Source organism: Phyllostomus discolor, chromosome 12, assembly GCF_004126475.2.
Source record: "Phyllostomus discolor isolate MPI-MPIP mPhyDis1 chromosome 12, mPhyDis1.pri.v3, whole genome shotgun sequence".
NCBI classification, from domain to species: Eukaryota; Metazoa; Chordata; class Mammalia; order Chiroptera; family Phyllostomidae; genus Phyllostomus; species Phyllostomus discolor.
The window spans coordinates 66,090,657-66,211,467 of record NC_040914.2 but is presented as its reverse complement, the minus strand read 5'-3'; the positions used below and the strand labels follow the sequence as shown (position 1 = coordinate 66,211,467).

Here is a 120,811-nt window from a genome sequence, read left to right as displayed (position 1 = left end):
ATGGAAAATATTTCCTCCCCTGGCTACCCTGAATGTGGCTGGAAACTTTGGTTGTGGATTTGAACACGTGTGTGGAATGCTAATGAGCTCAAGAGGAGACTGGAAGAAATGGGATGATGCTGTAGAACTCCACTGTAACCTTCCCCCGACTCAGATCCCAGTGATGGGTCAAACGACCATGACCCAGTTGGTCAACTGCAGGGTCCCTTCATGCCATTCAAGGAAAATTATGTTAAGAATTGTAAACTCCCATATCTATTTTTCTATTATTCTCCCATAAGAAAGATCTGCTGAAATGGATCATAGACCTAAATGTAAGAAAAACTATAAAACTCTTAGAAGAAAAAAGGAACACATTTTGTGCCCTTGGGTTAGTCAAAGCTTTCTTAGATACAATCCCCAAAGCACAAGGAACAAGAGACAAAAATAGATAAATTGAACTTCATGGAAGTTAAAAACTTAGATGCTTCAAACGGTGACATCATTTGAAACATAAAAGTGAAAAGACACCCCAGGAGGAAATATTTTCAAGTCATATATTTTGTGAGACTGGGTATTTAGAATATATAAGGAACTTGCAACTCAATAAAAAGATAAATGGTTAAATTTTAAAATGGGCAAAGGCTCTGAATAGACACTTCTCCAAAGAACAGCATGGGCAATAAGACATGAAAGGTCATCAGGGAAGTACAAATAGTCATGAGGGAAATGCAAGTCAAAACTACAATGAAAATACCACTTCACACCCACTGGGATGATTATAATCAGAGTGTTGGCAAGGGTATGGAGAAATTGGAGCCTTCATACACTGCTGGTGAGAATACAATGTGGTGCTTTTGGGAAACTGGCAGTTCCTCAAAAGGTAAAGCACAGAGTTATCACATGGTCAAGCAATTCCATAGGTACATATAACCTAAGACAAATGAACTTTGAAAAGTGCTGAGTGAAATAAAAGTCACAAAAGATGACATGTTGTATAATTCCATGTGTATGAAATGTCCAGGATAGGCAAACCTATAGAAACAGAAGGGTTACCCTGAGACGAAGGATAGGGGGAGAAATGGAGAGTGACTACCAATGGGTAAGACGTTCCTTTTTGAGGGTGACACAAATGTCCCAAAATTGATTATGGCAATGATTCCACAAGCTGACAAGATAAAAACTAAATTGTGCACTTTAAATGGGTAAATTTTATGGTGTGTGAATTATATTCCAATTCGGCTATTTTTAAAAGTTTGCTGGCATAGAGCCACTGTAATGTCCTTTTACTTACAGATGTGTTTCATCTGTTCCTTGATTAGGTAACTCTAGGACTGGGTGACAGACCTAGTGTAATCCAGAATATCAACAAGGAATAACTTTTCAGATGAAAAAAAAAACCTAAATCTGCACAAATAGGATATTAGTCATGTCTTATCTGCATTACTGCCTCCCATATTGGATTATAATCAAACGAAAATTTTAATCTGATAAAATGATAGAGATTATATATGGTTGTACTTCCATATGGATTAACACGAAGGAAGGATTCATGTGGATGATGTCTGAATTCTAGAATAAGTCAATTCTTATTGTTCTTGGTATTTAATGTCTATAAAGTCACCACACACTCAAGTAGTGAATAGTGAATGATAATTGGAAATACAGGGTTGGTCTCCACCCCTTATATGTAACAGACGTGCTGAGACCAAAAAAAAAAAAAAAGATCCAAATGAAAGAACAAATCAAATCTCCAGAAAAAAATACAGCTAAATGACAAAGAGATAGCCAGCCTATCAGATGCAGAGTTCAAAGCACTGGTGATCACTCCTCTAAATATCTAGCTTTTTGTTACCTTATGATAGATAAAAACACCTCCTTGTTTAGAAGTGGGGGTTATAGAGAAGTGACAGGTTGAATGTTCCCCTAAGCCTACGGTGGGATGAAGAGGTTTGGGGAAGGTTGGCTTCCTTGTGAATCTCATGTTTTCCAGATTCTGAAGTTATTTACCTATTCTGTCTCTGGAGTCTCTATTTACTAATCCTTTTCAGTAAGAGATGCAGCCCCTTCCCCAAGCTCTTGAAATCTCTTCTGATGTCTTGCTAATTGAAAAAGGTATATAATTTGCCTGAGTCATCAACTTTAGGGAGTGATGAACTCAAGCTTTGCAGAAAAAATTGGGAGAAGAGAAAATTACGATCACACTAACAGGGTGTGTAAAGAACGGGAACCACTGAGTTTTGTCCCCCCGCCCAAATATTGAAATTAAGTATATTTATTACAGGAATTAATTCTCTTTTAAGAACCTGCATCAAGTTTACATAAAAAAATTAATGTATTACCTACTAATTTCTCCTTATGATACAGTAAAAAAAAAAAAAAAAAAAAAGAAAGAGAAAAAGGAAATACAGGGTTCCTGAGAGTCTCAGGTCACATTTTTGTCAACTGATCAACACATAACCTGTTTTATGTGTGTTTCTATTTAAAGACACCTTATTTAACATATATTTGCTGGTAAAGTGCTCCTTGAAAGCCTTTATTATGCCTTGATTGAGGGGTTGAAAGAGAGATGTGGTATTTGAGGGCATGAAAAGAACCTTTACATTGGGGTGGGCATTTTGGAGTTCTTCACAGCAATGGACTGGGGCATTATGCAAAATTAATAAACCTTGAAGGCAAGGTTTCTGCCCTGGAGATAGCATCTGTTGTCATGAGTCCAAATATTAGCCGCTTTTCCATCTTTTCCATATCTTCCTCACACACTATAGATGTCACGTTAATGCTTTCTGGAGTAGCCTCGAGTACAGATCTGCGAATTTCCTTTCCCTTTTTTGGATGTACTGAATTGGTTATTAACAGTGAATTCTCGGCCAACAGCGCTACATCTCACGCACGAACGAAGCTTATCCAATACACGTATTTTCTCCGTAAGGCACATCCCAGCCTGATTGCGCTTAGGAACGTTACGCAGCACTTCAGCACTGCGCTTGGGAGTCATTGTAAACAGCAAAATTACTATAAAAAGCACAGAAATGGAAAACAAAAAAATGCTTAAAAGAAGTGGCACTAATAGACTGCAAAAAGTCTGATATACGTATGAGAACTGAACCAAAAATCTGATCTCCTGCCTTGCTCATTGTCAGCTGGTAAAACGCACCATTCACTCAAAGTGTTCACCCTCTGCTCATGTCTGCAAATAACCCCAGAAAGCACCGCGGGTATTGATTTGGGGGTTACAATAAATTTTAGCGAGTAAGCGAATTCGAAAATACCAACCTGTGAATAGTGAGGGTCAACTGTATTCCCACAGACATGTAATTTTATTTGAGTCCATTTACCAAATTAATAAAAACTAGGTAGAGCCGAAGACTACAAGTCCCAGAATGCACCGCTTCATCACGAAGCCTATTCTCAGTCAACTGCCTACAGTAACGTCAAGCCCAGGCAGTGGCCTGGAAGCCATCACGTACACTCTCTGCGCATGTGCACACGCTGAAGGGACCCGCCCCAGCCTCAGCTTTAGGGTTTCTCCATAAATCTTTGCCTTGAGGTCGGTAGCTACGGTCCTGTGGCTTGGCCCGCCCCGCGTGGCAGCGACATGGAGGAATTCGACTCAGACGACGTCTCCTCCTCAGAGGAAGACGAAGACTACGTGCCTTCGGGTAAGCTATTCCGCCTTCACAAGCTTGCCCCGCCCTGCGCCCCACATGAGGTGCGCTTGGCTCCGCTGCCTGGGCCCCGTGGCCCCGCTGGCCCCGCTGGCCCCGCGACGCGGGTCTGGAGCATCCCTGCCAGCTGCGCCCCTGCGGCCCGAGAGGTGTGCAGAGGGCACCTCGCGCAGCCGTCCCGGTGGCCTCACTGCGGTCGCAGCAGTCTCCTAGTCACCCCAATGCCGAAATCGTCGGAAAGGCAGTCTGAGCATTGAAAGTTACGACCTTACGTCCGGAGGGAATTGTCAGCTAGCATCGCGTGCAAGATAGATCTGTCCACTTTCTGCCCTTAGAAGGGATCTGGTCGGTAGAAAGTTCGCATGATAATGCTTTTTGCCCGTTGGCAACGTATATGCCCATTGCTCCTGTCTTAGTTTTTATGCATGGTTTTGTATAGGCATCTCGAACTGAGTGGAGCCAAACTAAATCTTGTTACCTAAACAGACCGATCTCTTCCGTCATCCTGCGCCTTCCCCAGACTTTCCCGTTGTATTAAAAGTACCCATGCAATCGTTTAGGTAGAAAACGAACAAAACCTCCTAGGAATGGAGTCATCCTCATTCCTCACTTTTGGTCCAGCTGATCAATAAGTTGTGTTGTGTCTACGTGGAAAATTAACGTTTGACAACTCCCTTACTAATCTCACTGCTATTGAACTACCCTAATTAAGGACCAGGGTGGCCAGAGTGATCATTTGAAAATTACTTTTCATTTTAATCAAAAAGGCTTGTTTTGAAACCAAACAGTTCCATCATTCCTCAGTATCAATCTTCCCTGGACTCACTCCTCTCACTCCCCGCACACACATACCCTTCCAACTGTCCAGCTTGCAATTGTTCCTATGTCCAATTTTGGTTATATCAGTATCCAGTTGACATAAGAAATGTCCAATCCTGTAGAGAATTTTTGTGAGTTTATTTGAGCCAAACTGATGATGTATGCTGAAGAGCAAAATCTCAAATGATCCAGAGAATAACATTTTGAGTTTCTTTTATGCATTTGAAATTAAGGAGGGAGCGTGGGGAAGATGTGACGTGAAGGTGGAAGAAAGCAAGGCAGGATTCGGGATGGATTACAGGGTAATCGAGGTCACGTGCTGTGTTAAGGGTGGTCCATTTAGGAGGAAGGACCTGAAAGGGGGCATTTCAAAAGTGTATTAACCTAGACACACAGAAAAAAATGGACAGGGTTTGCTCAAGGCAAAAATAAGCCTTTTACTAAAGAAGGTGTGTGCCTGGGGCCTGACTACCCACCATGACCTGCCCAGGTAGGAATTTACACCCTGTGAGGTTACTTTCCATAGAGCCCTTTTTCATCCGAATGAGTTAACTTTATTGTAATGACTGAACACCACCTTCGAAGCTGAACCATGTGGTATGTACTGTGATTGTTTTTCCTGTACCACTTATTTTCTCTGGAGTTAATGCCATTTGGTTGTTGTTTAGTCTATGTACTTACTCTTGATTTGACCCTTAATCCTCAGAATTGTCTAAATCATCTTCCAAGATATTTAGATTTATTAAATAATGTTCCACTTTCATCTTGAAGTCCATCTTTGCCTTCTGACCTGCTCCGATTTGGCTTGATTTTTACCACTTTTAAAACTAGTGTCTTCCGTCTCATTACCACACCAGGCGTTCCCTTTATCTCCCTTTTCTGTTGGATTTTCTGTTTCTTGGGTCCTATTTGTCTTTTTCTTGGTGGGATCCACCATGATGAGAATATATCCTCAAATAACTTCTTGAAGAAGGATGCATGGTAGAAACATTTTTTTTCTTGAGATCTTGAATGTCCAAAAATAACGATGTGACCCTTAGGCATGATTGATAATTCATTTTGTATAGATTTTTGTGTTCCGTAATAATAATTTCAAGCTCTATAATAATTCTCCACCTGACTTTTTATTTCTCTTGAACTTTTTTTCACTTACAGTTTAATTCAAAATTATCTTGCATTAGTTTCAGGTGTACAGCGCAGTGGGTAGACATTCATATACCTTATTAAAAAACCCCTCCCCTCTGGCTGTCATCAGTCTGTTCTCTGTATCCATGACTGTTTCATTTTGGTTTGTTTGTTTATTCTGTTCTTTAGATTCCACATAAGTGAGATCCTTTTCTGACTGGCTTATTTCACTGGGCATAATACCTTCTGGGTCCACCCATGCTGTCACAAATGGTCAGATTTAATTCCTTTTTATGACCAAGTAATATTCCACTGTGTATCTCTACCACCACTTTTTTATCCACTTGTCTTTTGATGGGGACTTGGTTGCTTCCATATCTTGGCTATTGTAAATAATGCTGCAATGAACATAGGGGAGCATACATTGTTTTGAATTAGTGTTTTGGGTTTCTTCAGATAAATGCCCAGATGTGGAATCACTGGGTCATAAGGCAGTTCCATTTTTAATTTTTTGAGGGACCTCCATATGGAGGTTTTCCATTGTGGCTGCACCATTCTGCATTTCCACCAACAGTAAGTGAAGTTTCCCGTTTCTCCACATCCTCACCAGCACTAGTTTGTTGACTTATTAATGACAGCCATTCTGACTGGTGTGAGGTGATATTTCATCATGATTTTAATTTGCATCTCTCTGATGATAGTAATGTTGAGCATCTTTCCATATGTCTGTTGGATATCTATATATCCTCCTTTGGAGAAATATCAGATGCTCCTCTGCCCATTTTAAAAATTGGATTGTTTGTGTCTTTGGTGTTGAGTTGTTTTCAGTTCATCATAAATTGTGGATATTAACCCCAGTGATTGGATGTAGTCATTGGTGAAAATCTTCTCCTATTCAGTAGGTTGTCTTTTCATTTTGTTGATGGTTTCCTTTGCCATACAAAAACTTTTAGTTTGATGTGGTCCCATTTGTTTATTTTTTCTTTTGTTTCCATTGCCTGGGGAGATATATCAGAAAAAATATTGCTAACAGAAATATTTGAGACTTTACTGCCTATTGTTTCTTCTAGGAGTTTTATGGTTTTGAGCCTTACATTTAAGTCTTTACTCCAGTTTGAGTTTATTCTTGTATATGGTGTAGGAAGGTTTTAGTTTTATTTTTTTCCATGTATGTGTCCAATTTTCCCAGCACCATTTATTGAATAGACTGTCTTTACCCCATTGTATTTTCTTGCCTCATATGTCATATGTTAATTGACCATATAGGCATGGGTTTATTCTGGGCTCTCTTTTCTGTTCCATTAACCTATACATCAGTTTTTGTGCCAGTACCATGCTGTTTTGCTTACTGTGGCCTTGTAGCATAGTTTGATATCAGGTAGCATGATACCTCCAACTTGGTTCTTCTTTATCAAGATTGCTCTGGGTATTTAGGTCTTTTATGGTTTCATACAGATTTCTGGATTATTTGTTCTAGTTCTGTGAAATACTCCATTGGTATTTTGATAGAAATAATGTTGAATTGCTTTTGTCTACCTGAATTTTAAAGGTGTTGTGCCATTATTTTCTAGTTCCCAGTGTTTTCTATTAAGAAATCCGTTTTGACACTGGCTGGTGTGGCTCAGTGGATTGAGTGCTGGCCTGTGAACTGAAAGGTCTCTAGTTCGATTGTCAGTCAGGGCACATGCCTGGGTTGTGGGCCAGATTCCCAGTTGGGGGCTTGCGAGAAGCAGCCAATCAGTGTGACTCTCACTCATTGATGTTTCTCTGCCTCTCTCTCTCTCCTTCTTTCCCCTCTCTCTAAAAAGTGAATAAATAAAATCTTTTAAAAAAGAAAGAAAGAAATCTGTTTTGGTTCTGGCTGGGTGGCTCAGTTGGTTGAAGTGCCGTCCTATGTACCAAAAAGTTGCAAGTTCAGTCCCTGGACAGGGCGCATACCTGGGTTGTGGGTTTGATCCCCAGTTAGGGCACATACAGGAAGCAGCTGATTGATATTTCTGTCTCACATTGATATGTGTCTGTCTCAGTGTGTGTGTGTGTGTGTGTGTGTGTGTCTTTTCTCCACCACCTCCCCATTCCTCTCTCTAAAATCAATAAACTTATCCTCAGGTGAGAATTTTTTTAAAATGTTTTGTTGCTGAGTTATGCTCATTTATATATGATGTTTGTCTGTGGAGGCTGATAGTCTTCTACTTGTTCATGATATTTTCTTATAATTCACAATGATATACCTGTCTTGGTTTGAGTCTATTTTCATTTATTGTGCTTGACTTCTGGGAATTTTTTTTTTTTTTAACAATGGTCTGTTTTCTCACCCTGGCTGGTGTGGCTCCGTGGATTGAGTGCTGGCCTGTGAACCAAAGGGCTGCTGGTTTGATTGCGGGCCAGGCCCCAGTGTGGGGCTCGAGAGGCAACTACATGTTACTGTTTCTCTCCCTCTCTCTCCCTTTCTTTAAAAAAATTGTTTTCTCTTTTATTTTTATTTATTTAAAAAATTTTAAAATATTTATTTATTTATTTATTTATTTTTAGACAGAGGGGAAGGGTGGGAGAAAGGGAGAGAAACATCAGTGTGTGGTTGCCTCTCGCGTGCTCCCCACTGGGGACCTGGCCCACAACCCAGGCCTGTGCCCTGACCAGGAATCAGACCAGCGACCCTTTGGTTCACAGGCCGGTGCTCAATCCACTGAGCCACACCAGCCAGGGCTTCTCTTTATTTTTTTGAAATCCTCATTATTCATATGTTGAATGTTATGTTAACTATTCTGGAGTGGTACTCTAATTTTTATTTATCTCCTGTTTTCCAACCCTTTGACTTTTCTCACTTTATAGGAAATTCTCAATATTTTGTGTTCTGGCTCATCTGTTGTGCTTCCTCCTTTCATATTTTTAATTTTGAAGAACTCTTTGTTCTTTGAATAATTTTTATAGGAGTCACGTTCTTTTTTCATAAGTGCACTATCTTACTGCTGTATAGATATTAATAATACTTAAATTTAAAAATTTTTGAGCTTCAGTAACATTTACTCTTTCTGGTGTACTGTTATAAATTTCAACAAACACTTAGAGCTGTGTAACAGCCATCAGAATGGACAGTTCTAAGGTCGTCCCCTTATTCCCCCTGCTCTGCAAAGAAAAACAAAACAAAACAAAACAAAACCCATAGATCATGTTATCTGTGAGTAGAAACAGTTTTGTTTCTTCTTTTTCCTGAGATATACCTTTTATTTATTTCTTTTTGCTTGCCTTATTGTACTTGATACGACTTCCAACGTGATGCTAAACAGTAATAGTGACAATGGACATCCTTGCCATGTTTCCAATTTTAAGGGGAAAGAATCGGTATTTACCATTTAGTAAAATGTTACCTATAGGTTCTTCAAGGCTTGTCACTGTAAAATGCTTAAAATACACCATTAAAAAGCATTCTGTATTTTAAGCATCTTACAGTGACTAACTCGACCACAGAAAACTACCAGATAGGTGCTGTTATTGTGCTCTCCATTTTACAGATGAAGAAACTGAGGCCCCTAAAGTCACCCAGCTAAGATAGTAGCTAAGTTGGCATTTGAACTGTGGCATTCTGCATATTCTGCCTCTTATACATGCCTTTTATTAAGTTAAAGTTTCTTCTATTCCTCATTTGCTGAGGGATAAACTGTGTCAAATGCTTTTTCTCCATCTATTGGTTATGGGTAGATTTTCTTCTTTTGTTTGTTAATGTGATAAAATACAGTGATTGGTTTTTAAATTTTGATCAACCTTTTATTTCTGGGATAAAATCACATGGTCATAATGTATTATTCTTTTTATACATTGCTGGAGATATTTGCCAATATTTTGTTGAGGATTTTTTGCATCCATGTTTATGAGGGATGTTGGTCTGTAGTTTTCTTATAATTTCCTTGTCAGATTTTAGTGTCAAAATGCTAACTTCATAAAATGAAATAATCATTTCCTCTAAGGTGATTTTTATTCATTCTATGTGTTTGTTTTGGGCTTTATTATGTTAGATGCTTTCTCAGATTTTGTGTGATTCTTAGTTGTTTGGCTCATGTTTAAGCATTGGGGAATAAAGGGTGAGTGAGGTGAGTGCTGAGTCCTTGGACAGTAGTTGTCCATTTTGTGCTTTATTGTCTGTCGGGTTGTTATTCTGCTTCTTATTTTTTTCTCATAGTAGCTGCATGGAATTTGATCTTGGTTGTTTTACTTTAAAATGTGCTTATTTCATCAATGAGATTGAGGAACGTTTTACATGTTTAAGATCCAGAGCCATGTGCTTTTCCTTGTCTGAACTGTCTGCAATATTTGTCCATTTATATGATGAAAAATAACTTTGTATTACAAAAGCAGCCATGAGCTTGGCAGAAAATGAAAAAAGCAAACAAATATTTAAAAAAAATAGGATCATTGCATTCCCACCATCCAGAGATTATTGGTTTTAATTCCTCAGTGAATGCTCACTCTGATCTTTTTCTATACCCAGCTATTGGTGTTTGTATTTTCCCCAAACTGAAATTATACTTTTTCATGTTACTGTATTACCTGCTCTTTTCAGTGAACAATCTCTCCCTATACATTTCAGTAAACTTGTAACTCATCTAACATACAGACCATATTCAGATTTTCCCAGTTGGCCCCCAAATTGGCTTGTCTGTCCAAATCACAGTTCAGTTCAGGACCACACATGCCGTGTAGTTGTCCCGTCCCTGAAATCTGTTTAAGCTAATAGAAACCTTTGTGTAATGACATTGATATGCTTAAGAGGGTCAGGCGCCTGTCCTGCAGAATGTCGCAACCTCAGGATTTGTTGCTCCCTCACGGTGTTCCTTTGTCGCTTTGTCCCTTGAATTTTCCATACATTGGAAGGTAGATCTAAGTGCTTGATGTGTTCAAATAAAATATTTTTGGCTAGAATACATTATAGATAACCCTTATGTTACACAATGCATGACATCAGAAGACACCTTATGCCTGGTTGATCCCCATAGTCGCGACTGCTGAATCAGGATGGTGAGAGTGGATTCCTCTGTTATGTCATTGTTCCCTGTGGTGTATTTTTAATTCTGTGGGTCTTTTACATTTGTTAATTGATGTTCTTCTGAAAGTATATATAGCTTTTCCTCATCAACTGGGGCAGGATAAATGTTAATTCATTTTCCTTAATTATCAATTTTCAAAATGGGGGCAATTTTAATAATAGCTTATTTACAATGGTACAGTTTTTTTGAATATCATAACGTATTCACAGATTTTTATCAATTGCATGTGTTTTAATCTACTAACCATTATTCCTTTTAGTTCATGTCATCACTTTTGGCTACTAGGACTTCTTTCAATTGGGATCTTAAAACCTTTGAAAGTGACCCATTCCTTGCTTTCTGGTGCAGTAGAATGTTCCAGTTTGAGTTAGAGTTCATATTGATATTTTAAATTATGTGGTTCTTTTTTTTTCTGTCCTCACCCGGAGACATGCGTTTTGATTTTAGAGAGGGGGAGGAGAGGGAGAGAAACATTCATGTGAGAGAGAAACATCGATGGGTTGCCTCTTGTGCACACTGTAACTGGGGACTGGACTGAAACCTAGGCATGTGCCCTGACTAGGAATCGAACCCTCAAACTTTTGGTTTACAGGACATGCTCCAACCAGCCAAGCCATATGGGCCAGGGCTTAAATTCTGTTTTATCATTTGTATTTTCATACTCAATTTCTTTGATTTTATAATTGTGTGCCACTTCTCTATTCTGAATGTCTGGATTCCTAACGTGATTATTGCTTTCACCTGTTGTATAAAGGAAATAGTTGCACTGCACCAACGTTGGTATCACCACAAGGAATAGAACATTTTTGTCTTTAGACTGCATCCTGCTAAAAATGTACTGTCAGAAACTATGTTTCTAAACTTGTTAGAATCCCATCTTTATAGGTTATATTATTGTTTGGGCATATCGTTATATTTATTTATTCAGACTGTGCTTAAGGGATGTTCAAAATTCCACAGAAAGATAAACAGACTTCTAGCTTCTGTCCCTACCTACTCCACCCTGTTCTACCCAACCCTTATAGATGGCTGTTTCCATTAGGTTTTTTTGTTTATCCTTCCAGTGTTGCCTTTTACAAATACAAACAAATACGATGCAGCTAGGTGACCACCATCGCGGGTTTATGTCTTTTGCTGTATAGATTTCCTGGGGTGTCAGGAGGAAGCAAAATTACATTTGCGTGTTCAAACTACTATCCTAACCCAGGACTCAATCCCCTCTTCATGAGACATTTTCACTGACCATTTGGTAGCTGGACACCAAACTTGTTTCCGCTTTAGAACCCTTACATGTAGTTTCCTCAGGCTCATATGTTTGTTCTCCAGATTTTCTTATGGCTGCTTCTTCTCAGCATCTTCTTCTCTTTTTTGAGTATCTGTTATATTTGTAGTTTTCAAGAGTTTGGTTTTTTTGTTTTGTTTTAGTTTTCTGAAAAAAATTTTTTTTAATCATTCTTATTTCGTGGCTGCCTCTTTGAGTCTATTAAATACAAAGGCTTTAAAAAAAATGTTTTAACTTTTTTCCCCCCTAATTCTGTTTCCTCTGAGTTTCTTTCTGTTTGTTTTCAGTATTGTTTTTTGTATTGGAGGCTTCCTTGAAGTGTTTGGTGATCATGGGTTCATTGTAAGTGAAATATTTAAAAGCTGATAAGATGTAAGAAATATTCAAAATAGCCCTATTTGTAATGGCTCCAAACTGGAAACAACCTAAATGTCTGTTAACAGAAGAATGGATAAATAAGCTATGGTGTAGTCATACAATGAAATATTATTTTGGGGTTAGAATGAATAAACTATAGCTACATGAACTGATAGGGTGACTATCACAAACAATGTTGAATGAGAGCAGCCAGACCCAAAAGAGTATATAATGTAGGCTTGTTTGTTAGTGCCCAAAGCCCACAAAGCTAATCGGTGACATTAGAAGTCAGGATAGTGGCTGCTGTTGGACCGGGCTGGTGGCTGGTGACTAGAAAGGGGCACGAGGGGTCTTCGGGAATGCTGATCACCACGTTCTGCTTGTTGAGCTGGGCTCTGGTTATGTGTGTTCACTTTGCATAATTTTATTGAACTGTACATTAGATTTTGTGGTTTTTCACATATACCATATTTTTGGGACTGTAAGATGCACTTTTTACCACAATTTTTGCTTCAACATTTTTTCCCCTATTTTTCTCCTCTAAAACCTAGGTGTGCCTATTTTTTATACCACAAGACCCACCTAGGTTTTAGAGGAGAAAAATAGGGAAAAAAAATGTTGAAGCAAAAAATGTGGTAAAAAAAAATTGCATCCTATAGTCCAAAAAATACGGTATGTTATACTTCCAGTAAAAGGTTATATGAAGTAAAAAAGCCACTTGAATACCCATGTGGGCAGAGTTTGTTAACTGGTGCCCTCAGCACGTGCAGACTGGGCTGGGCATCCAGGTAACACTCTTTCACGGGGGAGCCTGAGTGTCCGTGTGTGAGGATGGAGAGCAGACACACTTGTTCTTCCTGCTGTGTCTAACTGGAGGTCTTTAGACCTCTCTCTAAACCTCTTTTATTCACAAGACAAGGTATCGTTTGCTCACTTTTGAACGATATATTCAAGATGAAGTGGGAGCATCAGTTTCTTCTTTGAAAAATACAGTAGGTAGAGTTGGGATTTCTATTCATTCACTCATTCTGTCATTCTATCATTCATCCATTCAGCAGATACCTATAAAGAGAAAACAGGATCTTTGTCCTCATGATGGGCAGAGCATAGCAGAAATTGTGAACATTAAATATAAGTGGGATGAGTTAGCGGGGAAAATATGGACTGCTCTGCAAGCCTAGAGTCTGGGGACTTAGCCTAGTCTCCGGGGACAGGGAATACTTGTCTCAGGAAGTAATATTCTAGTTAGGTGAAGAACGGAGGAAAGTACTAGACTTCTTGCTTAATGCAAATGCCTCATCTTGATGTGAAAACCTTTATTAATGTCTGTCTGACCACCCTATTATGTGATTTCAGGTGAAGAGTATAGTGAAGATGATGTAAATGAATTAGTGAAAGAAGACGAAGTGGATGGTGAGGAGCAGACACAGAAAACCAAAGGGAAAAAAAGAAAAGCTCAAAGCATTCCTGCCAGGTGATGCTGCCCTTGAGGCCCTTAGAAGTCAGGGCTGCTGTCACAACCATCCTGATTGCTGGCGTTGGTCTGGTAGATTTCTTGCTGCTAAGGTTTCTTACCTTTTTCTCTCTGAGCATTTGGAGATATTTTAGGATTAGATGTTTGGTCTCTGGAAAGCTTTAAAAATTTTTGAGGTAATTTAAAAAATTAATAGGTAATGTGTACATATAGATAAAATGAAAAATTCAAGTTACTTATAAAAATGTATACCCCATCTCTAGCCTTTGTTGCCATGTGTCAGAACTGAGCCACCAGAGGTATTCCGTGCACACACAAGCATGTATGTAGATGTCTCCTACTTCCTTTAAAAACAAAAACAAGTAGTAGCGTGCTCTGCATATCATTTCTCACTTGCGTTATTTCACATCTTAGAGATGATGCCATCTAGCTATGCCTTTCTCCTTTCATTGGCTGCATAGCATTTCATTATATGGATAGACCTTGCTTTATTTAAGGAGTCCCATATTGAGACACATTTGATTTGTACCCTGTCTTTTCTTCTTTACCCTCACCCAAGAACATGCTTTTTGATTTTAGAGAGGGGAAGGGAAGGAGTGAGACAGGGAGAGAAACATCGATGTGAGAGTGACCAGTTACCTCTTGGGCATGCCCTGACCCAGGAGCTGAACTGCAGCCCAGGCATGAGCCCTCACCAGGAATCGAACCCACAGCCTTTCGTTTTACGGGACAATGCTCCAACCAGCTGAGCCACACTGGCCAAGGCTGCACCTTACCTTTCCTACAACAAATAAGACTGCAATGACTATTTTTTGTATATATCTTCGTATAAATATGGATATGAAAGTATATATCTTTTCATATAAAGATATAAAAGTATATAAAAAGTGTATCTGTAAATCAGATCTGTGGAAGTAGAATTGTTTGGCCCAGGGATATACACAGTAAAAAATAATATTTATAGATATTAGCAAATTACCTTCCATAGGCCTGGTACTGAATTATACTTTCACCAAAAGTTTTGAAAATTCTGATGGATAAACTACTCATTCCTTTGGCTGTAAAACTTGGACCTCTAGGCCTGCAGTCATTGTCATAAGAGGAGCCCAGACTGGCAATGCCACTATGTTCTCCCAGGATTTCAGTCACGTCCCTTGTGAAATGCAGTGCCATGGAATTGCTGGTGGAGGTCATGACTTTCTTTGTCTTGGGTAAGATAAGCATGTGTCTCCCAGAATGGATCATGAAATCTCTGGAGAACCGCTGGCTGTCCATGTTGTGTTTCAGAAAGATGTGCAAAGTTATGTTGAAGAAGGCTCTTATTTTTATTCTGGGTGGTCTTGTTCCAGTTGTACACCATCTGGTTGTGGATAAATCTTTAATAAATATCTTGTATGGTTTTCAAAAGAAGTTTCCTAAAAAACGAAAGAAAGAAAAGTAAAAGAAAATTCTGATGGGTTATTGAACTCAGATAAGAGAATCTTTTATAGAAGTCTTTTATTCTCTTTGATTGGCGTTTCTGTCTTTCTGGGCATTGAAGCAAAAAAGCAGATTGTAGTTTATAAGAAGAGAAAAAGGAATTTAAGGTATTAGATTCACTTGAAGTTAGAATCAATTTACTCTCATGAGTTTTGGGCCCAGTTTTTTTGTCCTTAAAATTTTCTATATTCCAGCTTTTGTATCCTCAGAAAAGGGGAGGAAATATGGATCCCCCCTACCCCCTGCTTGTCCCTGGACAATTCTAGGAAGAAACGGTGAAAATAAATTTGAGGCTCTCCCCAATGGAACATGTTCTCCATGTGTAATGACTTCAGAAAGTAAAAAATATCTGATATATATATATACACATATATACGTGTGTGTATGTATGTTCTTGGCACACTCTTTCTGGACAGATTTATTCTGTGGTGATTTTGGGTGTTTTTTAGTCCTGACTTAGAAGTATATAGAACACTATATTTGATTCTAAGTGTTTTAGGCGGAGGCTAAGAGCTCAATTCTTTTTTTCTTCCACAAAATCTCATTGTACCTCTTTATGCCCCGTAGTGTACATCTTAATCAGTGGTCCCAGATTGGAAAGTTTTCTTGAGTTTGCAACATTGACTTTGGAATTGAGGAAGGGATAACTGAAATCATTTTGCATGTCTTATTTTTCTTTTTCCTTGTGATTATTGGGGATTAGGAAAAGAAAACCAGGTGGCCTCTTGTTGGAAGAAGAAGAAGAGGAGGAAGATGTCAGTGAGGAATCTGGAGCAAGTAGCAGTGAGGAGGAACACACGGCAGCAGAGCAGGGAGAAGACACTGGATCAGAGGCCGCAAGGAAAAAGAAGGAGGATGAACTCTGGGCCAGCTTTCTCAATGATGTGGGACCAAAGTCAAAAGTGTCCCCAAGTCCACAAGTTAAAGTAAGTTGATACGTAAATGTGATGAATGTTTCCCCAGAAATACTGTAAGTTCTTGGATAGATTTTTTTGTTATAGAGGAAGGGGGAGAGGGGAGGGAGAAGAGAGGGCAAGAAGCATTGATGTGGGAGAGAAATATCAATCAGTTGTCTCTTCTACATGCCCCATCAAGGGACGTGGTCTGCAACCCAGGCATGTGCCCTGACTGGGAATCAAACCAGCGATCTTTCAATCTTTCATTTTGCAGGTCTGTATTCAACCTACTGAGCCATACCAGTCAGGCCTCCAGATAGATTTTTAAAACATACGTTTTATCGCCCTGGCTGGCGTGCATCAGTGGATCGAGCGCGGGCTGCAAACCAAAGTGTCGCAGGTTCGATTCCCAGTCAGGGTACATGCCTGGGTTGCAGGCCATGGCCCCCAGCAACCACACATTCATGTTTCTCTCTCTCTCTCTCTCTTTCCCCCTCCCTTCCCTCCCTTCCCTCTCTAAAAATAAATAAATAAAATCTTTAAAAAATATGTTAATCGATTATGCTATTACGGTTGTCTCAGTTTTTTTCCCTTTTCCTCCCTCCACCTGGTACCCCCATTCCCTCCAGCAGTCCCCCCCAGTTCATGTCTGTAGGTCATGCATATGAGTTCTTTGACTACTCCATTTCCTATGCTGTACTTTACATCCCCCTGTCTATTTTGTACCTACCAGTTCTTAATTCCTGTGCTTTTTCCCCTGTTCTCCCCCTTCTCCCTCCCAGCTGATAACCTTTCAGATGATCTCCATACCTATGATTCTGTTCCTGTTCTGCTTGTTTGCTTAGTTTGTTTTTTAGATTCAGTTGTTGATAGTTGTGGATTTGTTGCCATTTTTAAAAACAAAGTTGGTTTTCTTTTAAGATTTTATTTATTTTTAGAGAGAGGAAGGGAAGGAGAAAGAGAGGGAGAGAAACATCAGTGTGTGGTTGCCTGTCACACTCCCCCTACTGGGGACCTGGCCCACAGCCCAGGCCTGTGCCCTGGCTGGGAATGGAACCAGTGACCCTTTGGTTCTCAGGCCGGTGTGCAGTCCACTGAGCCACACCAGCCAGGGCTTTTGCCATTCTAATGTTCATAGTTTTTATCTTTTTTTTCTTGTGTAGTCCCTTTAACATTTCATATAATAATGGCTTCATGCTGATGAACTCCTTTAGCTTTATCTTGTCTGGGAAGCATTTTATCTGCCCTTAAATTCTAAATGATAACTTTGCTAGATAGAGTAATCTAGGTTGTAGGTCTTTGCTTTTCATCACTTTGAATGTTGCCAGTCCCTTCTAGCCTACAGAGTTTCTTTTGAGAAATCAGCTGACAGTCTTATGGGAACTTCCCTGTAGGTAAAGAATTGCTTTTCTCTTACTGCTGTTAAGATTCTCTCTTTGTCTTTAACCTTTGGCATTTAAATTGTAATGTGTCTTGGTGTGGTTCTCTTTGGGTCCAACTTGTTTGGATTATCTATGCTTCCTAGACTTGTATGTCTGTTTCCTTCACCAAATTAGGGAAGTTTTCTTTCATTATTTTTTTCAAGTAAGTTTTCAGTTTCTTGCTCTTTCTCTGCTCTTTCTGGCACCTCTGTGATTCGGATGTTGGTACGTTTGGAGATGTCCCAGAAGCTCCTTAACCTATCCTCATTTTTTTCTAATTCTTTTTCCTTCTGCTATTCTGATTGATAGCTTTTTTCTTCCTTATGTTCCAAATTGTTGATTTGATTCTCAGCTTCATCCACTCTGCTCTTGGTTCCCTGTAGATTTCTCTTTATTTCACTTAACATAACCCTCATTTTTGCCCAGGTCTTTTTTATGCTGTTGATGTACTCAATGAGTTCCTTGAGCATCCTGATATCTAGTGTTTTGCTTATCTCCATTTCTTTTAGTTCTTTTGCTAGAGTTTTGTTCTGTTCTTTCATTTGGGCCATGTTCTTTGCCTCTTCAGTTTGGAAGCCTCCCTGTGTTTGTTTCTGTGTATTAGGTAGAGCTGCTTTGACTCCCTGTCTTAGTAATGTGGCCTATTGTAGAAAACTGTACCTGTTAATTGTATGGGGTGGAGCCTTCAGTAATTGCCAGGGTGGGGCAACTGTGTCACTGCTCTGTTGCTCTGTGTGGGGGAGGGCTCAGATGGGGACATTGCCACTGTCTGGTCTCTGGATTTTGCCAAGGAGAAAGCTATCTCCCTTCACTCACCCAGGTGCCAGTCACTTCAGTTTCTCCCTATATGCCACTGGTGCCCTTCCAGCTGGTGCCCTGGTGCTGAATCCCAGAGGGAATGAGTCTGCATAAGCCCTAGGTTGATTGTAGGCCCTTTAAGAGGAGTCTCCTGAGAATCCTGCAGTTTCTTCCGCCACCCCACCCCTCACTGATTTTTACGGCAAGAAGTTATGGGGACTTATCTTCCTGGTGCTGGAACCCTGGGCTGGGCTCAGTGGTCTAGTCTTGGGCTGGGATCCCTCACTCCTGAGGTGTCCCTCCTTATTTGTATTCACCACAGGTGGATGTGGGACTACCCGTTCTGTCTGTGCCTTCCCACACCTCTCCACCTCTTTGTGTGTCTCTGCCCTCCCTCCCCATCTGGATGAACGTGGCATCTTTAAAATGCTTGGTTGTCGGACTGCCATACAGTTCTATTTTCTGTATTTGACAGTTCTGGGTGATACTTGTTTTGTAGTCTAGTTGTAATTTTTGCTGTAGTTTTGTGAGGAGATGAGGCGTGTTTTTCTATGCCTCCGTCTTGACTGGAAATCCTCCAGATAGATTTCTTAAAAATGTACAAACCAATTTGAAGCTTATAGTAGAAAATAGACTACATAGATGTATTTTTATTTTAAAGATTTTATTTATTTGTTTATTTTCAGAGAAAGGGGAAAGGAGGGAGAAAGAGAGGGAGAGAAACATCACTGTGATTGAATCAGTTGCCTCTCACACACCCCAACCAGGGACCCGGCCTGCAACCCAGGCATGTGCCCTGACTGGGAATCAAACCAGCAACCTCTTGGTTCACAGGCCAGCTCTCAGTCCACTGAGCCGCACCAGCCAGTGCTGTAGATAGTAACTCTACTGAGTGAAAAGCAAAGCATTTCCTTTGGAAGGAAAAATAAGCTTTTTCAATCAAATTTTCAGTAGGTCTTTAACTGTTTTAGGGATGAAACGTTTAAAAATAGCCATAAGCAGCATGATTGAGTGGTTCTTTTAGATTTTATCCTTAAATGAAACTGATTTTTACTTTTTTCATAGAAAACAAAGGAGACTGAAGAGACAAGTTCAAATAAATTGTTGGTCAAAACAGAAAAGCTAGAGAAACCTAAAGAAACAGAGAAAGTTAAAATCACCAAGGTGTTTGATTTTGCTGGTGAAGAAGTCAGGTAAGATGACCTTCACAAACTTGGAAACTTCTGTATTTTGCTGAGTATAATGTGCACCCAGGTTTTTGGCACAAACTTTCAGGAAAAAAAATCTATTCTTTTAATTTTTTAATTCAATTATTTATTTATTTGTTTATTTATATTTAGAAACAAAACTGATTATTGTATTCCAGAGTATTATTTTGCATATGGATGTCGTTACTGCTTGCTAGAGTTATGCTTTTAACACGTAAGCATAGATAAAAGAATTAAAAACATTTATATAGATATGTAATTACTACTATCCACGTATAATGTGCATCCTTATTTTTCCTTCAAAAATTTGGGCAAAAACATGTACATTATACATGGTAAAATACAGTAGTTCTTTTAAAAATGAGCATTTTTCTAAATGGTGTCATGAGTCATCTGTCCTCATCCCAACCCGTTGTAATATTTGGAAGCCTTATATTTGAACTCAGGGAGAACAGTGGCTCCATGAATTATCAGAGAACACAAGAATGGTCCTTTCACATATTGTAATCTAGTGTTTGGATATTATGAAGTGGTTGGCTGAACAGAAACAAGAACATGTAAGAGTAAAGTATACAGTTTCACATAGTCATGTTTTGTAACCTTGGCTAAGTCATTTCTCCCTTTACTACTTTCCTTAACTGTGAAGTATGAGTCCCTGTACGCCTCTGAAATCAGGTAAAAATTAAAGTGCCAGGAGAGAAGTTTGGTTTCAGTATTATTTCCTCACTTTAATATTACTTTTAAAATTAATTCATGAGATTTGTTACCAGTTTAGAAAAACAGTAGGGACTTAATAACCTCCTGGCTGTTCCAGGTAAGAGCCACATGTTTGGAATTTCCTCTTTCCTACTTACTTAAATTTTATTACGTGAAAACAGCAGATCTCTAATTTATAGCGAAATGAGAACAGATGAAGTGCCGATCAGTACTTTTTTAGGTAGTCACATTTATTTTCTTTGACAGTAATTAATTAGACCTGTATGTTCTCTGAAAAGATAATTTCCCCTAAAATTGATATTTTTATTTTAATCTTCACCCGATATGTTTACTGATTAGAGAGAGAGGAAGGGATAGAGAGAGGGAAACATTGATTGGTTGCCTTCCGTATGCTCCCCGACTGAGGGTCAAACCAGCAACCTAGATATGGGTCCTGAATGGGGATTGAACCTCCAACCTCTTGGTGGATGAGGCAGTGCTTCAATCAGCTGAGCCACCCGGCCAGGGCTAAAACCAATATTCTTTTTTTTTTTTAAGATTTTATTATTTATTTTTAGGGAGGGAAGGGAGGGGGAGAGAGAGAGAGAGAGAGAGAGAGAGAGAGAGAGAGAGAGAGAGAGAGAGAGGGAGGGAGGGAGGGAAGGAGGGAGAGAAACATCAATGTGCGGTTGCTGGGGGTTATGGCCTGCAACCCAGGAATATACCCTGGCTGGGAATCGAACCTGGGACACTTTGGTTCCCAGCCCGAGCTCAATCCACTGAGCTATGCCAGCCAGGGCTAAAACCAATATTCTTAAAAATATCTTCTTTCCACCAATTATTTCATTCAGAGAAATACATCTTGGAAAAAAGAATTTGGCATTATTAGTTTTATAAATGGTGTAGAGCAAAACTTTTTATTATTTAAAAAAAATTTTTCCCCCAGCTTTTTCTTTTGAAACACCTCACTTATAGAAATGTTGCAGGAATAGTATTGCAAGGAACACGCATATTCCTACCATGCAGATTTACTACTTGTCAGTGTCTCTTTCACCTCCACCTGTATTTCTCTTTCTATTTTGGCTAAACCATTTGAGAATTACTTGTAGACATTAGAGAATTACTTCACTCTTAAATACCTCAACACTGTTTCCTAAGAACAAGGGCATTCTCCTTTGAGGTACAATATAACTCTCGTAGTCAGTAAATTTTACTCTCAGATTATTATCTAAACTCTGAGATGGAGGACCCTGATTTTAAATTTTCAACCTGTTACAGACCAATGCTTTTGTAAAACACAATAAAATGAAATTACAGAAAAATAAAGTAAAAAGATATACCACATATAAGCTTAAATTTTTAACAATAAGATTTAATAGACATATAATTACAATTCAATACACGTAGTCAAAATAAACATAAGATAGGAAAAGGAAAAGAATTTTATAACTGTACATACTATTCATTCAAAGTGAGTATGAGATTGATACAGAAAATCAGTGTAATAGTTATACCTTTTTATTCTGTGATCAAAACAAAATCTAAAGTGTCAATTCTCAGTAGGTAACAACTGGACACTTGTTATATTAATTTTTAGTTTTTAATGAGACAAAATAGCTTTCTTTGTGCATTAATTCCTCTAATCTAAGTTGGGTTGGTGCTCCTGGAGGGGACAGTGTGTATATAAACTATTTCTGTGTTCATGTTTTCCTTAAGAAAAGAAAAACAAAACATTTATCATGAAGCAGTTCATCTCAGAGATATTTTCATGAGGATAGAAGTATAGATTTTAAAGCCATTTCACTAAGTTCAGGATTTTCCTTTTTTTAATCTAAATTGAAGCCAGTGATACTGTATTTTCAAAATTCATCTGCAGTGCTTTATCAGTGTCCATTTCCAGTAGTTTATCCTGTCAAATTATAATTAAATTTAAGTTATACTTCAGTGGGAAAAAAAGGAATTCTGGATGCATGAATTTCCTGTTTGTGGATATTATTTTGATAGAAAATATAGTTCCAGACCTTCTGTGGAACATGTTCATCTGTAGAGACTCTGTTCTTCCAGGCTTCTTAACTTTCATTTTTACCCTTATATTTTATTTACTACTGAAAAACTCCTTGCATGGGAGTACTAAGATTATTAAAAAACCAAAGATATCAGAGAAATAAGCAAGTTTTACTGTCTAGTTGAGATCTTTAAAATTGGGAAGCAACTGGTTACTTTTTCTTTTGGAAACACTGTTTACTTCCTAGTTCATCATTCTAAACATCATTTTTCTCTTTAATAACCATCATACCTCAGCACACAACATAACATACACACTTTTATGATCAACTTTCATTTTACCACATATAAAGAGAGTTGTTTAAAATTTTAAGTCATTAACCTTATATCATAATTTTTACTACTATAGCAAGATTTTTTTTGGTAGTAGGACTTTTCTTGGTGAAGGAAGCAATGTGTTCATTTCTATTCCAGCACATGCTCCTTAATCTAAATTGTTTTTCTGTTTTACCAGCTGTGCCATTGGAACGTGCTCTTGCGAACACTTAGACTTCAAATCACATTTGTTGACAATGTGACCCTAGTTTTATCATACAGATGAGTGTCAGGTATGTTTGTCAGCAAGAAATTGACAAAAGAATTCTTTATACCATCCTCATGTTTAAATCACACATATACCATAATAATTTTCATATTAGAAGTGATATGACATTCTTTAAATTGCATTGAAAAATCACTTTACTTAGTTTATTCCACTTTTCACTACCATAAGCCATATCCTGAATACTTCAGACTATGGTGTATTGGAAAGTTATACTTGAACTACCTTCTTTTTTGAGCCCTCACCCAAGGAAATGTTTATTGACTTTAGAGAGAGGGCGGGAGAGACAGAGAGAGGAACACTGATGTGAGGGAGAAACATCAAACAGTTGCCTCCCATACACACTCTGACCCAGAGTGGAACCCACAACATAGGTATGTGCTCTGACTGGGAATCAAACCCACAACAAACTTTTGGTGCTCAGGATGATGCTCCAACCATTTGACCCACTTGGTCAGGGCTTGAACTAGACCTTCTTTGTCACAGATGTGCCAAGATACCCAAGCAGACATATTTGACACAATATTTTCTAGGGTTTTGGCAGTGTTTTTTGTTTATTTTTTAGTTAGTAACCAAAAGCTCTTCTTCCTCTGAAGGCTGCAATGCACTAATGTTAATGAATGGAATTTAGCGTCTAGTTATATTGGCTTTTTAGTTCAAGACTCTTTATTTCAAAGAATTCTTTTACTATGAACTCATTTCCTTATGTTTTGTGTGTAAATGCGTCATTAGCCAAAACAGCACTGCAGAGAGCACACTTTGGTTTTAGCACTGCGTGATTGCAGACCAGTCAGTGTGAGAGGGCTTACGGGGTGAAAGCGGTGTGACCCCAGTTGGCCTTCATTTCTTTGGGATTATTTCCATTATCATCACGTGATTTATCACTACTGCTGCATTCAGAAAAGATGAGTTTTCTGTACAAAACAGTGAGGCTTGTTTTGCCATCAGTAAATTAGGATTTAAAAATTTACCAATTTTACTTTATAAAATTTAGTTAACTAATTTAAAGTACAATTTTTAAAAGTCACACTTTGTTAACAATTTAAATGATTGTAAAAATAATTTATAAATGCTTACAATCCCACTTCTGGGTGTTAATTTGAAGAAATCCAAAACACTGATTTGAAAAGATATAGTCATCCCTATGTTCATTGTAACATTACTTATAGGAGCCCGGATATGAAAGGTACCTATGCGTCCACCAACAGATGATTGGATAAAGAAATGGTAGATGGGGTAATATGTATATATCATATTATATTATATGTAATATACAACCATAAAATATATATTTTATACAGCATATAATATATACAGCCATAAAAAATAATGAAATCTTACCATTTGCGAGTGATGGTAAACCTAGAGGGTATAATGCTAAGTGAAGTAAGTCAGACAGAAATACAAATACCATGTGATTTCATTTATATATGGAATCTAAAGAACAGACAAAACAGAAATGGACTCATAGATACAGAGAACAAACTGAATGGTTGCCAGATGGGAGAGCAGGGCTGGGTGAACAAGGTGAAGGGGTTAAATACGAACTGGTACTTACAAAATAGTCACAGGGATGTAAAGTGCAGCTGAGGAGGAGTACAGTCAGGAATACTATAATAATTGTGTCTGGTGTCAGGTGGGCACAGGACTTACCAGGGGGGTCAGTTTGTAAGTTAAATGTCTAACCACTATGCTGTACACCTGAAACCGGAATAATATTTATGTCAACTATAGTTGAAAAAATTATAATTAAAAAAATAAACATTTACATTTTATCATGTTTTGGGGTGTTAGCTGACCAAGTCACCTAAACATTCTAATGTGGTCTTACTGCACGTGACTAATACACTGATAGCTCGTGACCGCCTTGCAAAGTTGGCAATACCTGAAGTGATGTCTGCCCTGTTTCATGCGGTGAGTCCACTGAGCATGTTTTGGATATTATGACACTGTTGAATTGCAAACAAATTTCTAAGTACTTACCATTTCTGTACCTGTCTCATCTTGATAGTTTTGTTTAAGTAGCTTTATATACAATTCTACTCAAGTTTTTCCCCAGTTATTCCAATAATGTTCTTTGTAACTCTGTTTCTTGTTCAATTTAACATCTAGTTCAAGATTATACACTGTGTTTAGTCTTTTTTAGCCTCCTTGGAATTAGAACTGTTATTAAGCCTTTTTGTGTTGGGAACTGCCCTGCCTGGTATCAGAAGCTATAACAACCCCTCCCCCCCCCAAGGCTAAGGCTGAGGGAGTGGCCTTGGACCCTAAGCCAGCAAGGAGACAAAAGCTTATCTCCCTAGCAGGAGTGCTGCTTCTGCTGCTTCATTCATAACTGAACCCCAATGCTTGGTCGGTTAGCCAATGATGGGTAAGATTCCCCAAGGCGGGAATGACCTAAGACAGGCACGATCATGTGGGAGGATCCCAAGAAAGGACTTTGGGGGCTACAGCAAAAGGGGGTGATGGACCCTCGCTCCTCGGCTGTGATATAACCTGAGTCCTCATCATCTGGGAGAAAAATCTCCTTATCCCTTGGCTGCCTTAGTTCCCTTGCTCCACCTAGGCCTGAAACAATGACAGGGTAGTGCAGCTCTGTGCTGAAAAGGGCGGGTTCCCCAGGTGATCAGGCCTAAGAAAGAATATGTAAAATCCTGTGAAACCTGCTTTGTTTAGAATGCTCTCAGTTGAATGGTAAGGGTGGTCCAAGGAAGAAGTAAGTTTGTTCTTTAAAGTTTTACAGCTCTTTGACTCTGACTCAAAATAGGCCCTCAGACTTCCTTGTTATCTATTGTTTGATCCTTACTTCCTAGCAATGAGTAATGAGCTTTACCTGAATTCTTATTCAAATGAAACCAATAAAAGGCCTCTTTGGAGGGGGAATGGGGCACTCTCCCCACCAGAGAGAGGGTGGCCAAGGCGCTCCCCACGTGAGGAGTGGCCCTTCTGTTCCTATTCCCCCACAAGACTTGGTTGTCTCTTTGTATGTTTTTCTCGTGTTTCAACGAACATCCGAAGCCGAGATGGATACTGCTGGCCGATATCCTCTACATTTTTGTATTTGTCAACATATATTTTTTTAGTCCTTTTGTATTGTAGAATGTCCCTTAATTTGGATTGTTGAATTGTTTTCTCATGATTAGTGTCAGATTAATCACTTTACGCAAAAGTACTGCATTGATGTTTTGTCCTCCTCAGTGCACTACATCAGTAACACCCAATATTGGTGGTGATAAGTTAGAGCACCTACGGCAACATCTTTCAGAATAATTCCTGATGATGTGAATTAATAATATATTTTGCTACCAGAAATCGCACTGCAAACGATAGAAGTTGTCCAATAGAGGATAGCAGAACACTGATGGTAAACCTGTAATAGGAAGTCCCACAAAAGTAATACAGAAAGTGTTTAATACACTGTTAGAAATAAAAGGATTTAAAATTTTTAGAAATTTTTCTTGGCTTGCATTATTTTCCATGTGTCATATAGGATATCTAAAGAAAGATTTATTATAACTTAACCACTAGCCCTACATGAGAGTAAGAAAAGCTGGTGAGTAACTGTTACTATGAGAAATCATTACATTTCCTGATCAAATTAAATTGTGTGGACTTACTACTATTTATTAATGTGATTGTCCAACACAAATTTCCTATTTCACTTTTAAAACAAATGAATGGCAATTTTAAATATTGAATGCATTTTCAGGGAGCCTGCTATTTTTATGATTTGTCAGAAGAGGGCAGCACTGTATCTTCTAACATGAGTAGGGAGCACTTTGTCATGAATACAACACTCACACATGTATTCAAAAGTACTATGTGCTTATTTTATTTTTTTAATGTTTTATTCATTTATTTTTAGAGAGAAGGGAAGGGAAGGAGAAAGAGGAGAGAAACATCAATGTCTGGTTCCCTCTTTCGTGCTGCCCACTAGGGATTTGGCCTGCAACCAGGCATGTGCCCTGATTGGGAATCAAACTGACTACCCCACCCCCCACCCCCGGTTCGTAGGCTGGCATTCCATCCACTGAGCCACACCGGCCAGGGCAATATGTGCTTATTTTAAAAACATACACTACAGAGATGCATAACATGACAAGTGAAAGTTCTCTAACTACCTTCTAAAGAAAACTAAACCCCTGTTAATAGCTGGCAATTTGGCAGGATTTTTTTTAACTTAAATTATTTATACTTAAATTTAGATATCATAAGGAACTCTCATGTAGGAACTTGGGAGGCCTGAATTTTAATTGAGGAGATACAAACTTGGTATATAGATTTGAGCATATCTTTTTAATCTCTTTATGTCATTATTCTGCTTTTTCTTTTTGTCTTTGTATCAAGTTAAGAGCATTACTACATCTTTAAGAAACATGAAAAAGAACTAGTGATGACTGAGAATAATTTGTAAGTATAAGGTAGTAAGAACACAAAGTTAGTCTCTTAGTATTTTCTAATTATATTATAATTGTTAAATTTTGGATCTTTACCTTTTTATTTTGCTTTTTCCCCCACTTAAAAATGTGTAGCTTATTAACCTTGGGGAATGAGGAAAAATAGTATTTTTTCATCCTTCCCTATCACATAACCAGCTGAGCCAATTAGCTCAAACTTTCCTAGATGATTCACCTTTTGGAAAAGGCCAGTCATGGAAAGTTTCTGCCTAAATAAGACTTTTGAGGAAGTTCTGACTAAGTGAAAATGAACTTAAAATGGAATTTCTGCTGATAACACTTGAATTAGCTACTGCCAGTAGTGGGCCTTTTCTGGTCAAGGCTCCTTCTTGTGTATTAGGAGTGGTCTACAATTTAGACCACTCCTACTTGAAGGTATTTTGATGGCCGAATCTCTTCTTGTTGCTTGTTAAAAGTGGCGTTCTTCTAGGTGGAGTCATCTTCTGCTGATATTACTCTGTCAATTAGCAAAGCCCCTGAGAGGAATACTCTGGTTTATAGAACTTGTTTCCTGGTGAGGTGAATAGGACCGGACACAGAAATGAACAGGGTGTTCCCACGGTTGTACTTTTCCATGCTTCCTTTATGGCACTTACTACAGATCACATGTGGTCATGACTTGTTTTCATGGGGGGCTGCCCTGATAGGCTGTGAGCCCCTTAAGGGTGGAGGCCATGTCATTTTCTTTTTCACAGGTCCCACATCTACAGGGTTCTTTCTAGCACTGCTATTTAATCTCTGGCTGGTCTTGAAAAAGTAACCTAACCCCTTAAAATCTAATTTTTCTCACTCATGAACTGTAAATGTGCCAGCTCTCGCTACAGAACTGCTGTGGAACAGACCACCCCAGGGCTCAGGGGGATATACCAGTCAGCATGCATTTGTCACTGGTGTGTTTCTGGCCGTCTGGGGCTCAGCTCATCTAGACTTGGCTCCATGCTGCTTGGTGGGCTCAGATCTGCAGCATGTCTTCCACCCCCCTGGAGCAGCTGCCTGAGGCATATTCTTTTTATGGCTAGAGGGTGTCAAGAGGCACATGAAAGAACAGGAACACATTTAAAACTTCTACTGCTGTCAAATCAGTTAGCATCTCTCTGACTATGGAAACAAGTCACATGTCCAAGCTTGATATCAGTGGGGTGGGGAAATTATCTTCTTGGTCAAAAGGGAAGGAATATCTGCTGAATGATGGTTTAATCTATCATATAAATTCTCTTATTTTTGACTCTTGACGCTTACTATTGAGAGGTTCATTTGGGAGAGTGAGGGACACACAAATTCAGCGTGAGAGAAAGTTGGTCTGGATTTTAGAGGGCCGTGAAGGCAAGGTTCAGCAGCTTCTGTTGGATTCTCCGGGTAGCACTGAGCCATCACAAGACAGGAGCTTGAGCAGGGGACTGACAGATTTTTTTAAGTTACCCTTCAAGATTAACTTGGCCTTCTTTCCCAGTGAAGGTTCTTAATACAAAACTCTCACATTTTAGTCTGTCATTTTTGTGGGTGACACAGCACCGAGTGCAGGAGTGAGATGGCTCTTGATAAGAAAGTTTGGTTTTGGAAGCCTAGAAGGAAGGAGAGAAGAGAGAGGCTTACCTCCCTGCAAAGGTGGAATTTACAGGGTTCATCTGTCATTTTTCTCAGCCAGTCTTATTCTGGATGAGCTGGTTGAACATCCATAATACAGTGACTGTAATTTTTGACCCTCCTATAGATAGATTGAAATTTAAAGAAAATTCCTCAGATGTTTTTGTTGAATTGGCAAGCCTAGGCAGGCATTAGACATTTCTCTTTTTTTATCTGAAAATTTAAGCACCGTAAATATCCTTATTTGCTCCTTATTTGATCATCAGTTTTATTGAGGGCAGTTTTTGCAGAATTCTCAATTAAAGTTTTTGTCCATTCCCAGGTGACTGCCGAATTAGCCAGTTTTCAGGGATCTCGTTTCATGTTTGGTTTGTTTTAGGTGTAGAATAGGAATCTTCTACAGAGTATTTCTAATTGTTTATACCATTGCTTTTCTCTCTGAAATAACACCAGTGTTTTCCTCCCAAATATTTCATCTCCCCATCCCACCTTGTACTGGACCTTTCAGTGTAAGTCCTAGTCTACACGTGAGGTGCAGTGGGAGGGCCTTTTCCAGCCCTCACAGCAGTAACCCACAAGGGCTGTGATTCAGTAGTGACTACTGCAGTGTTTCATGCTGACAAAAATAATGGAGGGGATTTTAGAGAGATCAAACTTTAATGCATTATCATTTCATTTAGCAAGGGAAAATATCTATCTGGAACTGTTGTAGTAAACTGGAAATCATAAAGCTCAGCAGCCAGAACTTACTGAAGACCCAGTGGGTGTTTTCCTTGTTCTCGCTCATTCCCTCTTTTTCGATTTTGTTTCTGTCTTTTTATTCCTTTTGTAAACTTAATGTCTCCTTCCTTTGCACAGGGTGACTAAGGAAGTGGACGCTACATCTAAAGAGGCCAAATCCTTCTTCAAGCAAAATGATCAAGAAAAACCACAGGCTAACGTGCCTTCAGCTCGGCCGTCACTCCCTGCTGGGTCGGGGTGAGTATTCTAGGCCCAGGCCCAAGTGCACCTGGCACACTGAAGAAGCTGCTCTCAGTGTGAGGACGCACCTTAACTGCAGCTGTCACCTTAGCTGCAGCTGTCATGGCTCCTTTCCTGGGAGACGAAATCATGCTGCTGCCCTGCCTTTGCTGAAATAGTTGCCAAGAGGAAAATGCGAAGGGAAATTAGCCTTAGGTCTCTCATTTTATATCAGCCTGAAAAAAGTGCCGATTTACAGTGCTGATCGCAGGGCTGAACACATAGTAAACCTTACATCTAAGAAATAATTTTTAAATGAAAATTTCAGCAGTTCTTCAGAATGTCTAATGAAGATTTGGGTTGAGTACTCCCATCCCCCAAGGACCTCAAAGAAACATAAAAGGTCAAAGCTGATTCACAAATAATTCTATTAACATATTTTCAGGAACTTCGTAGTCTTTCTTCTCTCATATTTTCCATATTGCTTCAGTTATTTTTAGCTGAAGACTAGAATAGAATTCTTTCTCTCTGTAGAAAATAAAAATTCCTTTCTTCTTAGCTTATGTGTGAGACGTAAAGCCTCCCAGTAAACATGAGAAGCCAGGGCTCTAGCCTGCAGAGAAGTGAATGTGGACCAAACCCCTTAGGTAGCACTGATCACCGGCTGGCTCCCATGGGGAACTCTGTGTCCTGAAGTGTTTAGGGGAGAAAAGTCACCTATAGAGGCTTCTTGACCCTTCTGTCAGCATTTGCCCCTTCTTCCCTCGCTCCCTAAGCATACTTATGTCACTGCTTTGAACAGTAAAGTTTTTTTTTACATTGAAAAAAAAAAACATTGGTTTTCCTATCAGATTATGAGCTTGTCTAGGACAGGCCTTTTTCATCTCTGTAGCCCTGGCTCTAAATAACACTTTGTTACGCTGGTGTGCTCACCAGGGTTGCGTTTACCTGGAAGCACACCCTGAGACAAAGGTTTGAGTGAATGCAAGTCGTTAAAATGAGAGGTGATTCCAGGAAGCCCCAGTTGGGAGGTGAAAGGTGGGAAGGAAGCCAGCGCAGGGTGCAATACCCAGCAGGTAACTGCTGCTGGTGGCTGGTGCTCAGTCCTGCTGGGGAACTCAGGGAGGCAGTGAAGAACACAGCCAGGGCAAGGAGGCTGGGATATTTATCCTTCACTGGCTCAGCTGCTTCCGCCTGTCCTCAGTCCTCAGGCAGTGAGCTGTAGGTGCTTTAGTAAGGGGCTGCTCTCAGGGAGTGCCGTGGCAGTGAGCAAGGACAGGCAGCTGGAGCTATGTCCACATCTGCTCCATGCTCTTTATTTGCTTCTTACTCCAAGTATTTCTTGCCCCCGAAGCGACTAGGTGGCAGAATTCATGTAGTGGTTACACAGGAGCCAAAAAAAGGAAAAGGATTGAGTGCTTGCTATGACAGTGGAAGCATCGTAAACACCAACAAAGGCAGTGGTGGAAGGACCGGGGTAGTGTGAACTGGGTTCTTCAGGCCTGGCTCAGAAGTTTTTAAGCTGTGGTTTGTAATCATCCTTTAAAAGAAGTGAAATCAAATAAAAAATATTATAGTGCATCACATAGTAAGAGTAAATATTGTTCCATAACATTTTCTATTTCAGTTATTGATGTGCTTGTCACAAAATAAACTGTATTTTGAGTGAGGGTTGAGATTTTTAAAAAGTGAGGTTGTAGGCTGAAACAACATGTTTTTAGCCTTATAATCATTATATCATTTGAAAGGACCAGTGGCCTGCAAGCTTCACTGACTGCTGCTCATAGTAAGGAAAACATTTTACAGTGTGTCCTAGCACACCCATAAATATAGGTATGTAAAAAAGTGAATAAAAAGTTGGTAAAATAATATTTTTCTTTACTATATATGATAAACTTTGATTTTCTATCTTACATTATGTTGAATATGTGTTAGTTTTTGAAATGTTAGGACTCACTGAATTGAATTCACAATCTATTACAACCTAAATTTGAAAAAATACTACTTTAGACTACATGTGGAATTAGCCTCGCAGGCTTTTACCTGAGTTACCCGTCTTGTATCTGGTATTATTAAATAATGTCTCTTGCATTTATTAAAAGTGTTCCGGTGAAAGTTACCTCTAGATTAAGTGTCTGATAGACATAAAGGCAAACGTTCTTCTGCCTTAGGCTTCTAGCATAGTTTCATCTAGCACAATTTTTACTCCTAGCCTCCTTGGCTTTCTTAACCCTGCAGATGTCTTGGCTGATCTGACAGATACAAACAAGTTCTTTCCTTGAATATATCAAGTGCATAGGTTCAAGGTCATGACTAGCTGCACGTCTGTACATGATTAATGCTAACCCATGATGTTTAAGCCATCAGTTTGGTTATAACATGTGTTTTGTAAGGGTGTGTGGTATGCGATAGTAAATTGTATCTAAGAGATAACGTGAACTCCAAAGTTAGTGTTGATAGAGTTGGTGTGTGCGTGCGTCTGTGTGTGTGTGTGTGTGTGTGTGTGAACTTAGAAGTCCGTGTTGTGTATTTTCTTTTTTTATTTACCATCGAAAATGACTGGAAAAATATATTGATTCGGTAATCCAAGAGATGTTGAAGAGTTTCAGCGAATGCCACTAGAGTTGCTTATCAAAATATTTTTGCAGGTGTTGTGAAAGCATTTATGCCTTGAACATAGCAATATTGTTTGTGGTGACTGTTACAAAGGTTTTGCAAAGTCAGCTATTGAAGATTTTGATTAATTAATGTTAAAAACATTTTTTGGTTGTATTTTTTAGCAATATCCATGTTTCCATTATTTGAAAAGAAAAATTTTTATTCTTTATGTTTTTCTATTTCTTTATAATTTCTAGATTGTAATGGAAAATAAATAAAAATCGTGTAATTTATTGTATAAATACAATAAATGCAAATTTGCAGTGTTTTTAGTTTTTGTTTTTGTTTTTTTTTACATTACTAGTGCATACTAGTAATGAATGTATCTCTCGGATGCATGCAACCTATGCTGTAATTTTTTTACCACAACCTCTGCAAGGTTAAAATAATTCCTGTTGATACTTAGATATTCTACTTGGAAACTATGTTTCAGAAAATACGCTGTTACTACGATTATGAAGATAGCTAGAGGAGGGAAAAGTGGCAGCTTAACCAGGTCAGCCTGTTGAAATCACCAAGTCCCTCACATGGAAAGACGGCTGCATTTTGTAACCAGCCTTCCTTTCTTAGAAAGATCGAATAGCCTTTTTAGGAGGAAATCTGCAGAGGTGATGTCTGCATTAGGGAGACCCAGCAGGAAACAGATGGCATCCTCAAATTAGGATACTTTGAGGAGAGTTTAATAACTCACAAAGTGATGAAAAACCACCGGGGATAGCAATAGTGTGGAGTCCCTCAGGCTGGTAATAATAGTGAGGCTCCATCACCACCCTTCAACCCCAAGGGGCAGGGGGGGGAGCAGTTTATGGCTGAGAGAGAGGGCCTCCTGACAGGAGCTAAGACCTTCACATGAGTGATGGATCCTCCAGGGCGAAGCTGGGGGAATAAATGCCCAGATCCCTTATTCCTCCTTTCCTCCCATCTCTTGCCAGGATGCTGCATTGACCACTGAGTCTTTAAAAAAAATTTTTTTAATTTATTGATTTTAGAGGGAGTGAGAGAAATATTGATTTGTTCTGCTTATTTGTGCATTCATTAGTTGACTAGCCACTGAGTCTTATGAAAGAAAAGTTATTCTAACAGTTGTTAAGCTGGTAAGGAAGATTTATTCGGGATTATTGCCATAGATATTAAGACTAGCACAAAAGGGGAAAGAGATCAGGCACCACTCTGAATAGAGCAAAGACAGCTCAGGATTCATAGCCAAGGAGAGAATGAGAGGAGGCGGGTCAGTGGATGGAATATGACTAAGAGGAGACCTCAGGGGTGGGGGGATTCTTGCTGACGGCAGGCTAGGAATTACACATCATAGGTGTTGAGGAACTTGATCAGATACTAAGAATGGGGATTCTCTTTAAACTGACTTTGCAGGATACTTGCTAAAACCTGGCTGTGAGAGCCCAGCAAGGACAGAGGCTGTGAATGAGGCCTAGTAGAAAAGAGGGCTCAAACGAGTCTGAGTAAGGCATGATTCAGAAGAGTCTTTCGTCTGTACAGGACGGCATCTGGGCAGAGAGCGGCGTGGAGGACTTAGAGGGAATCTGGAGGGGCCAGCTGATGGAATATCTTTCAGTAGATTAATGACCTGCTGGCTCCCTTACAAAGGGGTAAAGTGAAAGTTGGTCAGAATCAGTTTTTTTGAAAACTATAATGGGACGTAACATCACAAGGATATGTCTGCCTGAGTGAAAAAACCCTCAGAATTGTACATGAAAATGGGGACTCATTGAATTATGCAGTGTGTTTTGAATTTCTGAATAAATCTAGAAGATGACCAAAGTTGGCATGATTTTTTTTTTTTGTAATATCAGAAAGCTTCTGCAGTTGTAACTGTGCTTGGGAAAAGACAGGGTCAGGAGGAAGTCAGCTGATCTGGGGTGTCTAAGTGGGCTCATTTGATCAGTGCCAACATTAGTATCTGCTGCCGGCTGCATGCGCATGGCATGCAAAGTCTTTTCAGGGGAAAAACCAATAGGAATAATGCAGTTTATTAAAAGAAATCATTCTAATATTTTTTCCACAGACTTATTTTCATTTTTAGAGTTACTTCAGTTTATAGAAATTGTCCAGCAGAAACACTTTGTTTATTTATTTTTCTTCTCTCTAAACAGATTTAAGCAATACAGGAAAACCAGAGCAACAGAGTGAAACATCCTGTCCCACATCCTTTGCTAGCAAATAAGAGCAGATTCACAGGAGCAAATGTTTATAACTGAAAATGCATTTCCTTCACATGTTTAAAATAGAACATTGCTTAGGCTATAAAAAGCTAAAGTTTATGCTTTGGGGGTGGAGTAAACCAAACATCCAATTTTAATTAGAGGCCCAAATTAGAGACGACAAGAAGCACTCTCTACCTTTGGTTTAGAAAGCACAATGCTCAGTGTGTTCAAATTCCCATAGTTTTGTTACTCTAAACTCTTGATCCACTTCACCCCCGACCCCAGACACCCCTCTATCCTCATTACCAATACTGTTGGCCACTTACGTCCAGCTTCTCCCAGCATTTGTGGGTATCTGGCTGGTCAGCCTTCAACTGCACATTTACTACTTAGCCTTATTCCAGCAGTGGGCTACTGGTGGACTTTTAGCCTCATTGAAGTTTATAACCCTAGCCATAGGCACTAACTTGTTTAATTAAGGGCTTTTTATTTAGTTACCTCCTTATACAGGGTTGGGCAAAAGTAGGTTGAAACCACCCATCATTACCTAAAAGATAAGTCATAAGTAAGGATATGAAATAATAATAAAATGGCAAATAATATAAATAAATAATCGTTATTAATAAGTAAATAATAATACAAGAATAAACTCTGTGTTTTGTGTACTCACAACTGTAAACCCACTTTTGCTCACTCCTGTAGACTGGGATTGACCTAAAAAAGGGAGAGGGGGCTTTATTGTGAAGCCTCAAATAGTATCGTGGGTGGTCTCAGTTTAGCAGTGTTTGCCCCAAAGATGCAAGAGAGAGAATTGATCACAGTGTCATAATGAAAATAGAAGACTCAGACTAAAGACTTGAGAAGACAGTAGTAATGCCTGACTTTCTGAGGTTTATCAGTATTCAGCCTGATGACCGGTCAGTTCCCAGGAACCTAATTTGTACAACAGAGTCTTCCTGTCTGACCAGTTAATCTCTGCCAAACTCCCTGGATGTGAGTTAATATGACTTTGTTGGCTTTTTAAAGTTTTTAAACTTTTCAATATATGTAGTGTTTTGATAGAGAGCATTGAACATTTCACTTAAAGTAACAAAAATCTGGTATTGCCATAATATTAGGTGGAAATGGTTCTATGTGTGTCAGAAGCTCTAACTAGGAAGATCAATTAGACCTCTGACCTATGTTAATTGTTTTTTAGGCTCTTTTTACAAAATATTTTATTTATTTTAAAATACTAGATGTGAAGATTTTATTTATTTATTTTTTAGAGAGAGGGAAAGAGGGAGAAAGAGGAGGAGAGAAACATCAGTGTGCAAGAGATACATCGTTCAGTTGCCTCCCACATGCCCCCAACTGGGGACCTGGCCCACAACCCAGGCATGTGTGCTGACTGGGAATCAAACTGGCAGCCTTCTGGTTCTCAGGCCAGGGCTCAATCCACTGAGCCACACCAGATAGGACAGGCTCTTTTATTTTTAAAGGTGTTGCTTTCATGTTGAGAGGAACATTTCAAAGCTAATACCATATTTACATCAACAACAACAAAAGACAAGCTACAATCTGACTTTACCTTCTGGTTTGATGCTGTCATGAAATGCCTGACCAGTCAGCCTGTGTCTGCCTGTGCAACTTAAATTTGCCCTCTGCATGTGCAGATTCCCAACTCCAGTTGACCCTTAAACAGTGTAGGTTTGAACTGCTTGGGTCAGTTGAAAAAATTCATGTATAAGTGGACCCACGCAATTCAAGCCCACATTGTTCGAGGGTCAACGGAACATGTTGAGATTGTTTAGTGCCTTAGGGAATGGCCGTTCCAGAAGAGGGAGATCAGCTTGTTTCACTAACTGTCATGAGTGGGAGCTTATTGGTCATCATAATAATTAAGATAATTAGAATGAAGTGGGTATTCTAGCAGATGTAACCTATGATATTTTTTGGACCCTAGTCTATATGAGAACAAAGCGGTATTTGCGAATTTAATAATTTTAAATGTACTTAAATTTTACAGTTCATTGGCTTTAAGCATATTCATAGAGTTGTGCATTCATAAAGCTATGCAACCACGAAAAGTTTTTATCACCCCCATAAGAAATGTACTCACTCTTCACTTCCGTCCCCACCTCTCTTTCCCACTTCTAAGTAAGCATTAATCTATCTTCTGTGTCTAGATTTGCCTTTTTGGGCATTTCCTATACATGGAAATGTACAATATTTTTAATCCTTTTGTGTCTGGCTGCTTTGACTTAGCATTAGGTCCTCAAGGTTCATTCATGTGTCTGTACTTCATTCATTGTGGCCAAATAATATTTCATGTATGAATATCCCACATTTTGAAGTTTATTAGTTGATGGACATAGGTTTGTTTCCACTTTTGGTTGTTATAAATAATACTTCTGTGAACATTCATATACAAGTTTTTATATGTACATGCATTTTTAGGTCACTTGGGTATGTACCAAGGTGTAGAATTGCTGGGTCATATGGTAACTCAGATATGGTCTTGAATGGGAGAGTGAGTGAGCCATAAGAGAAAAATCTAGGAGTGTTAGTGCCCTAGGGACTTGGGTACCTAGATTTCTTCCACCGTGATTTGAAGCATGTGCAGTTCTGTATGAAAGTTCCTGCTGTGGGAAGAAAGAGTTTGATGGAAAACTAATATCTAGCAACACTATACAAGCCATGGCTACAGAAAAGGGAAGGCAGTTTTCTTCTGTTGTGGTGAATTCTAGAAGTAAGGAGAGGGAATTAGGCCTTGATTTGTTCCCACAAGCACCTGTAAGCTTTCTATTCAGTGAGATTTCTTGTTAGATGATAATTTGGGATTTTGGTTTTAGTTGACTCTGAGCTGTCCCTGTCCTTATTCTGTTACTCTTTGTAAACAGATGTTCTTGACCCTCCCACTAACTTGGAATTTAACTTTGTTATTCTTAGCAAATGCAGTACTGCCAGTAAGAGGTGTTCAGAAATGTGGAGTGACATATTTTGGTTGTCATAGGACTTGAGACCACTGGTAGGGTTCAGGGATACTAAATATCATGTACTGCTTGAGACAATTTGTCCAGAGAATTTTCTTTTCCAAAATGCCAGCAATGTCCCCTTGGGGATACATTGTGTTAGGAAGCTGCAGTCCTTGGTTGGCCAGTGTTTAAAAATCAGGAGAGTTGACATGAAAATCTGGATTACTGGCTTTTCTTCACACATGAGAAGTTGTGCCACGGCCCTCCCTCTTTCCTTACAGCAGCACTGAACTGGAGCAGAGTGGACGGGGCTTGCCCTTCTCTGGTCCCTGCTCTGCCGCTTGCCTCCTCTGTCACCTGCCTGGTTCCTGTAGTCAGTGTTTCACCCTCTGAGATGGCAAGTTCCCCTTCAGTGACCAGATCAGTTTCTGTTGGAACCAGTTCTGTAGATTAAATGTCAGACCTATTATCTTCCCACAGTGCAGGTTAAACATTTCCTTGCCTTTTTTAAGAAAACTGTGTAGCTTCTGTTGACAACTTACCGAATTTAAGGCACAGTGCTACATGTATTTTGGGATTCCAGTCCAGATCTATTTGAGACCAAAGCCTAGGCTCTCTGCCACTGTGCCACACCCTCTTTTTTACCCTCCTAATTAGCCCTATATATTACAAAGCATCTTTCTTTAGTTTTATAACTGATGAAGGACTCTTTGAAAGCTATTTCATATTTTGTTATTTTTGAAGGAAATGAGATGACTGTTTCCTCCTTTTTCTTTTGTAAGGCTTTTGCCCATTAACTGTGGCCAGTCCAGGTTTCCACTATTTCAGTGTCATTCCTATCTCATGAAATTTAAGGGGCTAGCATGATTTAAAAATTGAGTTCCAGTTATGTTCGTACGTTGACAATCTTTTAATAGTCAACAAGGAAGCTGTGGACAAGATGTGTCAGCTGGGGAATCATGGCTGTCGCTGTCTGGTGGGGAACTTCGGTCCGAGTCCTCGAGGTAGGCAGCATGTGTGAGGGTGTTGCCGAGGGAGTCAGACAGGAGAGACCCTCACCATCTTGGGTTAAGTGCCTTTCTTCTGGCAGCCATTTGTTCTGGATAGGACTAGCTAGAAATAGCTTTTAAGAGGATGCTTCCAGGAACTAGTCCAGCAAATGGAAGTGATTGATTCTGACAGCCTTGGCGGTACTGCTGCTCTATTGCTTATCTGCTCCAGAATGATGTGCTTTGTCTTGGGGCAAGATTTTTACTTTCATGCTCTTCAATGGATGCTAAACTGTTTCATTAGATTTTAATTTATTCTTAACTTGCTTTTTAACGTATATTTCTATAGGTCTTATAGGTATAGAGTAAATGGATTTGAAATTACAAGTAAATCTTTTAAGATTTCCCTATGAGTAGTTGGAATATATTGAATTTATTAAAGGTAGTCTTACTCTTATTTACGTTCTTGAGTTGAAGAGATTGTTCCAGGCCAAGCTGGTAACTCAAAGAATCATGGAGAGACTAGTGGCATTCTTTTATTTTTGTTGTTGGGGGTGGGGGCAATATTTGTGACTTGAATCAAGCAATGAAGTGCATGCCAATGTGAGCATCTCAGTGAGATCCTGAACATAGAAAAGCTTTCAAAGCAAGAACTTTTTCCATTTGTGGTCACCAGAATAGGGTAACCTGTGTCAATTTGGATTGAATACTTACAGCAAATATGAACCTAGGAAGCGTCTCTAGTGGTTTTCAAGATTGCCTGGAATTGAACATATTCTGGCGTTCTCAGAAAATCTGATGAGGAGATAGACTTTATTGCACAATGCACCCCTTTTCCTTTGGCCTTAAATTATAGTCCCAACAAGTTTCAAATATCTGAGTTTAAGAGCCACATACCTATATCTGTTATAAACTTTTAAAACTTTATTTTGCTATATATATTTTTAAGATTTTATTTATTTATTTTTAGAGAGAGGGAAAGAGAAAGAAAGGGAGAGAAACATCAATGTGTGGTTGTCTCTTGAGCACCCCCTACTGGGGACCTAGCCCACAAATCAGGGATGTGCCATGACTGGGAATCAAACTGGCAACCCTTTGGTTCACAGGCTTGTGCTCAACCCACTGAACTACACCAGCCAGGGCTATTTTGTTATATTTCTATACCCTTGATTGTACCAAATTTTTCTTGGTGTGAATTATGAGTTAGTAAAGTGCTTTGGGCACATCTTGGGAATGTAGGGAAGAATAGAAAAAACAGGTAGCTGAAGTTACAATGTTCACAATGTTTACTCAGTGTGATAATAGGAAATTGATTTTTTTTTAACCCTCCATTCCCCCTGCCCTTTGCCCCCCTCCACCAAGCACCTGGCCACCTTCACCACATTGTTTTGTGTGTCCGTGGCCTTTGCATGTATGTACTTTAGTTAATTTCTGCCAGCCTCCGGCACTGCCACCCCTCTAAGATCTGTCAGTCTGTTCCCTGTGTCTATGCCTCTGGTTTTATCTTGCCCATCCATTTATTTTATTAGATTAATAAGAAATTGGCTTAGAAACAAGGATATGGAGGCTTCCATTTAAGGTCAAAGTTGTGATGTTCTAGGAATGAAATGGGAATACTTCCATTTTACTAATGAAATCACTGAATTTCACTAATTTATTGACTTAATTGTCGCATGTGTTTTAGTGTCTCTTAGTGTACACTAGAGGGCAGAATCCTCCCTGAAAAGATAGCCTGTCTTTGGCAAGATTCCAGGAAGTGGAAGCATGAGCAAGGTCTAATGTGTGAGCGCTGCACATTTTTCTTTGGCTAATTAGGTTAGTCTTTTGGAATGAGACTTGTACGAGTTATATAGTTTCTACATTTTTCTTTTATTAGAATTTGTTTTGTTTTCAACTCTACCATTATGTTTAGAAAGTAAAGATGATTTTTCTTTTCTCATTTTTCTTTGATATATGAAGCTCTTATTGTTGGTTTTGTTTCTGTTGTTTTACTGCAAATAAGAAAGTAAAAATGACCCATAGCCCCACCGCTTAAATTTTTTCAGAAAGCAGGCAGTGAAATCTTCTTGCTACCTGCCTTTTCTTCATTCCCAGCCTCAGAGGAGTATTGTTGTTAACTGGTTATCAGTTTTGTGCAGATTTTTCTTAATTCTATGCTAAAAATATATTGAAATCGTATATACATTAAAACAGAAATGAACTCACTCTATGTTAGTCTGCAACTTGCATGTTTACTTAACAGTCTACGCTGGGCATCTTGCCAGGCTCAGTATAAACACCTCCATTTTTTATGCCTGCATGCCATTTCATCGTGTGAATATTCTCAAATTTGAGTAGCCATTCCTTTATTGAACATGAACTTTCCAACTTTTACAGTTATGAGTAATTCTGTAGTAATTCTTTGCGCACATTTTTTATGTTGTGCTATTTTTTTTGGAGGATAGATTTTTTAGAAGTGTGGTTGCTGGGTCATCAAATGTGGGTGCGCTGTGAATCCTAATAGATTTTGCCAGCTAGGCAACACCCGTTTGAAATCCGCCCAGTGTTACCTGAGGGCCCCTTTCGGCACACCGTTACCAGTCATCATCAGGGTTTTCTCCACAATCATTATGTTAACTGGACTGTCACAGACTACTGGTTTGAGTTGTGGCCTAAAATTTCCCCTCCCTTGAAAACATGTACCAAAAACATACTTTTTTTTTTCTTCAAGAATTAAACTAATGCTACATTTTTGTGTGCTTGTCAAGTGTTAAAAAAAGAACAAGATTTTGGGTATTGCCTATAGATAATCACCATCCCGCATCAAATCACCAGAGTTAATTCTCAATCATTTAAGAAGATAAAATTCTGAGTTTTATAAACCCTGAGAGAAATTGTGAGCCAGTTTAGGGACTGTATACATCCTTTAAAATGGGGTGCTGCTTCTCTCTCAGGTCCTTAGTGTTGGAAGTTACTATGTATTTCCAAATGTTTAAACATCAGTGAAGAATGTCATTTGTCCAAAGCATAACAATCGGTGTTCTGATCAAGTTTTGGTGGGGGGGTAAAATTTTAATTTGGAGTGGGGATTTTTTTTTTATGGGAGAGGCTTAGCAGCTGTGCTCTAATTATTTTGGTCGGGGATTGAAAAGCAGGCTGATCTGCAGTTCATCATTTACTATATTCAGTTGTTTAGCCCTGGATTCTTGCCCAAACCCTGTTACCCAAGGGTACCTATGACAAATTTCAGTTGAAATAATTTAAGCTTTTAAACTGGGTTAATACTTCCACATTGTTGAGAAAATGGAAAAGCTGAACAAGTCTTCATTTTAGATCTACTAATTCTGGGTGCATATGACCATGAAAAAGTCACAGCCTTTTGATTATTAGCATTTCCTTGACTTTAAAATGTGGTACAGTTTCAATGGCTGCTAATTTGAGAATGAGCAGGAAAAACCCCATTCTTTGCATTGATTTCTACTTTAAATTGGGATCCTTTAGCCCCAGCTGCCTGTGAGATGGTGAGCTTTAGGAGGCAGAAACCAAAGGAGGAGAGTGTCCTCTGCAGTCAGAGTATAACATGACTTATTTTGACCAGAAGTGAGAATTAGAAAGATCCAGGGAATACCACGTACCAAATACTCTTGATCTTGGTCTTTTGTCTGGTATAACTAGCTTCAAAGAAAAGATTTGAGGAAAACTTCCCTTTAGAACAGTAACCACAAACATCGTGTCTGCGTCCCAGCCATGTTTCTGTGCTGTGCTGTGGGTTAACTAAATCCAAGTTTTTGATATAATTTCAGAAAGTCATTCCGATTTAGCTTACATTGGACTAGTCTGAACCTCATTTTCTCAGTCTTGATGTGGTGAAGCCGGCGTTCCTATTGGGTTAACTTGGGTCGGCTGTGTGTTTTATACTACAAGGATGAGTCGCGCAGGATTTCAGCTCCGTGAAGGCTTAGATTATGAAGTATCTGTCTTTATGAAATTGGAGTTATACTTTTTAAAAACTCCTTTGAAATAGGACTTTGTTTAACGCTTTAATGAAAGCAAAGGATCAATGTTTTCCAGATATAGAAGGGAAAGTTTGTGATAAAGGCTTTTATTTTCCTTACATTTTATCAATCACTGAGGACATTGATTGGTTGGCAATGGAAAATAGAACACAACTCCTTTCTCCCAATATGATGTGTCATCTAAATTATGATACACTACCTCAGGACACCCCTTTCTGGTAAGACTGGTGTGCCTCTGAGCTTTCTGTTGCCATCTTTTCTTTACTTGTTTAGAGTTTTCCCAAGATTCACAGGCCTCTTCTCTTCAGACATTTAATAATAGCATTCATCTGCTCCAATAGCTTTAGCCATCTCTTCTCTGTGGGCGATTTTCTGCTCTGCTCTTCTAGTACTGCCTTTCTCCTGAGCCCCAGACCCATATTTTCACTGCTTGGTAGAAATTTCTTCTGGATTCCCTTAACACCACATTGGTCCAACATTTAATTCATTCTCTTTTAAATTCTCGCATTTTGCAAAGCTGAATAAACACAGCATATGAAGTAAAGTAGCTTGTCTAGGAGGGAGAGCCTAGACTAGAATCTAAGGCTTCTTTCCAATCTAGTGTCCTCATCTGCTGGGCCAAACTGCTGGTGTACCACTGGGGAAAAGCAGTGGACCACCACTGTGCCTCTGTCACTCAGGTGCCAGCCTCAGTCCATCTTCAGCGCTTCCCATTCATCCCCCACCTCCCCTTACCCAACTGCCACTGACTGCTTTTCATTTCACCTTCAAAATGTCCATACTCACTTATACCTTCCCCTCCTCTTTCAGATAAAGTGCTTCTCAGATAAGGTCAAGTTCAAGGAGTTCATCATTATCAAGCCCTTATTTTATGAAATGTTAAAGGGTCTTATCTAAGACAAAAAAGATAAAAAACATGTATAGTAAAATGACAGCAAACTCACAACTATTGACAATCACACCTAAAACAAAAACAAACTAAGCAATCAACTAAAACAGGAACAGACCTCAGAAATGGAGATCACATGGAGGGATAGCAACAGGGGAGTGGGAGGAGGAGAGAGAGGGAAAGGTACAGAGAATAAGTAGCATAAATGGTAGGTAGAAAATAGACAGGGGAAGGGTAAGAATAGTATGGGAAATGTAGAAGCTAAAGAACTTCTGACACATGGACATGAACTAAAGGGGGGAAAGGTGGGTGGGAGGGGGTGTGCAGGGTGGAGGGGAGTGAAGGGGGGAATGGGGCAATTGTAATAGCATAATCAATAAAATGTATTTTTTAAAAATTTGATCTTTGTTGCCTACTTTATTAAGCTCACATTCTCTAGCCTGGTAATAGTGAACACCGTACTTTAGCTCTGGCCAATCACACCTTTTTTTTGAGTTATTTTACTTGACAGTCAGAAAGTTCTTTCTCTCTTTCCACCATCTTTCTGTGTTGTCATGATGGTGTGCACGAATGTCGTGGCTGATGCCCTCCAGAGTGTTGACAGTGGCAAAGAGAGAGGCAAATGCCAGGCTCTTACTAGGCCGTGCTCTAACTGTGATGTTTCTAACCGAAACGTCATCGTCCAGTTTCTAACTGATGATGAAGCGTGGTTACATTGGTGAATTTTAAATTATTGATGACCACAGAGCTGGGAAGATTTCAGGTGCTATCTCTTTGAATATTGCCTCTACGTTCTATGATCTCCTTCTAGAACTTAAGCTAGGTATATGTCAGATCTTCTCATTCTATTCTTCATATCATTTCACTTCTCTGTGGTATTTTCTATCTCATTATTTCTCTTGAGTTGCCTTCTGGCTGTTACCTATGTCCATTTCTTCAGCTGTGTCTAATCTCTTTTAACTTGTCCACTTAGTTTAATTTCAGTGACTAAACTTTCTATTTCTAAAAATTCTAGTTGGTTGATTTTCAAATTTGCTTGTTTTTTTTTCCCATAGAATCTTATTTTTATAGTTTTGTGGTTTCCTTTTATATTTGTAATTTTAAGTATACTTCCTTTATAGTTGCTTTCTCTGATGGTTCTTTTTCTTTTTTCTTTTATTTATTTATTTGTTTTTATAGAGGGGAAGGGAGGGAGAAAGAGAGGGAGAAACATCAGTGTGTGGTTGCCTTGCACACCCTCTTCTGGGGCCCTGGCCTGCAACCCCAGGCATATGCTCTGACTGGGAATCACACCAGCAACTCTTTGGTTTGCAGGCTGGTGCTCAGTCCACTGAGCCACTCCAGCCAGGGCTCTGATGGATCTTTTATCAGAAGTTCTTGGGGTTCTAAAGCTGTCTTTATTAGCTGACTTCCTTATAGTAGATTGTTTCCTATTGTGTTTAGTAATTTTGTTTTACTGATTTTAAACAAGATTTTATCTGTGGGGTGATCTCTTATGGCCTGCGGTGAAGTTATATTTCTCTAAAGTGGAGATGAATTTCCTTCTCCTAGATGCCCTGGCTTAGGCTAATTTTTATGTTAAGTTCTTGCTTTGTAGTTCCTGGAACATTGAGGTATTATAATTGGAATAATTCTGAGCCACAAATTCCTGTGATAACAGGCCTAGTTGTCAGGAGATAACTTTTTTCCCTCTATTCCCTCCCTACAGCCCAAGCAGAGAGAAGCTGTCTTGTCTGCCTCCCAGGCTGTTAGGTGAATGTTTTCTAGTCCTTTCCCTGAGGATGCATAGAATTTCCACTTTATTTAGGGTTTTAGTTCTAGGTTTCCATCTTATGTCAGCCTAGGGCCAGTCCAGTTATTATGTGGATAACAAGCCCAGGTCAGAAGTTATTGAAACTTCTTCCCCTGTCCTGCGCAGTCCCCTGTAGCCAGTGTATCAGCTCATGTGCCGCCACTGTGGTTTTCAGTTCATTTTTGGATCCTGGCACCCTGAGGGTTTTCTTTCTGTCTTGTGAATTTAACTGCACATTTGAAATAACTTCTGGTGTATTTTATCAAGCATTTCTAGGTCTTTATGTGGAAAATGTTTAGGTTATGTTAAACCTGTGTCTTGCCTGATGCTGGAAGTTCATTGTGAGCGCTGCAAGGGCAGATACCCTATATTGCTTTGTAGTGTCTTTCCTTACAACTAGTACAGAGTGGTTCATTATATTTGATTAGTTTGAAGTGACATGAAAGAAATATTTCTGACCACTCTGAGCATAGGAAGGAATACCTACCTTTTGAAATACATTTAATGACATTTTTCATATTCGATATGAGCTGCTGCTTCTCCTAAGACCTGTTGGTCTTCACCATTAAAATACTGTGTTTCTTACACATCTGGTGCTTTTCGTTTCTTCTTTAAGCTGTTTACATTGTTCTCTTTGTTGGTTTTCCTTATTCTGTTCAAGCAGTTTAGGAATATTTTTTGGCATGACCTCTAAAATATACTTAAGTTTTCTTATGTGAAATTCCCTCATAATCTTGTCAGTTTACTTGACACCCCAGTCAGCTCCATCTTAATGTTTATTTTGAAAATCTTTGCCCCCATTATTGTGAACCTTCTTTCTGTCTAGTGTCTGACCTCCTCAGAGATCTTCAAAAACCTCATAGATGCCACCCTTTATGGGAGGCAAGGAGCTGAAAATTCAAAACCTTTGATTTCCTAGCCTCTTTTGCAGCTAGTTTTCAGCTTCATGAATCAGACATGTGCCCAAGATTTTGAGTCCAGGGCTAGAGAGGCAGAGGCAGGGAACTCCACAAATCTTGGGCCTGCTCGGGGTGCCCGCTGTAACATGGCACAGCCGCCCTGGCGGCGGCATCCTCACCCGCCTAGGTCTGATTGGCCTCGGAACTTGGTCCTTGAGTCTCCTGGATTTTGTGAGTAACCCAGTACCTCTTCTTCAAATTGAGGTTTTTATTTTGAGGGATTATAGTCTTATATGCAGTTGTGTAATATAATACAGAGATATTCCTGAACCCTTGACCCAGTTTCCCCCTATGGTGACATCTTACAATATCACAGCCAGGATAATGACACAGAAACAATGAAGACAGGAGAATATTTCCAATCCACTAGGGTCCCTCGTGTTGCGTCTGTAACCACACCCACTTTCCTCCTGTCCCCAATTCTGGCAGCCACTAATCTGTTCTCTATTTTTGTAATTTTGGCATTTCAAGAATGTTAAGTAAATAGAAGCATACGCTATATGACCTTTCAGGTGGCCCTTTTTTCACTCTGTGTAGTAATAGTTTCTTCCCTTTCATTATTGACTCCTTTTCTGTGGTATTGATGTACCAGCATTCATTTCACCATTCATTGAAGGATATCTGTGTTGTTTCCAGTTTGAGGCTATTAGAAATAAAGTGTTATAAATATTTGTGTACAGGTTTTTGTGTGAGCATAAGTTTTCTGTGACAAATTATGAGAAGCTCAGCTGCCTATTCAGCATAAATTTATTATCTTACAAATTTGTAGATCATCAGAATTCCAACATGGGTCTCACTGCTAAAATCAAAGCAGCCTAAGTTCCTCATGATTACAGGACTAAGGTCCTGACTTCTGGCTGTCAGCTAAGGACCAGTCCTAGCTTCTAGAGACCATTCCTGTTCCTTGGCTCATGGTCCCCTTCAGTCGAGATCGGCTGTGTTCAAGGTGGTGTGGCTGTCGACTCATGGCCCCCTTCAAATGTCAAAGCTGCTTGATTCCCTCTCAAGCTATGAGTCTCTACTCCTTCCATCTAATGTCTCTGACCCAGCTGAGAAAGATTTTGTGCTTTCAAGAATTCCTGTGATTAGATCAGAGCCCAGATAATCTAGGATTACCTCTCCCATCTCATGGTCCCTTCCATTAACCACATCTGCACAATCCTCTTTGCTGTGTAAGGTAACTAATTTACCGATTCCAGAGGGATAGGGAGGCATTAATCTGCTTACCACAATTAAAATTTCATTTCTCAGAGGTAAGTTCTCTGAGGGGGGTGGAGTTGCTGGGTTATTTCGTAGCTTCACAGATAGTTTTTATTAGAAACTGCCAGGCTTTTCTAGAGGGGCTGTACCATTTTACATGTTTACCTGCAGCGTGTAAGGGACCCAGTTTCTCATTGTCACTATTTTTTATTTAGCCATCTGGTAGGTGTGTAGTGGTACTTCATTATGATTTTATTTATATTTTCCTAATGGATAGTGGTGGTAAGTATCTTTGCATGTGCTCTTTGGCCATGTATATATCCTTTTTGGTAAAGGGACTGTTCATGTCTTTTGCCCATTTTCTAATTGAGTCATTTAAACTTTGTATTATTGAGTTTTAAGACTTCTTTATATAGTCTAGCTATTAGTAATTTATCAGGTATGTGGTTTGCAAATATTTTCTCCCAGTGTATAGCTTTTCTTACTCTTTTTAAGGGGATCTTTCAGACAGCAGTTGTCTTTATTTTGATAAAGTTTGGTTCATCAATTTTGTTTTGCCTTTTATTGATAGTACTTTTGATGTCAAGTCTAAGAATTCTTTGCCTAGTCCTAAGTCTTACAGACTTTCTCCTTTGCTATTTCCTAAACATTTTATAGTTTTATGTTCTATATTTAGCTCCATGATTCTTGTTGAGTTAATTTCTGTATAAGGTATGTAATTTCGATCAAAGTTAATTTTTTTGCCTTTGCTGCCTATTTGGAGCACCATTTATTGAAAAGGCCATCAAATTGCTTTTTCACCTTTTCATTGAGCTGCTTTTGTACTTTTGTCAAGAAACAGTTGGGCATATTGTGTGGGTCTGTATTTCTGGGCTCTCTTTTGTTTCATTGACGTGTCTGTCCTGTTCCAATGCCACACAAAGTTGAATACTGACTTAAGTAGCAAGTCCTGAAATTTGGAAACTGATTCCTCCTACTTTATTAGTTCTTTTAAAAAGTGGTTTAATTCTAGTTTCTTTCCCATTTTATGTAAATTTTAGAATAATTTTGTCTGTATCTAAAAACACTGAGATTTTGATAGGAATTGATTCATTCTACTGTTGTTAGAGAATACACTTGTTAAGATTTCTTTTCTTTAAAAATTTTTTTTGCTCTGGCCAGCATAGCTCAGTTGGTTGGATATCATAATGCAAAGCAAAAGGTTGCAGATTTGATTCCCAGTCAGGGCATATGCCTGGGTTGCAGGTTTGGCTCCCATTTGGGGCATGAATGAGAGGCAGTCAGTAAATGTTTCTCTCGCTCTCTTTCTCCCACCTTTTCTCTCCCTCTAAATAAATAAATAAAATATTTTAAAAATTTTTTCAATTACACTTGATACTCAATATTATATTACTTTCAGATGTACGACATAGTGGTTAGACATTTATGTAACTTACAAAATAGTGGTCTGCCCAAAAACTCTAGTACCCACCTGGCACCACACATAGTTATTACAGTATTATTGACTGTATTCCCTATGCTGTACTTTACATCCCTGTGACTGTTTCATAGCTTCCAATTTGTACTTCTTGATCCCTTCACCTTTTTCACCAAACTCTCTAACCCCCTTCCCATCTGGCAACCATCAGTTTGTTCTCTGTATCTATGAGTTTATTTCTGTTTTGTTTGTTCACTTATTTTGTTTTTTAGATTCCACATATAAGGGAAATCTTTGTTATTTGTCTTTCTCTGTCTGACTTATTTCACTTAGCATAAAACCCCCTACCTCCATCTATGTTGCCACAAATGGTAAGATTTCCTTTTTATGGCTGAGTAATATTCCATTATATACATGTACCGTATCGTTATCCAGTTTATCTACCCATGGACACTTAGGGTTGCTTCCATATCTTGGATATATAACATTGTCAATATTTGCTTTATATATGTAGGTGCTCCTATGTTGGGTGTACAAGTATTTATAAAGGTTATTTCTTACTGGATTGATCCCTTTATCACTATGAAAAGTCCTTCTTATGAAAAGTCCTTCATCTGTTTTTTATTATTTTTAAAGGTTTTGTTTACTTATTTTTAGAGATAGGGAAAGGGAGAGAGAAGAGAGAAACATCAATGTGTGGTAGCCTCTCACATGGCCCCCGCTGGGTACCTGGACCGCAACCCTGGCATGTGCCCTGGGAATCGAACCAGCAACCCTTTGGTTCACAGCCTACCTTCAATCCACTAAGCCACACCAGCCAGGGCTTCTTTGTCTCTTTTTAACCTTTTTTTTAAAGGCCATTTTGTCTGACAGAAGTATTGCTACACCAGCTTTTTTGTTTTGTTTTGTTTTGTTTTCTATTTGTATGACACAGTTTTCATACCTTTAGTTTCAGTCTGTGTGTGTCGTTGCATCCGAAGTGTGCTGTTGTAGGCAGCATGTGTATGCGTCTTGTTTTCTTACTCATTTTTTTGAGTGGGCCACCTAATTTATTTAAAGTAATTATTGATAGGTATGTAGTTATTACCATTTTATTGTTCATATTTTTATCTTTTTTTCTTCTTAAAAAAGTCATTTTAGCATTTCTTGTAATAGTGGTTTGGTGGTAACTCCTTTAGCTTTTTCTTGTCTAGAATATAATTTCAATTATTTTAAATTTGTTAACATTAATTTTATGGCCCTGAATGTGGTCTATCTTGGTGGTATATGTTCTGTGGACACTTGCAAAGCCCATTATGTTCTTTTTCCCCAGTGTTTTTAAAATAAGCTTCTTTTCTGTCTGAATCAGCCAGTTAGTGTCTAAAAACCCTAACCCCTTTCCAGCCGCCTTCGCTGTGGCACATGTTACGCTGTACTCCGTCAGTTCACATGTCGTTCTCCACTACCGCACTGTGAGCTTGAGGGCACAGACCTTGTGTCTTTGTTTCTTATCTCCAGTCTGGTACACTGTAAATACTTTATGGGTGTTTGTTGGGTGAGTGAATATATAAATAGCTTTTTAAAAAACCATTTTTTAAAAGTCTTGGGAAAACTTTGATCTAAGGAGGTTTCATTCTTACTCTTTTGGTTATATATATATTCTCCTGTCAATCTTAATCTTAACAGCGGACCGTTTTGGGTTCTATAGCTCATGTTCAGGAAGTAACTGACCCCAGAAACAGACTGTACTGTCTATTAAATGGTTGGAATGACAATTTATTTCAGCTTAATCACGCCATAGTTCAAGCATAGACATGTGGGAAGTTCCTTACTCATGCCACAAGGCTTATTTTGCAATGCCTGATATTTCCTTTATTTCGGGTTGACTTGTTCTCTTGTAGACGTGTTGTTTCCACAGCAGTGCATTTCGCAGTATACATTCTTGTCAGAGTGAGCAAAAGCTCTGATATGTGCCTGGAAGCCTTGTTTCCTAGTCAGGAAACACATGGTATTCCCTCGGCCTTTCCTGCACTTAACCTTGGGTTTCCGTATGGATAACTCTTCTGTTGTTTTCTCCCATTTAGCATAGGAGCCAGTAAAAAGGCAATAAGGAATTTGAATATATGGTGTATATGCCATTATTAAACTGTTCAGCTTGTGGCTGGTGACCACTAGCAAAGTTGCCGTGTAAACTAGAGGGAATAGCTGTGGGAGACATTACAGGGATGCGAGCTAAACATGCCAGCTGGCACCATATCCTGTTTATTGCTAAGCCAGTTCAGGGTGACTCTCTTGGTTGCTGTAGGGGATTTTCTTATGGCTTCAAGAAAAAAAAAATAGAGCTGAGTGAACCTGTGGAGAGGGGCAGTAAGGACAAGAGTTGTTAAGGAATCAACCCTGACTTTCATGATCATATTTAATGGCTTCATGTTTTTTCTCCTTTGGATCTAAATTGCTCTTGAAAACAGAAAGTCTTTTCTATATCTTCTCTCATGCTTAGTTTCTTCTCTTCTTTCCACCATTTTTCTTTCTCTTCTTTTTGTTATTTTAGCTAAGTGCTTTGTATTGTGAACATTCATTGAAAATAATCAAGAAAGAGGTGAGATATAAATAGTGTAAAACAAGACTTCCAAGAAATAAGAATATCGTTTTAGTTGTGGTTAGTATTCCTTTATCTCATTTACAAATCAGTAACTAGATTCTTGAGCCCGCACATGAAGAAGAATTAATGGGGAGTATTTTAGTGATGATTATCTTGATTTTGGTATCAATTTTATTATTGAAATAATAACTATTTTTAATATATTGCGTTAAATAGAATTAATGGTTAAAATTATTTTTGCATTACATTCTTTAATGTGGCTACTGTAAAATGTAAAATTGCCATGTGTAGCTCCCATTTATGGTCCCTATTATATTTCGGTTGGACAGCTCTAGGGTAGACTGTTCACTGAGTATTAACAATCTTTGTATATACAACTTCTACATGGGATTTTCTTTCTCATATAAAAGGTGTTTTTATTTACATAAGTGGAATCATGTAAGCCTATTTTCCTGAATTTTTTTTATTTTTGCTGAAATATATACACTAACACATTTCATGTTAGTACATGTAGATTTATTTGATATTCTGGCTATATAGTATTCTGATTTGAATGTTCTGTATCATGAAACCCTGTCCCTATAAGGGACATTTAGGTTATTTACAATTTTGCTTTCTGTAAACATTGTGTTTGTAGAGACTGCTTTGTGTTTAGAAAGGGGATAAAACTCTAATTAGTGTTTTCATGTTAAATAGAAGTGATTATTTCAGCTGGGATGGGTGAGTTGTGCAGAGGAAGTCAGGGCTTCCCTTGTAAAGCACAAAATGGCTCTAATCAAAACAGTATAGAGGGAGCAGACCCTGTAAATACAGTGTCTTCTTCCTGCTGGAGTTCGAACTGTGCCTCTCTTTCATTCATGATCAGTTGTGCAGTGCATTTAGGTAGGGTAGAGGGTCGCAAGGAAAAGAAACCCATGTCTGTCTTAGCTTAGGAAAGTTTTAATGTCCATGGTATGAAAACTTTTTTGAACAGCTTTCTTCTTCTTTTCCAGTTGTCCCTTTTTTTTTCTGAAGAAATAACCTTAATATTTATTAAACTTAGTAGATAGAAAGTCATTTTGGAAGAAAGTCCCAAAAGATAACGAATCTGTAAGCACTAGTAAGAATGAATGAGATGAAATTATTTAAATATACTTTAGTCAACTTAACATGTTTGTGAGTGTTGAAATGGGACATCATAGTATTTCCATATTTTGTCCGAGGAAATGTGCCCTTTTTTTTCAATTACCACAATTGAACTGATAAATCAAGACCTTGAACTAGCTTCTAGAGTAAGGGAGGGAAGTGGACAGATGGGAACAGCTGTTCCAACAGAGGTCTGTCAAGGAAATTGTCACTGCTCTATCTCCAGGCCAGAGTTGTTTCAGTTCCTAAACTGGGAGCTGACTTTGATCTGATTCCATGCCTGGGAATTCCTTTAAAGCAACAAGGTTATGATCTTTTTTCATTATCTTAGAGTTGGTAAAGTTAAGTTCCCTTTTCAGGTAACAATTTGCTAGAACTTTGAAACTAAAATGTTTTCTTGCTGAGGCTTTTCTTGCCCCCCTCCCTGACACACATATTCTGATTTATTTGGGATTCAGACAGGCATTTGAAAGGTGTGTGTGTGTTTATGTTTATGCGCATGCTTTTAAATGTGCTGGGGACAGGATGCCAGGAAGAAAAGTTAGTACTCCCTCATGTTAAAAGATGATAGTTTTATTTTTCCTCCATGAAACAAAACCTGGAAGGAAAAGTCGAATGAATTTTGCAAGCAGTTGCAAAAGTCAGGTGACTTCCAGACCTTAAACCTCGGATGGAGGCACAACCAGAGCACCTCTGTCAGATTTACTATGGATCCTTTCATGGAGAAGATATGTCATGCTCGAGCCTGGTCTGCGAGCCTGGATTTTGAATTTCTAGTTCTGATTGGATTCTGGAATCATTTTGTAGGCGTCTATGTATTGCTTCCTTAGAGAGCTGGGAAGTTCCACTGGTCTGGACCCTCGGCAGTAAGCTGACATTTTTACCGACGTTCATCAGCACTCCTGGCTGGAGTCTTGAAATTGCGGGTGTGTTCCTGCTGCCCCGTGTTGAGTTCCTTGTGAACAGCTACGAAGACCATCAACGTCTGAAGTTTGTTAACACTAGATTGTGTTCACGTTTTCTTTTTATTTATTTATTTGGGGATTCTTTGCTCTATTGTCAGACTCTTCAGATTGAGACCCTTCTCTTTTAGCTATTGTTTTCAGCCTCTTGTATGTTACAGTAAAGGGAAGAGAATGCTGTAATGAATGTTATTATTGCTGACTCTTTCTTTGGAAGTAGGTAGAATATAATTATATGTGCTTTTCATTTAGCCAGTCCTGCCTAGCTCAAACACTACTTTTGTATGATTCTCTCAGCTGTAAAATGGGAACTGTAACTTCTCCCTCATAGAGCTGTTTTGAGAATGAAATGAGATGAAGTATCTTAATAAAGTTTCTGGCAAAGAAGGACTCAATGCAAACTAGCTGTTGTTGCCTTTTTCCCCTTCTTAAATAAGGAGGGTTGGTCTTCACTTACTAGTTAACATTTAGACAAGAAAATGATAAAATAATAAGAAAAATAAGAAGCAGAATTAACAAATAAATGAAACTTAAAACTAGTTAAAAATCTGTGTAGGTTTAATTGATATTTCTGTCCTCTTCCTACTAAGTAACCCTTTCAATTAGAGGAGAATAATCTCTGACTGAATTTTATTTAATTTTCTTTTCTCTGCTTATCCTATTGTATAACAAAACATCTGAGAGGGGAGACTAGAAACAGAGGTTCTTCTCATGAATGTGATGCTATATTAATGTTTTTATGTATTGGAATATAGAAACCTGTATTCAGAAAAGAGCCTGATTTAGCAGAATAAGAACTCAACTGTAGTGGAAGCTTAACCATGGGACTTAAAGATAGAGATACTAGTTTTAAAAATGTCATTTGGGTTTTATATAAATCTTAAGTTTCTTAGTGTATTTTGGCATCACTATTTTTTTTTAATGTCCACAGTTTTATTTACTTAGGGTATTGTAAATTAGACAATGTTTGATCATTTTACATATATAGGTATAGAGGGAGAAAGAAAGATCATTAATTATGAAGTTTGTACATATTTCTACTGACATTACTTAAAATGTTTTAATTTGTAACCCAGAGGACTTTTGGCAGTGTCTAGAGACATTTGTGGTTGACATAACCTGGGCTGGGGAATGGGGAGAATGCTCTTGGCACCTGTCAGGTAAGAGCTGGGGATGCTGCTAAACATTCTACAGTGCACAGGATAGCCACCGCAACAAAAGATTGTTGGACTTGAAATAACAGTAGTACCTAGGTTGAGAAACTAAACATTACCAGATCTTAAGGTTTTTTGACAGATATTGGGAGATCTGGATTTTATGTGAATTTGTGTGAATTTCTTCCTATTTAAAAAACAAAACAAAACAACAATATGTAGGTAAGACCAAAGCAAGCCATTTTGGAAACTCCAATCTGATTCCCTTAACCAGTTTCTTGAGACTGAACAGTAGGGAATAGACTGGTTCTTTTACCCACTTTGAATCCTTTGTGTCTGGTGCACAGATTTGTAATCAATTGCTTTTCCATTTTCATCAGAGGAAATAAGTGTCTCTAGCAATAGTTTGTGTTTAAACTATCGCAGAATTATTAGGCTACCCACTGCAAAGCCTTGAGTCTGAAAATAGAGTAGTTACAGCAGAAGACTGCATCTAGATAGATTTCTACATAGCAATGTGTGCTTTAAGCTATTTTATTATGTTACTACTGTTCCTTAAAGAAGATATTTCTTCTAAGTCTAATGGAATCAGTCTCATTTTACCTTTAAGAACTACACAAAGGAAGGGAGGACTATATGTACTTTTGACTTTTGAGCGACTCATATTTACATATATTATATTTCTGATCTGCCTATTTGAACCAAACCTTAAATTTGATACATTAGCTAATTAGCCACATAAGTATCTTGGTCTTTGTAAAGCAAGATATGATTGCATAAAGTATTGGATTGTTGCATTTTACTCTTACTTTGTTTGAATTGTTGAAAAATGGATAGTGTTGATACCAGTAAGGAAATATGTAAGTTCTCAGACTTTGTTTTTTTTTTTTTAAGATTTTATTTATTTATTTTTAGAGAGCAGGGAAGGGATGGAGAAAGAGAGGGAGAGAAACATCAATCAGTTGCTTCTCACACCCCGCCAGCTGGGGACCTTGTCCACACCCCAGGTATTTGCCCTGACTTAGAATTGAACTGGCGACCCTTTGGTTCACAGGCTGGTGCTCAATCCACTGAGCCACACCAGTCAAGGCTCTCAGACTTTTTAAAAAAATATCTTTTTATTATGGAAAATTTCAAACATACAGATGTAAAGAGGGTGGTATAATGAATGCCTGTACCATCATCAGACTTCAGCACTTACCAACATTTGCCAAATCTATAAGGTAGATAATACTATCCCCTTTTAATTTTTTTAACTGTGGAAAATTTCAAGCAATAGTAGAGCAAATAGTGCTGCTGAATCCCTATGTACATACACATCACCCAGCTTCAACACTTACCAACGCATGTCCTGTCCGTGTGTCATTTACAATAGACCTATTCACTCTGCTACCAGCACACCCACTGAATATTTTCAAGCAAAACTTCAACATTGTATTATTTTAACTATAAGTATTTCAGTATGTATCTGTAAACAGAAAGTACTCTTTTAGAGACAATTACCATTACTAAATCTGGAAAATAGCAATATTCCTTGATATTTTCAAGTATTTATTGTGTTCATATTTCCTTAATTGTATCATAAGTTGTCGTCCCCTGCCCCCAGCTAGTTTGTTTGTATCAGGCTGCAAAGGTCCACATACTAAAATTGACACATGAGTCTTAGAATTCTCATTTTACTTCCCCCACCCAGCCCCTTTTGCCCTAGCATTAACAGCCTTTTAAGGTATAATTTGTCATACCTTAAAATTCACCTAATGTAAGTATACAGTGTTAATGATTTTTGGTAAATTTTTTAGAGTTGTAACCTTCATCATGCATGATTCAGGTTTTATTTTGTTTTTTGCGTCTATTGAAATCATCTGATTTTTATCTTTTTAAATTATATTTTATTGATTATTCCATTATAGTTGTCTCAATTTTTCCCCTTTTGCCCCCCTCCACCCAGCACTCCCCACTCCCCCAGGCAATCCCTACACCATTGTTCATGTCCATGGGTCATGCACAGGTTATTTGGCTACTCCATTTCCTATACTATATTTTACATCACCATGGCTTTTCTGTAGCTACCTACTTGTACTTACTCCCCTCATCTCTTTACCCATTCCCCTATCCCACCCCCATCTGGCAACCATCGAAATGCTCTCAGTATCCCTGATTCTGTCTCTGTTCTTCTTGTTTGCTTAGTTTGTTGTTTAGATTCAATTGTTGATGGATATGTATTTATTGCCATTTTAGCGTTCATAGTTTTGATCTTCCTCTTTTTCTTAAATAAGTCCCTTAACATTTCATATAATAATGGTTCGGTGATGATGAACTCCTTTAGTTTATTCTTGTCTGGGAAGCTCTTTATCTGCCCTTTAATTCTACTTGATATCTTTTCTGGGTAGAGCAATCTTGACTATAGGGCCTTGCTTTTCATGACTTTGAATATTTCTTGCCATTCTCTTCTACTCTGTAAAGTTTCTTTTGAGAAATCAATTAACAGTCTTATGGAAATACCCCTGTAGGTAACTAACTTCTTTTCTCTTGCTGCTTTTAAGATTGTCTCTTTATCTTTAACCTTTGGCATTTAAATTATGATATATCTTGATGTGGGCCTATTTGCATCCATCTTGTTTGGGACTCAGTGCTTCCTGGACTTGCATGTCTGTTTCCTTCACCAAATTAGAGAAGTTTTCTTTCATTATTTTTTCAAGTAGATTTTCCAGTTTCTTGATCTTTCTCTTTTCCTCTTGCCCCCCTGTGATGCAAATGTTGGGATGCTTGAAGTTGTCCCAGAAGCTCCTTACACTATCCTCATTTTTTTGGATTCGTTTTTCTTCTGCTATTCTGATTGGTTGTTTTGTGCTTCCTTATGTTCCAAATCATTGATTTGATTCTCAGCTTCATCCATTCTACTGTTGTTTGCCTGTAAATTATTCTTTATTTCAATTAGTGTATACTTAGTTTCTGACTAGATCTTTTTATGCTGCTGAGGTCCTCACTAAGTCCCTTGAGCACCCTTATAACCAGTGTTTTGAACTCTGCATCTGATAGATTGCTTATCTCCATTACTCTTCTGTAGTTTTGATCTGGTCTTTCATTTGGGCCATGTTTCTTTGCCTCCTCATTTTGGCATCCTGCCTGTGTTTGTTTCCATGTATGAGGTAGAGCTGCTATGACTCCCTGTCTTGGTAGCATGGCGGAGTATAGTAGGTGCCCGTTAGGGTCCAGTGGCACAGCCTCCCCTAGCACCCAAGCTGGATACTCAAGGTGCACCCCTTATGTGGGCTGAATACACCCTTCTCCTGTAGTTCAGCCTTGATTGCCTTTGGCAGGTCAATAGGAGGGATTTACCCAGGCCAGTCAGCTGCAAGGACTGGCTCTGACCACTGACTATTAACCTCCGCCCTCTGTGGAGGGTCAGCTTTGCAGGGGCATGATGGTAGTGTGCCAGTGTGATCTGTAGCTGTCCACTGGGTCTGCAGGCTCTGGGGTTTCCCTGTTGGTACAGGCCAAGGTCAGCCCCTACCTATTTTTTGCCCAGAGCCACCCTGCCTGAGCTATAAAGCAACCTGAGATGGTTGCTACTTATGCTGGGCTTTGAGATGCCCAGGTGAAGCCAGGTTGTGAATCTAGGCTGGTTGGTACTAGTGTTGGATCTCCGGCTGCTTAGAGAGAGGTACAGGTCTGGGGTTCACTAGGGCTGGCTGTTGTTTATTTGAGAGGATTTAGGAAGTTGTGAAGCAAGAGCCAAGACCAGCCATTTGTATGGAAAAGCAGCTTGGGTGGGCTTATAAGTTGGGTGGGATCTCCAGGGTGGGGCAAACAGTGTTAGCCAGGTTGATGGAGTCTCAGATATGGCACCTGCCTGCTGGCTCTGTAGCTCCATGGGAGGAGGGTTCAGAAAAGGGACAATGGCTTCTGTCTGCCTTTCTGTCTGTGATAAAGCTGTCCCTCCAGCTTTCACCTTGATGCCAGACACTTGTTTCTCCCCAATGCCACTGGTGCCTTTCAAGCTGCTACCCTGGTGCTGGAGCTCAGAGGGAGTGAGTCTGAGTAAGTCTCTGTGTGGGTTCTTTAAGAGAAACTGTTTGTGATGCCAGCAGTTTCTTCCACCAGCTCAATCTCCACTGGTTTTTGCAACCAGAGGTTATGGGAAGTTATCTTCCTGACACTGGAACCCAGGGCTGGGGGGCCTGGTGTGGGGCTGGGACTCCTCGCTCCTGAGATATCTCTCCCGAATTTTTAGCCCCCACAGGTGGATGTGGGACCAGCCCATTCCACATCTCCACCCCTCCTACCAGTCTGGATGGATGTGGTTTCTTTAATTCCATAGTTGTCAGATTTCCATTCAACTCGATTTCTAATGGTTCTGAGTGATGGTTGTTCTACATTTTAGTAGTAATTTTGATGTGGTTGTACAAGGAGGCGAGCCTTGTTTACTTGTGTCGCCATCTTGACCAGAAGCCTCATGATTCAATTTTAAATCATTTCTCTCAGCTAAAGTTTCCTTCTTCCCATTTGTAGACAATTCCTGCCCCTACCTTCAGCCCTAGGCAAACTCGATCTGCTTTTCGTCTCTGTAGTTTTTCCTTTTCTTGAAATTTCATATCAATATAATCATACTTCTAATGTCTTTAATATAGTCTCTTAGTGCCTGCCTTCCTTTACTTAGTGTAATGTTTTTGAGGTTCATCGACTGAGTAGTATATTCTTTTATATATACAACATTTTGTTTATCTGTTCACTGGTTGATAGACATTTGGATCACTTCCATTTTTGGGCTATTATGAATAACGCTGCTGTGAACATTTGTGTGTAAGCATTTGTGTGGATCTACAAATCTTAGTGTGGACCTGTGTTTTTGTTTCCCTTGGTTGATACCTAAGAGTGGAATTTCTGGGTAGTATGGTAAATTCACGTTTAAAGAAATTTTAAGAAATTGCCAAATTGTTTTCCAGAGTTTTACATTCTTACCAGTGTACATTCCTACCAACAGTGTAAGAGGGCTCCCAGTTTTCCACTTCCTCACCAACACCAGGTGTTGCATTTTTGACCTTGTGTGTGGTGGTACCTCATTGTATTTAATTTGCATTTTCCTAATGACTAGCGATGATATTGAGTATGTTTTCATACATTCACTAGCCATTTGTATATCTTCGTTGATGAAATGTCATTAAAATTTTTTTTTTGCCTATTTTTGAACAGGGCTATGAATTGCACATCTTACTGAGTTGGGATTTCCCCCTCATTTTTCAGCTGCTCTGACAGCCAGACTCAAGCCATGAAAATGAAGTTTTCGGGTTGTGCTCTGCCCACGCGTGCAGCAGGGCCTGGCGAGCCCGCTGACACAGTGCTGTAGCCCAGCTTCACAGCCATTTGTCTTCTTAGGGTTGATCCCACTCCAGTTTCTGCCTGGTTTTGGGTGCTGTCTTGTGCCTTTGATGCCCGTTTTTCCTATTTTGTCCAGAGTTTATCATTGTTTCTGACTGTGGGAGGGCTAGTCCAAAAGAGCTACTCCACCATTGCTGCGTTATTCCATTTAAAAATAGCTTTCTATGTATTTAACCTTGTTATTCAACTTCAGATATCACATATGTGTTATAATTACCTTATGATTTGTAAGCTCTTTGTGGTCTCAGAATAACTCCACATACTAATACATCAAATATTTACAATGATGTGGAAAAACAACTAACCAGTCACCATGGTGAGATTTGTGTTGTGTCGATGGCCAAATAACCCACAACACATTGTAGCCGCAAATAAGTAACTTGGTTTCCTTCTTATTACCCATCTACTTAAAACATACTCTAAAACATCCACCAAAATGATGTAGTAGATGACCACTGTTTAGTAGCATTAAAAATGAACAATTGACATACATTTATAAATGCTTAGTGGTTCTCAAACTGTTTGGTCTTAGAACTTCTTTACATTTCATAAAAATTATTGAGGCCCCCAAAGAGCCTTTGATATCTATTGATATTCACTATGTTAGAAATTAAAACAAAGAAATTTAAAGCATTTATTTTCAAATAGTAAGAAACTCATTACACATTAGTTATAAATAGCCTTTTTATGAAAAATAAATGTTTTCCAAAAGAAAAAAGAATTTACTGAGAAGAATGGCATTGTTTTACGTTTTCACAGATGTCTTCAATATCTGTCTTTATAGAAGGTAGCCGGAATCTCACGCTTGCTTCACGCGCTCCGTTTGCGATCAGAGTGCTGACGTCATCACCTGTCACGTCACCTGTCGCAGAGCCTCTGGGAAATTCCACTGTGCCCTTCTGAGAGAATTCGATAGAAAGGGCAAATAATGCCTTAGTGTTTTCATAAAAATAAAATTTTAACCTTTTTGGCTGCCTAAAGAGATCTCAAGGGTCCCTGGACCACATTTTGAGAACCGTAGGTTTAGTATATCCCTGGAGAGATACTTAGCGACTAGTAACAGTAATTGTCTTAGTGGAGGGGGAATTTGGTGTAATTTTCAAATACCTTTTGAAGTTGTTCTTATACATTAATTACCATTTTTAAAGGTGATTTAGTAAAGCCCTTATCTTCCTTCTTAAAAAGTTGCTTAAAGTAATAGATTTTAAAAATTATTTAGATACTTATATTTAGAGGGGAAAAGAGTCTCAGGAGACACCTCTCCAAGCCAAATTTGGTTTCTGCGGTCATCATCTATCACAGCCCCTTATTCTTCTCTTCTGTAGCTTTTACCTCAGTCTGTAATTCCATGGATTTTCATGTATATTTTACGTTTTTCACCTCTCTTCTCTCTCACTACACTGTTAGCTCCCTGAACCCATGAGTCCTGTCTGATTGTTCACTATTCTTAATCTAGTATTTGGTTCATAGTAGTTTGTCAGTAAATATTTATTAAATGAACGAATAAGGAAGGACCTTTGGAGAGCTCCCATCATTTTCCCATTTGTCAAAGCTGGGCAGTTCCGGACAGACGGCTGAAACGTTCCCTGCAGTTGTTGGAGTTCCCCGTAGCCTGTGCGCTAGATGAGCAATAAGTATTAATAAGCAAGTTAGGAGGCGAGCATCATGAGGGGGCCACAGAGCGATTCTTTTGTGCTCAGACTGTCACATGTGAAGTCTTTTCTTTGCTATAAAGATTTCCTTCTCTGTCTCATCCTTTAATTTGTCATATTTTTCTCTAAATAAACATTTGAAAAAGACTTCATTTGGCCTTGTACCAAACCTGACACTAGTGCCAGAGTAAATAGCATTACACCAAACACTTCTTTGTGCCTGGATGAAGTTAGCCAAATGTTTCATCTGTTTCCTTGTGGTGGTTCTTTCAGTATTCTCAGCTCATTCATCACTGGGTCATCAGAGGCGAGCGGCCGGTCTCGGAGCCAGCAGTTTGCCTCCACAAAGCCCTCCCTTGCCTGGAGCTCTGCCACTGCCATAGCAACAAAACCTCAGCTGGCGCGTTTGCCGCGGCCGTTGAGGTCCACGCAGCGGCCTGCTGCCCTTGCCTCTGGTTTTATGTAATATCGTTGTTTAAAAAAAGAATTCATGTCTGTTTTATATAAAATAGCCTTGTGGAGCAGGAGGTTTATAGTCCTTACTGGGACGGCCCACAGTGGACTCCAGTTTTAGAGTAAAGTAGTTCTTTTCCCTCTTAAAAATGGAATTTTAATTTAGGTTTGCTTGTAACCACAGGAATGAAGGGCAGAGAATACTCTTCTGGAAGGTACATCAGCTCCCAGCTTGTGTTATAGATTGAGATTGGCCTCATTATTGTGCCACCTGTCTTTTTGAGCTGAAGGGAACTATAGTTTATAGATTATGGGGTAAAATTAAAAACCTGAGACTATCTAGGAAAATCTGAAACATAGGCTTGGCTTTCCTGCCTGGAGGGAAGGTAGGAGGTTGGCTCTTCAAAAGAGTGTTACGCTTAGGAACAACAATAATGAAAAAAAGAAAAAGAAAAAACAAAATTTATGAATTCCACCCCCCCCAAATATATTGTATTAAGGAAAAAGATGGTGAAAGTAACTACAATAGAAATAGAAAGAAAAAGACATAGCAATGGTACCAGTGTTAGCTATGATAAATAATTGTAGCTGCTGTAACAGATCAATGATTAAATCTCAGTAGCTTAACACAATAACATTTCATATATTGCTTTAAAAAAGAGCATTGTGCTATATTTTAATTTCCACTTTACTAGTCTTTTCAGCAGAGTGTTGGTGTCAACTCCTAGGGCTGCAGCCTGACCCTGCCTCTCTACGCAAAGTAAGATGCTGCACACTGGACGGTAGGCAAAGCCATTGGTCTCTGTGGAGACTTGTTTTCTAGTATGAAGGACATTTTTGCCCTGAAGCCTGTAGAGCAGAGAAGTGGAAAGAGAAGGCAACAGTGACTCAGTACAGTCCCATCTGACTGCCACCACCTAGTTTGTGTAGATCGTGCACTGCAGAAACTAGCAAGTGTTTGATGCGGGCAGAAGCACCTCTGCTGGGAAAGAATCACTTCATTGAATAATTGGGCTTTTCTGAGTTTTTTCGTCTTATACAAAACTTCCTGTAGGTATGGGAATTACTGGTCAAGACAGGCTCTTGCTTGTTTTTCTTAGGCCTCACTTCCAGCCTTACACTGTGGAATATGAGAAGGAAGACAGCAAAGAAATAACAAAGGTTCTGAAAACAAATACAAGGAAACTAGGGGCCCAAAGAGGAAACAGACACTAGAAATTCATAAAGAAACCTTACAAGAGGAGAATGTGCCCATGTGTTCCAAGTTATTTTCTATATTATGTTTATGGAGGGGACAGATGCCTTGGCAGTTCTATTGTGTATTGTAAAAGTTTTTTCATTCTCTGAGCTTTTCAAATCATAACCCCTAAGTTTTTGTAATATCTGACCTAATACTCTGTTTTGAGATTAAATTTGTAGTTCCTGCTATACCTCTTTTTGTCCCAAAGCAGCAAACTCTAACACTGACACCAGTATCATTCTGGGAGGCATTTATGGGGACCTGAACCTGTGACTTAAACCCAGAATATCACCCATGAAAGTTCTCTTTACTGGGTAGGTGTTGGGAATTACCAGTGTGTACAGGACCGTGTTTATATGATGAGGTCATAGACAGAAGACAGTGGTGAACCCAGTCTGCTTTGTTTAACTTAGATCTATATCAGCAGCACCTAGAACAGTTTATATTAAAAATAGGTACTCATAAATACTTGTTGAATTAATGAATAATTGTTGGAAGAAAACTGGGTAATAGGTGATGTGTTAGAAAAGAAAGGCAAAAATGCATCTTAATACTCAAGAAGTTGAATAATATTACTATAAACCATGCAGGCAGTCGACTGCTATTTCTTACTATTGCTTTCAAAAAAAAAAGAAGTCTTATATACAACTTTTAATATTTTATCTAACATTTCTTTGGGTTGTTTAATAGTTGGTTATTTAGTTTGTCTGTTAAATCAATGTTTAAGCCCTGGCCTGATAGCCCAGTCGGTTAGAGCATCATCTCCAAATGCCAAGGTTGTGACTTTGATCCCTGGTCAGGACACACACAAGAAACAACCAGTGAAGGTCTACACAAGTGGAACAACAAATCTGTTTCCCTCTCGCTCTCTCTAAAAATAAAGAAAGAAAGAAAATTAATGTTTAAGTGTTAAACAATTAAAATTTTAAAATTTTAAAATTCAACACTTATGTGTTACAAGGTAAAAAAAATATATAACATTCTATTCCATTCTCTTTCATTAAAGTAAGGTAAATACTCGTTATGACCCACTAAACTGAATTGTGATCCATTGGGTTACAACCAGCAATTTGAAAAAATACTCACAGAGTGAACTTGGTGGTTCTGGAATATGTTTTGATGTAAACTTAAGACCATTATGTTAATTTGTTTTTGGAACCAGTCTGGCAGCCAGTGAGAGTTCTTAACTGCTCCAGCCCTTGGTATTAGCAGACTTCATTGTTGCCAGTCTCATGAGTATGAAATGTTATGTTCTGTAGTTTTAATTTGCATTTCCCCCTTACTAAATATTATCTAGTGGGGAGACAATTTTGTCAACCATTAGAGTGCATTTGATGTTCAACTAAATATAAAGTAGGTTTTAAACTTTCTTCAATCTTGAGGCCTTTGAAAATATGAAAATTTGGGGCCTGCCTACTAGAAAAATAATATATATGCACTATATGAATTTGACATATAATTTCAGCAAGTTCTCCACCATTCTAGGACCTTCAGAGGAAGAAAAACCTGGCGAGAAGTTCCCAGGTTTGGGGGCTCCCAAAAAGAAAGATGGCTAATTTTCTATTCTACTCTAAGTCATTAACTATGTTGGGTTGAGATTTCTCTCCTCCTCCACGCCAATACCCTGACTGCTCCACACCCTAACACCTGTAAAAGTTGGGGGTGGCCTACAGCTCTGTGTTGGCGACAGAACTGGGTTCTGAGGACCCGACATACAGAACACTGTGTGTGTAGACACAGTGTGCCACAGATGAGCAGCAGAGCAGAAACTGTGAATTCAACACAACTGAAAAAAATTGAAGCTACAGACAAGCAACTGATAAATGATCCTAAGAATAGCTAGAAGAGAGTGAGCAGTTGCATGTTTTCCCTATATATAAAATGATAGATTGAACTGATTTTATTTAAATCTTCATAGACAGGATAATCTAGTAGCCTTGAGGCCTTGGTAACACCCCGCTAACTGAAAAGAGTTACATGGACCCGACTTACACAAAACATCATTTGTTTATGTTAACTGATACCATTAACAGGTGGGTATAATTCTACATGTGTAATTTGATCTTACAAGAAAATTGATTTTTGCTTTCCTTTTTATATTAAGTATATTTTATTGATTATTTTATTACAGTTGTCCCCTTTTCCCCTTTTTCCCCCTCCTACTGGTAACCCCATTCCCTCCAGCAGTCCCCACCCTTAGTTCATGTCTATGGGTCATACATACTCATTCTTTGGCATTCCCAACACCCTCCCCACCCCCCGTCTATTCTCCATCTATTCTGTACCCACCAACTGTATTTCTTAGTCCCGGTACCTTTCCCCCTATTCTCCCTCCTCCCCCTCCGCACTGACAGCCCTCCATGTGATCTTCATCAGTATGACTCTGCTCCTGTTCTAGTTGCTTGCCCAGTTTGTTTTGTTCTTTTAGATTCCATTGTTGGTAATTATAACTTTGTTGCCATTTTACTGTTCATAGTTTTGACCTTCTTTTTCTTAGATAACAGTCCTCTTAGCATCTCACATAAGGGCTTGGTGATGATGAGCTCTTTTAGCTTTACCTTTTCTGGGAAACACTTTATCTGCCCTTACATTCTAAATAACTTTGCTGGATACAGTAATGTTGGATGCAGGTCCTTGCTTTTCATCTCTTTGAATATTTCTCGCCAGTCCCTTCTTGCCTGCAAGGTTTCTTTTGAGGAATCAGCTAATAGTCATAAGGGAATTCCTTTGTAGGTAACTCTCTGCTTTTCTCTTGATGCTTTTAAGATTCTCTCTTTATCTTTAATCTTTGGCATTTTAATTATGATGTGTCTTGGTGTGGTCCTCTTTGGGTCCAACTTGTTTGGGACACTCTGTGCTTCCTGGCATTGTATGTCTATTTCCTTCACCAAATTGGGGGAGTTTTCTTTCATTATTATTTCCAATAATTTTTCTATTTCTTGCTCTTCTCTTTCTGGCACCCCTATGACTTCGATGTTGGAATGTTTCAAGTTGTCCCACAGGTTCCTAAGCCTCTCCTCATTTTTCTGAATTCTTGTTTCTTCTTTCTGTTCTGGTTGACTGTTTATTTCTTCCTTTTGTTCCAAATTGTTGATTTGAATCCCAGCTTCCTTTTCTTCACTGTGTGTTTTTCTTTCTTTCCTTTTATATAGCCTTCACTTCTTCCTTTATTTTGTGGCTGCACTTAATCATTTCTCTGAGCATTCTGATCACCAGTGCCTTGAACTCTACATCTGATAGGTTGTCTGTCTCCGTGTCACTTAGTTCTTTTTTCTGAAGATTTGAACTCTTCCTTCATTTGGGCCTTATCACCCTATCTCTTCATTTTGGCAGTGTCCCTGTGTTTCTGTGTATTAGGTAGAGCTGCTTTGATCCCCACGTTTGGTGCATCTGTTATGTTGTAAGGGACGGAGCTTTAGGTATTTGCCAGGGTGGGGCAGCCCACTTTGCTGCACTCTGGCATGTGTGGGGGAGGGGTTGGAGAGAGGACAGTGCCACTTGCTTGGCTCTCCCCCCTTTCCTGTCATTTCCCCCACTTCCTGTAAGTGTCTGGTGCCCTTCTAATTGCTGCCCTGGTGCTGATTCCCTGAGTGGGTGGGTTTGCCTACATTCTAGCACTCTTTGGGCTTCTGGAACGGACTCTCCTGAGACACCAGCAGTTTCTTCCATTGCCCAAATCCTCACTGGTTTTTATAGCCAGAGTTTATGAGGCTTTATTTCCTGGCTCTGGAACCCTGGGCTATGTGGTCTGGCCTAGGGCTGGGATCACTAACTCCCCAGCTGTCCCTCCAAGTCTTTTGTCCATTGCATGCTCATTAATGCGGGACCGCCCACTCTACAGGCCACAGCTGCCTCACTGCTGCCGCCACCTTGCCGTGCCACACCATGTCCTCTGCGCCCCTTCTACCCATCTGGATGAATGTTTCTTCTCCAAATCCTTGGTTGTCAGACTTCCATACAGTTTGATTTTCTGGTAGTTCTAGTTGTTTTTTGTTTTTAGACTGGTTGTTATCCTTCTTATTGTTGTTCAGGGAGGCAAAGTGAGTCTACCTACACCTCCATCTTGGCTGGAAGTCAGTTTGTGCTTTCTTTATCTCCCAGTACCATAGAAATTTTTCAGCTGTGTTGCCCTAGGGCTTCTCTTACTCATCTAATGCCAGAATTCAGGATTGATCCCTCTACTTTGGCTTAAGGAACTTGATTCACTACCCAGTCATCTGACTCAATACCCACTCAGGGGTTGAAACTAATTAGATGCATTCTCATTAGATGCATTAAAAGCCTCCAGCCCTTTCCTGCCTTCCACCCCGAAGTCCCTGAGTCTGTGAAATTAAGCTGTATTGTAGTACAAGGACCCTTGTGTTTACTTTCTAAAAGACCTCCTTCCAGAAGCCATCTTTTATTTGATGTGATAAGAGGTGTGTGTGGGTAAGTCACAAAACAGGTTGAGCCAAGTAGAAAACTAGTTGTGTCTCAGCCTATCATTTTCAGCTTTCTTTGGAGAGTGTCTATTAGCAATGTAAATGTGAGGTTCAATAGCACAATAAACAAAACATTGAAAACCTTAGGTGCTACTTATGAAACACTGGCACTCAAAGAAATAGATTTTGGCCAAGTAGAAAGTGAAGCACATCCGTGTTGGACCAGAGGTTGTTATCCTTTTGTTCTGAACTCAAAACCAATTATTGTTAATGGTTCTGAATGTATGTCTAAATTTGCTTAGAGTGTTATCTCTGAAGGAAAGATGTTTTAGCAGCAGGTGGGGGTAGTAATGCTCAGGGAAACTGCTTATACTACAAAGGCAAGGAGGCTCAGGAAAAACTGACCTAATGGTTTGGCAAACCCAAGGCATGTGAATTGGTGGTTTTGGTGCTGTTTTGTCTTATTTTTTTGCTCTTTAAGAGTCTTTGGTGGGGTGGGGGAATCAGTGCACAGACTAACTAAAAATTCAGCACTTAATCTACTGCAAGCACTCAGTCTCTGCAGAGCTTTGCTATTTTGGAGCTAGCGGTGTGAATTATTCCCTGTTAATAAGAATTTGGCCTTTTCTTTTTCCTATTGGAAATAAAAGCTTGTGTGCACATCACCGTACATCAGGTCTTCAATTTTTTGTTCTCAGGACTTTTTGCACGCTTCAGAATTATTGAGTAGGTCACAACTGTCCTTTATAGTATAAAAAATAGAACAATTTAAAATATTTACTAACTCTTTCTTTTTTAGATTTTATTTACTTATTTTCAGAGGTGGAGAAAGAGAGAGAGAGGGAGAGAAACATCAATGTGTGGTTGCCTCCCAAGCGCCCCCTACTGGGGACCTGGCCTGCAACCCAGGCATGTGCCCTGACTGGGAATCCAACCAGTGACCCTGTGGTTCACAGGCTGGCAGCCAGTCTACTGAGCCACACCAGCCAGGGCACTAACTCTTTTTCTAATACATTAATAAACCCATTACATAGTAACTATTTTGCCCCAAAATTAGTAAAAATAGTTTTATCTCTTTAATATCTGACTTAATAGAGAATAGCTGGATTCTCAGATCTCCTTCATTCAGTCTGGTTATTTTTTAATCCTCACCCAAGGGTATGTTTATTACTTTTTTTTTAGAGGAAGAAACATTAATGTGAAAGAAAAACATCGATTGGTTGCCTTCTGTACTTGCCCCGACCAGGGGCTGAACCCACAACCAAGGTATGTGCCCTGACCAGGGATTGAACCCTCAACCTTTTGGTGTGTGGGACTACGCTCCAACCAACTGAGCCACACTGGTCAGGACTCTATAATACTACCCCAAATATGAATAGTGGTAGTTTCTTAAAGTTTAGCTGTAATGTAGAATCTAAAAGCATATCATTAAACTTTTTGTACTATTACATTAAAACCTTTGGTGTCACTTGCACTTTGAATGACTTTTTTTCCTCATATATGTGATTTGTAATACCATGCATTAGTCATTTGGAAAATACTTTTTTGCTGGGTTATACAGATCCCATGTTGACTAATTTCATTAATAAGTCACATACATTAATATCACTGCCAGTCTCATCAGAATGTCTTTAAGTACTGGGACGCTGTCCAGCTCACGGTGGTAGATACAGGTTTTCCAAAATTCTAAAGCTGAAAATTAATCATTGGCAGCAGATACTCTTTGGTTCTCTTTGAAGTGACGGACTTACTTTGCTCACTTTTGAGAAATGAGAAAATGTCTGCTAAGTACACTAGTATGAATAACCACAGTTTATCTGGATAAAGCAGATTATTTAGCTTGCAACTCAGTTGCACAAATGCTTCTCCTGGAGACTACCACTCAGCAGAAGTGCTTTATGCTCACTTCTTAGTTTGTAAAATAGGGTATGAAAGATAACTATTTAAGAATAAAGATTTAATAAATTAGTGACCTTATTTTTAATTAAATTGTATTTATTTTATTACAAATACCCATTATAAATATAGTTTATAGAAATTCATTTTTACTTAATTGTTACTTTGCTCTCTTAAAGTTCTTATTTTAGAATCACTTTATATTGGATAAACTGAATAGATTAGTATTTCAGAAGAGTTGCTAAAATTGTGAAGAGTTCCCGTAAACTTTTCAGCTTCCCTGAATGTTAACATCTTATGTGACCATGGAACATTTGTCAAAATTAAGAGCTCAACAATGGGACAAAGCTATTAACCAAACTCTAGACTTTATTTCAGTTTTCCCAGGACTGTCCTTTTGCTCTTCTAGCATCCAGTGCAGAATACTCCATTGCATTTAGGCAGCCATTTTTTTTTCTGATTTTAGAAAGAGAGATGTTTATTGATTTTATAGAGAGAAGGTGGGAGAGAGACACAGCAATGTCAGAGAGAAATATCGATCTGTTGCCTCCCATATGCTCCCCAACCAGGAATGGCACCCACAACCTTTTGGTGCACAGGAACACTCACCAGCCAACTGGACAATCTGGCCAGGGCCAGGCAGTAATTTTTAAACAGCACTTTTTCCGTTTCCCACCACATTTAGGAAAATAAATACATTTTAGATTTATAGAAGAGTTGCAAAGATAGAATAGAAACTGCCCTGTACCCTTCACCCAGCTTCTCCTAAAGTAAACATCTTGCATTACCATAGTGCATTTATCTGAACTGATAGACCAGTGAGGTCACCGCCTTTTTAGACCATCATGAGGGCACCTTCCCATGAGGGCACCTTCCCGGGAGATATGTCTTAGATTTTTCAAGACCTCGACATCTGTGAGCCTCACACTCACATGACTGCAGGCTTGGAGTCAGACAGACCAGGGCTTTGCATCCCACCTCAGCCATGTCTTGCTCTGTGACCTCAGTAATATTAGCTTCCTCCTCCACAAATGGGTAAATGGCACTCAACAAACCGCTGCTTTGTTCTTAAGTGAAACTAGACTTTGTTTCTTTTTTTGTTTGTTTTTTTGTTTTTAATTCTCCGGCAGTGAAGAGTGCTTATGGCGAAGTGTGGTGCTAGGGATACAGAGAGAAAGAAAAAGGACTGTGCTCAAAGAATTAAAATCCTAGTGGGGAAGAGACATGCCCCTATAACAAACTCTGAAATAAGTTCTTCTTGTTGACCTGAAGCAGTCATCTCCAGCCCAGTTAAAGAGCCATGTGGCTTGTGTACGTCCCTGTCTGTTCTTACTTCACAGGTCACAGTTCCCTTCGGGGCTTCCACATACTACTGCTTTGTAGAATAGATCTTAAAGGCAACAAATATCTCAATATTTCTTTGTGGGCCAGATCTCCTTTCCCCAGCTAGACCTCCTGCTGCCCTTCAGGCAGTGGTAGCAATAATGACTTGGTACTCTGGTCCTGTGACAGACCTCAGGAGAGAATGATGATAATAGTTACACTCGCCTCATGGATGCTGAATGCATATTATTTCTACTCCTAGGGAATAATTTCATCCCTGTTTTACAGATAAAGAAAAGCCAGGTTTGGCTTTAGCCAGGATAATGCAGATTATTTAGCTTGCAACTCAGGTTTGTTAATTTGCCCCCCCCACCCCCCAAAATAGGCAGAACCCAGATTCATACCCAGGTTAGTCTGACTCCAAAGCCTGAGCTCCTTCCTCTGTATTGTGATGTCTTTCCAAGGAGATGGAAGCTGAGACACAAAGACTTAAACAAGGGTGGCAAGTAGTTTTCCTGACACCTAATAGTAACCGTCATGGTTATCATATTGCCATGTAGAGAAAGATTCTGAAGCTCTATGGGGACTCAGAAGGCAGGAATGCTGTGAGTGCCCAAGCCTGCTGTGGGCACGGGAGGAGAGTCCATGGACACGTGAGACAGATAACCGTTCGCTCCATAGGTGGTAATTCTCCCTTTGGACATTGGCGCTTTCCGTTTTTTAAAAGAAGGGCTTCCCTTCTGTCTGGACTTGAAATGTTCTTTGAGAGACAAGGATTACAGGAAGGTTGTGATCCATGTTTAACTTACATGCTTAAATAGTTAAGCTTTTATATTACAGGAAAAAAATTTTAATATTAGTATCAGGTAAACACCTGTTGCATTGGAGACATGCGTGGGGTAGTTAAGATTCTTTAGAATGGATTTTTATGGTCATTTCTATAGAGATTCTTCTTTTAAATATAAAAAGTGGTTACTGCAGAAGGCATAAGCAATCTGCCTCAATTACAAATCGTCTCTATTGTTCCCAGAAGAGGCTGCTGTAACAGATTACCATAGACTGAGCAGCTTATAAACAACAGAAATTTATGAAGGCACAGGCAGAGCCCATGTATGGTGAGCTGCTTTCTGGTTCACGAATGGCTCTTTTCAGACCAGCCCACTTGGAAGGGACAAGGGAGCTCTCTAGGGCCTCTTTTTAAATCACATTAATCCCATTGACGAGGGCTGCACCCGCATGATTTAATCATCCCCCAAAGCCCACCTCTAACTACCATCACATTGGGATTAAGTTTCAACATGAATTTGAGGGGACACAGTACAAACTGTAGGAGTAAAGGTCTAATTCTATCATTCTTTCCTCATTTAGTAGCCGTAGTACTTGTATAATATCAACCTCTCCTCGTCTGATTCCCAGTTCCTATAGGAAAGATGGGATAAATGCAAAATGCTTGATTTTTTTTTTTTTTTTTACTTACCCAGAATTTCAGCTGGCTTTGCAGAAATTGATAGGCTGGTTCTAAAAGTCATTTGGAAACTCAAGGGACCCAGAATAGCCAAAACAGTTTTGAAAAAGAACAGAGTTGGAGGGAGGATGTACATTTCCCAATTTCAAAACGTACTACATAGCTACAGTAATCAAGATGGTGGTGCTGGCATAAGGACAGCCATATAAATGAGTAGAATTGAGCTGAGAGTTCAGAAATAGACCTTCGCGTGGTGCGGTCAGAGAATTTTTGACCGGGCGGCCAAGGCAGTTAAATGGGGAAGGTGTCGTCTCTTCAACATACAGTACTGCGACAACTGGATAACTCTTATAGCAGTGTCATTTATAATAACCAAAGGGGGGAACTACCCAAATGTTTATCAATTGATAAATGCATAAACAAAATGTGTAAAATCCATACAATGGAATATTTGGCCCTGAAAATGTGTGAGGTACTGATTCATGCTACAAAATAAATGAATCTTGAAAACTGTGTTCAGTGAAAGAAGTCAGGCACCAAAGGCCATACTGTATGATTCCGTTTACATGAAGCATCTTCCAGACTAAGCCAATCTGTAGAGACCGAAAGTAGAATACTGGTTGTCAGGGGCTGGGGAAGATAAGGAATGGGGCGCAACTGTTAATGTGTACAGAGGTTGGTTGTTTTGGGAGGGGGGCATGGAACTCTTTAAGAATTAGTAGTGTTGCTTACACAACTTTGTGACTATACTAGTAACTGCTGAAACAAATACTTTAAAAGACTATATTTTATGATATGCAAATTATGTCTCTTTACAAAAAAGGAAGAGCTTGTAGTAAATTATTACTTCAATAAAGGTTGATTTAAGGTAAACCAAAGGGAAAAAAACAACTTTCAGTTTTCTGAAGTTTGAACCAAACAACAGACTTTATTTGGATTTCGCCAGTTTTCCCACTACTGTCCTTTTTGTGGTCCAGGATTCAAATCAGGATTTCACCTTGCAGTTAGTTTTCATGTCTCTAGAGCAGGGTGTCAAACTCATTTTCACCAGGGCCCACATCAGCCTTGTGGTTGCCTTCAAAGGGCCGAATGTAATTTTAGGGCTGTATACATGTAACTCCTCCTTAACAGTTAAGCGAGAGCTCAGCGCTGCCTCCAGGTAGAAACAAGGTGCCAGGCTGGATAAAACAAGGTGGAGGGCCGGATTCATTCAGCCTGCAGGCCTTGTGTTTGCCACCTGTGCTCCATAGTCTCCTTTAATCTGTGACAGTTTCTAAGTCTTCATTTTTCATGTCCTTGATATTTTTTTTAATCCTCACCCAAGGATATGTGTATTGATTTTTTAGAGAGAAAAACATCGATGTGAGGGAGAAACATCAATCCATTGCCTCCTGTGTGCACCCTAACTAGGGGGTCAAACCCACAGCCAGCTGAACCACCAGTCCAGGGCGACCTTGACACTTAATGAGTACTGGTCAGGTATTTTGTAAAGTGTCCCTCCTTTTGAGTTTGCCTCGTGTTTTCTCACCATGAGACTGGAACAGTGGATGTCTGGAAAGACTGTTGGCGAAGTGATGTGCCCTTCTAACCATCCCACATAGTCGAATATCACTGGGGATGTTAACCTTGATCACTTGCTCCAAGGGGAATCTGCCAGGTTTCTCCACTGTAAAGCTAGTACTTTTTTTCCCTTTTAAGTTGACCTTTTTTATTGCTTTTTCAGTTTTTCAGGTCACTTTGGATTAGTGTTCTGTTGGTATTCACAAAGGAATGTTGATACTAGTTACTGAACTTGAGCTCCCAGAATACATAGCTGAGACCATCTGCATTTTCCCCCCAAAAAGTGACATCACTTTTCGGGGTTGGGGTGGGTGAGTCCTGATGACTGCCTGGGTTTTCAAGTCTTTATGAGGCAGCACGGTGCTGCCTTAGAGGAGAGAAATGGAGCAGGGTGATTTCCAGAGTTTGCACGGTATATCCATCTCTCTGGGAGTGTTGACTTTTTTTTTAAGTGGTAGTTTTTACAACTATCTTGAAAAATGAAAGCGTGCATAGTGTAGAATATCTACAATTGTAATAGTTTATTCTTTTTTAATTTAAATTATTTTATTGTTGTTCAATTACAGTTGTCCATATTTTCTCCCCACCTCTCCTCCCACCCCCTCCAAACCCGCCTCCCTCCCTTGCTCCCACCGTCCCCCTTGGCTTTGTCCATGTGTCCTTTACAGTAGTTCCTGAAAACCCTTCTCTCCGCTGCCCCCTCCCCCCTCCCCTCTGGCTTTTGTTAGATTGTTCTTAATTTCAATGACTCTGGTTATATTTTGTTTGCTTTTTTTCTTTTGTTGATTATGTTCCGGTTAAAGGTGAGATCACATGTTAATAGCTTATTCCTGACTTCCTCAATTCTGTCTGTCCATCTGATCCTACGTGTGGCAGAGTGTTTCCTCGCAGAGAACTTTGGCAAAGGTGACATTCCTGGTCCATGGCTACTTCATTTACGTTTCACCAGGAACTTTTTATGTCAGAATCCAGGACATGACCTCGCTGCCTTTGTGTTATTAACACTAGATGGACACTGGTAAGCACTGTGTGTCCTGTGAAATTTAAGAAAGGTGAGTCCTCATGGGGGATGTTTTGTGGACACAGAACATTTACATTGTGGACACTGTCACTCATTGTTGGCCATGCTGCCGTCCAATTCTGTTTGTCTCTCCTAATGGACGTTCCGGGTTCTTGGGTGGTGATCTGGAAGCCTCCAGACCTCATTTCAAGAAGATCTTGACTATTCCCTTGTGCAGCCTCAGTGCAGTCACTGATTACTTGACCAGGTCCTGTGGCAGCTGGACACCAATATAGGACCAAATAATACATCTTTAATGGACCAACATTTACCAAGATTTTAAAGTTTATTCAGTTACGTTTTTTTATATTTGAGCTTCCACACTGGTGTACCTCAAACCAATCACAATAATAGGAACAAAAGATCTTGATTTCCTATTACCAAACTCAGTTTTTGGGGATGTTTTTTCTGAACATCGTTGTGTCTGGGGTCTTCTTATAAGGGATCATTATTTTCATTCTAAAAATTTTACTTTGAGTATTCTTTCATTCAGCTTCCCTTCTATTTTGGTTTTCTTCTCATGCAATTGTACATCTACTATAAAACATCTGAACATGAGCTATAGCCCTGACTGGTGTGGCTCAGTTGGTTGGGCATCATCCTGCAAAGCAAAAGGTTGCAGGTTCAATTCCTGGTCTGGGCACCTGCCTCGGTTGTGGGTTTGTCCCCAGTCAGGGCGTGTACAAGAGGCAACCAATTGATGCTTCTCTCTCACATCAATGTTTCTCTCCCTCCCCTTCCCTCTCTCTAAAAATAAATAAATGAAATATTTTTTTAAAAAACCATGAACTAGCCCTGGCTGGCGTAGCTCAGTGGATTGAGCGTGGTCTGGGAACCAAAGTGTCCCAGGTTCGAATCCCAGCCAGGGTACATTCCTGGGTTGCAGGCCATAACCCCCAGCAACCGCACATTGATGTTTCTCTCTCTCTCTCTCTCTCTCTCTCTCTCTCTCTCTATCTCTATCTCCCTCCCTTCCCTCTCTAAAATAAATAAATAAAATCTTAAAAAAACAAAACAAACCCAAAAAAACCCATGAACTGTAATATGGTTGGTCTTGAGTTATACCATTATTTTATAGGTATTTTTCTAATTGGCATACTTCCCATAATTTTGCTTTCTAAAGCAGTTAAAGTGGCTTAACTCCTGATTCCTCCGTTTTCTTATTGAGGTGAATTTCACATAAAATAAACCATTTTAAAGTGTACAATTCAATGGTATTTGGTACATTCACATTGTTGTGCAGTCTTTACCTTGAGTCCTTTTAATATTTGCACATAGCAGTGAAAAAACATGCCATGGGCCGCCAAAGCCTGAATATGCTGACAGGGCAAACTTTTCATTAGTTTTAGAATTCGTGCACTATTGGGGGAGGTTAGTTTCATCCAACAGCCAAACAGTTGGTCTATTTGGGTTTTCAGTTACTGGTTTATCATGGCCTGTTGTCCCTACCATAATTGCACTAAATAAGGGCTCTAAAATTGTTCATGCTGTTTCAATTTTGGGATAAAGGACAAACTTTCTTACATAGATTCTTAAAATATCCTCATAATTAAACAAATGCTTTTAAGTTTTTGCACAGAAGGTTGTATATTCATTTGTTACACATTTTACTACTATCAAATTATCCACCGAATTTTCCTTTTCTTTGCCTTGTTAGGAAATCGGCTTTGCACAACCTTGCATTAACTGATTTACAGTGGTATGGCAGGAAAGAGAGTAGGGCTAGTCAGTGTTAGGGTACTGATCATGTTCATTTCATCATGCCACCGTGGAGAGCTCTGCTTAGTGTACTAGCTAAGGCAGTTCCAAAGCTATTGCTGAGTTTCTATTTGGAAGCTTTTAAAGTAATTGAGCTAGTGATGAAGTCATGAACTACTTCCCAGGCTTCCGTCATGTACTCTGGGGCTTTGTGCTCCCCTAAAGACTGTGGGAAGTGCCCCTACTTTGTCATGCACATATATTTTCTCTAAAATTCCTTTCCGTTTTGGAATAGTTCCATTACCGTTTGTTACTCATCTACATGATATGGACCAGCAGCTTTTTGCTAGAGAAAAAATGAAGTCAACGCATTAGGGGATTCAGAGCCACAGGCCACCCGAGGGCTTCCCAGAGGTAGAATCTTCAACAAAGGAACTGCTGTTGAACAAGCTAGAAGACCATGCACATGCAGAGAAAACTGGCTCCTAGTGCCGCCAGCACCAGTGTTTTCTCTGACCAGCTAAAATGTGAAAGAGTCTTTACTGAATGGCATTTAGAAATGTTTAGTGTCATGCAATAGAGTCTTTACATTTAGCTCAGAGACTTTTTCTATTTCCCAAGGACCAAGCCAATCTCCACCTTCCGCATGAACAACCGGAAGTTGGAACCCCTACAGGGTATGTTTACTGATGGACCTGACCTTAAATCCAATTATTTTCTTCAAGGAGCTTCAACTGCTGTAGCAGGGAGACTGCTGTCCTCATTGCAGCAGATTCAGAGTTGCTGCCAGCGGACTGAGGGCAGGCCACTGCATTAGGGCAGGCCTTTGCACCCCTGACTTTGGGGCTGCATAGTTCTTTGTGTTGGAGAACTGTCCTGTGAGTTACAGGATGTTTTGCTGCCACCCTAGCCTCTATTCTCTAGATGCCAGTTGTACCTCTTCTTCCTTCCCAGGCTTTGACAACCAAAAATGTCTCCAGACATTGCTAAATGTTACCTGGGTGCCAAAATCACTCAAGATCGAGAATCACTGACCCATGTTTTCTCCCAAATGTAGGGTTCTTAATTCTTAACCCAGCCTCCTTACCTCAAAATATATGTTCTTCTCCTAAGAGCCTAGAAAAAGGATGCCTGTTCTGCTTTTGTGTGCATATAGGAGTGGGTATGCTAATCTACAGGATTTGGTCAGAATTGTAGCTGGATGTAGCTTTGGCAACCACTGGGGATGGGAAGTGATGAGCCAGCAGGGATCTTCTTACCACCCACCCAGCCTCTTTCTCTCACTAAAAAATCTTTTACAGTCTCTCTGTTAATGAGTCAGCTAGTAAAACACTCTTTTGCCAAAGCTATTATGAGGCAGAGACATAGCAGAGTTTGTACACCTGAGTACCTGTTATACAGACTTTTTCTTTCTGGAGAATGGGGAAGGATCCCGGCAAAAATATAAGTGCCATCGTGGATTTGTGACTATAGTGAGTAGCAGTTTTTCAAACAATGGATCTGAAATGCTTTTCCCAAAAATACCCATTAGGAAGTACCACTGTTCTCTACATCTTAGAGTAGAAAGTACACCCTGGCGTCAGAGGATTATAAACCCCTTGCATAGCATGCCACAGATTGGTCTGACAGTGGATTGATTCTGTGGCCTGGTGCTAGCAACAGCTAACACCCTCGGTGCGGCCTGTGATATTCAGGCACCTGTGGTGCATACTTAAAGTGTTAAGCTTGGAATGTGTGTACCACACAAGTATTAGGAATTTTAAAAAGCAAATGCCACTGGAGTTTTAGAAGTGAAAGAGACCATAGGATAGGCAGCTAAGACAAGCTAAGGACTGGAGCAGAGTCAAAAGACTGAGGCCTTTTGATTGCTACCTCCAGGTCCTTTCTGGTGTGCCGTTCTGCCTCCTGAGCTGGCTGCTTGAAAAGAGCAATCAGCGGAGCACAGAGAGGGAGCTTTAGAGATGGTGACAAATGCAAAAGCAAGAAGTGAGAAGTGGAAAGGGAACACAGCAGCTTTGCCTCCTCCAGAAATGCTGTGTCTGCCTTTTCTTTTCCTGGAGCCGTGGAAGGTGTGTCCGCATTGCTGGTTCAGCGCTGGGAGGGCAGACTGGGAAATCAGGTCTTTCTCCTATACCCAACTGAAGCCTTCTCCTGTTTCCTGTGAGGCCAAAGAAGCGTTCGTTCCTGAGCCCTCTTTGCCAGAGCAATGCCCAGCACATAGGAGTTCTGCTTACAGTTTCCTCGCTAAGGGCTTTTTGCCTTAAATTCTCTGCTAATCCAATCAATCACCTATTTTGGAGAGAAACTACAGTGTTCTTTTGACATTGAACACTGTTTTGACAGTGTGATGATTGTTCAGTCTTTCATGGACTTTCTCCTCTAGGTAGATGCCAGCCTCAGCATTACAAGAGTGTCTTTCTTAATGTTATAGCAAAACCAGTTGGGTTTCCATTGGGCTATTAATAGCATCCAGTCTCTTCTGGACTAAGAAGTGTAGGTCACAGTCAAGAACAGCAGCCATCAAGGAGAATTGTAGCTGATGGTATGTGGTGCAGGTGGATGGGCAGGCAGCTACTGCTGAAATTTGCCTAATTTACATAACTATTAACATTTACATAAGAATTCATTTAAAAGCTAGTGCCTTGCCAGTAAAATCTAATGAGGTGACACATAGAATCATTAGAGCATAATTAACTGGGAGCAAACTGATAGAAGTATGTGCTCTGCCAGTAGAAGCCCCTCGCTTGCCCGTTTTGCCTTTGGGCCAAATGTGACACTAGCCTGAGAAGAGAATAGTCATCATGAAAATATTTTTTTTCCTTCCAAGCCAGGAAACACTCACAATGGAGTCTGCTTCTCCATTCTGGACATTAGGATGTGCAGGAAACAGCCAGCTGTTACCAGCTGAGGTTTTCCTGCTGATACATGAACTCTTGAGTCCATGGTGACCTGTCTTGATAGTGAGTTAATGAAGAATCTGGTCCTTGAGTTGACCCTGTCCTTAAAAGCTTTCTGTGGAGCTGAAACAACATTCCTCTAATGTATGAGTGAACTCTTTCTTACTCAGCAAATGAGAAACAGAAGGGGAGGGAAGGACCTGTGAGGCAGAGAAGTGGAGAATCTACTAAGGGGCTTCTTTAAAAAAAAAAATTTAACCTCACTCGCAGACAGAAATTTCATTCCAAAAAATATTTTTCTTTCATTGCATAACCTGAATAAAACTGGTCTTGAATTTGTTATGTTGCCTTTCACCCCAAGGCAATGACATTGTGTTGAGGGACTTCCCCACCCATTTTGCTAACCAGAAACTACTTTGAATTGAGCAGCATAAGTATTTGAGCTCTATGAAAACATTTAAGTGTAGGAAAAAGAAAGTAAATTTTTACATGTGTAAGTAAATATTATTAACCTAGGATTTATTAAAGGAGGCAGGTCCTCTCTTTAGCTCACTAGAGAAAGAAGTCTCCTTTAAATTAGGTTATCTTTGAGAACCAGGAATTACTTCTTCTCTTGACATTAAATTCTTCTTCTAGTTCTTGATGGTGATGTTCCATGGTCTGAAGGGGCCCCAGGGTTGTTGTGCATACCTCTGTCACGGGGTTAGTTCTCAGTGCCGTTCTGAAAGTGAGATTTTATCAGGCAGTGTATTTCCGCCGAGCTGATTCATGGCAGCCATACTCACACGGCTGGTATTACATTTGGTTTAGAAAACCAGAATGCTTTTTTGTTAACTTACTACTATTTCACTAACCAGAAGAGTCTGTCCTATAGAGGCATCCCAAAGACACTACCGGGAAATTGAAAAAAGTGACAGGAGGCTTTTTTGTTTGTTAAGCCAAGAAATGAAAATGGATTGGTCACCTCAAAGACACATTCTCCATATGCCATTTGGAGACTTTTAAGGAGTTGTGCTCTACATAAGGCATGTATCTATCTGGTACTTGGTATTAGTGGTTTATATTTAGAACACTCTCTGCCTGGTTAGTGCTAAATAGCCTCAAGATGGTAAATTGAACACATGTCACTACACATGTGCCCTGAATCCCTAAATATATCAGAAGGATATACTCGTATGTCCTTGACAGTGCTGGAAATGAAGGAATGTCCTGGGTAGTCTAGAATTCCTGAAGGAGAGAAGGCAGATGGAATCATATTAAAGGTAATCGGCAGCCAAAGCCCTGTGTGTCCTACCCCTCCCCATCATCACTGGGCACAGGCTGCGGGGAGTAGATGGAGTCTTTACACGCTGGCGTCTCAAACATCACCAGCAAGCAGATAACTAAGAGTCTCCAAACATCAGAGAAAAACCAACATCACAAAGAGAAGCTCCATGCTCAAGAAGTTAAAAAACTGCCCTGACCAGCATGGCTCAGTTGGTTGAGCATTGTCCCTCCAAGCAAAAGGTCACAGGTTCAATTCCCAGTCAGGGCACATGCCTGGGTTGCAGGTTCAGTCCCCAGTTGGGGCACATGCGAGAGGCAACTGATGGATGTTTCTCTCTCACACTGATGTTTTTCTTCCTCCCTCCCCCTTTGTAAATAAACTAAATAGAAAGAAATTTAAAAACTGACATTGAAGGATCCAATAACACAAGAAAGGAGACTTGAACAGAAGTGTATTTATACCCTGGAAGTGATAAAAATAGAATATTGCATTCATTTAACAAAAACAGATTCTTATTGGGGGGGAACATATTTTATTTCCTACATCTTGGAAATGAAAGTTGTTTATTTATCTAGAACCTTGCTAAAAGGGCTGTATAGCATAATGGATATAACTAAACAGAATTAGTGAAGAAGAAAAGGCCAAAGAGTTTTCCTAGAATATAAAATAATAAAAAGAGGAAAGGTGACAGAAAGCGAATACATTCAAGGTGTGGCTATTTCCAAAGTTCTTGAGTTCATCCCCTGTGAGTTGTGGGAGAAAGGGAGAAAGTGGATAAGGGGAACAAATACCCAGAGAAGTAAGAGAAGGAAATTCCCCAGCAGAAGATGAGCACGAGTCCTTAGAATGAAAGCCCACCATGGAGTGCAAACCATGAGCTTAACCAATGTCACCCCAGTGAACTCAAGAAAAGAAAAAGTTTCCCACTTGTGACCACTGTTTTATAGAATTACCAAGAGTATGTTATCCAGAAAAAAATGGCAAAAAGAGGCATCACGGGGGGTTAATTTTAGGGGTGCCTGAGCCTTTCTCAGCCTCCGTAATTTCCTTAGTTTATCAGTTGACCTGCCGAGTAGGTGTTTTTGTTGTTGTTGTCGTCGTCATCTCCAGCTTTGTTCAGTTTGGTAGTTTAGGTTGTGCTGGGAGTGTTCACCTTTTGTTTCTCTTTCAGCCTTGTTTTGACCAAGCTTAACATGAATAGTAGAAGAGACTTCTCCTTGCACCTTACATAACCTTTTCTTCCTCCTCCCCTTGTTGTTCTGATGGAGACCTCCGTCCCCCACGGCCTCACCTACAGCAGATGGATGGCTTTTCTGCAGCACACAGCCTAGGTCTGCTGGCTGGCAGCCTCTGTCTGGGGCTTGTACCCCAGGGAAGTGCAGCATTCTCAGAGCATTTCAGGCAGGCAGGGTTGGCGGCCCGTGGGACTGCTGTAACAGTTTATCCTTAATGGTTGTCCTCTTTCCTGTTCCTCTCACCTGTTTCTCTTGTTTTAAAGGGTTTTGTTTGGATTACTTAATTATGCAAGAGGGAAAAAGCAAACTTTTTCATGGCTTCTGTGGGCCAGGTGCTACAAGGAGGAGGCAAGTTGCAGGTGGGGGGGGCAGATAGCTGTGGTGGTTGGCCTTTCCAGATGGTCGTCGGGAGCTAATACGGCAGCACCTGTGTTCCACAGAGGCTGTCGCAGAGCATTAATGATTAATAATGCTCACAGCCTCTCACAGTGAAATTGGAATCTGTGTCTCAGTCACTGAAGTAGAAAATGTGAAGGACTGATTTATCCAGGATGGGGGAGCCCACACAGCAAACGGATTAGGAGTGCAGCCCAGAAGTCTTACCATCTGAGTGCCTTGCTCTTAACCACCATAACTTCCTTCCTTATTTTTAATCAGCTTAAGAAGGAAAGGGCTGTGTTAATAACCAGTCTGTGGCGTAGAAGGCTTTAAAGACTTCCTTTCATTGCATTTTTTTTACTTCTCTTCCCCTATTTAAAACAAAAACAAAAGCATTCTGGTTTGATGACGATCTCGGTGGCATTGCAGGACTTTCCTTCCTAATTCCCATTTGACTGAGGCACACCTCCTGGCCGTCTTCAAGGTTTGGCTCTGCAACACGGTGTGTATCTGAAGAGGCAGCCAGCAAAGAGTTTTGTCTTTCCAAAATTTAGCTCGATCTTAAGACAATGGAATGGAGGTGATGGTTCTTCCTTCTCTAAGGGAACACAATTGGCTTCTAAAAGCAAATAGTTTAAAAAAGAAATACTGATCCATTTGTTTCTTTAAGTCTGTAACATGATTACTTTTCCCCTTTTATGTTGAACCAACAGCCATGCAGATACCCCTTCTTCTAGCTATCAAAAGGTACCATTAAGTGACTAGGCAAGCAACAGAACAAAAGAAAATATTTGCAAAATATATACGTGACATATATACATATAGAGAGCTGTGACAGTAATTTAAAGGACAAACCACAGACTGCATTTGGCCACCATGGGAAGGGGGCAGGTTCGAGGGGTGGCCGTCAGTGCTGGCCCCCCACACAGCAGGTGGAGCAGTACCTGATGCAAGGAGAGGCCCATCCTTGAAGTAGCCCTGGAGAATAAGGCCCACTTTGTGCTTTTTCTGACTTCTAATAATTGGAATTTGCTTCACTTTGTCATCATAAGGGCTGGCTTGTCTGCCTGAGCAGCAGCCTTCAGAATAATAACAACATTGTGCTACTTAGACTCTGTCCTTGGGGGTGGACAGTGGAGCTTGATTGTTAGTAAAATGAGGGGCATTCTCATCTTAAGAGACTTATAAAACAGTTTTATGCTTTTCTTATGCTAGTTAGTAGCGTACAAATCCTACCGATAAGTATTATCTTGCAAAATCTTTTGTATTAAGTGCTGGAGGAATGCACTAGTTCTCATTTCAGCAGTCCACACACTCACTGGGGAGCAGATCATTTCACCAGCTTTTCCGAAGAAGAAACAGCAATCATTTGAGTGATTTTGCCTAATGAGGAGTTCAGAACCAGATGTAGAAGGCAGAGCCACCCCCATCCTGCCCTCACCTCTTCCTTACATCTGTACATCCGTCACAGTTTTTGAAAACTGCCTCATGGCTGCTCGGTGACGTGGCTCAGCTGACCCACACTGAGTTCACGGCCTTCCCTGAATGTTTGGACAGCCCATTCGGTTTCTCTTTGAATCATGATGTTGGGGTAATTACGTGAGTAGTACCGTGCTTCCGTGGAAGACGTGAAGAGCTTTCTCTAAAACAATGAGTGGCTCTCAAGCTGTAGTGTGTTCTCGTAAAGTACAGACGCCAGGGCCCTGCTCCCAGGTATTCTGATTCAGGAAATTTTGGCCTTTTTAATAAGCACAGTGGATTCTGAAGCAGGTAGTTCTTGGATAGCACTAAGAAACACTTAAAAATATTGTAACAGGTGTTCAAGGGAAAAGCAAGAAAGGATTTCATTCGTGTTACTTGTTAGGCACCGTGAGGGGTCATGGCTCTCCCTCAAGCACAGTCCTGAGGCTCGATTTTTCTTTGTGTCCCTGGCATCAGCGTAGCTGCTAGCACACAGCAGGGATGTAGGAGATTTTGAATGAGTAAATAAAACAAATGAACAAGTGATTTGCATATGGAACACTCTCAAATATAACTCAGTTCAGCTACTTCAATGTTATAGAAAGGATTGTACACGTAGAAAAACTTTATTAAAGAATAAACAGTAAACATGTGAAGTAACGACAGCAGCAGGGATCAGAGAGGACACGTTCAAAATTAGGAAGTCTCAGAGTCAAGTATGGCCTCAGAAAAATCCCTTTCTCTTCTCGTCTGCTATTCTGCTAGGTGAGATAAGCCAGTCAGAAAGACAAGTACCATATGATCTCCCTCACGTGTGGAATCTAATGAACAAAATAAACTAACAAAATAGAAACAGATACAGAGAACAGACTGACAGCTGTCAAAGGAGAGGGGGTGTTGAGGGACTGGATGAAAAAGGTGAAGGGATTAAGAAAAAAAGTCACAGACACTGACAACAGTATGGTGATTCCCAGAGAGAGTGGGAGATGAGGGAGGTCGAAGAGGGTGAGGGGGGATGCGTGGTGATGGGAGGGGATTGGGTGGTGAACACACAACACCTTATACAGATGATGTATTATAGAACCGTACAGCTGAAACTTACATAATTTTATTAACCATTGTCACCCCGATTTAAAAAATAGATTAACTAACCCAAATTGTTATCAAATCAAAACCATAACATAGCTTGAAAAGTAAAATGTACTAGGCAGTCTCCTGGCCCAGTCCTGGGTCCTGATTTCTGAGCCAGCCGCTTTAACTCCATTATTTCTCCTGGTCTTTTTTTTTTTTTGACTGATGTGTTTAATATACTGTTATTTCTTGGTTTATCAATTTTAGATGTTATTTATTAGCTTCTGTTCATTCTAGTTTTTAAGAACCACCAACCCCTTTTTTGCAAGAGGAAGAGTTCGAACTCCGGGACCACGCTGTCCCCCAGCACCCCAGCTCACTCTCCCTCCATCCTCCCGCCCAAGTGCCGCTGCTGGTGCTGCTGGTGCTGGGTTGGGGGCGGTCACTGCCGAGCCGGGTGTGGGCTGCCTTGTACTTCCTTTCATGCCTGCCTGTGCGCCTGACTTTGTGTGGCTTTCTGTGTCCCTATCATAGATTTTCTTCCAAACTCCTCAACAGGGCTGTAAAATTCTCTCAATACTGTCCTCCACGGAGTCAGATAATCTGTCATTTCCACCCCCACCCCACTCCAACTCCTTCTGGAGCCTTCCGTCATCCTGCTAACGTCAGGGCTCTTTGAGACCTTGGCTTTCTGTGCAGTTTTGCTCTAGGCCTGCCTCTTGTCCCCCTTGGTGCAGCCACCCTGTTGCCTGGGGTCCCCCCCCCCCCCCCCCCCGCTCTCTCTCCGGGTTGACTCCCTCGTTCAGATTTAGCTCGTCCTCCAGTAGTATCCTGAGGACACAGTTTATGGGAGATGGGTTTTGGAAACTCTGCCTGTCTGAAAACAAGTTTGTTCTGCCTTCACAGGTTTTTTTTTTTACTGGTTTTGTGGAATGTAACGTCACAGGTGGAAAATTATTTTCCTTTAGAATTGTGAGGACATTGTTTCACGGTCAAGTGTCTACAAGTCTGAAGCTATTTGGAAGTCTTGAATCTCTGTATATGATCTCATTTTTGTCATCTCCCCCGCCCCCGGAAGTGTGTGGGATCTTCTTTTACCCCTGGGATTCTCACCAGGCACCGAGACCCCAGCCGTGAGAAACACCAGTTCCTTTTGGCACCTTTTCCTAGCTGCCATTCGCTGTGGTATCCCTCCCACTGTGTGCAGCGGCTCCGGTTCCCACGGAGCGAGAGAGCAGGGCAGAGTCTGCATCGTTCTCTTACCTTAGGGTGGTGGTTGTGACACCTGGAGGGAGTGGTCATTTCTGCCACAGCTCAGTTCGCTGCCTGCAGCAAACCTGAGTAATTCTTTGTGGCAGATGCTGACAAGATGTTGTTCTGTTGGCCGAGTATTGATTAGGTCATTGCTCCAATTACATCCATCCAGTTTGGTTTTGGCCTCAAGGCTGGACTCAGGCATTGCTTCTGGCTGATAGCGTAACAGTGTATATGACTTTAAACTAGTTCCCCCTCCACAGCAAGGGGGAAACTGGTTTGCTGCACACAGCTAAGTCTTCCGGTAGGTCTCCTGACCTGGTTGTTCCAGAGCTTCATTTTCACATGCAATGAATCCAAATATCACTTTTTGTTTTGGGGGGTTTTTTGCAAATTCTATTATGGACAAAAAAATAAAAGAAAAGATTGGTCCGGCATTGCCCTTAATTCTGTCCCTCGTCTGTGTTTCAGTTGAGATATCTTAGCCCCCTTACCTCAGTTACAGTGAATGGCAGGATTGTTGAACACTCTTCAGGCGCTCGTGGGGTGGTGCCAAAGGCCAGCCTAGGACAAATTCCAGGCTGCTGACAGTCATTCAGGGCGGTTCACCATCTGCTGCAACTAACAAATGTTTTTCCTGTGCGTGTCCTGACGCACTCAGTGCTCCTGTAGAAAACCTAGCTAAGGATGGGCAGCAGCTACGAGATTAACCGACAGAGAGTTCCTGCTTTAGGTTTCAGTATTGGGATCTATTTATAATGTACAAAGTGCATACGTTTTCCCAATATCCATACATACTTTCAACAAATTTTTACTGAATGCCTACCATGTGCCAGCCTTTGTGCCAGGTGCTTGGGTTCAATCAGTGAACAAAACACACTGGTTCCAGCCCGTGTGGAGTTTCCATTCCGGCAGGGAGACAGATAAGAAGCAGATATAGTTACATGGTGCATTAGAGAACGTCACATGTTGTGGAGAAAAGAAAATCTGAGGAGGGTAGGGATATCGGAAGTGTAGCGTGTGGGCGAAGGTTCCAGCATTGAATAGGATGACCTAAGGGGGGTAAGGGGAGTTAACCAAGCTGCTGTCTGGGAAGAGAGGATTTTGGGCAGAAGGAATGACTTGAAGCAAGTATTGTGGGCGCATGCCCTGTATTGTGGGTGCATGCCCTGTATTGTGGGCGCATGCCTGAGGCGGAGTGAATGGGGGTAGTTGTAGGAGAGAGAAAGTCTGAGGGGTAAGTCCTGGGCCAGGTGTTGCCCTCTACTGCTAAGGTGTGGAAAGCTGCTGAGGGGAAGTCCACGGGGCATCTGAACGGAAATGTCCACTGGGCAGTTGGGTGTGTATGGCTGGAGTTAGGAAGAGAGGTCTTGGCTGAAGATAAGACATTTGGGGGTCAGAGGCACATACAGCCATGGGACTGGATGAAGTCACTCCGGAAGTGAGTGTAGATGGAGAAAAGCAGTGCAAGAATCACATGCTGGAAGACTCCCAGATGCCTTCAAAGAAGCCGACATTAACAATCAGACAAGTCCGAGTCATGGGCCATTTTACGGGGTGGGGACTGTTCTAGATTAGAGGAGACCGACTTTTCTTGGTTTGAAATTTTTCAAAATGAAAAGTGCGTGAGGGAAAAAAGTCAAAATTTAAAATATATTTTGCTGCCAAAGAATAATTAGCCTCAGAGGGGGAAAACCCAACTACTAAAGTTTCAGATCCTCTAATTTTCCTCCAGGCAGCAAGATTTTGATTTCTTTCTGGATTCAAGAGAGCATCTTTTCAAGGAGGATAAGAGTGGGGGGTGACGGGAAGTATCTGTTATCTACTGCGTGCCAGGCATTACACTCAGTGCTTTCACACATACACTGCAGGTGTTATTACCTCTTTCTGAACCTTTTTATTCCCAACTTGTCCCCTTGGCAAATTCTTTCTCATCTTTCACATTTCAGGCAACTCCCCCTCCCTCTCTGCAGCCTCCCCCAACTCACAGCACTATGCTCCTGCTGCCCTTACTGGGCAGCCATTTTCTCGTAATGTGATTTCTTTCTTTTTTAAAAAATATTTTATTTATGTATTATTTTTAGAGAGGGAAGGGTGGGAGAAAGAGAGAGAGAGAGTGAGAGAGAAACATCAATGTGCGGTTGCTGGGGGCCATGGCCTGCAACCTAAGCATGTGCCCTGACTGGGAATTGAACCTGCAATGCTTTGGTTCTCAGCCCACACTCAATCCACTGAGCTACGCCAGCCAGGGTGTAATGTAATTTCTTGTTTGTGTATCTGTGTCTTGCGCAAATGAATTAGATTCGAGTAGGAAATCTGTGTCTCTATCTCCAGTGGCCAGCAAAGAGTCTGGCACACTGAGGGCACTAAGTAAATAAGGGCTGAGTTGACTAATAGTTCTTGTAATCATCGCTCTTCAAGGTAGTTATTATTATCCTCACTTTACCAGTTGGTTATTTGAGGCTCAGAGAAAGTCACTCGCCCAGGTTTTTTTGTCTTGTTTTGTTTTAAGGTTAATTGGCAGGGGCAGGTTTCTGTCCAGCGTGCAAAGCCACTGTACCCCACTGCTTTAAAAACCCAGCTCCAAAACAGCACTGGTGATATGTGGGACTTCGCTATCCAGACAGTGCTCGGGTATTCCAGTATTCTTGTCTGAAGTCTAGATTTCTGATTTTCCTGGCCCTTACGAAATTACATGTGACCATAATGTAGAGGGCAAATTGAAAGTTTAAATGTGTTTCCTATAGGAAGCTATAACAGATACCAGCTTAGAGATATGTTGCTTCTGAATGATTTAAAAGTCTTAAACTTGTGATTTAGAAGCATTAGCTGAGAGAACAGGCAAATCTATAGGGACCAAAAGTAGGTCAGTGGTTGCCTAGAGCTAATGAGGGTATAGGGGTGGCTGCTAATCGGTGTGAGGGTATTTTTTTTGAGGGTGGTGGCAGAATGTTCTAATATTAGATTGTGGTAATGGCTGCATAACTGAATATACTAAAAACCATTGACTTGTATACTTTAAATGGGTGGGTTCTTTAGTATGTTAATTATATCTCAGTAAAGCTGGGAAGAGGAAATGGTTTGTCATCAGATTTTCCAGCATTCTTTCAGAACACAAATAAATTCAGCATGATATATAGTTGGGTCATTGTCCCCATTATCTTCACTCGTAAAGGAAAACTCTTCCCCAGCAAGGCTAGGTAGTTCCGGGGCGGGGGAGGGTTACGTGTGCCCTTTTGGTTGTGTCATTCCAATGAGACTGTCAGTGAGTGTCCCCTAGTTCCAAGCCTCCTTCCTTCGTGTGGACGACGATGAACATGCTCACAGTCTTTGCTGACGTATGGCTGAGCCTCACCGTGAGGGGAGGGCATCAGGGAGCCACTGGCCCCCAGCAGGGGCTCACAGACTCTCCCAGGCCGCCCTGCTGGCTTGTGGGCAAGGAGCCTTGCTCTCACAGCAGGGACAGAGTGGGGCCTAGTTTCCCAGAGCAAAAGGGCAGTCAAACAGTTCAGTAGTTCACCCTTCACATCTTGACTTGATCACATTAGTTCTGTTTTAATTCCCTAAAACCATCTGTGCATGGCAGGGTGGGCCAGCTTCGTTCCAGCAGACCCTCAGCTCCCGGTTGGTGAACGGACACACCTTTTTCCAACCCCTTGGCCGTGACGCACAGTCATACACTCACATTGTGACCCACATGCTCTGAAGGGATCCCAGAGTGCAAAGCAACCAGGTTCGTTTAAGGTTTGTCCATCACCCAGCAGTGGGATTGGGTGGCAGGACCCTCAAAGAATAACCTACATCTCTGAATGAAAAAGCTGCTTTAGCAGCCCTGGCTGGCAGATTAAGGAAGGAGACGCTACTTGCCATTTTTTCTTGCCTTAGAGAGGGAGGGTGGGAATTCTGTTTGGTGGTCAGTGATGCAATGGGTAAAAATCTTCCATTTATTAAAGAGAAACTATGTTGTGGTTACACAGATTGCCCAGCTGTGGTTAGCATCTATGAAAACCATTTCCTGCGTGAAATAAAAAGAAAGTTTTTTGCTTTCCCTACAAACTATGTGGGAACAGATATTTCTGCTTTATTGAAATCCGTTGCATTGCCTTAGCAAAGTGACATTGTGGGCTCAGGCTTTAAAAAAAACCCCTTCTTTTGATCACCCTTGTGCAGATAATTGCTTCCCGTGGGCTCTTTACATCCTGGGTTGTGAGGGGTACCGTGACAAGGGTAAACTGCTGGTGCAGGCGATAGTGTGCCCAGGCATTTGGGGCGGGGGAGCTGCCCCAGGGAGGGAGGCAGGTGGAAGTCTGAGCCTCAAGTTGCCCATTGAGTGAGCAGGATTCTGGCTTCTAAAAGGCAGAAGATACCCTCGCAGCTAAGTGAGCGAGCTACACGGCAGATGCCGTCGTGAGAGGGATTTGGAGGCAGGCCCCAGCAGGAACGCCAAGTGCTAAAAATGACCTTTCTTACCACGCAGCCTCCTTAATGAAAAGAGCGTAAAACACACTTGTCTCCAGGCAGAGCCTTGAGGTGTCAGGAATCACAGCTGTGTCCAACGTCTGTGTCCTTCTCATTTGGAATTTAGCATGCTTATTTAGTTGCAGTGAGAAGTTTGGGAGGGAGGGGAAGTAATTTTGCAAAATGTATGCTAGCCAACTCATGAGTTTCATATAAAGCCATATGGTTTATGTGCTTACCCATTTCTAGGAAGGAGCACAGGCATGTCCCATTCTCAGCGAGGTCTCTGTGATGTCAGACTAAAGGAATAGTTTTGGTCTGCCCGAGGACACCCCCACATCCTGAAACTTTGACCTGATCTCAACCTGGGCGGTGCCCAAGAATTTAAAATTTATTTTATATTGACATCCTCAGATATTTTCATAAAGTGATAAGAGACCTGCCTGGAAGAAAAAGAAAGCTTGAATGTCAAAGAAAAAGTAGAAATGTGATGTTTGAGAAAGCATGCCAACTCCCTAATCAGCAATTAGCCAAACAACTCGTAATTGCAGCCCACTTATCTTCTGCGCCCTCTCAGGTCCGCTAGTCTGGGAGATGTGCTGTCTGCCCACCCGCGATTTCCTGATGGGAGTGTTTGGGGTGAATGTGGCTCCTTCCCCCAGCCCAGGCAGGTAGGCCGCAGGCCTGCCCTGGCATAGCACTGGCTTGGCACTGCCTCAGAAAGACAGCAGAGCTCACCTTTAGAAAGGTCATTGACTTGTTAGCACTGCCTCAGAAAGACAGCAGAGCTCACCTTTAGAAAGGTCATTGACTTGCTAGTTGCCACGTCCCGATTCAGCCTCATCTTTTCTTTGCCTCTGTGGCTGGGACTATTTAAGAGCCCATATGGAACCAGTATCTGGAAAACAAGCTGTGCCCTCCTCAGTTGAGCTCCCAGGGTTCTGCATAAAGAAAAATGTCATTATGGGCTTTGTTAGAAGCTGTATTTAATAATTCCTTTAAAATTCTGTCTCAGAAATGTAAATGGCCTGTTGGCCAATAAATTATTCTCCCAGCTGTGCCTGATTATATAAATTAAAGCAACAACAGTTTGCACCTCAGGGGGAAAGCATCCCGCCCCGCTCCCAGACACACACCATCCTCCTTCCCAATAAACTAAACATTTCCTCCTTGGACAGCCCCCAGCCCTCTGCACTCCCCAGCTGATATAAAACAGAGGCCCTTCCCTGCCTTGCCATGATCCTCCACCGTGGAATGGCACCAGGAAGGAAATTGCTGGGGCAGGGGCGGGAAGGGATATGGCATTATCTCTTTCCCAGGGAAGGAGATGAAACCACATGAGAATGGGACAAAAAGAAGGAAAATTTATAAGTGTCATTTTCTAGAGGTCTGGTGGACTGGCCAGAAGGGTTTTTCTTTGCCACTGACTTCCATGATACTTAACCCTCACACGGGAATGCTTCTGGGTTGGCCAGAGACCTCTGTTCTCACCATTGGCCTCTTCAGTCTAGGACTCTGCTGATCATCCGTAAGCCTTGACCTTTTCTCTAGTTATTGCTCTTATACTTTAGAGACTTTCTCATAGTCTGAGTTTTATCATCCATTTGGTATTTTCTGAATATTTGTCCTTCAAATAGGATCCTTAGACATGGTCAGGGTAGTATAGAGTGAGGCACTAGAAATAAGCACCCCAAACTTCCTGAGAGTATTATCCTACATGTTGCACATTAATTACAAATTAATTCAGAGGGGAGGCTGTACCCCCTCACGGGACCACACTTAGCGTCTTCAGTCCTGGGCTGACTTGGCACAACGTGCCTGTCACCAAGTGACGGTGGAGTCAGAAGTACCCAGCTTCATCCGTGTGACGTACTTGGTGTAGGAAAGACAAACCCTAAGCCAGCAATATTATATAATAAAAGCATCCTGGACTAAAAAAATCAGCAATGATGTCAATGACCAAAAAAAAAAAAGCAAACAGGCAAAACAAAAGAAAAGGTAGGAGAACATGCTGGATTAAAAGATTAAAGGAGACAAAGGAAACTTTAAACGTGGAACAAAGGGTATGTTTCATAGATGTGTATAAAGATGTAGAACAGCTGAAATCAAGTCAGACAAACAAGTACAATTCATTCTTGGGTTGGCATGTGAGCAATAAAGCTTAGTAGCAAATCATTTTCTATTTGTGGAAAAACTGTGAGGCTGCTGCTGTTTGCCAGCTTTTATTTTACCTTTCACTGATAGATGCCTTTTCTTTTCTTTCCTTTTTTTTTTTTTTTTTTTTTTTTGCTGGCACTGTATCAATGTCAATAATAGATTTAAGAGTACCAACAGTTTTTCAGGCCACAGATTGTTAACGATTATCTGGAGCTTCTTGCGTTACTTCTGGTTTTCTGGTGGACCCAATGTCCCATACAATACTATCAGTACAAGGTTGGGAAGTGAGTGGGATTTGAACTCTCCCTAATGTACTGCTCACTTCCAGTCCGTTCCTTAAGTGGTCTGGTCTTGGGCTTTGAAAGACTGCTTAAAGATTTACACAGGTGTAGAGTAAAATTGGCCCAGGGATTGGGCAACAATTGGGGCTTCTCATTTTTATGGGTTTCAGCTAAATCCAAAGAAGACCAGGACAGTGGTTCTAAGCAGACAGTTCTCATTGAAGAGTTATCATCATAAACTTTCTTCCCATACTCAGGAAGTACCACCATGCCAGTTCCAGATCCTTGTATGGCTCTGGAAAGTAGCCAAATACAAGATACAAAAAAGTCCATTCCTGCCTTGTAAACAGATGACAAATACTAAGGAAACTGCATATCTCTGACAAACTGTGTTCCAAATAATTTGCATTTTAGTGGTTATGCACGTAATGAGATGGAAGGCATAGGCTTGAGCCAGGCTCTGTAAGTTGAAGTTCTAAACAAAGATCAATAGTGCTTCCCAGCACATGTGTTGACCCCATCCTTGCTGGTCCAGTTTTGAAGCTTCCTTTTCTGGCCTGTCAGTGAAAGTGTAGTGTTGAATGTTTTTGTTACGAGAAAAAATTGGGTAAGCCTATTGTCAGGTCATGGGGATTTAGTTCATTAAACATGTCGCAATCACGCACCGTGGCAAGGCTTTGTGCCACACTGCAGTTGGGTCACGAATGAATAAGACCTGGGCCCTGTGTTCACTGAGCTCCAGGACAACGGGGAAGATGGGAATACCTGCCCCCAAATTAGCAATGATAGAGACTGGAGTGTGGGAGCTATCCCCAAAGGTTATCTGTCCCTACCCCGGGCATCAGGAACACGGAGAAGACCGACTGGGTCTCAGAAGCACTGAGTACTAGTCCCAAGTCTCCACTGTGCAGTGGGGCAGTTTTCTTAACCTTTTTGGAATCCTTCTTGGATTCTCTAAAATGAGAGTTAAACCGCCTCTCAGCTGCTCCCTCTTGGTGTCCTCATAATATGTGGTTACAGTTCACGAGCATAATTATTTCATCTCTTAGATTTTCTCAAAGATCATGCCTTGTGTTGTGTCTCCATTTCCCAGCACAATGTCTGGTATACGGTAATTTCTCAGTGACCTCTGGTGGAAGAGTACGATGAATGAATGACCCTAAATGTATTCCCAAACCTAAAACTCTCTTCTGTGGGACGGCTGGGTGCTTGAGCTCATTTTGCAGACCGTGGGGAGAGATGTTCCCACTTTCCCTTCTCAGCCAGGTGTGTTGTGTCATCCTTTCTAGTTCCACTTAAGAAATCATTTTTCCAGCTCCTTCCCAGTACCTCTTACAGAACAACAGCAGGACCCAGAGCCTCCCTGAGGGCGGCCGGGCAGAGGGGTGCTTTTGCTGCAGTCATCGGGTGAGCCTGGGTACATGCTCCTGGGGCCGGAGCCAAGCAAACAAGTGACTGCAGTATCTTTATGACAGACTCAGAGGGACAGAGTTTATCACTTAGTTGCAGTTCGTTTTATTGGGCTTACATTTCTGGAGCTAAAGAGAAAAAATAAATTCTAGCAAATTATCGTTGTAAACTTTGAATTCAAAGAGGAAAAGGACAACTGTCATTTTGCCTTTTTTGCTCCTTTTACTTTTTTGAGTTTCTGAATGTTTTTGTGTAGGGTCGTGGTGTCTGGTGTTGGGAGAGGTCATGGGGCTAGGTGGGAAGGAAACCGAAGATAACAGTGGATCAGCAGGTAACTAACTGGACAGAAAACAGAAGAAAGAAAAGCTTGGTAAGAGTCCCTTATCACCAGTATGCCTACTGCATCTAGCCACGTGCTCTTACGGCAGGGAAGCCCGCGGGTTAGAGCAAAGGCCATGCTCCTCGGACAGGATTGACCTTATAGCAGTGAGGTCGATAAAGTAGCAGGACATTCAGGAGGAGGTTTTTGAAATGCCATTGTTACATTGAAAACATCTTGGCAGCAATACCCCGGACATGTCTGAGTATGGCATTCTGGATGTAATCTGTGAGTGAGCAAGTGTATGGTGCATTTCTTTGAACTTTGACTTGCAAAAGGTAGATGAGCAGTCTTCTTGAATGAAAAACCCTGGCCTTCTGTGACACAGCTCACTGCACATTAGAAGCAAGACCAACAGATCCACAGGTAGGGGCAGGAGTGGTCTGTCAAAGCCAATTTTCTGGTAGTACCTTGCCCCTTTATGGATCAGAATCCAGAACCGAGAGAAATCAGTGGTGCCTGGAACTAACTGCATTGAGGTCTCCAGGGGAATTCAGACCTCCCCTCTCCATGGCTTTGTAGTCAACACAGCTGCCAAACGCCCATGGGAAACCAGAGCGGATTGGCCCCCTCCCACCTGGCCACAGTGCTTTGAGAGGGAGGTGCACCGCTGCAGCGCCCCCTGCAGCATCCTTTCACAGCACAGAGAGCAGCGGTCCCTGCCCTGAAGCTGACTTTTGCATGCCTGCTCAGCTTTCCTGAGAGCTTGAGTGATGAACCTCAACAGCAGAAATAGGGCCAAGTTCCTGGGAAATCTGCCTTCCTGAAAGCTGGGGTGGAATGGCGGCAGGATTGTGCCTCTAAAGCCATGTGAGCTTGAGAGAGAGAGTGTGAGAGCTCGAAGGCCTGCAGGGACCCCAAGTGCAGGGCCCGGGGTGGGGGGGGGTGGAGTGCCGGTCTCTCGGTTACCATGAGTCTCTGTGTGTCCTCTGGCTGCTGCTATAAATGTGGCATTCACTTTGATTTAGCTTCAAATAAAAGACAGGTACTTTTGTTTTCAAGGCTATCAAATTAGGAAATTATAAACCATGTTAATGATCCAGTGAAAGCAGACCTAGCTTTCCCCTAAAGCATAATTAGCACAGGTGACATTTTGCTGATGTTTAATGGTAAACAAGGCAAAGAAGGATTATTGTTTTTTCCTTTACTGGAAGCCTTTTCATTGCTGTGCAGCAAAAAATCATTTTCTCATAGGTCTCTCAAAGTGATTTGTGGAAAAGGTGTTACAGTCTGGGAATAACATCAGAGCTGCGGGCTGAGGGGCTTAGGTGGTGCCCAGAGTCTGTGGTGCTGTCCAGATACAACATGGAACCCTGGGTTGTAGCCAGCTGATTGGTGAATACAAGTGGAAATTGCTACACTTAGAATTCCCCGATTTACAAGTGTTCTGAACACTTTTTATTTTACAAAGATCTGATTCTCTCCCACTGATTGGCACTGTGCTCTGGGTAGCATTGTTGGGTTTATCAGGTGGCCACTATTTGCAGAACTATATCCATGCTCTCTAGAGAGATTTGGAGTATCCACAGAGAGAGCATGCACAAGGAAAATCATGTTTCTCCTAAATGTCTCAGTTAGACTCCTCTCAAAGCAGAACTTCTTATGAGGCTTCGAATGCAGGTAGGTTATTTGGGAAGTCATCTCAGGAAGCAGGAGTGAAGCAGTGGGAAGAGTGAGACAGAGAAGCAGAAAAGCCAGTACAACATCGGCCCTGACTGGTATGGCTCAGTGGGTTGGGCATCATCCTACAAACTGAAAGGCTGCAGGTTCGGTTCCAGGCTGGGGCACATGCCTGGGTTTCGGACTAGGTCCCCATTTGGGATAGGTAACCAATCGATGTTTCTCTCCCTTTCTTTCTCCTTCCTCTCTCTCCGAAAATAAATAAATAGAATCTTTAAAAAAAAAAAAAAAAGCCAACACAAGATTGCATTTCCAAGGCCACGAGAGCCCAATGCCACCAGAACTTCTGAGAAGCATTCAGATTACCTCCCCGAATTGCCTTTTGTGAGGACAGGAGGCTGGGTCATTTGGCCACAAGCTCCTGCCCTCATGAGGGGGGCCCCAAGGGCGTGAACTCCACCACATATCCAGATGGTGCTGCTGACGTGTAGGTGGAGTAAAGGAGGTCCTGTGGCCAGAACGGAAAGCCTCCAGGTGTGTACTTCTGGGGGAATGTTATCAACAATGACTCGGAACTTGCTCAGAATTGCCTGGGGCAGGGGTCAACTGAAATTAGAGTCCTCTAGCATCTGCTGTGGAAAGGGTTCATGCTATACAAGGAAAAGAACTAGGGTGCAATAGAAACACCACCAGGAGGTAGCAAATCCAGAGCTCGAGGGAAGGGTCTGGAAGGCTTCCTGGAGGGAGTGGTTTCTAAGCTGAGACAGGATCAGATGAATGGCAGGGAGGCAGGCAGAGGTGAGGTGCAGATTCAGGGTTGTGTAGTTGGGGCATAGATTGTAAAGGTAGGTGTGGCAAGAGATGATCGGGAAGAATTTTGCAAGTTGAGGGGTTTATACTCATAAGAGCAATAGAAGCCCAGGAAGAGACATATAAGTAGGCATGATAAGGTTTGTGTTTTAGAAAATTCACCCTAATGACAGCATGTAGAATAAATGCCAGGAGGGAGCAGTTGGAGAGATGGGTGAAGAAGCTGCCAAATTACCCAGGTGAGAGAATTTCACAGTGAGAACCAGGGCAGTGGTGTTGAGGCAAGAAGTAAAAGACTTGACATACTGTTTCTAGGTCCCCATTCATGCTCTGCTCCTGGGAAAATATAGTGTGTGCCTGGCTGGTGCAGCTCGGTGGATTGCATGCTGGCCTGCAAACCGAAAACACAGCGCGCGCAAGTGTGTGTGTGTGTGTGTGTGTGTGTGTGTGTTTATGAAGAGATTGTTGTAGGAAAGAATTTTTAGAAGATCTGAATTAAAAGCTCATAAAGAACTGCAAGTTTGGAAAATTCTTATTCAAATTGGGAAGTAAAATAGCTGTCAGAAAATATTTCAAGTGAGCCCTCACCTCAAAGGCGAGACAGCACAGTGCGCTGCACTGGGTGTCAGGAGGACCTTGCTTCCTTCTGGATCTGCTTTTTCTATTGGTTCGACCTTTGCTCTGTCAGTAACCTCGTCGGACTTTGTTTATTTGTCCACCTTGAGAAAACTATTGTCATTGAGCCTTCAGGATGAGGATGCCTGCCCGGCCTGTCCTGAGTTGATTGTAAGCTAACAGCATGTCATGGGGCATGACCACAGCAGGGAAGCTAGCAGACTCTCCGTCAAGACGAGCACAGTGCGAGTGGGGAGGGAGCTATTGCAGCCCCAGGAGTCTTGTGTCCAGTGGGGACACCGGCCTGTCAGCTCACTCCAGGGCAGAGGTGGTGACCAACTCTGTGCTGCAGGGCGGTGGGGTTTCAGGATAGTTAGTGCGACCCTAAGTCATCTCAACACGTCCTCCTCCAACTCTGAGACACAGGCCACAGTAGACTAAAATAAGAGCATGTCCATGAAGGCACTTGGAGAATCAGCATTCCAGGCAAGTGAAAGGTGCTGATGTTATCAGTAGGGCTTGTGATGTTAGCTCGTAGAGATGTTTAAATGTTTTTACTCCTGCATATCCCAGGAAAGCAGAAAGTAACTTCAGTTTCGTGCACGCTGATATATAATTTTGTCTTAGTTTCATAAAGAGACAGAAAGCCATATTCCTTCCCATGATACCCCCTTCTTACTAACTAGCTGCATTCTGTTATTCTTATTTTATCTCATACATTTAACATTGACTGGAACCATTTGACCTGCCAAGACTTGACCCTGGGCATATGGGGTTTCTCCCACAGACCACGAGAGCAACGCCAACAAATAGAACGCAGGCTGTACATTCCCTGCTCTCAGGGTAGGGGATGTCCTCCACCTTCTGGGAAAAACCAGGGCCCTGACTCAGAGGAGCTGCAAGGATACTGATCTCAGAATGCCTTCAAGATACTGTGACTTCCTGATCATCGGTGTTGGGATCTGGTTCTCTTTCTCTTAAAAGAATTCCCTGGGGCTTTAGCGCACAAGTGATGACAGTGGTTCCATATGGCTGACATTTACTGCGTCTTTACTCTGTGCCAGGTGCTGCTTAAGCACTTTACAAATAAGACACTCTACAGCCCCTGAGTACATGGCTCACTTTGCGGACTAGGAAACCAAGGCTGATGTGGTTAAATAACTAGCCTAAAGTCAGAGCTGGAATATGAACCGAGGCATGTAATTCAAAAGCTGTGTCTAAATCACACTGTGCTTCTCCCTCTTTGCAAGCAGAGACCTGTCAGAGCATACTGAGGTGCTTGGGATTTTCTGTCCCCAGGTCTTCAGAGCAGTCAGAGGTGGTAAGCAGGAAAAAGACATTAGAATTCTGGTCTATATAACATGTTCTCCACCCCAGACGGTAAGTACTCTAGGTATGAACACGTCCCATTAAGGTAAATAGCTTAAATCTAGGGAGCCCTGTGCCTATCAGAAAAAGCATTAATCAAGAGGTTATCATTTCCACATGCTACATGTTTCATGTGTTTGCTTTCCCTAGATTAAAAAGATCAAGTGGCATGAGCAGCCTTTTGGGAAAAATTGGAGCCAAGAAGCAGAAGATGAGCACCCTAGAGAAGTCCAAACTGGACTGGGAGAGCTTCAAGGAGGAAGAGGGCATTGGCGAAGAACTAGCCATCCACAATCGAGGGAAGGAAGGGTGAGAATGAATAGATCCTATTCCTCTGAAAAATCCTCAGAACTCTGAAACAGTTTTTTGCAGACAGGCCACCCAGTTTAAATGACAAATGTGAGTGCTTCGGTGTGTCAGTAAAGCTCTGTTCTAATGTGGGGCGGGTCCTGGCAGTGAGAAAAATGCTGGGGGGGCAGGAAGGGAGGGGCATGTGAGCAACATTTCCCTCGGGGACAGTCACGTCTGCCAAGCCGAGTTTGCTGATTTACAGCGCCTGTGAACTGTAAGTCACCTTGTTTATTCACGTGGTCGGAGGTGGCTCACTGTATCAGTCTTGGCCTGACCTGGATTGTTTGGCCTTCCGAGAAGCCAGACTAGCCCAGCGCTTCAAAGGCAGCCAACAGAGTGCTCAGATGTCTCGTTATTGTGGGATTTACTTTTACCTGTGTCATTGACCCAGGGTGGGGCGCCACCCTTGGCCATCACTTGCACCCCCTTCCTCTTCACTTTGGAATACAAAGAGGATGTCCATAAACTGTGTATCTGGGGATATCAGGAGAGAAACAGTGTTCAGTGAGTGCCTGGGAACCTTAGAAGGAACTAAGGAACAAAGTTACTACAGAAGTGGGTCCATGGCTCAGGGTCAACCCTTTCCACCCCTAATCATGAGAGGAAATGTTGTGTGACGCATCAGAGAGCCTGGGTGCTGCCCATCACCCTCCCCTCAGCAGCAGGGCTCTCCCTGCCGCACATGGGATGGGACATCTCTGAGGCTCAGCTGCTTCACCAGTGAAATTGGGATAATGATACCACCCTCAGTGGCTGTAAGGATCTCATGAAATAATACTTATAATAAAAACAGGTGAGGGATTTATTTGGATGGTCATATATCTTATTTTATTTTTTAATTGATTTTTTAGAGAGGGGGGAAGAGAAAGAAAAAAACACTGATTTGTTGTTTCACTTATGTATGCATCCATCCGGTTGATTCTTGTATGTGCCCTGACTGGGGATTGAACCTATGTCCTTGATATATCGGGATGACACTCTAACCAACTGAGCTACCTGGCTAGGACTGGGGTGTCATATATTTTAAATTAGGCTTCAAGGTTATTCGAGTGAACTTGTAGGCTGATCAGTATGTGTAAAATATTTTTTACTGACTTTATGAGCTTCTTTACCTACCAGACTTCTAAGTCGGTCTGTCAAACATAGAATGCCACAGGACAGAGGCGGAAGTGCCCGAGCCCTCGGGGGAGGCCTGGGGCACGGTGCAGGCAGGAGGCAGTGTTATCTGGAGCAGGCCTCTGACATCTGCCCTGAACTCCCCGCTCTGACTCAGCTCCAGGAACTCACAGCTGCCTCCTCTTCTCCGCAGTTGCCTAGTGACCCAGGGCAGCGGGGGAGCTGCCAGTGTGAGCTACACTCTTATTTCTCTGAGTATTGATTATATGGGTTGGACAATATGTTCATTCTGCTTGAGTTCATATATATCTTATAAAAAATAAGAAGTGGTGCTGTTAAAGATAAGAGAGAGTTCATAAAACATAGACCGGAAGAGAAAACAAGACTAAAGACATCTGCACCCTGTCCAGGTAGCTCTGTTGGTTGGTGTTGTCCTGATACGCCACGGTTTCGGGTTCGATCCCTGGTCAGGGCACGTACAAGAATCAACTGATGAATGCATGAATAAATGGAACAAGAAATCAGTGTGTCTGTCTTTGTCTTTCTCTTTCTTTCTCTTTCCCTCCTTCTTGCCCTCTCTCCCTTTCTCTAAATCAATTTTTAGAATAATTAAAAAGATGTCTGCCGCATGAAGAAGACTTTTCAGGCAGTGGAAATCAAGTAACTGGGTTAGGGAACAGCCGATTCTGTGAGGCTTGTAGGTGCTCTGCTCGTCCCTCCTTTTCCGAGACTCTTCTCCTGGCCAGATGATTTCCTCGGGTCTGATCGCGTGTTTCTGAGGCAGATCTGTGACCTTCTTGCTTTGCCTTTGGCTATTTTCACCTGCCCTGCCCAGCGTCCACTGCCACACCACTCACCTGCCTCTCCTAGCTGCTGCAGGCAGATCAAAGGGCCCAGCCCCTTGTCCAGGGACCAGAGCTATGGTTCTCATGTCGGCCAAGCACGAGAATCCTCTGGGGATTTTTCCAAAGTTCAGGGAATAAGGTCACCTCTCTACAGAGCTGCTAAATCAGGAGTCATAGTTATCTGTATTTTTAAAATCGCTCCATAGGTGCTTCTGATGCACAACCTGAGCTTAGAATCACTAGGCCACAGCATCAAAATTCTAGAGATGAAGAACTAATGGAGCGGAAGTGCTCTTTCCTGAACAGAGGAGGGGGAGAGGTCACATTTGGTAACGTCTCAAAAAAAGCTACCTGTGAGTAGTGATTGGCCTCTGCCCTATTCATTATGAGACAGTGACCTTTGTACAAGCACCACATTTAAATCATCTCATGTACAAGAATTCAGGCCATGACCGGTGATAAAAATATTGCTGTTACGCAGTTCTGACTAACAGAAGATTGGATTGAGTTTAAAAGATTATCGTGCTGTTTGTGTGTTGATGGTAATTCCAGTTTAGTAAATGCTAGCATGTCTTTCCCCTTGTAAAGATTTGATGGAATTTGAAGCTGGATTGGTTATTATTTCCAATTTTTTAAAGGGCAATTTTGCCATCTGAAAATACTCACACAAGGGGACAAGGCACCTCGAGAAAGAGCAGGCGCAGGATCAGATCTGGAAAGAATTTTCAGGCAACGGAAACATCAGATAGAGATTTTCACTTTAACCAGTGGCCCAGCAGATTTGAAAAAGACACAAACAGAATTTCTAGAAATGAAAAATGTAATGACCATAATTGAAAACTAAATGGATAGATTTAATAATAGTTGGGCCAGCTGAAAAGAGAATGCATGAACTGGAAAACAGTCAGGAGAAATTATCCAAAATGTAGTTCAGAGAGACGGAAGGACAAAGAATATGGAAGGGAAGTTAAGCAACTTGGAGGACAGAGTGGGAAAAGATGAAAGACGCCTCCTTATAGATTTCTTTAAAACCCAAAGAGTCCCAGGATAAATAAAGTAGAAATCCAAACTTAGAGCAGAGTGAAACTGCAGAAAACCAAAGACAGAGAAAAACCTTAAGAGCAGCCAGAAAAAAGGAGACTTCTGTGAAAGGAGAGGCGTCAGACTGACAGATGGCTTCTCTTGGGCCGCAGTACCAGCCAGAGACACTGGAGTGATGTGTTCGGAGAGCAAAGATAAACAACTGCCCCTTAGACTTACACGTGCAGGTAAAGATTAGAGTGAAGGAAAACACGGACATTTTCAGAATGGTGAAACTGAGAGATTGCCCCAGCAGACAAAGAAGCATATATTTGCTGAATTTAAATATGAGCACTAATTATATAAAACTATAATATTAATGTCTTGTACATTGTTAAGGTATTTTCTTAAAGCAAGATACTATTAAAACACCTGGCTACAAATACATAAAAGCTGGAAGGGGGTAAGCGGAGGTTAGTTTTCCAGAGATCTTGTATCATCCAGGAGGAGGGTAAAAGTGGTGATTTAAGTGTGCATATTGAAATGTCTAGAATAGAAATAGTGTATAAATTCCTAAATAACGGAGGGAGAATAATGAAATGATTTGTGAAAGTAGACACAAAAAGAGAATTCAAGAAACCAAACAGGCAGGACAAGTAATATGCACAAAATAACATGGCAGTTTTTCAAATAAATTTATCAGACTTTTCATTAACTATCAATAAATTAAATGCTACAGTTAAAAGACAGATTGACACATTGAATTAAAAAGCAGAAAACAACTATTTGCTGTTTAAAAGAAATATATCTAAAACAACAGGATGCAGAAATGTTGACCAAAAAAAAGGGGAGAAAAGATAAACGAATCAGACACTAACTAAAAGAAAGCTGAGGAAGCCATATTAATATTAGATAAAATAGACTTTAAGGCAGGAAAAAAACACCAGAAATAAAGAGAGTAGTTGCTACATAATAAAAATCTTTAATTTATCTGGGAGATATAACAAGTTAAGTTCAAATATACCATTTGGCATTATCAGTACAGTGATTCCCTATGATTTAGCAATTTCGCTCCTAGCCGTGTTCCCCACAGAAACTCAGTTATCTAGTCCCCAAAAGACACATGTGAAAATGTAAGTAACAGTACTTTTCACAACACCCCCAAACTGGAAGCAGCTCAAATGTCTGTGAGTTGTGTGACAAAGTGTGATATGTTCACACACAAGGATAGTCTTCAGCAATGAAAATGAACATGAACAAATTTTAATAACATAACACAAAGAGGATGTGATTTCATTTCTATGAAGGACAAAACCAGTGTGTCCATTACAGTCCGTGAAAGAAGCGACTCAGAAAAGAATATACACAGTATAGGTCTGTTTATGTCAAGTTCAGAATGAGCACCACTAGACCGTAAAGTCGAGGGGACAGAAACTTGAAAGGAGAGCGAGGAAGTGTGGGCAGGGCGCACCTGGCGGGGCTGGGAGTCGGGGTGGGACTTCGCAGGGGCCTCCTCGGGGCTGGCAGCATCCTGGTGTGTTCCTGCCCGCCCTTCAGGAACGCTTTCCACAGCCGTGGCAAATACAGCGTGGGGGCGACTCCTCCCACTCTCCCTGGCTGACCTCCTTCCCTTCCCTGAGTTCTTAGACTTGGGAAGTCCCAGGGCTGAGCCCTTGTCACTCTCTCTCCCCTGACGGAGCGCAAAGTTAACATCCAAAACCGCATACTGCTTTCTTCTCCCTCTGACTTCTCCAAAAAATGGTACCATCGCCTTCCACACAACTGTTAAAGAAAAACCTAGGAGTCACCCTGGATTTCCTCTCTGTCCACTCATATCCTGACAGTCCAACAGACAGTTGTGTCCTGAACCATTGCGGCCCCTCCCTGTTTGTCCAGCCCCACTGCCAGCGCTCCAGCACGGGCCTCAGACGTGTGCTGTCCCCCAGCCTCCACGTCTGCCCCCTGTCCTCCAGTCTCCTCCACAGAGCAGCCAAGTGATTATTTAAAAAAATACAAACCACTTTTCCCCCTCCTCCCTCCTAAAATCAGTGTTCAGCTCTTTACCCTGCTTTCCAGGCTCTCCCGAGCTGTCCCCTGTGCACCCCCGCTCCTCCAGACCCCTCCGCGGTGGGCTCCACTCAGATGCCGCTCTCTAGAGTGGTCCCACCCACCCCAGGGACCCTCAGTCCCATCCCACTTAGTGGTGTCCTGAATAGCAAGTACCCCAGGGTGAGGTCTGGTTCACCACGTTGTCCCCAGCGCCCACAAAAGCCCTGCCCAGAGCAGGTGCTGAGCCGCTGCTCTGTCTCTGAGCTCTCCCTCTGACTCGCAGACAGCCACGGCTTGGGTTTGGAGACCCATGGGACTAGAGTTAGCCGCTCAGAAAAGAAGGGCAGGGTACATCCCGATGATGTCTCCAAGCAGGCCTCATTTTTGGTTAGCAAAACTGGTTAAAATGCCTCCACCAAAGACGCCTCTCCCCTGAGACCAGGCTCCCAGGGCCGGGTCCGGCATTTCAGGACCGCTCTTAGCAGTCCGCACTCACGGCGTCTAGCGTTGCTTCCCTCTCACCTGTGGGCGATCCCACAGGTTCCCCCGCAGCTCGGGCCCTCAGCAGCCCAGCCCTCCCGCACTGCGGAGGTGGAGGCCCTCCAGGCCCGCGTGGGGAAGGGAGGGATGCATAGAAAGGGACAGGTGTACAGGCACGGGTTGGGGCTGCCGCTTGGCAATCTAATTGAAGGTCATGGAGCTCGATGACCATGTGTGTTTGTGATTTGGAGAGGCCCAAAGGAGAGACCAGAGAAAATAATTTTCTTTGTCCAAAGCATCTGTCACCATGACCCCCAAGAGCCACTCTTTCAGGACCAGCCTGGCATGGAGGTGAGGTGGGAGGAAAACAGTGGAGAAGAAACTTAATTAAAATCGCCACCCTTTTACTCTGGCCCTCAGGATGTTTGCAAGCCCCAGCTGTCTTGTAGCGGTGGGAGGACATGGTCCTGGCAGTTTCGGGCAGACTGCTTCTTTTAGTTGCATTCCTCAGAAAAGTAAAAAAGTGCCTAACTCATGACTTGCACCCCAGAGCTTTACTCTGGCCTGGGGGCGCCCCTGCTGCCCGTGGCTTCCTGGTGCTGGCACTGACGTCGCTCCCCTTCCTGCCACGCTCGTAGCCGACTGACAACACAGCTGTGGCGCATCCCCAGTCCTGTCCCTGCTTCAGGTGTCCCTGCCCCAGCTGTGCTCCTTCCCCTCCTGACCAGTGGGCAGGAGGCCTCGTGTGGGCAGGTGACGGAGTTTTTGGAGGTGTGGCCACCCTTCCGTCTGTGGTGTGGGCTTCCAGAAGTGTGTGCTGACATGTGTCCCGGAAGCATTTTCTGCCCTTCTCGTGCCCTCTTCTCCCTTTTCTCCTTCCCTCCTCATTGGCCTGGATCTCAAGAAAATTGGTGGCAGGGAAGTAATTTGGGTTGAAAGATCAAAAAGATGTCAGAGCCTGTTGGGTGTAACCTGGTTCTGAAAGGAAAAGCTCGAAAATCCCTTAGGGTTTGATGCTATTAGCATATTTTATTAATGAAAGTGAATTGCTGCTGCCTCTTAAATGGGCCACAGAATGCAGCAGTAGTGGGAGGGGATGACACCCCCACCCCCGGGCTCCCAGTGGACTGGGTCCAATAGGCCTCCGTCCCCAGGAGTGCTGGGTACAGGACAGAGAGGCACCATTACTCTTGTCAGCTGGCGGTTCTGTTCTGGGGCTGTGACCTGCTTAAGCTGCCTGGAGACTTCCTGAGGCTTGGTTTAAACAGGCCTTCACTCTGGCCACCTTGGAGGAGGGGCTTTCCCCACAGGCCCCTACTTTTTGTGGAGCATTTGATCCCTTGGGGCCCGTCCAGCTGCCCCGGCTGAGGCTTTGTAGTGATCAGTGCGGTCAGAAATGGGAAGCAAGAACCCCTCCGTGCTTCCGTGCTCATAGCTGTTTGGGGTTTTATTGTTTACAAAGAAGTTGTCACGGTTTCATTATATCATCAGAGGGGTGCTGTAATTTTTATTCTGTTTATAGAGAAGAAAAATAAGGCACAGAAAATTAAGCATCTTGTCCAAAGTCACACAAATAGTAAATGTCAAAGCCATCCTCATCCTTGGCATCTTTTCTCTCTCTCGGTGGTGGGGAAGCCCGCGTCCAATAGACATGCTGTTCCCGGTCAGCTCTTGGCAGTAAACCAGAGCCATCGCAAGGGTCCCATTAGCAGCTGCAGATGGCTGTGAGTGGGGAAATGAAGTCGCCAAGCCTGTCTCGATGGCCTTTGTCTGGAGTGCCCTTGAGAATCCAGTCGCGTTCCGCACATGTGCCCCTCTTTGCTGCCTGAGGCCGTCCCCAAACCTGAACTCTGGCTGCATCTGCCTCTTTAGCACCCAGCCTGGCTTCGCTCTTGATGGTTGCAAGATCCGCACAGCCATCGGGGACCTTCAGGGCCTTTGTTCATGCTCGGTGTGCATCCTAACTGAAGGGTCACTCTCTCTTCTTTAAAGGAAACTCAAAACAAGACCGCCCACGCTCAAACTTTATATTTTTTTTGCTTACCATGACCCACTCTCAGACAGGTAGCCCTGGGTAATGGCTCTCTTGAAACATGCCCTAAGATTCTCTAGAGACACGGGTCTCCCTTATTTTCTGCCGGAACTTCGAGGGGCAGTTAGCACACTAAACGCTGGTCCCCATTGTGGTCTTCACCCAGGGCCTGTGGGCTGGGGGGAGGAGCCATGGTGGCTGTGGTGTGACAAAGCCCGTCAGTCCCTACTGGAGAGTCCTGGGTCCCTTCGTGATAGATGGAAGGGGACTTACTCCATCATGTGTCTACTTACCTGTCAGCCTGCCCTGTTTCTCTCTATCAGAAAGGGGCCCAGCCCTGGCTGGTTGGCTCAGTGGGAGTGTCCCGCACACCGAAGGATCACAGGTTCAAGTTCCGATCAGGGCACATACCTGGGTTGCGGGTTCAAACCCTGGTCAGGACACGTGCAGGAGACAACTGTTCGGTGTTTCTCACTTCAGTGTTTCTCTCCCGAACCCTTCCTCTTTCTCTAAAATCAGTAACAGATCCTCAAGTGAAGATCTTTGAAAGGGGGTGGGGTGCAGTGTCTGTGGCTTCCCTGTCCACCAGGGAATCTGAAACTCAAATGTACCGGACATCCTGTATGTCACTTGCGACACCTGACAGCCTGACCCTGAGGGCCTGTGTCAAACCTAGGAGCAGACCCTGCCCTTGTGTGTTCAGCCCCTCTGGCCTCCGGTTGGCAGTTCAAACCCAGCCCCTAGTCCCTCAGCCCAGACCCCGTGGTGGCTGCTTGTCACTGATAAAACTCCTCTGGAGAACTGACTGCTTTCTTGGATCGATTGTCCTCACAACCCTGGCAGAAGCCAGGTTCCCCAAATAATGGCGACAGCATTCATTGCTGTTTTATTGAGCACTTACTCTGTGCTAGCTAAGTTAGCAAGGTTATGTGGCTTACTCAGAGTCAAACAGCCAGCAAGTGGCCGAGTCAGGATTCAGATTTAGAGCCTCCACACCGTTAGACAGGGGGCAGTTTGTCTGGAAAGCAGCAGGACAAACTGCACTTCACAGGGTGCTGGGAGAGGGGGAGCGAGGCCCTGAACTCAGCAAAGGAACGCGGTCCTAAACCTGCTCAGGTTCTCACCTTAAATGTAATGACCTTGTAATGACAGACGATGCACTTTTTCCACAGTGCAACAAAAGAAAAGTTGGTGCAGAGATTCAATTAATATGTCCCACTTTCAATGGCAGTTTCACTTTAATTAGCAGCAGAGATCCCCTCCCTTGGGCAAATCACCACACACTTTATGGAGAGAAGGAGCATTAGGAACATGCAGCTGGGTCTGCCAGCCTGCCTCAGCCCTGGGCCTCCTTCCCATCCCGCCTGGGAGCGCCCAGGGAAGCCTTCCTTGCACGCTGAACCTGGCCTCAGAGCAGGAGCGGAGCGCCGCCCTTGTAAGGGGCCCCTGTATATGGACTGTGGGCAGCAGAGGCTCTTGATCCCATTCCTTTAGAGGAAGTCAGGGAAAGTCCTCTTCTGTCATCCTCCAAGCAGCCTGGCCCCAGCTGGGCGGAGGTGCGTGGAGAGGAGGGAGGGTGAGGGAGGAGAGAGCAGGAGGCAGTTAAATCCTTTCCGAGGTGAGCACTTCATGCACCTCTTCACTGCACCCTCACTGCAGCCCTGTGAGGTCGTCTTTATTGCCCCATTTCTTCCACGTTCGGACAACCTTTTTGAGATTTTGGAGTATGTATACAGGGCGCATGGCTTCCTCTCTCACCAGCTCAGCACACCACTAAGGCCAGGACGTGTGGCAGTATTGTCTCACTCTTGAGGAAAGTGAGTCTCAGACACATTCAGTCCTTGCCCAGTGTGCAGGCGAGTGGGCTCTGAACCTGTGCCTGGCTCAGCCCTCGATTGTCACTCCCTAAAGCCCTGTGACAAAAGTGTAACACTTCCTGCCACTAAGCCCTCATGTATTGTCCATTTGATAAGTTGTTGCATTCTTTTTTTCATTTTATTTTCATTCACATCTGAACCAGAAACATCCTTGTTTAGACCGAATGTGAGGGCCCTGTTAGGAGAGTCGTGGGTGGTCATTCTGGGCTCCAGCTGTGGTCATCTCTTCACGTGTGCTGTGACCCGGTGGTCCCGCCGCCCAGGCGGGCCTGTTCACACCTGGGGGGTCGGGCCGCGCAGCAGGGACACGTGCTCTCACTGGACTCTGCTGACGGCCGTCTTTCATTTCCTTCCAGGTACATTGAACGGAAAGCGTTTCTAGACCGAGTGGATCACAGGCAGTTTGAAATTGAGCGAGACCTCAGGCTGAGCAAAATGAAACCCTGACGTCGTGGGGGGTCGGTCGCAGCTTATCCCTGTCTACAATGTGAGCTTCCGTGCGTCTGTGAGGTGTCTCCACTGCTGCTCCTCCGCTGTCGCCAGCCAGGCCTTTTTCTACATTGAATCTGTCTTTGTATCTTCGTCTCACGTGGTTTCATTCACTTGACTGTTAAAAGTTTGTCCTTAAAAAAATAAAAATAAAAAAGTAAAAGTTGGCCTTGACCAGTGTGGCTCCGTGGGTTGAGCGTCGTTCTGCACAGTGAGGGGTCACCTGTTCCCAGTCAGGGCGCGTGCCTGGGTGGCGTGTTCAGTCCCTGGTTGGGGCATATTCAAGAGACAGCCGATCAGTGTTTCTCTCCCTGATAAGAAGAGTCTTCCTATCTCTTCCCCTCTTTCTAAAAATAAATAATTTTAAAAAATAGTTTAAAAATAAAAGTTGGCCCCAGAAGAGGCTGCTGGAGATAATACCGCTTGCCTTCCCTTCATTCTGCTGCGAAGCCCACCAGGCCCCGCCAGTACACTCCAGGCCTGTGCAGGCTGGCCACCGTGCGGGCGTGGGTTCCGGGCCGGGGGCTCTTTCTGAGGTCAGCCCGGCGCCTAGTGTTGGTGGAACACCAGGACCCTGGGCAATCTTGTCCTTGGTTCCATCCCTGCCTTTCTCCCGATCCCTTGCTCTCCTGCATGGGATTCCTGTTAGTGGCATAAAGTAAGACTGAAGGTAAGGAATTTTTTTTACCTTCACTCTTTTTTCCTCTTCCCAAAGTTCAAGTTGACTTCAGATGTGCTCCTACCTCAATAATTCTGTAGTTTTGGGCCCATCAAAGAAGACTCTGAAAGACTATTTCTTTTTTGTACTCTATAGGAAGGTTTCAATCCCAAACTTTATCTTAATAAGGCAGCAAACCCCACAGCCTGGTTCTGGGGGGTGGGAGGTGTCCTAGGGAAAGGGAAGGTTCCAAAGCCTGGGATCCAGTTTCTGCCTGGACAACTACCGGCTCTGTGACCTTGACCACAGCTTAGCTTTCTGAGCCTCTGTTTTCCGGTCTGTCAGTGGCATGAGTAACACCAGTATCTCACAGGGCTGCAGTGGCTCACGACACCCCTGAGGGGTATAAGCACTTATCTCCCATCTGGTATGTGGCCAGAAGCTCTAGGCAACCAAGACCTGATTGTCAACCCTACATGGTTAGGGATCTCAACTTCTCAGAAAAGTATTTTACAGGCTGCATGTGAACAGAATACATTGTTCATATCCCCTTTAATGAAGTAGCAATAGAGCGTCTCCAGGCCAGCATCAGGACAGGTGACCTGTGAGGCTTCAGGTATGGTCCCGCACAGCAGCACAGAAATAGCAGGAAAGTCCTTGAACCTAAGAACAGCCAGCATTTTGATAAGGGAAGAACATCCAGACCCACAGGCGCCACCAGCCAAGGCTGAGACACAAGCCCTGCCTCGTGGTATCCTCTGTGCGTCATCTGCTGGTCACCGCCCTGTGCATGACCGTTGCCCTGACTTCTTCCCGGACTTCTGAGCGCCTCCGGCATTCGTTCCCCTTCACACGGCTCTTCATCACAGCTGCCACCATAGCAACAACCGGAGGTCGCGCCTCCCAGTTTGAAGACTGAGTTGCAAACCCATAGAATAAATGGTGCTGAGCTCATAAATGAGGGTTCTCTTTTTAGCAAATCTTCACACCTTTGAAGCCTATGAGATTATGACAGACCCTGCAAGAGCGTGCTGGGTCCTTGGCTCGGGTGGGTTTGCTGCCCCCAGGCAATGAGAGAGAAGTCGGCTCTGGTGGTGAGAAGCCTGGCACAGGCTTCTCTGTCCTCTGCGCCAGGTTAGCGTTACAACTCTGCAGAAAGCTCGGTTTCTTTCCTGCTGTCTCTTGATTTGCTATGTGTTTTCCCAGCAGGTTTGCCACACATACCTGGTCTCTCCTTGATGACTTTGTACACATCCACGCGTCTTTAGAAAAGCCCTGTAATGTAGTCCCGTCTACCGACAGACTCTGGCAGCTTGTCGAGCATGTGAATGGGCAGCTTTTTAACCATTATTATTATTTTTTTAAGTATGTAAGCAAAGTTTATCAGTGACACGTTCTCATGGAGGAGAACAGGCCTAGCCAAGGGGCCTAAGAAAGAGGCACAGGCCCTCGGTCTCTGTCCTGAGGTTTTACAGGATTTGTGGGGCGGAGTGAGGGAATCACAGACTGATTGGTGGGAGAAGGCTGTTCAGACTCTTCAAGGCAGGGTGTGACCACCTCTTGTTATCCTGTTAAATACATGGCCAGAGGCAGTTCATCAAAGTTATTTATGAGCTTTTTCTACAAGGACTATGGACCCCCCTCCCAACCCTCCTCCTTCTCCTAAACTTCTACCTAACATTTTCCCCCCTCGAGCATTAAGAACCCAAATCTCTGGGGACTTTGGGGCAACAACCCCTCTGGCTACTACTTCCTGCTGTGAAGGGACGTTGAGACTCCTTTGGGCTCCACCTGCTTGCTAACCACCAGTCAGGGCGGAGGGAAGTGTCCACCCGTGGGCCCGTGGTAGGTTTCTGGAGCCTGGGGCCCCTGGGGTCAATGGTGGTTCATGACGGTTGTTTGTAGCTGTAGAGCCTCTGTTTGTGCCCAAACTGTTGGAAAAGGGTGTAACCCATGCCGGTGAGGCTGTACCCACCGCACCATTCTTGTTACACATGCCCTCCCTCCCTGCTTCGTAGATCCTCACTTTGGTGTTCCCAGACTTTCACATTTAAAGCTTTCATTTGCCTTGACCGAAGCTGCCTCCCTCTTGGTCTGCAAGCAATCACCTTAAAAGCACCCGTATCGAGCTGAGTTCATCTTACTGGAGACTCAGCTTCCTCTGGCTAACGTGTGTGTGTGTGTGTGTGTGTGTGTGTGTGTGTGCACGTATATCCCCTTACAAAGAGGCTTAAATGCAGCTTCAGAGCAGGCTTTCGTTGATGTGCCATTGGCCACAGCTGGGCCATCCACTGCCTCTGGCTGTGGGGGAGGCCGGAAGAGCCTCTGTGGAAGGCAGGGATGGGGGAGGAGGGGCATGAAGACTGGGTGATCGGTCAGCCCACCAGTGGTGCCAGCGCACTCAGTTCTTCGTAATAAACGAACAGACTTCTCTCCGTTCGGTCTGTAAAGCTGCCCCAGAGGAGTGGGTGGAGTCTGAGATGAAACAAGGCCAGCCGTGTGTTGGTAACTTTGAAGCTGGGTGAGGAACACAAGTTATTTACACCATTCACTCTACTTTTATACACACTTAAATTGTCATCATAAACCGTTTTTTAAAAATGGCCCCAGAGAGGCAGAATTAAGCCGTGTGTAAGGAAAGGCTTGGAAGTGCTCTGGCCATCCGGGACAGAATGGATGGCTGCCCAGAGCCCCGCTCCGCACCCTGCAGGTCTGGCAGGACCAGGAACGTCTTGGAGGGAGCCCTGGTGTAGGCGAAGCCGCTCCCCACCTCCTCAGATCCTGTGCTCGTTTCTGTGTCGTCTCATCCCCCAGGCTTTGAAGTGCCTCCTCTGACCCTGAGTGTTCACTCCTTACTGTTGTGGGTCAGTTCCGAGGGACCGTGGACAGCTGGTCTCTCCAAACGAGTGGCTGTTTCTCGCAGGTGTAAGCTAGGCCCCGGGAGGTGTCAGCTTTCTCAGCCCTGCCCGACCACCCGCAGCGGGCTGAGCACCGTGGCTGCAGGATGGAGGGTCTGCCGCCTGCCAGGGACCCAGGCGGAGGACTGAGGTGTAAGAGAACCTGGAGAGGGAGAGGTGGGCTGGAGGCAGGCGTGGTCTGGCCTTGCTCATCTGTCTGTGTTTCTGTCTGAGCTGTGCCCTTGGTGGGACCTGCCTTCTCAGCCAGCATTGCCACCTGTCCAGACCTCTTCCTTCCTCACTCTCTAAGGACACAGTTGCCCCAGTGAGTGCCCAGCCTTTCTCGGTAAGCCTGCTGGGCCAGGCTGGGTGGTGGGGCTGACCAAAGTGTGTTCATCTGCAGTCAAGAATCACCTTTTTCATCAGAGCCTCATTTGAGCCATGGCAGACGCCACCCACAAATGGCGTTTTGAAGAACAAATGGATAACCTAGCTCTTCACATCCACATCTAGTGAAAACTAATCTGCCTAACTCCCAGAGGAACTACTGTCCCTTTATCCCAGAGTCCGGAATTGTCACGGCACATGTTCGCAGGAAGTGGGAAGCGGAAAGGCTGAGTCAGTGCTAAGAGGCAGTTTGGCAGCCCTGGGGGGGCCGTGTGCCTGGCTCCCGTGGTGTGAGTGACTGCGGGAGGATGGCCGGGGACACTTCTCGCCGGTCTGTAGAGCCCAGGGAATCCCTGAGAGTTGGGTTTCCTGGCCTTGCTCTTCCATCAATTGTGTCTTCTCCTTGTCCCGGGTGGGTGTGTCGGATTTCCAGGGCATCTGGTGCCTTCCCATTACCGAAAAAATTGCCCTACAACAGCACACGTTCAGAGAACAAAACAAGCTGTTCTTTGTGTTCTGCTCACCTATTTCCCGAGGAACACGGCGCTCTAGTTAGGAACTCTGCATGAGGTCTCCAGGGGAGAAGGGGCCCCGTTAGGCACTGCATCTTGAGAGCGCTGATGAGGAGCGATGGGACTGGGAGCTCTGGCAAACAGCACAGTGTCCGAGTTCCTGAGACCCATCCAGGTACAGGAGGCCAGCTGATGGCCGCCCCATCAGCTGAAGGCAGAAGGACAGGGAGAACCTTTCTAGAGAGGATGGCGTGATGGTGCTTCTGCTACCCAGGCAGGGACCAGGTGGCAGGGCCCTCCAGGTGCTGTGCTGCCTCATGGCATCAGCAGAACAGAGGAGGGGTGCCGAGGAGCGGCGTGTGACGTGTAGTTAGGTTGGCATGTGGGGGGGGCATGGCGTGGAGGGGCGGAAAGGACCTAGAACAGGCTCTTGAGAGTGCAGTCTGGCGCTCGGTTTCAGAACTGGAATTGCTCAGGTGTGTTGGGTAAGAGTTCATGGCTTTTTTTTTAAGAGAGGAAACTTTTTTTAAAAGGTTTTATTTATTTTTAGAGAAAGGGAAAGGTAGGAAGAAAGTAAAAGAAACATCAGTGTGTGGTTGCCTCTCACACATCCCCAACTGGGGACTGGCCCACAACCCAGGCACGTGCCCTGCCTGGGAATCCAACTGGCGACCCTTTGCCCTGGCTGGTGTGGCTCAGTGGATTGAGCATGGGCCTGCCAACCAAAGGGTCATCGGTTCAATTCCCAGTCAGGGCACATGCCTGGGTTGCAGGTCAGGTCCCCAGTGAGAGGTGTGCAAGAGGCAACCACACATTGATGTTTCTCTCCCTCTCTTTCTCCTTCCCTTCCCCTCTCTCTAAAAATAAATAAATAAAATCCAAAAAAAAAAGAACTGGCAACCCCTTGGTTCACAGGCCGGCACTCAATCCACTGAGCCACACCAGCCAGGGCATGCCTTTTTTTTTTTTTTTAAATTACCCCCAAACAAGTGAACAAATAGAAAGTGGTATGAGATGGTGGGCTCCGGGGGAAGGATCAGAAGCTCTTATCTTCATCAGCTCCCTGCGGCCCAGTCCCAGGTGCTTCCTCACGTTATCTCACTTCTGAGATCCTCCTCCTCTCTGAGGAGAGGAAACTCGCCTGCAGGCAGACTGCTGAGCAGCCAGGGTCACGCCTGCACCTCAGGACTGGAAACAGGGGCAGGCGAGGTTCCCGCCTTCTGGATCCCCGTGGTGGGGGAGGCGTGCTGGGGACAAAGGGCCTGGGCGTGGGGGACAGAAGCGAAGTTGAACGGCAGGCAGCCGGCACTCCCGCTGCCGAAACGCTATGTCAGAAGTACACCAGCAAAGGCGTGGGCACACCGTCCTCGCCCTCCTCCGGCCCTGCCTGGGCCCTGGGCGCTCCCTGCCAGGGGAGGAGAGTGTGCCCTCACACAGACCCCTCCGTTCCTGTTCAGACAGGCCTCCTGGGGAGGTGTCACTCGTGTGTGCGTGAGCTGTGAGCTCCGCTCGGTCCAGGGCCAGGTTTCTGTGCTGAGCAGCATCTCCTCTTTGGGATGCTGCCTGGTTTCAGGGAGGGAGGGGAGTGAGGGGAGGAGGGGCCGGGTGCCCAGATGACTGCCAAGCTATCTTAAATGTCAAAGCACCTTAAATGCCACTCCCTCTGCACCCCCTTCCCTGGGCTTACAGGTGTGCCCAGGGTTCCTGCTTGGGACTTTTCTGCAGTTTTTTTTCCCCTCTGCAGTTTTTGGTGCTCTCATAGGGCAACTTAGATTCAAAAAACTCAGAGGTGATCTCCGTGTGCAGGGAAGTTGACAACAATGACGAGTGTGGGATATGAAAGTCTGGAAGCTTCTGCCTTGGTTCCCTGCGGCCAGGAACGGCCCAAACTGTGGAGACCTCCTTCAGAGTGTCCTTCTCTCCAGGCTCTGCCAGCAAGCTTTCCTTGTTGTGACCTCAGAAAGCTGGTGGGAAGACTGCCTGGTCAATGCTCAGGTGGGGTACAGGGTGGACGCTGGGGAGGGGAGGAGGAGGAACAGCAGGAGGACAGCACTCCCCCAGGGCAGACACACTGGGGTGGGCCCCCGGCCTCTACCCTGAAATCAGCGCGGGGATCCAGGGTGAGTCCCTCTGAGTCTCAGATTCCTTGTCTTCAAAAGGTTGCCGAGAACGGTTAATAACCCTGCCCTGCCTACCTCACAGCGTTTCATTGAATGGAATACACTATCCAGGTGTTCAGTCACTATAATTAAAGTGTGCACCTGGCTCCCAGCTCCCGAAGACAGCCAAGCTGGTGTGAGTACAAATTAGCACGACTTTGAAGAACACGGGCCCTGTCTAATAAATCTGGAGCTGCACTCGGCCGTGACTCTACTGGGCGCCTGAGGGTACCAGGTGGACCCTCTCTGTCCCTCATCCTTTGTCATCTCTAGCTGGGCCTTGCAGGTCTGTTGCAGCTCTGTCAGCGAGCTCCATCATGGGACCTTTGGCTTTGAGGGCGGGGGTCCTGAGAACAGGGAGGGAAATCTGCCCATCCCCCAATCACACACACACGCACACCAGAGAATCCTCAATCCCCCGCACACACACCTGCACCAGAGAGGCGCCAGCATGTGCGCAGGGAGGCAGGAAGGCAGGCTTGTTGGCAATCAGGCAAATCTGGAAAACACCCCGTGCCCATCAAGAGGGAAGGACTGGTTGTGAAATGGTCACCCTGGATGAGCCGGGCCTGCACGCATCATCACACACGAACCTCACGAGCAGCACTGATGCGACAAGCAAGTTGCAGAAGACTTAACGTGACACAGAGGTGTTGGTTGCCCAACGTTGTAAATGCACTAAATGCCAATGAATTATACATTTTTAAAAATATTTTATTTATTTTGAGAGAGAGGAAGGGAGGGAGAAAGAGAGGGATAGAAACATCAATGTGTGGTTGCCTCTCAAGCATCCCCTCCTAGGGACTTGGCCCTTAACCCAGGCCTGTGCCCTGACTGGGAATCAAACTGGCGACCCTTGGGTTCCCAGGCCAGCACTGAATCCACTGAGCCACACCAGCCAGGGCCCTTGAATTGTACACTTTAAAAGGGTTAATTTTATGTGTGTGGATCTCTCTTCAAGGGATGGGCAGTTCAGGGATAGAGGGGTTACCATGGTGATGAGTCTGCTTGGTGTCAAAGAGCTTTCTGTGCTTCCTGTTCTGGGCTAGCAGGCATTCCAATATGAACCCTCGCCCCACAGCGGCTCCTGGAATGTTCCCCAGGGGATGAGTGGCTCACTTACGTGAACTACCAGGTGGCCCCCAATTCTGCTTTGTCTGAAAAGCAGGCTGGGGGAGCTGAGGGGTCTGTGCCAGACCATTTGCACCCTCCCAGCTTAGCCAATAATGGTGCGAGGCCTGCGGAATCAGCCTCCCTCCCACCCACACAGCCTTGACAGATGCACACACGGGACACGAACAAGCCATATGGGAGAAAGATGCTGCAGCAGGCCTCGACTCATTAGATGCAAATAAATGGTTTCTGACCTCGATAAATGGGCTTGAAATTTGAGGACACCAAAGTGAATTACAGTCAATATCTGGATTTTCCAGTGGAAGTTGTGGGACTGCTCACCTTCAAATTCTGCCCAGCGGCCTCAGCTGTCCCTTGGGGGGTCACTGTGACATGAGGCTGCTGTGGGCTCCCTCTCTCCATGAGAGGTGTGGAGGCGGGGTGCTGGGCCAGCTGCTCCACGCTCCTCTGGAGGGAGGGCAGGAAGCTCACCCCTTTGACCAGCCCCGCCCCTCTCTGTTAATGATTTAGTGCCTTGCTTCTCCCACCTTCGAGTTATAGCCCGAGCCTGCCCAAGTTTGAGGCATCCTGACTGATGAACGGAAGACATTTTTAAAGTCTGGAAGCCCTTTGGGTGCCTGAGGGTACCAGGTAGACCCTCTCTGTCCCTGACACCTCATCATACCGCCTCCTCTTTTGTCATCAAGCTGGACATGGCAGTTCTGTGACAGCTCTGCCACTGAGCTTTATCATGGGACCTTCGAGGTTGGGGGTCCTCAGAATAGGGAGGGGAATTTGCCCATCCCCCAATCTCCTCTCACGCACACACACCTGCCCTCCTGCACCAGCAGTGTCTGGTGTGACCTGTGTGTGCCCTTGAGACCACTGTTGACAGCTAGGGCTAGAAATGATGAGAATAAGCACCATCGTGGAGGCCTAGTTTGTCTTTGCCACGCATGTAGTGTTTTCCAGATGACGGCAAATACCCTGTGTGGCATGACAAAAAATAGATATTTGGTTTTTGTGCAGTTCCTGGCACAGAGTGCCTAAACCCCTTGGAATTTACTGTCTTTGTACTCTCAGGAGATGATTCCTGGGGGAGCCCTAGCTAGCTCCAGGACAGGACAGCAGCAAAACCGTGCCTGCAACTAGAGGGTTAGAACTTCCATCTGCACTGCTGGCCTCGGCGTAGGGGGAGGCCAGAGACGGGGTTGGATCACCCACGACCAGTGACGTCATCGATCGTGCCTGCAAAATGAATCCTCCATAAGATCCGGGGAGCTTCCAAGTGGATGAACACATCCTCGTGCTGGGCGGGCGGCGTGTGCCCCAGCCCCCAGGCCCAGAGGCTCCTGTGTGTGGGATGCTCCAGGCCATCCCATCTGGCTGTTGATTGGTAGCCTTTACGATGAACTGTCACAGCAAGTAGAGCACTTTTCTGAGCCTGAGAATTGTTCTGGGGAGTATCAGGCCTGCGGGGGGTGGTCGTGGGCTGGGCCCGGCAGCCCCTTTGCAGCTGCGCCTGAAGTGGCCCCGTTCTGCTGACTGAGCCCCTCACCCGTGGGGTCTGTGTTAGCTCCGTGCAGTCGGCGACAGAACTGGGTCCGACTGCTGAACCTCCAGTTGGGGTCAGGCCCTTGGTTGGAGCCCACTTCTGTCTGACTCTTCCCTGAACGCCAAGCATGTGCCACAGGCGACTGAGAAGCAGCTGACAGAGTGAAGGACCCCCAGCCGAGTCAGGACACCCCGATTCCCATCCCAGCTCTGTTGACCAGCTTGTGCCCACTGGGCCCTCCGCCCCTCCGGCCCCCTTGCCTGCTTCCATAAACTGAGGGAGGGGCCGCAATCCTGGGCATTGTGTCAGGACGCTGCATTCCTAAGAAGCAGCCGCGCAACTCTCACACACCCTGAAGTTGCAGAACCACTGCTTGTGGCCTCCCTGCTTACAAAAAAGGTAAAAGCCTCCAGCTATGTATTTAGGAAAATCCCAACCTTCCTTTATTCTCGCCACTTCAGATAATTCAAACTCTGAAACTCCTGACGCACCAGGGAACTATATCACCGGTGAGCCCAGGTGTGGCCCCTGCCGCCTGCTGAGACCCACCTGCGGGAACGTTCTCCTACTTTCAAGTCTTTGGAGGCCCAGCAGAGGGGTTAGCAAGGAGGCTCGTGAGAGTGATGGGTGACTGGGAGAAGCAGCTGAAGTCAGGCCTGGAAAGCAAGAGGGAAATTCAAACAACAAAATCCCCCCCCAAGACCCGACACACACAGCTTCACTCACCACCAGGTTGGCAACAGATGGCACGGCCCACGTGCACACACGCGTGCTCACACCAGCTACACGGAGTTGTCGTGTGTCAGCCAGGTTGCTCTGCGGCTTGGAGACGGCCCAAGCCGCCAGAAGCACAACAGTCCTGTCAAAACAAGCCCCGCACAGGACAAACTACCCCAGTTCCCAGGCCGGCGCCCCGGCCTTCCTGCCAGCGCGAACTGCGCCTGCGTGGGGCCGTCCCTCCCTCTGCTCCCCGGTTGCCATAGGCACACTGGGTCCCTGCGATGGTTCTGATTACAGAAGGAAACTGTTCACTGTTGGAAACTTGGGAAGCAGGAAAGTGAACATTTACATCTCCCTTCATCTCACAGAGAAGACTGCTATCTACATTTCAGTCCTTTTTCATGTGTTTGTACACACCTTTTCTTAACACAATGGAATTTATACGGTTCCTCCGCATCTCGACGCAGAAGCCGCTTACAGTTACATGTGTGGCTATTTATATTTAAACTTAAACTCATAGACTTCAAAATTCAATTCCGTAGTCGCACTCGCCAAAGATTTCACAGGCGCAGGAGTCACCTGTCCCTGGGGGCTGCGACCGCGGGCGGAGCAGGTTCCGATCGTTGTCCTCATCCCAGAATTCTATTGAACTGCGATTGGCGGGTGCAGTTTTTTCTGGGTGGTGTGTTCTATGAGCGTTTCTGCGTTTATCCAAACCTTCCCTCAGAGTGTGATTTTTAACAACTGGACAGTGTGCCATTGTACGCTTGTAGCGTCGTCCTTCTGTTTACCAATCTTTCCCCACTGGCCGCTGAGGTCACTCACCTTTGGTTGTAAGTAACGCCGTGACGAACCACCTTGTCCGGAGACCTTGATCTGCATCCCTGATTATTTCCAGATTGCTTCTAGGGGGCAGTTGCTCATCACAGCAGGCGCATATTGTCAAGGCCCAGCCACCTCCGAGAAAGGTGCCCCCTCCCTGAGAAAACCCTCTGAGGAGACCGGACTCCGCAGGGGGCCTGTGTGTCTCCAGTGCAGGGCCCCGTGCTGTGG

General features: G+C 42.5%; 1 protein-coding gene across 3 annotated transcripts; it reads left to right on the top strand.

Annotated features, from left to right (window-relative positions):
- The first annotated feature begins 3,406 nt into the window (after positions 1-3,406).
- On the top strand, positions 3,407-109,931 carry CFDP1 (craniofacial development protein 1). 3 transcript variants are annotated; one of them, XM_036012226.1, is made up of 7 exons: positions 3,407-3,641; positions 13,629-13,746; positions 15,929-16,151; positions 19,406-19,533; positions 29,749-29,868; positions 31,977-31,981; positions 42,207-42,676. In XM_036012226.1, exons 1-7 carry the CDS (start codon positions 3,578-3,580, stop codon positions 42,287-42,289), a joined length of 741 nt encoding a protein of 246 aa, XP_035868119.1. In that variant the 5' UTR covers positions 3,407-3,577; the 3' UTR covers positions 42,290-42,676. The 3 variants fall into 3 exon arrangements, with proteins under 3 accessions (XP_035868119.1, XP_035868118.1, XP_028357924.1); XM_028502123.2 differs by lacking the exons at positions 31,977-31,981; positions 42,207-42,676 and adding exons at positions 99,649-99,807; positions 109,625-109,931 and having other exon boundaries at positions 3,416-3,641; XM_036012225.1 differs by lacking the exons at positions 31,977-31,981; positions 42,207-42,676 and adding an exon at positions 109,625-109,931.
- The last annotated feature ends 10,880 nt before the right edge of the window (positions 109,932-120,811 follow it).

Coding starts and splice junctions, on each gene's coding strand:
- CFDP1 (XM_028502123.2), top strand. CDS start 3,578: ATGGAGGAATTCGACTCAGACGACGTCTCCTCCTCAGAGGAAGACGAA. Junction 16,152..19,405: donor CCCCAAGTCCACAAGTTAAA/GTAAGTTGATAC, acceptor CTTTTTTCATAG/AAAACAAAGGAGACTGAAGA. Junction 19,534..29,748: donor TTTGCTGGTGAAGAAGTCAG/GTAAGATGACCT, acceptor TCCTTTGCACAG/GGTGACTAAGGAAGTGGACG.